General features: G+C 46.9%; 3 protein-coding genes across 8 annotated transcripts; 1 reads left to right on the top strand and 2 right to left on the bottom strand.

Moving 5' to 3' along the window:
• Window positions 1–60,128: 60,128 nt before the first annotated feature.
• LOC115401516 (transmembrane O-methyltransferase homolog) lies at window positions 60,129–63,361 on the bottom strand. The gene is made up of 4 exons (XM_030109769.1): window positions 63,156–63,361; window positions 61,645–61,991; window positions 60,836–61,032; window positions 60,129–60,768 (listed from the first exon to the last, which is right to left on the bottom strand). The coding sequence occupies exons 2-4, from the start codon at window positions 61,898–61,900 to the stop codon at window positions 60,433–60,435; spliced, it is 789 nt and encodes a 262-aa protein (XP_029965629.1). The 5' UTR covers window positions 61,901–61,991; window positions 63,156–63,361; the 3' UTR covers window positions 60,129–60,432.
• A 1,588-nt stretch (window positions 63,362–64,949) lies between these two features.
• LOC115400731 (LIM and calponin homology domains-containing protein 1) lies at window positions 64,950–129,227 on the top strand. Of its 6 annotated transcripts, XM_030108752.1 has the most exons (28): window positions 64,950–65,245; window positions 86,993–87,063; window positions 89,513–89,582; window positions 92,415–92,521; window positions 98,697–98,727; window positions 101,585–101,695; window positions 102,871–103,069; window positions 109,361–109,619; window positions 110,995–111,249; window positions 113,259–113,549; window positions 116,507–116,633; window positions 116,711–116,868; window positions 116,975–117,455; window positions 119,532–119,813; window positions 119,979–120,063; window positions 120,151–120,227; window positions 120,321–120,402; window positions 120,755–120,829; window positions 121,680–121,708; window positions 122,400–122,513; window positions 123,829–123,921; window positions 124,085–124,249; window positions 124,430–124,524; window positions 124,624–124,782; window positions 125,749–125,826; window positions 126,848–126,956; window positions 127,143–127,245; window positions 127,668–129,227. In XM_030108752.1, exons 1-28 carry the CDS (start codon window positions 65,153–65,155, stop codon window positions 127,691–127,693), a joined length of 3,825 nt encoding a protein of 1,274 aa, XP_029964612.1. In that variant the 5' UTR covers window positions 64,950–65,152; the 3' UTR covers window positions 127,694–129,227. The 6 variants fall into 6 exon arrangements, with proteins under 6 accessions (XP_029964612.1, XP_029964626.1, XP_029964634.1 ...); XM_030108766.1 differs by lacking the exon at window positions 110,995–111,249; XM_030108774.1 differs by lacking the exon at window positions 113,259–113,549.
• Window positions 129,228–131,253: 2,026 nt separating this feature from the next.
• phox2bb (paired like homeobox 2Bb) lies at window positions 131,254–133,525 on the bottom strand. Its single transcript, XM_030108967.1, has 3 exons — window positions 132,916–133,525; window positions 132,084–132,271; window positions 131,254–131,709 (listed from the first exon to the last, which is right to left on the bottom strand). Exons 1-3 carry the CDS (start codon window positions 133,154–133,156, stop codon window positions 131,278–131,280), a joined length of 861 nt encoding a protein of 286 aa, XP_029964827.1. The 5' UTR covers window positions 133,157–133,525; the 3' UTR covers window positions 131,254–131,277.
• Window positions 133,526–142,911: the final 9,386 nt, after the last annotated feature.

The raw sequence follows: 142,911 nt of genomic DNA, 5'->3' as shown, positions 1-142,911 counted from the left end.
ACACATAGGTGTGCATTACTCATAAAAAATTGTGCACAACAGGCAGCCCTGACAGAAAAGGTCCAAGCTAGAACAATTACACTCACTTGAAATCAGGACGATGTATCACATTTTTTAGCAAAGTCAAATTCACGTTGGATTTATAATAAGAAAAACAAAACTTTCGGAAGTGTCTCAGTTACAGAATAGTGGCAGTGTTGTCACAGGTTGAGTGGTGCAGTCCTAGTGTAATAACAAATTCGCCAACACAGAATTTCACTCCAAGTTCCTGAACTCTTCTGTCTGTGCTGGGAGAGTTTTAAGGTGCGTTTCTGTGTAAATAGCAGTGTGTGACGTAAAATGTTCAGCAATGCCACACACACCAGGAGAGTTTGCAGCTCACCAAAGAGTATAAAAGATAAATCTGGGGTTCTGTAGCTTTAAAGGCTGCAAGACATCTCTTTTATCAGGGCTGAACACCTATTGTCCAGCTTGTGTAATCGGCTAAAAAAGCCCCGTCCAATATATAGTTACAGTGATACATAAGAGTGCAGGAGGATATGGTCCTTCTACAATCAATCCTGAAATATTATGTGGTTGTTTCCACAGAACTCTTTTTAAGTAAGTCTGTTTCCTTGGCTATAACCAAAAGGCTTTCTTTCAGATTGAGCTTCCCAAAGCTTGTCCACTTTTCTGTTTTCTCACTGTCCACTGTCCACATCCGCTGCATGTTTGCTGACAGGTTGAACTTGATCCATCACGTCTGTAAATACAGCCAAAAAGAATGAAAATCAAGTAACATTTTTTTGTTTTCACTGTTATTATGCTTAATCTTAAAAGACAACAATTAATAAATCAGCTTTAGTTACCTAATGTGAGACTTGGGTCTGCATCTTCGCCACTAATCTCCTCAGGTCTGGCTGGTATGTAGATGCTGCTGTGCGCACACAGTCACAGAGGTGCTTGCTGCCTTGACTTGATTACTCCCATCGTTGAAAAACCACTTTCACACACATAGGTTGATCCAAAACAGGTCAAGATCTTCTTTGCACACAGGGTGACGGTGCTGTAAGTGGTGGGTACATATTGCATCCAGAAAGTGGCCATGGATTCATCCATATGCTTCTGCTTCAAAGCGTGATTGTTCCTTAATTCAATCAACTCTTTATCAAAAATTTCCTTTGAAACACCAAAACTCTCACAGTGCTGTGAAACATCCCTCATGTCAGCATTGACTGGATTTTCCACCATTTCAATCATTGGCATGACCGTCCCTAGGTCATTGAATCATGTGGAAAACTCCCTGGCAAGTTCACACAAACACAGAACACAGACAGCAGGTTCAAATGAGATGCTGCGCAGCTGACTGACCTGTGAATGTAGGTTTGGGAAGTGTGTGAAATCATTGTCACCAAGCTGGTCCTGATAAAGAGAGAGCTTCTCCATGAATGCAGAAACGTTATTCACCAAGGCAGGAAGCAATTTGTTGTTTCCCTGGAGCTTCAGATTTAGGGAGTCCAAGTGCTTGGTGGTGTCCGCCAGAAAAGCTGCTTCCAGTGCAAACTTCTCATCGCTGACATAATACAGATCGGCATGCTTTCTCTGCGCAATGAAGTCTCGAATCACCGGCAGTAAATCCACAAACTTCTCCAGTACAATGCCTCTGCTCAACCATCGCACTTCAGCGTGCAGCGTCACATCTTGATATTGTGTGTCGTATTCTTCGACCAAGGTGCGGAACTGTCTGTGCTTAAGAGCATGGTCTCTAATGTAGTTAACAACTTTCACCACCGTATCCATCGTTGTTTTCAGTTCACCATCTTTGAGTTTGCAGCAGAGCTGTTCTTGGTGAAGAATGCAGTGGTAGGCAAAAAAGTCGGGAAATGTGTCTTCTTTTGTCATTAATGCAACAAGTCCTTTTTCTTTTCCGACCATCGATGGTGCTCCATCGGTGGTAATTGACACCAATTTCCCCAACTGATCTCTCTCCCTGGTCCTATGGACCTATGGACGACCCTCACGGTCCTTAGAGGACTGGGGGGCCGCCGCCCCCTCTGCCCCGGTTGAGGCGAATGAGAAGCCAGGACTCCCGGTCGATCGCTCAGCAACCTAACCGACCTCAAAACGGGAAGCCGAGGAATGGCAAAAGGGTCAGAGGAAGGAGTGAAAACCCTCGAGCAAGGCCCCTGCGAGCCGACGCATGGAGGAGCCCGCCGGTGAAGACCAACCAGGTGCTTCAGGTTTGGGTGGCCTGTGCCGTACACTGTAGAGCCTCCAGTGCAGCAGAGCCAAAAAGCTCACCCGGGAGGACAGGTAGACCTCGCAGGGTTCTCCTTCAAGACTCCGTCAGAGGGGACTGCGCCAACCAGACCTGCCTACGAGCCTGTACCAAGGTAGATAGAAGGCGATCTAACTCCCGGGACATAAAAGCAAAGGCCTGCAGGGAAGTATCGACAGGGCCTTGTGTAGGGGAGTCCACTCCCACTGCTTCCAGAGACGAAGCCAGGCCCAGTAAGAGATGGGACATGGAGTTACCAATCCGTCCCATTGGGGCCCCCGCTTCATAAGCCCTGCAGAGCAGTTCGTCAGTAGCTCTGATTAAGGACGCGGGCACCTAGCATCCGTCCTCAAGGCCTCATCTGGGGCACAAGAAAGGAGGCCACGGCAGGTTCAACAGCTGGCATACGGTCCAACCCAAACTTAGCAGCTTCTTGCATTGAAGCAAGGGCTCTACCATCAGCGGTAGAAGATTTAGAAAAGGTTTAGAAAAGGCCTTCATATCGGTCCAGCAGGCATGAAGCTGGTCGATATAGTCTGCCGACAGCGGCACCAAAAAAGCCGTGGCAGAAGCCTGTTGCCGAAAGAAGGCACAGGTTGCAGCCGACTGCTTATGAGGTACGTCGAGATGCAGACGTACCAGCGCCGTGTGAATTGTGGAGACGGCAGCATTATCCTCACCCTTCACAGAAGAGGCGGACGCCTGGGAGCCCCCCTCAGAAGCCTCAGGGCTCAGATCTGGCGGCCCAAAAAACTAGCCTGGAGGAGAGCCTTCATCTGAGCCAGCTCAGACGTCAAATTGTCGACCTTCACTGCCAATGCAGAAGGACGATCCCCCTTGGACCGCTTCCGTGGAGCTGTAGAAGTGTCATCCGCAGCGGAGCGTTTACGTGGGGCGGAAGAAGCGTCTCCAGCAGCGGAGCCGCGTACCGCCTGTGCAGCGGGGAGCGGAGCAGAGGACGACGCCGACGTCCATGCCGCCGAACCCTCAGACGCAGCTAGGCAAGCCATACCCAGTGAGAGGGGCATAACGCTGCAGTTCAGACACGCATTTTCAGTAAGGCCCTCTTGCAGGTGGGCCACCCCCAGACAGGAAGGGCACAGATCGTGCCCATCGTCCTGTTGGAGTGGAGCCAAACAGTCCTGGCAACAGGGAGAATCAAGCATAAGCTCAAACCGGAGGTCAGACCGGGCGTAAACGCCACTATGACCGCCAAATCAGCCAACAAACACAGCCACACGAGCGAACACGCTACTCGTGGAGACCCAAAAAGAGAAGAAAGCAAAGGTGAGCAGGCAAAAAAACGCCGCCTATATACCAGAAATGAAAAAAAACAATCAAAAGAAGGAGCCGCACACTGCAATAAACCAATTATCACTAGACAATAAGCCGAAAACACCTGCATTAAAACAGAAAGTCACGCCGAAAATGGCAACAGACAAACACACTCCGCTTCCAAACCGTAAACGGCAGTAGGAAATACTCACCAACGCTGAGACAGGACGCACCACGCCGCCGCAGGCAGCCCACGCAGCCCCGGAGGGCGAGATGTGCTCACAACACCGACCGCACGCAGCTCGGTCACGGGCCAACAGCAGTGAGCCGCAACAGCAGACGTGGGTCCCAAAAAACACTCCAAGCAGCAAAGCGCTCGACCATGCGCGAGAAGAACAAAAGGGACTGAGTTTCCGGTGTGACGTGACTTTATAGACTCATGGGGCATTCACACCGGACGCGTCGCGGGCGTCGTTGACGCTCGGGATGCCTCGAAGCTGACGCTTGTGACGCTTTAAACACGACGCTTGACACCGGGTGGTCACAAAGCTCGCGACGCTCGCGACGCTCTTGATGCACGTCAGTTAATTGGCGCGCGGGAGGCTGATTTCTGTTTCCAGCTATGGCGGATCGCATCAGGAGAGCGGCTTGGCTTTATTTGTTAAATAAAGCTAGACCGCGTCGTCGTCGGAAAAGTGGCTATTGGCTGCTCTGCTCCTCTCTGCTCTGACTGCAGCGGGGAGCGCTGCTGAGACTGACCGCTTGTGAGCGCTTTGGGACGGGGGAGGGGCTCACGCAGCACCCGCTGCTCATTGACGACAGCAACGAGACGTCCTGTCACGTCTCCAGAGCACCAGAGAAGGTTGCTAGATTTGTCGCTAGTTGCTTTTGACAAAAAAACATCGCCAAGAGGCTTTGGAAAGTCACCAGATTTAGCGAGAAAGTCGTCAAGTTAGCAACACTGGCTGGTTGGCCCGCATCGGTGCTCGGATCACTCGTAGTGACGTAGCACCGGAGGGATCGTCTCTGATTGGTTGACGCTCAGCGGCAGCGCGTCGAAAGTTCAGTTTTCCCAACTCTCAAAAAGCGACGCTCACGACGCCCCTGACGCCGGGGACGAGCGTCGTGGGCGTCGACGCTCGAAACGCTGGAAAAGCGACGCTCATGACGCTCCTGATGCGCCGCCCCGCCGCCCGCCGCTCCACGACGCTCGTCCACCATAGACTTTGCATAGAAAAGCGCCGCTCACGACGCTTGCGACGCGTCCGGTGTGAATGCACCATCACGTAGGTCACCGGAGGTCACCAGGTGACGTTGTTGTTATTTTTCCTCGACACTTTTCACTGGCAAAGTGTCTGTATGTGAAGAATAACATGGAGAGAGCTGCTTGTTAAACAGTGAAATAAACCCAGACAGGGCAGATTGAATCCTTTCACTCTGCCTCCAGGTTCTTCACAGAAATTACAGCTCATTTTACATTATTCAACATGTTACTGGTGCTTACAGCTGCAGACTGGAGAAACGACTACCCTGAGACCCTCTATAGACAAAAATACATTAAATACGTCCATGAATTTCTTAGTCCTGCTGATCATGTTTTGTAACAAACCATGAACATTATTGATACAAAAGCTCACATTAAATCACCATATTACCCATTTTGATACATTTTGAGCTTTTAGATATTTTGTTTTCTCTGTTGTCTTTTCTTTTTTTTCAGGTTGGTACAGAAAACGATAAACTCAAGTTTGGGTTATTTTAACCCAATAGGTTGGGTAATTTTTTTTTCAACCCAATTTTTGGGTTGCATTATTTAACTCAAAATTTGGGTTATGCTAACTGCAATTTGGGTTATTCCTAACCCAACTGTTGGGTTGCACAATTTAGCAGTAAAAGTAATAAATAATAATCAGTTGCCCTAGCTACTTGTCATTTCCACGGTTGCAGTGGAGGGCTGGAGCCAATCTCACCTTCATAGGCGTGACGGCAGGGCTCACCTGGAACAATTAGGCAGCTTGGCTGGTGTTTGAAGCCAGGAACAGGATACTGTTGCTGTGAGGCAGGATCACGAACCACTGCACCAACTGTGGTCTCTGGAAGAGCAAGAAATACATTTCACTTCTGGTTCATCCAGTTCTTTCTCGACTTCTTGGTGGAATTATTATTATTCCAGAAAAAATACACCTAAAATCAATAAAAGCAAAAAATGAGAGTGACCATTTCGATAAGAATATGTATACTTCGCCCACTGCACTTCTCCTCCTTCATGTCGGAGTCCAGGCCTTCTCCACTGTTTCCAAGCATCGCCTCTCTCCTTTCAGGAGAACTTATTTTAAATGGTAGACAACCATTGTTATTATTTTTACCAGCAAGATGGTCGTGTACAGTCACATACAGCATGCCGTGTGCGCATCATTTTGGCAGAGACACGGCGCGGCTCCAAATCCTGGCTTATGATCCTCTGGAAGGGACCCCAGGAGACCCCTGTCAGATCAGCCACCTCTCCAACGCCCCGGCGTCGATCTGCCATCACAGGCGCTTCAATTTCCCCGACAATTTGGGCTGTGCGGGAGGTGGAGGGTCGTCCTGATGTGGGCTGATCCTCAGTGGACATATGGCCCTTCTTAAACCACCCGAACCACTCACAGACCTGCGGCCTCCCCAGAGCATCATCCTTGTAGGCTTGCTGCAACAAGGTGAGTGTTTCTGCTGTTTTTACAAGCAAAAAGCCAAGTTTAATGTTCGCACGCTGCTCTAGCTTTCCAGTCACTGTCGCCATTGTGGAGAAATCGCAGAGCGCAGCTACACTCTGTTACTATAAATAGCGCATGACAGACGTCAGTGTCACTCTGGGATCTCAGATTTTTCACAGATGTGCATGAGACTTACCTGTAGCACATCCGACGGCCAAAAGTCGAAACTCATTATTATTACCTCCGCCAAGGAGGCTATGTAATCACGTCGGTTTGTTGGTTTGTTAGCAACATTACGGAAAAGGTTATGGACGAATTGCAATGAAACTTTGTGGAAAGGTGGGTCTTGGGCTAACTTAGAATCTATTAAATTTTGGTGATGATCCGGATCACTGTCTGGATCCAGGAACTTTTTTAAAGGATTCTTTATCATTGAGAGATAGGGCAGTCTTTGACATAGTTGGGCAGGCCCGCTGACAGGGGGGGGGACAAACGTCTCTGTTGTCCTTGGCCCAGAGTTGGGGGGGGGTGGGGCCCAGAATTAAAGGTGGGGGGGCCCATCCAGCACCCCACTCACGGCTCCCGACGCAGCATGCAGGCACCGCACTGCTCTGCGCACCACTCTGCTCTGATCATATGGTGTTCTTATTGTTGTTGGTGACTGATTTGAGCTGTGGCGGAGGTCTGCGCTCTCTGAGTGCCACATTCTAGTTAGTATTTTATGACCACATTCCACAGTCAGCCACAGTGAGTCAGCCCCAGTCTGCTGATGGTTGTCTGCTTCTTCTTTAGCAGTAGTGTAGCCTCATCTGAGCCCACCGACCCCCCCCCCCCCCCCCCCCCCCCCCCCCCCCCCCCCCCCCCCCCGTCAGAGCGCCAGAGCCTCACTGAGCTGCAGGCCGTTCTGCTCTCCAGATTATTGCTGTTGAATAATGTCAAGCAGAGTTTTAATGATGCAGTGGAGCAGCAGCGTGCAGTGCAGAAAGCAACACGTCCCTCCGGACCGGAGCACTTAGAAACGTCTGATGCAGCAATAATAAGCTCTAATGCACAGAGCCGGAGTCCAGGTTTGTGTATCTGAAGCCAGGAAGACTCACGGTGAAGCCTGAATGGTGAGGAAACTACATTTACCGGCTCGAGCGTCGGTGAATTCACTCTTCTATTCTCCGGAACATTTTCACTCACTCTGAATATTTTCAATGCACTGAAGCAAATTTGATCCCAGGTGAGAAGAGAAGTCATTTTCAGATTAATTTTCAGGTTATTTTCAGGACTCCAGCCTCTCTCAGGCTGTCGTGACCACTTTGAGCCGCACAAAGCCCGACAGCCGCAGTTCCTGCGGACATTAATATTCACTAGCATCTGCTTCAAAGAAAATCCCTTTACAAATCCAGGAATGCATCTCCTGTGGATTTCAGGCTTTGACATTTCACCGGTGTGAATGTCCCCCTGGCTTAACGGCTTGAAAAGTGCATCTTCAGCGCTTCATTCTATGTATTATTCCCCCTTATTTGCCAAGTGAAGTCTGTATGGGTTATATATAATTCATTCCTGTTCCCCATCGCTGAAGCAAGGTCAGATCTATTTGGATCGTCTTTCAATAGCAACTAATATAAATATGTATTATTGAGGCGAGCTCCTCAGAATTCCGCTCTTCTCTCGTACTGTATGGATGTGTCAGTCAACGGAAAGCGAGCAATATGCTCCGACTGCATAATGAGCGCCGGCCAGCGTCTCCGGCCGAGCCGGCTCGCTGCTTCATTCATGTTAGTTTCATTATGCGTCTGTGTGTGTGTGTGTGTGTGTGTGTGTGTGTGTGTGTGTGTGTCTCACTGGCAGCTTCCAGGTTGTTTCACACACTTGCTCAATAATTTGATTCTGCCTGTGAATTGTTGGAATAACCTTTTGCCCCTGTGCAAATGAGAGAGTGTGGTCATGGATGAGGAGCTCGTCGGGGGAATTTGCTGTGTGTTTGTGTGTGTGTGAGTGAAATTAAGGGATAATGAGCTGCATGTTGACTCTCAGGTGTGTTTACATCTGATCTCTGACTCCAAAGCGCCGCTCTGATTCCCCAAAACTACCAGATATTTTGCCTAAAAAACAAGGGGAATACAAACAAAGGCAGTAAAAAGGCTTGATTTTCTCCCCCCACCTGCTTTTCTTCTTGAAAGAGCGAGCCCATGGCCCACTTTGGCTGTCCTGCAGGGCGAGCGTGAAGCCATCGATCAGCGGACACACATGTCAGCATTGCCCTAATAAAAGTGAGGTGTAAATAATGTGGGGGCAGATATGGCGTGCTGCACCATTTGCTGGGAGGAGATATAGGCTATAAAAACACAGCAGCGCCGTTCGTCTCAATCCGAGCTGCCGAGCTTCCTGTTTGCTCCAGAACACTTTCCAATGTGTTTCAACAAGATGCTTCATTTGCTTTTTGGAAAGCAGAGCGAGATGTTGTTCTTGGCTCAGCGTTTCGCATTATGTAACGCAGATTTTTGAGAGATTTTTGCACATGACTGAATGCTTTGAATGTTGCCGAGGCTGCAGAATGAAGTACTCCGTATTTCACCCGCTTCTCTGTCAGGCTGCACTGAGCTCAGCAGCGGCGCGAAGCACCAACAGCACATTCAGTTTTTTAAAGGTTCATTATATCATAAAAACAAAATGAAATCCCTGATGTTTGACACTTTGTTTTTTTAAGTTCTGCTAGTTTTTATACTTAATTCTTTTCTTTTTAACAGCCAGTTTGGATTTGCAGTACATGTTTGCACCACCAGGTGGTGTATGGAGTTGGGGCCATAAATAGAAAGATTCCATCTAGGAACAGTAAAACAGGAACTGTTTTTCTTTGTTGTGAAGCATACCTGATGAAATGTTGATATTTTCACAAAACCAAACGTTTACCACAGAAAATGCCTCCAATCTCTTACAGGTTTCAGTTGTTGAAGATTTGAACGTTTACTTATTTGTGACTAAGTTAAATTGTGTAAATTTGGTTGATGAACCCTCACGCTCATTGAAAAGTTTTTCACCATGTTGACTTCAATCAAAATGTTAAGTTATGATCTGCCTGAACCTTCAGACTCAGAACATTGATCACATTTTACTTCTCGAGCTTGAGACTAAATCATTGATTCTGTTTGGAGCAGTGAAAACACACAAACATGTTTAGTGTGTGAAGAAGGTCTGAATGTTAAATTCAACTAGATTTAACAGGCTGAAGTGTCTCTGGAGCCAACATGTTGACGATTTCTCTTGAATGCAGAATGAAACCCTGTGCTCTGGTTAACTTTCTGCTTTTTGAGGCATATTTTTGGGAATTCCTCCTTCTGATGCAGAGATTTCACTCCCTTCCCGGTAACTTCAGTAACTCCGCTGCTCTCGTCAGGAGCAGGTATTCATTACTTGAAGGTTCTCACTCTTCGTTTGGACTGGCTTCAAGCTGGAGGATGAATTTCCAGTACTGCTGTGAAACATGTGAGGCATGCGAGCCTCCGTGACCTTTGACCCACAGATACTGTCCTGGCCCCCCGCGTGAGGCTGAAGGGCCCTCATTGTTCCCGGCGGGTTAAACACTGCGCTCTGCGGAGCCGTGATATACGTCTCGCTGTCAGGCGCCGCTCCCTCCAGAACGCTGTCTGCGGCGCTCTGCATGAGCGTTTTCTCCCCGCACAATGGAGGTGTCAGGCCGGGACGGGCGGAGAGCTGCTGCCCCCGTCCCGAGGGCGCTGGAGGAAACGCTCCCCGATAACCGGTTGGAAAATAAAAAGAGCTCCACGCCTGACGTGACGTGGGAGCCGGCGGTGAGTGATGGTCCTGAGAGCAGGCCGGAAAAGTGAGCGCGGCCGATAGGCCAGCTTCAGCCGCACACGAGGAGACGGCGGCCGGGCGGAGCTGGAGAAACGCCGTCAGAAAACCTTCCTGTGCACAGAGGTTCAGGGTTAAGACTCAAAACGTGAAATAAGTAACGACCCAGAAGCAAATGTGAGCCATAGCTTTGCATTAAGTGTCTGCACTTCGGGTTTCACCGGTTTTTTTAATGTCTCGTTTAGTACTGCCACTTTTAATCACATTAATCACAGTTAAGTAATGGAAGGCTGTCGATGATTGCAATTCATCACAGAAGTAGGGTTAGGGTTTGTAATTCGCTCAAAGAAAAATGAGAGAAAACTCATTTTCCTGTCATTGAGACAGTTTTTTTTCTTTCTTGAAGCTTAAAATGCTTCAGCCATCCTCCTGTGGCGTCGATGTTCTGGAAGGTTCAACAGCTGGGGCTGGCCTTCCCTTGAGCAACTCAACTTTAAAATGTTGGAGGGTTCAAATTCCACATTTGTGAGCGTTTTCTGATGTTAAACTGCTCCACCTCAATCAAAAGATTCCGATAATGACTTTTTTGTGTGTTAAATTGGTGATTCTGTGTGTTGATTTCAAGTTAACAAATGATGTGATTAATCACAATTAATCGTGGTCAGAGTGGCGATTCATGAGTTAACAAATGAATCGATTGACAGCACTAGTCTCATTATAAAATGTGACTCTGCAACTAGGAAAAGTGAACTCGCCCACAGCTGTGGGATTCATTCATACACATACAGTTATTAATTGATGCCTGGTCTCCCGCTGAGAGCCGCAGGTTTGATTCCTGAAGCTGGAGGTCGTCTGGATCGTGTCTCTTCACTGTGTTCATAAAGCTAGATTTGATTTTCAGGATTTGTGACTTCCAGAAGAGATTCTCTGTCCTGTAAAGACTGAGGAGTGGAGCCTCGCCATGAAAAGCCTCCCAGCCTCACAGAACCTGAATACACAGGGAAACTTGTTTCTCAGCCCTCTGAGTAAACTTGGAGCTTTCTGGCTGCCTGTGTGAAATCAATGGCGCTCAATAGGATGGCATACAAAATGGATTTGTTGGGTTTTGTGTGAACAAACAGTGGATGAAGGCCGGTGGAGGCAGAGATGCTGCGCAGAGGAAACACTTCCTGGCAGGATTCTCCCAGGAGGACGGAGTGAAGAGTCGCTGCTGCCGGAGAATAACGCCGGGACATGAAGACGTCTCTCTCACGGTGTTGTTTTGTTGCACGCTGAGAAATATGTAAAGGAAGTCTGCAGGGCGCCAGGAGGAGGAGGAGGAGGAGGAGGAGGAGGAGGAGGAAGAAGAGGAGGAGGAGGAGGAGGAGGAGGAGGAGGAGGAGGAAGAAGAGGAGGAGGAGGAGGAGGAGGAGGAGGAGGAGGAGGAGGAGGAGGAGGAGGAGGAGTGTGATGTGTGTAACGGCTCGTGGAGTTCAACATGTCAGAATCAGGTTCAGCATCCAGAGTCGGAGCCCGGCGCTGAACTGTGTGACCTCTGCTCAAAGGCTCGAGGCACAACGGTGCCGTCAATCACGCTCAGCGGCTCACCGGGGGCCCCTGGTGGTCCGGGCCCCAAACGAGGCCCCTGAAGGAGGCCCCTCCCGGACACCGCAGAGGCCCGCCGGGAGCAGGCGCCAGCTGGTCCTGACCGCCGTTCACTCTGATCCCGACTCAAGGGGGTCCCCAGTCCGAGGGGGGACCCGAGCCTGATCCCAGTCCCCAGAGGACCGGACCACAGCCCAGGACGACCCGACGGGGGACGGATTTCTAAAGACGACAGAATGAAAAGAGGTTGAGAGAGATTCTGCTTGACACTGAGCCTGAGAGCAGAAACACAGAAACACAGAGGGAAGAGTCCGTCTGCAGGGCGAGTCCTGGACCAGACCAACACCAGAGAGGAAACCATTCAACTGCAGCTAGTATTCTAATCATGCTTTAATTCACTGCTTTTCTTAAACATGCTATTTGCAGGTTTGGTGCAGTTTGTTTATTGAAAACGAGTCAAGTGGACGAGATTCTGGTCTGATTCATTCAGAGGAGACTGTGTGTGTGTGTGTGTGTGTGTGTGTGTGTGTGTGTGTGTGTGTGTGTGTGTGTGTGTGTGTGTGTGTGTGTGTGTGTGTGTGTGACATCTTTCAGTATAGTTTTACAAGTGTTTTATAAGTCGATGAGATTATTGACTTCATGACATTAAAAATGTCAGGTATTGCAACATGACATTATTGTATTATTAATTACTTAGAACCTTTTTACAATTTAAAGAAATCCATACTTGAACTTTTCCCAAAATCTTTTGAGTCAGAACTTCTCCTGAAGTGAACGGTTGGTTTAGAGTTTTGGGCTCACCTTGTGTTGTTACAGTCTGCATGTTCTCCCTGTGCATGTGTAGGATTTGCTCACAGGGTCAGATGTGTTCATCGGGCTGCTGGTCGACTCAACGCGCTGGTGTTTCAGGTCCTGCTCTGCTCAGGTCCACTTGTGGAGCTCTGATAGATTTTCTGACTCATTTAATGAAGCGAAGAAAGAAAAAAAACTGAATCCCAACTTTAAAAAAGATTTCCTCTTCAAAGTTCTGCCAAAGAAAATACTTGTGTCAGAACTGAGCTTCCTGGAGAAAGTGATCTTCTTGTTGGTTTTGTGTTATTAACGGATTTGACTGGGCTGGCGGCCCAGCGACCAGCGGCACAGCTAGTACTACAAATCCCAGAATGCTCTGCTCGTATTTTGGTGCGCCAATCCGTATGCCATCAACACACCCTCTTCTGCTGGCAGTGGGCGATCTGTTGCTCCTGGCGCTGCGTCACCTGTCTCAAAAATTGCAAAACGAAAGGCAGAAAACAGGAACTTTTTGGACAGGTGGGAGGCAGAATATATGTTTACAGTAACGAACGAGTACAACATTAGAAGACACTATGAAACGAAACATCATCGGGAGGAGAACTGTGCGAGAGAACTCACCGTTTATCACTGCGTTATAAACCAAGAAGCACTGTGCGGGAAAGCTCTGAAGACGGACCATGCTAAGACCTCAGTAACACGGGTCGTCAACTTTATAAGAGCCAAAGGTCTAAATCACCGTCAGTTCAAGTCTCTTCTGGAGGAGTTTGGTTCAGAGTACGGAGACGTTCCACATCACACAGAGCCGAGGGAAAGTGCTCAACAGATGTTTCGAGGTCCATGAGGAAATATGGCAGTTTCTGGAAATTAAAGGAAAAGTGTCTGTGAGCTGGCCTTTATGTGTGACGAGACGAGCCATCTCGCTGCGCTGAACCTGCAGCTTCAGGGACGGGGGCCGTCATCACAGACATGTACGCTGGGCTTTCAGAGTCAAACTGTGCCTGTGGGAGAATCTGATGCGACAAGGAAACCTGGGCCATTTCCCCTGCTGCCAAAAAATGAAAACGCAGATCTCCACCACGTGTTCCCTGATGCGAAGTTTGCTGAAAAACTCAGCGCCGAGTTTACGCAGCGATTTGCCGACTTCGATATCCAGAAGTCGAGGTTTGAACTGCTCAGAAATCCATTCGCAGTAGATGTGGGAAACGCACCTACCGACCTCCAAATGGAGCTGAATGAACTCCAGTGTAGCGACACGCTGAAGTCAGAGTTTGATGCTGTTGGAGCCGCAGAGTTTCCACGTTTCATCCCTGACACAATGCCTCAGCTCCGCATCCAAGATGCTCAGTTGCTCTCCATGTCCGGCAGCACTTACCTGTGTGAGCAACTGTTCTCCTCCATGAAGACAACCGAAACATCTCACAGGAGTCGCCTGACAGATGCACATCTGTGCTTCATCCTGAGGATTTCCTCAGCTCCAAACATGAGCCCAGATTTTGATGAACTGGCGTCCAACAAAAGATGCCAGGTATCAGGCTTGAACACTGTGTAGCAAACTGAGCTACAATTTTACATCTTTTTATTCACTGTGTCTTGCTTGCTCAATGCATGGGCTTGAATGGTTGCACATTCTTTGAAGGCTGTTATTATTAGTCAGTCGCTTTGTTGTGATTTTTTTTCTAAATTCAATTAAGGAAATGAATGCCATTGATGGGTTTTTTTGTTTGTTTTTTTTTTGTTTGTTTATTTAATTTGAAATTCAATGTTGCAATATTAAGTTACATCAAGCTTTGTTCGTTCCATCTTGCTTGAACTTCTTTGGGTCCAGTTTTTCAATAAATATCTCTGTTGGCCGGTGACATTGTCTCAGATTAAAATTTTGGCCCACTGTGTATTTGAGTTGGACGCCCCTGTTCGAATGTATAGCAATAATCCAATGTGACCAATAAGGTGACGTTTTCATTTCCTGAACTCCAGATTAGAAGAAAGGCAGTCGTGGATGAACAGCCTACAAGGAACACAAGTAACGGTTAGCTGCATTCCTACCCAAAATACAACGAAAGTTTTGAGTTTTCACTTGGAATGTCGTCATGTACACCTAACCTGCAGTGAACCTCCAAACACCCTGAGAACATTCAAGTTCTGTCTCAAGCAGAGCTGCAGTCCTGGATCCTCGCGATTCAAAAATAGAAATTAAAAAGCTCTGGATACTCGGACAACAAAGAGAGTCATCCGAAACGTGCTAATTTACAGCTTTTGCCTTAAAAATGCATGGTGAGAGTTCATGTTCAGCGGCTTGTCTTTAGCTTTCAGAGCGGAGCCGTGCGGCTCCTGTTCTGCAGGACCAGGCTTCATGTGTTCGGTCCGCCGGTGCTGCTGGGAAAGCTCCTCTTCACTGATGGACGCTCCTCTTCTCTTGTGTCAGTGTTCACATGGAGGCAGACCGCCTCCTAACCAGCAGCTGCTGGAACTGCAGGACCAGTTTCTGAAAGCGCCGCGAGACCGTAAACCGAAGCAGATGAACGAGTGAGTTTTCATCTGTACTTCACACAGTGGGGTCAAGGTTCAAGGTAAACGTTATGGTCCCTGAGGGGCAGGCTTCTCAGCCAGCAGTGGCTTATTGTTTTAACTGCCTTCAATAAACTTACAGTGCACTTTACAGTTGATACTTTTTTTTTATTTTACTTTTTTCTTTAGATTTCCTCTTAAAATTTCCCACTATGTCAACCACAGATGGTGTACTGCTGGTCTGGTGCTGGTTTATGTTGGTCTGATGCTTTTTCATGTTAATCTAGTACTGGTTTTCTAATGAGGACAGATGCTGAGTAAACCTGCAGCCCTTTGTTTTTCTATTTGTCGAAGCCTTCATTGACAGCATTAAATCATTTCAATGAAAATTCAGGTTCTAGTAATTAACTCCAGTCATATTGAAATGTATTTTTCAGTCGATTAAATATCTAACCAAACATCTCGGTTCTCATTAAAAGAGGAAGGTGAACGGAAGAGCAAGAGCAGTCTGTGAATAACAGGCAATAATAACTTCTCCATTCCTCCTGCTCTACTTTACTTGTCGTAAAAATTACGTGTAGACGCTCCAGCTGTCAACTTCAATACCGTCTGAAAGGCAGAAAACACGGTGGGACAGAAAGCCGCCGCCGTCGGCCAGTTTCCATGGAGACCGTCAGTCAGTTTCCTCCGGAGAAAGCGTCGTGAGGAAACATGAGGCCATTCATCCAAACTGTTTCCTCATCGTGCTGCTTCTCATTTCCATGCTGGAATGGATATTGGATTACAAGCGTGCTGGAAGTGGAGCGAGGAAGGGTCACCAAAAAAAAATTTGACATTTCACTGGAGTGAAATGACACGACGCAGGAACCTGCTGCTGATTTCCCCTGAAATACTCAGAACCAGGTACTGTGAAGGTAGATGGAAAACTATCACTGCCAATAAGAATCAATATCCTGTCTAAAAAGCCCTGCATCAGTTATATGACCTTTCTTTGTTATACTCGTTCTCAGTTTGACCTTCATCGGCTCATCTTCATCATGTCTGCATGCAGAAACACACATGAGACTGGATGTTCAGATATTAGCGTTAATGAGCGGCTGAAGAGGAAGAGGTGTCCTTAATAAAGTGACTGGAGAGTGGACACCATGTTACCATGGAAACAAACTCCAACCGGACATCAGGGGTCTGTGATCTGGGGTAGCTGGTGCCTTTTCAGCCCCTCGGTGGCGGCTCCTTGCAGCTGTCACAAAATGAGACTGAAGATTCACACACACATGGAAATCTTTCAAAGAAGCTTCTATCTTTCGGCTCCATCAGATAAATGCCAAGAACTGAGGAAGGTCAGGAACCGGCTCATTACTGCAAGAGGGCGAAACGGCTCAAATGGATGAAAGCTGCTCAGGAAGAGGAAACGAGCTCACCGGTTTATAGTGAAAATATCTTAGTTTGGTAGTGTGGAGGAAGTGTGTCACGTACATCGGTGGTAGTTTGGTACTTTGTCACCTTCGGAGGCTGACTAGAAAACTGGCATTGGAGAGAATAACTGGTTCTACGGCAGCATGAACACAGACGAGGTGAGCTGATTTTTCCTGAAAAAAAGAGGAACATATCACCAAAGCTGTGATATATTGAAATTTATTGAGCTAATGAAGCCTGACACTACCTCTTTAGCATGGGCTACAAGGCATTACTCAATCTGGATGGCTTAAAAACAGCAGTCAGATTCACAGTAAGGTGAAATAAAACAAACCAAGAACCAACCTGTCCTGCCTCGTGCCTCTACCCAGCCTGAACAAAGACTCTCTCTTTGCTCACACCTGAGCTTTTATAAAGGGAACTTCTCCAGCTGCCCTCCAGAGTGCCTGTTCTCAGCCTGACCACATGATACTTTGACCGAGAAGCCAGCGCTCACGTCTAAAAATGTCTCTTTCAGTGCTACAGTTTGCCGGCAGTCGCCTGGAGAACGCAGCTGTGGCAGACAGGATGGGGTCTTTCAGGAGATGGATGTCATGGAGTCCCATGGTCAACAGGTCTGTGATGATAAAGTGTTCAGGTCTCAGGACTTTCCTGAACCGGTGATGAAGATCACCAAGCTCTCCAAGCCAAGAAGGAGAGACAAGGAGAGCGTGACTTTTGCATGGTGCATGTATGTGATGATACTGCTGGAGCTGGAGAACGACTGTCAGATGATGCACTGATGAAACCACATGGAACCAGCTCTCCACCACACGTCAGGTTCAAACCATGCAGCCTGACAGTCAAACAGCGCTCCCTGTGGTCGGACCCATACGTCCTGTCAACGAGAACACTGGGCAACCTTCAGTCGCCAAGCCACAGCACACACAGCTTCTCAGGTGTCAGATTTTAAGACATCCTGATATCCTAACACAACTGCAGACTTCCTCAGGTTCTGGGAACAGGAGTCTGCAGACTCAACCAGGGTTCATTCAAATGGAGGAACAACAGTTCCATCAGATCCTGGAGAGGAAGGACAAAACAATAGCCACACTGTTAAAAGAGAAGGCTGCATTCCTCAACTGAGGACTGGACTGGAAGACTGTCCAGGGTTAGCTGGACCCTGTGATGGATTGGAGGACTGTCCAGGGTAGACCCCACATGAAGCGGGGACTGGCCTCAGCTCCCGGCCACCCTGAAATGGATGGGTGGAAAATGCATATCAGTGTGCTGAGACAACAAATTAAAAAGATCATACATGAGGAAATGTTCTCTTTGGGATATTGAGGGGAAAATGGTTCTGATTCATGTCTTGACTTGTGTTTGTGTGTTCCTCTCCTCATGCCTGATTGCCGTTCCCTGGTGAGGTTGACCTGTGCCTCAGTGTGATTGCAGTCACCTGGTGCTCTGGGTTCTTGAGGGGTTCTCTGTCTGTGTTCTGCCTGCTGGATCATCTGGTCTCCACACCTTCTCCACGGTTCTCACACTGTCTGAATGCGTCTCTGGCCTCAGCTGCAGCTGATCTGCATTCTGCTCACTGGATTTGTCTCTTGAGTCCTGGATGGACTCCTCTTTGGTTGATGTCCTGTTAAATGTCTCAAATATCAAATTGATTTCTGCCAGGGCTTTTTGGTGTCACGTGCCAAAAGCTTACTGCATGAAACACACGAGTTTGTCCTCAACATAATGAAAGTCATGTATGTGTTTTCATGCTCAGTTTGAACAAACCTTCTCTGGTGACAAATAGCAGCGGTCATCTCACATTATGAATATAGAACGACAATTTCTTTTGTTTGTTGACGTCCATCTGCAAACAGTTTTTGTAATATGATTGAGGGAAATGCCCTTTCAGAACATTCAGCTGCACAGAAACGTTCTACAAATAGATGTTATTTGCATCCATGCATGATCTTAAACATGAACTTCTTTCTAGAAGTAAAATTTAATATTTTTTTAAAGTGCAAATAAAGGTAAAACCTTAACCTTAAGTCCTCCTCTGTCAGTACAGAGTGCATAGTGCTCGTGTTTACCACACTGTTCACTATTTTTTTTACAATTTTCACAGTTAACTCCGCAGCCCTCGCCATGGCCGCCACCGCTGCCCTGTTATGCATGCAACACGCCACCCCCTGTCCAGGACGACTGGCACTGCCTTCCTTCTCCTTCTTGTTGGTTTCTAGCAGACTCCATGTAGCAAAGGCGCACTACTGCCCCCCACAGGTCACAAATGGAAGCTCGGCTATTTCACAGTGGCCTGATCATGGGTCTGATCGGCTCCTGCCCTGGGCCGCCAGACAGCCTTTCACGAAACGAGAAATCTTGTCATGATTTAATCTCATGAGATCTCATGGTATGAGATCTTGTCACATCCTTAGCTTCCAGCATTTTTGCCATTTCAGTGAAAACACATCGCTTTTAAAACATTGCCATGTAAGCGGGGAACTTTTCAAGACCAAATGTGCAAAATTGTTTTCCGTGATATTACATTGTGGTGTTAAAGCGATACTTCAACATTTTGGCAAATTGGCCCATTTAGCACAATTCCTTAGTCATTTGGAACAGCATACTTACTTTTTTTGTGAGGGCGAGCTGTTGTTTATTCAGAGGTGAGTCGGGGAAGGTTTTCGGGACGGACACAATGGAAGTGGATGGTATTTTTGTTCCCCCTTGTCAAACTCATCAAATACACAATCCAACAACCCCAAAACACTTTGGTGGACACGTTATAATCTGCACATTCACTACGCTGTGGAACACGGACAAATAATATTGTAGCATTGCGACACTGAAGCAAATACTGGGAACTACTTTTTCTTTTGAAATCACTACGCCCAGACGCCATGTTTAGTAAGTAGTTCTGTTTTAGCAATCTTCACATAAACAACTCAGTCTGGTAATTTTGCATTAATATTTCACAGCGTAGTGAATGTGAGGATTATAACGTGTCCACCAAAGTGTTTTGGGGTTGTTGGATTGTGTATTTGATGAGTTTGACGAGGGGGAACAAAAATACCATCCACTTCCATTGTGTCCATCCCGAAAACCTTCCCCGACTCACCTCTGAATAAACAACAGCTCACCCTCACAAAAAAAGTAAGTACGCTGTTTGAAATGACTAAGGAATTGCGCTAAATGGGCCAATTTGCCAAAATGTTGAAGTATTGCTTTAAAACCGGGCCAGGCTGAAGGTGAGGTGGTGAAAAAAACAGAAGAAACCCTGCTGAAATGGTGCAGAGTCACTGCGATCAGGAGGATTTTCAATGGTGTTCTGAATAGGCAGGTTTCAGCCGGTCCACAGCAGGTTCTGGACTAATACAAATAAATTCCATGCTGTTTCCAGTTTCAAGAAGTTTCAGTGGCACAGCTGAATTGAGATCAGTTTGTTGTTTCAGGAACTGAAATGAGCTTGGAATAGTTTACTGCAGGAGAGAAACACTGATATCATTATTTATTGTGTGACGCTGGTTGACTGCATTTAATGTAGGAGCAGAAATGCCAGCTTCGTGTCGGCACTGGAGGGAAAGTCAGGGGGGCCGTTACAGTCAGCACATCCTCTGGGAGACATTATTGTGTGAACAAAATTTGCTAATAATTCATGGTGAGGCTGTTGAGTTGTTTTCCCTTCAGTCCTGCAGGGTGTATGGAGTTGAATAAATCACGCCGGAGGTTGAGATATGGATTCCTGACACTCCCTCCTCTGCCTGACCTGTTTGGACCGCAGTAATGGCCGACTCTTTTGTGCCTCTTTTGATGGCGCTTCACCCCCCCGCCGTTTCCTCTGAACTGAAACACAAGACGGGGGGGTCAGCCGCTTCACGGCTCCTGCATTTGCTGCTCCGCTGGATTTCAAAAGGCAGAGCTATCTGTGCGGCGCAGGAGCGTGATGTCCCCGGGTCAGGGCCCTATATCATGTCCTGATATGAAGAGGCTGTCAGTGGGGCCGGGCCCATCAAATAAACACGCCTTGACCACCGGCACTCTTCCAATCCATCATGCTTGTGCAACATGGAGCCCCCACCTCCCAACACACCAGGAAACACACAGCGCACCGCATCAATTAATGGAATTACAACATGCCATAAGCCGGCCCGGCCTCCTCCAGATACTGCGGCTAATTTTCAAAGTGCTGGGCTAAGCTGGTTTTCTGCTTATGCAAGTGGTGAAACGACGCCGCTTCTGGACCGGGCCGCCATTCATCATGCTCTGCACGGCGTGTTGAGGAGAGCCATCTTCTGCTGGTCCTTCATGGCGTGCGTTCACATTCCACCCAGAGCCACTGCAGCCCGCGAGCCAGGGAGGCTCTGCCACTCCCTCTGCATGCTCGCATCTCCATTCTGCTTCCTGCTGGGGATTAAGCCGCTCGCGCCGACTGTATTAATCCCCCGCATTTCTTCATCTTGATTGTGTTGAGTTTAATGTGTCCGAATTGATGAGGTGAATCCAATCTTTTGTGCTTCTGCAACCATGGATTTTACAAATCCAATTAGTTGTTTCTGCCTGGCTCTCATGGCTGATTGTAAGAGCTCACTATTGTATATTAATGGCACAAGTAATTAGTGAAGTGAAGACGATCCATTACGGTCATCATTGTTATCGTCTAATCAGAGATATTACTTATAGTGAGGAGAAAAGGCTAAGTGTTCCTCAAGGGCGTCTAAAGATCAACGATAAAGTCACAGAGGGATCCAACTTTAACAAGATCCAGTGAGTGACATGCAGAGTGAAGCCTCAATGTTTCACTTTTTATGGAACAAACTGTACGTTTTTAAATTAAGATGCGCTATAATCTGAATGTTTGAGGAGTAAGATGCTCTATAATGTGGATGCTAGAGGAGGAAGATGCTCTATAATCTGGATGTTAGAAGAGGAAAATGCTCTATAATCTGGATGCTAGAGGAGGAAGATGCTCTATAATCTGGACGCAAGAGGAGGAAGATGCTCTATAATCTGGATGCTAGAGGGAGGAAGACGCTCTATAATCTGGATGTTAGAGGAGGAAGATGCTCTATAATCTGGATGCTAGAGGAGGAAGATGCTCTATAATCTGGATGTTAGAAGAGGAAGATGCTCTATAATCTGGATGCTAGAGGAGGAAGATGTTCTATAATCTGGATGTTAGAGGAGGAAGATGCTCTATAATCTGGATGTTAGAGGAGGAAGATGCTCTGGATTCCTCTTCAGATCACCTGTTTGTCGCCTGGGACTCAAATGAAAGTGAAAGTATCGTGTCATTGGAAGGCTTTAGGGGATTTTCTTGTATTTCCTGGTGAAATGGAGTTCAGTCTGGAGGTGAAGCCCTTCACGGCGTCGTTCCGGAGGCTGCAGCGGCCGTCCAGACCTCCTCCTCTGTTTGTTTTCAGCTCGCCTGCAGCAGCTTCAGGTAATCGGTCGTATTATCCAGCAGTGGAACCAGGCAGCCCACATAATCACACCTTCTCCTCCAGTTTGTTTACAGGTTATTTTGGCGCCTCTCGGTGACGTCCCACTGCTCGTCCCATTGATTGAGAGTTATTACATTAGCGGCGGAGGGCTGTGAGGGGGGCTCTGGGATTACGCAGGCCGGTGATCAGACCGCAGCAGTAACCTGCAGTGAGTGGAGCCCTGGGGATTTCATTACACAAAGACAAATGGAGGATCCAGGCTGAATTTGGGGGGGGGGCTTGCTAGGTGGGGGCAGCCAATTAGCCTAATCAGTGGCAGTGTGTCTCAAGTGGCATGAAAGCGTGCGATCTGCAGCGAGGTGGCACACAACAAAGAAAACACAAATTTGTTCTGTTGAAAGTGCAAAATGTACCAATGGATCAAAGCAGGGAAAAGAACATTTTTACCTCTGTGGCCACAAAGCACAGAGCCGGACAAAATGACCAAACGACTCCTGCTTTTTAGGCTCACGGGTGATTTTTTATTCTTATTATTAGAAGCACAGGACGGCTGAGTGTACCAGCTTGGAGGTAATTTCCCACATGAGTTCACACAAAAACAAGATTAGTGGATGAGGAGAGATGTTTGCTCCTAAAGAGGATTCAGAAACAGGACGAGTCCTACTGAGGCGCTGAATTAAACTGAGAACTATGCAAACACACTCTTTTTATCTGGGGATGTAGAGTCTTTGAGGGTAAAGTGGATTTACGATGGCTTTAAGACTTCGAACAGTCAGAGTGATAGATAATGAAAAGCATCAGCTGACATGGACTAAAACACTCCCTCACCTGAACCCTTCCACAGGTGGAAATGAGAATTGAACCAGCAACCCTCAGGCCCCATTTACATGACAACGTTTTTAAGTGAAAATGGAAAACGTTTTGGATGTCAGTTTACACAATAACGGCGTTCACAGTCACTGAAAACACAGCTTTTCTGAAGCACTGTTACTGGGCCTGGAGTTCTGCACATGCTCAGTAGATTAACAATAAAAACAATGTTTTCCTGCGGAGTGTCATGACTCTCAGACCAGATTCTCCTGGACTTGGTAGTTTTATAGTTTACAGTCACTGTAATAACAATCCATTTTGGTGTTCTCTCTGTGTTTTCCATTGTTCATGTTTCGAGTGTATTGTTCTCTGTGGTTTCATTACTAAACCAAACAGCAGCACCAACTAGTGGACCAACATGAGAACTACATCATTTTCAAAACCGTCTCTTAAACTTTTCTGAAACTCTGTTTTTTCATTAGAAGCTCTGTTGTGTAAACAGAGCCTGATATTAGATGATAAAAAGAAAAACTTTATATGTAAGGTCTATAGAATCAACAATGTTAAAGAAAACAAGCAGAAAATCAAAGCTGTTGATGTTTCAAAATGCAGAAGGGATGAAAAGTTACAGTTTGGATCTGACTGAAAAATGTGACTGTGGAAAGATTTGGTTCACATGAGGATGAATCATCTGAGTGAAACACTGGATTCATCCTCTGAACTCCCACTTCCTCCACTCCACCTCCTCAACGTTCATACCTTTGTCCGTTCATCATTCATTCCTTCGCTCCTTTGTTGGTTTGGTGGTTCTTTCCTTCCTTCGTCCGTCCGTTTGTTGGTCTCAGCCGCTGACGTTGTAGTGTCGCTGTTCAGTAGGAGACGGGAGGAAAGGTGAAGAGCCACAGCCTGAAACACATCTGGAGAGTTTGAAGTCTTGTGTCTGCTGAAGCTTCCTGTCGGAGCGCCCGCAGCCTGAAGAGCTGCTGATAATCGCTCCCAGAGAAAGAGCTGGATGCTTGAGGGGGTCCGGACTCTGTAAAGGGGATTACAGTAATCTGAATACAGAATGTTAGCAGCTGGAAGAAACAGACTTCCCTCCCTTCAGCTGTTTTTAACTTCTGATCCTTTAGAGAAAGTAAACGGATTATGGTCCTGAGTTTCTCTTCAGCAACCTTACTTGTTGAAGTAAACGTGGGCCTGTCACCGGCCTGTCACCGGGGTGAATAATGCGACTCCACACAGACAAAAACAACCTTCAGAGGAACAGAAACAGTTAGTGAGGTTCTCCAGTTCCAGGCCAACATTCGGCCATTCAGAGCCACCACATCAGTCATACTCAAGTTTCTACTGGAATCTCAAAGCTGTGCAGTGGTCAGCACTGTTGCCTCACAGCGAGGGAGTCCTCAGTTCGATCCCAGGAACAGTTGATGATTTGAAGGTTTGAATTTGAAATAAAAGATGACTCCTCCTCTGATGAAGAACTCCTTATTCCTAGTAAATCAAGATGGATTTCTGAGCTTAAAAACTAATCAGGTTAAGTATTGTTTATGTCAAAACTTGTACATCCATCTTTCAACCTGCACATCAGTGGTGTCAGACACGTTTCTGTTGAGGGGAAACATTCAGCCTACTCTCATCTTCAGTGAGTCAAACCAGTAAAGTAGTGTAAGAATGGCCTTTAAATGTGAACTTTTGTTTTGGTGAGTATACGAGATGAAAATGACTGTTTTCACCAAATCAAACAATTACTCCAGAAAATGTCTCCAGTCTCAACATAAAGTCAGTTTTATTTAAATATTCTGCTGAAAAATCCAGTGAAATTTCCTGAAACTTCTCCTACAGCTGTTGCATTCTGGGTGTTTTTCCAAGCTCCCCATGACAGCATGACTTTGAGGCTAGTTTGATAGCATCCAGATAGCTAGCTGTCATGTATATCTCGGATGAGCTGTCAGTGCTGAGGTGTGTTGTTGCTCTGAAGAAATTTGTTTAACTCAGTTTTTTTCTGGGATGTTTTTTTTTTTTAATCATTCGCTTGGTGGTTTAGTGGACCCGATCGGAGGCTCTTGCACGTCTCTGATGTTTGACACCCCTGTTCTACACCACATCATATCAAAAGGTTCAATTGTTACACCCGGCCATTGCTTGAGGTTAATAAAGATTAAAATGTGTATTTTTCAGGTTGGCGGTACTTAAATATTGTTCATCCGTGTGCATCGATCAGATCAGCCACTCAGGTGGTATTGATCAGAGAGCCTCAGCAGCTGCAGCAGATCCTCCATTAACCGCTGGAAGCAGAAAATGAAGTGAATAAAGGCAGACACGCCGTGACCACAGGGAGTCATTAGGAACATCTGAACCAAAAAGCAGGCATGCTGAAACACAATGGACTTGAAATCCCGCTGTTCAGACGCAGCTTACTGCCATTGTGTTGACAGAGATTCAGTCCAGCATGAGACACGGAGGACAGATCAAATGTGGTCGTCTCCTAATCACTCATTATCCAGCTGGCTTAATGACCTGTGTAACCTGCCATTACCGACATGAATGGTGACGGCGGGACTTTTCTTAATCTCATTTCTCAGGCGGACACAAACACGAAAACCAGCTGGTGAAGTGCTGAACTGGCTTTACGGCTGAATCTGAAGGACATGTTAGATCCTGGAGTCGGCTCTGGCTTCATTTAGAGGAACGAGGTGACGTTTAAATGAAGAATTAACTTCACAGTACAGTCAACAGTCTGAAGGACTGCACATTATTTTAAAGTCAACAACAGATGAACAGATGGACAGAACCATGCAGGAGCAATTCCTACATACACTGGACAAGTCCACCAGTGTTCCACCTGGACAGGTGAGACGTCCCTCCAGGACGAAATGGGGCCTCAAACCAGGGTCCTCCTGTCGTGAGGCGAGCATGCTAACCACCACTACCATTTATATTATTCCCCACTGACAGTGAGTGCAGTCGGCAGTATTTACTGTGTGACGTGTCTCTATTTCTTCAAATAATCTAAAATGAGGATAAATTACCGAAGCAGCAGACTCTGTAAATTCTGTCTAAAAACATAAAATCCTCCTAAAAAATTAAAGTGCCGTTGAGTCTTCTCTCAGACTGAAACAAGGGAACAGCACAGAATCCTTCTCCTCATGTAGAACGACCGCTCCTCCTAACATGGACCAGAAGATACTTTCAAAACCCCCAACTGCTGGACTTGAAGACTTCCTGTCTGGAATTATGACAGAGGAACCAACAGGTTCATAAAAAATTGAAACTCTGGAACAATGCCAGACGCCTTCTTCTGTAATTCAGGCTTCAGATCCTGAAGGTCCTGGTCTTTCTCCGGATGCTTCAGATCCTGAAGGTCTGTTTCATAAAGCTGGGTGTTTCGAACCCTCAGTGAGGTTACAGATACTCCACGACTCGAGGGGCTGAACATCAGAATGATGATGAAGAGTGGAGGGAAGTCTGGAGACATGCTACAACTATTTCAGTCTGCATAAAGAATGCACAAAACCTCCAACTACAGAATCACTTCAGTCCTGCTCTCTCACCCATGAGCCTTAAATTCACCTTCACTCACTGTTTCTGGTCTCGTTGGAAACTGAAATGTTGCAGTCTAATGTGTGACCTGAAGTGGAAAAGATGTTGGCTTTAAACGTGGACGTGGATCCCACGTCTGTCATATCCTCCAACACACATTTATCATTTAAACATGATGAGACGCTGAACCGGATTTTTCTCCCTGCAGTGAGGTAGACTTGTAGTCAAGACCGTCAAAACCAAGACCAAGACAGTGGCAAAACCAGAGAGTAGCAAGACCAAGACGCACTGAAATCGAAGAAAGATGAAGCCCCACCTTAAAAATTTACCACCAGCCGCGAATTACAAATCCTTCTCAAGACACTCGGCCAGTCCGAGATGTTGCGAGACCGAGACGAGACCCAGACCACAAGAAAATGGTCTGGAGACCTGCAAGTCTGCAGGGAGGAAGATGGTTTTAATGCAGCGGATCAGAGAGAACCAGCTGTTCAAGGCCGACAGAAAGTGGTGTTTAGACTGCCTTACATGTATTTTACATTTAAAAATGGACCAACTCTGATGTCCCTGATATCAAGTCACTGTAACCCTGGTTACTGTTCATATGGATCTGAGCTTCTGGTCTTTTCACTGTTATTTTGTTTTTTTGTTTCATTCTTTCTTCGGTGAGTGTTGGTTATCCTCTACTTCAGTCCGTTCAGGGAGTCTCTCTGGAGGATTTATCGGTGGGAGGAGCAGAGTAAGAAGCTCTGCTGGTGATTTATTCTTCTTCAGAGGACGGGGGAACGCCCCTCATCTGATATCTGCGACCTTTGACCCTCTGAGCGGCTTTTCCAGGTTTTGTTGTCGGGAACACTGGAGGTTCTCATCCGGCCCTCTGAACTCTGACGGTACGTGTTTACGGAGCGGCCCGGCGGTCCGCTCAGCTTCCACACATTAGAGCCCATTAGAGGCTGCATTAGAGACGACCTTCCAGCCCGGCGGCGCTCTCCTACTTCATCACGGTGGACGATGCATCAGTTTGACTTTCAGCGAATCAGGACGAACCAAAGAAACTCCCAGTCATGAGTTTGAGTTCCTCCGTACAGAACCGCCAGTTATCATTACATACTGTTCAGTATTCCAGGGAAAGCCATGTAGTTCTCGTGACGGTCCACTAGTTGGTGCTGCTGTTTGAGTAATGAAACCACGGAGATCAATACACTCTAGACATTAACAATGGAGAACCTGAACAGATCGCTGAGTTGGACCGTTTTTTTCACTCTTGCAAAGTCCCGTTTTCCTCCGTTGCCATGACGACTGACGATAAGTTCCACCTTTGGAGCTGTTATCAATAAGTAGTTTTTCTCAGAACAAAGAACAGTTTCTTTCACCTGAGATCGTTGCAGTGTGACGGATCTTTAATATCTCACTTTGCTAAAATGATTCTCCACCGTTATTAAATTCCAGTCTTTTGGATCATTTTACTCTGAACCAGTTATTTTTAGGTAAAATAAATTATGCTAACCTCTGAGGAATATGAACACTAACTTGTCATTTCAGACAGGAATACACTTTGAATTTGAGTAGATTTTTATTACGTTCATCTTTTAGTAAGCATTGAATATCCAGTATCTCCAGACTGTTTCCTCTTCTTGGAGGTCAGAATGAAGCTGCCGGATGTCTCACGTTGAACTGTTTCTCCGGTCTGATCTGGAGAATCAGCCTTTCAGACACTGAAGGGTTAAATCACACCTCACCTCCGTGTATCGGGAGCTCCTCACGCTCCTCAAACTGCACAGAAACCAACAACTGAGCGGCGCTCTCGGCGCTTCTGGCTTTCAGCTGTTGAATCTCCACCTCAACATGAGAATGTGACAGTTTCTCTTCCTCTGAAAGCCTTTTTCAAAGCGTGCAGCCGGTTGAAGGTGCCGGGAGCCTGTGTGTGTTCTGAACGAAGCTTCTGAGTGAGGCGATTAAAGAGGTTCAGTCGAGCAGATTCTCTTTCCTGTTTGTCATCAGTGAAACTAGACCAAGTGAAAAAGCCCCTTTGTTGTGTTGTTTGTGACCATTTATCTGAGCGATCCTGTGAGGAATCAGTGTTTTGTGCTCGGCATGAGGCCGACGTCAGAATCATCACCAGATTAAATCTCACTTCGCCTCAGTCAGAGCTCGGACGGCGTTGTGAAAGCTCGCTGTTGGACTCGGCTCGCAGCCTGATTTGCATCTGCAGGCCCAACAGAAATGTCAAACTGCGTTCTCCGCCTCATTAATAATAAAACGGGACGTCTCCATCCCAAAGCTTGGGTGGCATTTTGGCAATTAACCGACTGACGGTTGTAATTTCCAATTCTGCCCTTCGGGGCCCAATATGCATACGATAAATATTTTAAATGAGGCTGCAGTCAACAGTCGGCCGCGTGCAGCAGCAGCTTCTTAACCAGCGTCAGGCGCTATGTGAGCGCTCGCCCTGCTGCTCAGGTGTCTGATCCCACTGCATCGTGCTCTCTGTCCAGAAAAGCACCCATAATGCAACAGCTGGAGGAGTTTCAGGACATTTCACATTAAAGTTGGCTTTACGTTGGGGTCACAGTAATCTCTGGTACTAATTGTTCAGATTTAAAACATGCAGGCTACTCTTTCAGCTTCACAACAACAAAGAAGAAGTTTAGAAGTCTTCATGTTCCCAGTGCAGCGAACTACAAATGAAGCTGGCTGCACTGATGCCTGAACTGAACCGACTCCGACAGCCTGGATTAGAGAGTTCAGAACGTGTCACTGCTGATACAAACTGCAAACAACAGGAAATGTAACCAGAAAACTGACCTTACAGGTTTCTAATGAGAATCAGCACAGCGGCTCAGAAAGTACAGAAGAAAACACTCGCTGGAGTGAATCTCTACCAAACACACACTTCATGAAGCTGCTCAGTTATGGCGACTGTAAACTACGACGTCCATTTTACGATGTATAACTTGCTGTCACCCACCAAACACCTCCAGCCCCCGAACCGAAAAGTAGGAGAGCAAAACAAACAAATGAAAATATCATAAAATACTAAAATAAAATTAATAACAAAAAGAAAATATCTATCTAAACTCATATCTGACAGGGACCTGGTATTTCCTCCAGTCTCACTGAGAACATGGACCTGGTTTAAAACTGCATTTAAATTAAACCTGAGCTGCAGAGGCTGTTGATGAATGTTTAAAAACAAAATGGCATTTAGCAACTAAAAGGTCACATTTATGAGCAATTAATGAGTACTTATTAATATTCCACACAGTTCCTCTCTCCTCTAGCATGAATTAGTATTCCAGAGCGCACATGGCCAATATTTTCTTCTCTAAAACAACGTCAGTGTTTATTACATTTATCATGAACACACATAAATTATTCATACTCTCACTGCACACAGTATTGAAATAAATTACTGCCCTCATTCCTCCACTCCTCAATTTAAAACTTGTTTTTAACACCTCTGCCAGTCAGTGGCTTATTTTTCCACTAGAGTTAAAAACATGACTGGAAAATGGGGAAAAGGCAGATCTGCTTCAGTGGGACGGATCTGAAATGAATAAATCTGCTTTTGACGAAAAATCTCAGTCTCTGATTTTATTTATTTATTTATTTATTTTCAAATTTAATTCACGTAATTTCACTTAAACTGCAGAAGGTTTGCGTTCAGGTTCACGGTGGAGAACTGGTGAGCACCTCCACCCTGTGGTTCAAGTCCAGGTTTACTTGTTCACTCTGTACTTTAACCTAGATGGTAGAAGAAGAGTCTATCGTCTGGATTCAGCATGTCTTCAGTATTTCACGCTCTCTGTGGCTTGAAGCTAAATCATTTACAGATGAATTTCACTGCTGAATCGGCTGAGTTGAAATTACAATCTGAAGAGAATAGATCAGAAAAACAAGTTTTGTTTATTGAAATATTGTCATTACTTTTGTTTTTGTGTTTTCCAATGTGATGGCAGTTGATCCAAACCCAGGAAACAGCCTCATCCTGCTGTTTCGTCTGATCCCACTGCGCTCCTGGTTTCCCACTTTAAAAATGTAATCCATTACAATTACAAGTTACCTGTCGAAAAATGGAATCAGTAACTTACTCTAATAACCGAAATTAAAAAGGAATGTACCCGATTGCTTTTAGTTACTTTTAGATTACTTCACCAGCAAACATACAAATTAAAACAAGGACATAGAGAATGTGTCATCTGCTCAGTGTCTTGACAAGTCTCATACACAGAAAACCCAAAATACTATTCACATTACTCAATACCTGTTTACTGCTGACCATGAACTCTCAGAAACAAATCTGATAACACAGATTAAATTAAATTTAATAACATAAGCTAAACAAATAAAGCTTTCATTACTTCAAATGTTCATTCTCTTAACAGTTATAGCTGGAAAGTCTACAGAAAATATTTTTGGATTGAAAATAAGTGTTGTTGTTTTTTTTTCCCAGGGAAAAGAAAACTGCCCTGTAAATACACCCAGGTGTCCTTACAGTGTTTAAAATAGAACTATAGAAACCAGAAGAGAATAGAAAACCAGAAAACACACGCAGACCTTATGCCACTGAGTCTCAATCAGTATGAAACCATTGAATCTAATCCAATGTTTCCAATGTTTTCTCCGAGAAATCAGGCATATATTGTATGTTTTTCCAAAAATACATATAACAGTAAAATAAAATAAAAAAGGTCTAAGTTCACTTACCAAGAAAGGTAGAAGTGAGAAAAGCTTCACTGTAAAAGAGCATGAGCTGCCCTCACAGTAGCTGACTGGTTTGTTGGCAGTAGTTACCCAGCTTGAGGTCTGCGATCAGTCCAAAGCCAACATTGTGCAAAGCCGTCCATTTTGGCGTCGTGGCTGCTCAGCAGGGCCCCGAAGAATCTGTCCAGCGCCTCACAGAATGCAGTGACGATGTTTGCTGTGAACTTGTCATGGGGCTCTTCATCAGAGAGTGCAGACTTGAGACTGAAGATGTTTGGAAGAAGGAAGCCCAGACAGCAGTTCTTTTCCCTGGAGGAGGTCAGTGGATTGAGCAAGGGGCTGTAAACATCTACATGCTTCCTCCTCGGCTGTTTCAAACTCTGGGAAGGCCTTGACAAAGTTTCTGCCGTTGTGTGACAGTGGGTCTGACTTTGTCTTGTATTTTGTACTCTGCATGAGCAAGAGCTGCTGACCTCCTCCTCCTCCTCAATCCGGTGGGAAGTCATGCCAGAGAAGCTGCTGTTATGTGCCGTCCACAAATCTTCTGTAGTGCACACAGCTGACACGTTCTCAAGTGTTGCAGTCAATGTTTCTTTCATCGCAGCAAATTCTTCCTCTGTGTTTGGCCCGAGTCTTCCTGCACGTCACTGACCCCTCAATCAGCTTTATGAATGATGGCTGCTTAACCGAAGAGAACGACTGGACATCGTCTATCACAAATTCAAACACCAGTTTACTGACGACACGCTGAGACACTGTATGTTGTGTCCAAAGTCCAGCTTTCTTTGTTTTGGGGTAAAATGCAGAGACTCTTCCTGTCCCCATACACTGGGACGCTCCGTCATGTCGGGGACTTCATTCAGAAGCAGGCGACTTTTGTACTTTCTCTGGAAAATAGATTGCAAAATTAAATCTCAATGAATGTTTATATGAACTATTCTGTAATAATGGATAGGATAAGTCATAACAAACAATAAAATCTAATAAAACAATATTAATAATATTAATATGAATAACTATGATGCCGATGTTTCTCTCTGGGAGCAGCCATGACTGAAGTATGTGACCTCTGTCTGAAGAGCTTTGTCTCGTCACAAACTCATGAAGCTCCTGCTGAAGGGAGGCCCAGCGCAGCGCAGGCCCCCCGGGGTTCCCGGTGTGGAGCGGCGATCCGTGTTTTCCTGGTTTTCAGCGCAGCTCTCATTGTTTACCAGGAGAGCGGAGCACAAAGCGCAGTGTGAGGCAGTGTACCACTCAAAAGACGGGCAGGGAAGTCAGTACCGACTGTGCGCTGAATGCCATTATCGCCGCTCTGCATATTGAGAGGCACCGGGGGCATCAACAGCAGCGTGCTGTGTGTCGCCGCCCGCTGTGAGCTGCCTTTCAACACATTTCCAAGGGCAGCTTTGGAAATGCGCTATCGGGGCCACAGAGAGAGCTCAGCATTCTCAGCAGGCCGTCGGCTCGCGGTCTTTTCTCGGTCGCATGAGAGAAGCGGAGAGCGAGCGAAACTGTCACGACCTTTAAAATTCAGGGAGGACAGGTGCTCCCCCCAGGCCCGCAGAGCGCCGCCGCCTCGGGCCAGCATCCCACAATTCCAGGTCGCCGTGTCAGGGGAGGCCTTGAGAGCGTAAAGCGTCGTGTTACTGCTGCTGAACCTGAAGACACGAGTTTTCTGTCACAAACAGACGCTGAGAGGAGTTTCCCCCGGAGCCTGCAGTGAGAGCAGCAGAGTGAGGGTTTCTGGGTAGACTTCACTGTGTTTACCAGGCAGAGCCTGGAGACCTCAACCAGTGCAGACGACTGGCGTCTGGCTCAAGGACACTACGGCAGAAGAACGTGCCAATCGACCAACTGGGACACAGCCGTCCCCGAACATCAACCTGCCAGTCATGTGTGACGCACTGTGAACAACCTTCATGGAAGCTGCTGATGCATTAATACAGACTGATCGACCTGTGGTGGATCAACCAACAACTGATAGCAGAGCATTAAGTTCGTCAAAATTTTAAGAGGCCCTCCAAATGTTTTCAGCAGGTCCTCAGAAAATTTTAACAGGTCCTCACAAGTTTTAACAGGTACTTAATTTTCAATTTTGTAAAATGCTGATCAAAAACAGGATCCGGCAACAATTTTTTAATTAAACTGTTGTATTTTGTTGTGCCTGTTTAGTTCTGTTTATATCTATTTGCTGCACTGTGTCTGGGATGGTACATCATCTTATGCTATATGGCCCACCCTAAGTTGCAAATTTATAAAATGATTTTTATTTATTTTGGTGCAGGTATGCATGTTGCTAATTGCTGATTGAAGCATCCCAGCTTTGACAGGTTCCTTTGGTGGTGGCACATTGACCCTAGAGTCCATACCAGCACAAATCACATTTCATATCATGTAGTTGCACCCAATTGAAACTAAATATTTTAGCGAAGGTCCTGCTGATGGCTGTGAATGTTAGGGCCAATCCCAATTCTACCCCTTACCCCTACCCCTATGATATGCGCGTTCACGAGGCTTAAGGGCTATCCCAATTCTCCTTTTTGAATAGGGGTAGGGGAAAGGGGAAGGGCTATTTCACCCCTTTCAGCGAAGTCTGCATCGATGCTCCCTATTCTCAATAGGGGTAGGCGGAGTTTCACATTGGCCAGAAAAAAACAACATGGCGCCCACCACGGAGTCGCACAAATGTAAGATTGCTTTCTGTATACTATTTAAAAAGCTATAAAAAGTGTATTTGCTTCACTGAATTTATAGATAAACTAGCGTGACAGTGTCCCAGTCATGGATTAACGTTTTAGCGCTGCGCAGCACCGTTTCCAATCGTGAATTTGTAACTTATGAAGAGCACTAATCACTGTATTAACGTCATCCTTTATCATGTTTTTAACGTAATATGTTAGACACAGGGACCCCCGATGAAACCCGACTGCTGATTCAGTTTAGAGCCGGGTTCCTCAATTAGCGGACCGCGGTCCACGACCGGACCGCGGCACACCTCGCTGCTGCCCCAGGGCAAATGTATGGAAAAAAAAAAAGAAAAAAAATCTTTCTTTAAACGCTCCATGTTCCGTGTGAGCACCGTTCTGCACCGCGCCGCTCTATGGGCCACCCATACCGCTCTGCGCGTGTCTAGCGCACTCCGTCGCACCGCACTGCTCGGCAGTCCTCGGTATCGCCCCCCCCCCCCCTTCTCCCACAGGGCGCTGAAGTCCGGACCCATGCTTGTATATAAAAAGCAAATGTGGACCTTCAAGATTTGTATTTCAGGACCCCGGGTTTAGAGGTTAAAAAGGAAGAAAAGTTTTTGAAATCAAAATACAGCGCCAAAACACATTGGGAGTAAATTATATTATTCGTCTAAGCTATAATATGTCAGTAATAAAACGTGTTTATATAAATATATCTGTATTACTTTAGGAAATTCATAAAAGAAAATGGCTTGGAAGGGGGAAGTTACAGCCCAGCAAGCTTCAAAAAAGTGGGAGAACCTCAAAAAGAAATATAAGGTAAATAATAATACCATTTTTAAAAAAATAAAAGTAATTTCTAATGTAATTTCTATCATTTCTAATATCCATAATTTTTTGTTGTTATAGGAGTGCGGCGGGGCTTAAAGGGCCAAGGGGTATCCCAATTCATAGTGCTGCAAAGATAGCCCTAGCCCTCAGCCCTATTCTAAAAGGGGTAGGAGAGTGATAGGGGTAGGGCTAAGGGCTAAGGGGTAGGGGTACGGGGTAGAATTGGGATTGGCCCTTAGTGTCGATTCTGATGCTATTCAGTTCTTAATCTGAATGCTGTTAGTGTTACCTATTAATTTGGTAGTGCTGCATGAATATTAATTACAATTTGTTGTTATGGTGACGTACACTATGTCACTATTCTTTCTAGTTATTCTATTTACTTTTCATCCAAGTCATGTATGAAATTTGTGAATAAAAACTGTTAAAGTTCAATTCAAATGTAATATAAGTAATAAACTTTATTGAACAGTAACTTGGTCTAACATTTCAGCTCTGGCTTCATTACACTAACACTAGCTGTAACACTGTACATATGATAGAGCTCAAACTTGCCCTTCTAAATTAAAAATGATATCTGTTTAAACTCAATATAAACAATAAAAACAAAATAGTGGTATATAAATCCATTCGGTGACTACATCAGATCTGGAAATACAAGATGACATTTAAAATTTTTTAAAATTATATTTATTATGATATTTAAAATGATATCAGCATTAATAGTAACATTCACAAGAAATGACTCTGATTTAGTTCACTGCAGTGCATTAAGTTAATACGCATGTCCCATGACATCCCAGCCAACATGGCAATCGCAATCAAATGAACTGTACATGTCATTCTAAAAGTCGCTCTCAGTGAGCCTGACTAGTTAGCAACTTCTTCTACAAGCCATTCGAGACTTCTAGCTGCTGTCTCACTGTCACAGTCATCGTCCTCACACGAATCGGAGTGTGCTGTTGGGGCAGGTTCTGAGCTTCCATGTCTGGCATACTGCTCTTCCCCAGGGCGTCTGCCAAGCTGTGAGGCAGAAAAGCACAGCTCAGTTGACTTCACTGGATCAAATGTCAGGGTGGGAGGGCTGTACAGCTGGACTGACATCAGATCAGTGAGGGTTTCTGTCTTCAGAGTGCTCCAGAATTCTGTTTTGATTCTCTTCATCAGAGAAAACCCCCTCTCACACTGCAGATGATGCTGGCAGAGTCAACAGCAAGTCAAACATCGCCAGGATGTTCGAGTGATCCTTCAGACAGCTCTCGTTGATCTTTTCCCACATCAACCCGGCTTTACTTTGTTCGTAGTTCCTTAATAAAGAAAATAATACAAATAACCACAAAATATGAATCTTCAATATTTACTTACTAAATACCCTCCATTATGTTAGTCACTCACCTGGAAACACAGGATTATTTCAAACTGCACCATTCTAGTGGCAACTGGTCCACATCAATGTTGGTGTTTCGAAGTGGGTAAAGAATATTCACACCTCATCATCCCCAAAAACTCAAACAAAGTTACATAATCTGCTGCAGCTTGAATTTAAATGAATGATTTATGAATTTTAAGTGAGTGGCATCACACAGCAACACAATTTATTAACACCTTCAAGATCATCCTGCTCTTGTAGAGGCCATGTGTGCAAGTCAACTATGCGCATTGCCTGCAACACGTCCTCTTTGGCGTTGAACCTTTTGTCCAGGCACTGCAGGAGGACATCTGCAGCTTCAGCTCGGAATGTGGCATACTGCTGCTGACTCAACCTGTCCCTGCTTGGCTTAATGCGGACTCCTTGAAACTCATCACCAGGTTCCAGGTTCTCGACCACGGCGAGTTTTGCACCAGAGCTGAAAATAAAATCACACTTAATTTCCTGTTGATCTCCACCCTGTTTCAAATAGTACCCTACTGGAAACTTTTTTTTACTTTCATGAAATTTGATTTTTTTTTTTTTCTCCGTGGTATGTGCATCAGGTCAAACAGAAAACATACACCATTTCACTGATTTAAATACATTTTTGTCACTGTTATTGGAATTGTAATTTGCTTAGCATCTGCTGCACTGCTGTGTAGATGTGATGCACATCAGCAAGGCTGCAGTCCTTTTCTTGGAGTTTCAAGGGCAACTTGTTCAGTACTATCAGGATGTCCCAGCAGCAGAATCCACATTTTACCATGTGAATATCCTCCAAGAGTCCCTGGAGCCCCTTTGCCTTGGATGATGCTGTAGCAGGAGTCAGCCAGCTAAAATACATCACACCACACCACACCATTTAAATTCAAGGCACTTGAATATTTTTTCCTAAATTGACTTGTTTTGAATACTGCAGATATAACTCTGTTCAATCTTCTAGTGCTGAAGAAATCAAAGTCTATGAATAATTTGTGACTTAGACAAACCTGTGAAATGTGACTGAGAAACATCCTGTAGTTCCTCAGCAGCACCTGCAGTGCTCCAAGGAGGTGGGGGATCCACCGAGTCCCGCCTACTCTGGTCGACATGGCTGGGGTGACGTCCAGGGCCTTGAAGGTGGTCATCAAGTTCACCCTGTTCAGTGGCGAATTTCTGTACAGATAGTAGATGTTGAGAAGCATCGTTTCCAATTTTTGAACTGGAAACTTCTTCATGGTGTCCTTGAAGGCAAGTTCGAGCCTGTGCGCATGGCAGTGGGCACTGATCAGCCAGGGAGCTCTCTCCTTTAGCCTGGCACTCACACCACTCTTAGCACCCATCATAACAGCAGCACCGAGGGCAACCAGCTTCTGGTCGTATTCTTCCCTCGTCAGAGTGGTGTATTCGGACACAGCTCTGTCCATGGACAACACAATATTCTCTGCATCTGCTTTCCCCATGGACTTGCAGGCAAGGAATACTGTTTCCACCTTCCCCATCACACTTGTTCTCAGGTAGAGAATCTCCTGCTCTTTGAAGCTGGAGTCGGTGGAGCCATCACTCAGCACTGCAAGGAATTTGCTGTCATCAAAGATGGTAAATTGTTGCTGTCGTGTGGCTTTAGCGATGAATGAGGCAAATTCTGCAGCAGCCTTATCATGTCTGAATGAAAGAAAATATTTTTAAAAACATTACTATAATCAAATTAAAACATTTTGTAATTCAGTTGTCATATAAATGTTGAGTGACACAAGGCATGAATTGATCATTATTGTAAAAAATCTGAGGCACATGAATGATTTGAATTACCTGTATCGATGCCCTATGTCCAAACCAAGGCTTTTCAAGAGGTCACACTGCCAGGTGATGTCCTTGAATGGCCTGTCGTGTTTTGTGATGGCGGGGACAGCTTTAAAGAAACACTTCAGCTTATCGAGTATCTCCTTGTTGAGGGCGGAAAGTATCCCATGTGCAGGGGACTCTTGCACTGGAACACTCTTTGCTTTGGGTATGTCCTTTGCTCGCATGTGGATGTCTGACAAACTGGTCTGTCATGACCGAATGCTTCCAGTTGCTGGTGCCTTGAATTAGAAGAATCAGAATGACATTTCATCTCAGTTTCAAATAGGCCTATGACCATCAAACTCATTTATTGCTAGAAAAGTATTTCGATTAACGGATTTTCAAAACAGTTATAAATTATATTCATGAATCAGAATGAGACAAGACACCTTTGATGAAAGTACACTTGGCTGCTTTGTTGGACGAGCTCATGTACTAGCTACACCCGCTGCAAAACATCATCAGGTTCTTGCTTCCGTCATGTGCTGTGGCCAGCCATTCCTATGTTTTTCCCCAAGAAGGGTCAAAGATATGGCACCTCTTTGACCTATCATAGTCCCTTTGCTGCAGTCTCCTCTTCTGACTTGTGCAGGACTCTGAAGATGAAGAAGCTGAAGTGGAAGTTATCGAAGTGGAAGCCGAAGAGGAAGTCTCAGCCTGTGTGACAGCTGAGGGAGCGCTGGATGGGGCCCTGGGGGTTCTCTTGATAAACCTATCTATAGCTCTGAAAATAAATTATGTTAGATAATAAATGATGCATAATGTAGCATTTTAGAAGAAAATTATATTACCAGATTATTAACGGATGGTAATTTTGTCATTTCCAAACAACACTCTTGATAATAATTAAATGTGCAGGAAGAACACTGAAACAAAATGTACTTAATTTACTGAATGTCAATCAAAAATGAAAGGGGGGGGCTAAAATCGCGCAACAAGAGAGTGAGCGGCAGAGACTTTCTTCTTTCTGCCATTTCGACATCTGATCATTTTTCCCGGGATTGAGCTGATTACGGGTGCCTGTGTAGTTCATAAAGGCGCAGTATCTGGACTCTGGGTCAGCAAAAGCCGGTGCGCTTTCACACATCTGCCGCGCCGCATCCCAGGTCGACCCAAGCCGCTCCAAGACCCCCCCTTTCAGCCGCAGAGCGACAGCTAGAGCGAGTAGCGCTTTCACACCAACCCAATCGCATCACGCTCGGTCCAAAATCTCTGTTAGGTGGAGGTAAAGTGGGTAGGTGTGAAAACACCCTTACCTTGTGACAGGCCAAAGTTGGACGCATGCAGCACCAACCCGCCAAACCGGAAATCACGAGGAGTGAACAGGGCATGATGGGATATTGATGACGTCAGCCAAAATGGCGCCGCCCATCAATAACGCTTGATTGCCGGTTCACCTTGAGTGATTTGACGTCTTTCTTCAAAATTTCTTCATGTCATGTTAAAAAAAGCCAACAGGCGGTAAGGACCTACTTATATGGCACCTAAACCGGCGGAGATTCGATCTCAATCGGTCCCCGCCGCCATTTTATAGGGAATTTTGGTGCGCCGTGATACTGTTGTTTCTGGTGATTTTATGGTTGCGTCGTGGTGAGGGCGTGGTTGAATTGTTGTCAGTTTGTTGTATCGTGGCAGTTTTGTGTTTACGCAGTAAGCGGCTGGCTCTTTGAATGTATGTGACTGTTTTTAATCAAAGTGTTCTGTCAGACATCGTAACCTGTGCTATGACAGAGATTAGGCCATCAACTATTTCAATAATGAATTCATCCGTTGATTATTTTTCAGATGAACTGAAAAAAAAACCCCCCACGTATTTGTAATTTTAGCCTCTTTATTTCAAAATAGAAGATTTGGACTGACAGCAAAGGAGTACACAGACAGATTGCTCCTTCAATATTCTGCTAAAATAATATTAAATAATCAATATACGTGTTTCAATAAATGTGTGTGTGTGTGTGTGCATCTAAGTGCTTTGACAAAATATGCTTTCACCCACCAAAGCTGAGGACTCACTTTAAAAGAAAGGTGACACAACAGTTTTTCTTTTGGATAAACATTTTGATGAATTTCATTCATTTTGCTTTCAGATCGTCAGCTTTAGCTTTTAGCAGCGCTGAACTGTCGCGGCTCCCTCAATCTGTCAGTCACTAATCAGGACCCGCCTACATCGGCAGCAGCCAATCAGCGCTCAGTCTGGAAATGACCGCAGTCTGAGGCCCACTTGTCAAAAAATGCTCAGTCTCATTGAAGCAGGACCTATGAGCAGGACAGATATTTCTTCTTATTATTCTTCTTTGATGTTTTACGGCAGCTTGCATCCCATTGGTTTCATTACTGCCATCTGCAGGTCATTATACCAGCATCTTATAATATTCTTATATTTTCATCATCAGTGTCGCTTCTTTTAGAAATCTAATCAGATGTTCTCCACCTCTCCCCCATTTCAATACTTCCTTCAGCACAGATATTTCAGATAATCTTAAATAATTTATAACAGCTTGCCTGCAGTCCTTTATGATGACTGCTGGTGGCGCTGTGCTCCACCTGCCCCTCATTACCATTCCCACTTCTATTCCAGCAAATATTGTAATACATTACTCCATGAAGTAGCATAAACACACTGTTTTTTAGTAACTTTATGGTTATTTGATGGCTGAGATTTTTTTTTCTCTCTCAGCTACTTTAGTTTCTATCCTTTATTCAAGATGTTTTGTCTGTCTTTCAGTTTGACCTTATTTTTGACATTATTGTAATTCTCCAATGCATTTGTAACCAATATTACAAAGTTGTAATAAGGCACAGGTGGGTATCAGTCAATCAAATCAATTGGGCTAGTATCAACGATTCTAGATTCTTAAGAGCCAGTGTTTCTATGTCAGATACGACACACACACAACGACTTGCTTGAGTGTAAACGTATTATTTGAAACTATCAACACAAGTAAACAAGAGCATAGAAATGCAGAACAATATATGAAAAATAACAAACCAAAATAAAAGCCAGCAAAAGAAAACCCTGTTCCCAAATAGTCTGTTTCGTGAGGGCCTTTTCAATATCAAAGTTCTTCAGTCTACTGTGTTAGTGTTCCAGTGTTTCAGTGTTCGGATTAATCCTACCACTATCCGAGAAGGAGAAGATCAGTGATCAAGTGCGCATTGTCTCTTTGGGTTCGTCCTGGCTCGCCACCCAGTTCACACTGGGAATCCAAGATCCCGGGCTGTGCAGCCCCACTGCTCTCAGCAGGCGAAGCTGCAGCTCCTGGCAGAATGTGGTTCTGGTCCTGGTTGGAGCTTTACCCGCACACTGAGTGATGAGCACCCATCACTCAAATCCAAACAGGAAACAATCCACACACAAAAAAAACCTGAATTAATCCATTTTCATAGAAAATATGAAGAAAACATCATATAAAACCATTAAATTGATCAAAAAACACACTAAATGCAAAGTAATTGATAACCTGAGGTAACAAAACCAAATGTATGCTTCATTGCTCCACAACTGCACAAAACATCGACCTCTTCCGCTGCAAAAAAAAAATAAATGTGCATCAACGTCTTCACTATGAAAAACACATTTTACAATCAATTTCCAATTTTCATCAATACAATCATACAATCTTTTCATCACACTCACCGCTGAGTCAGTTTCTGGCTCTAATCACACGGCCACATGTTCAGCATGAACGCTTGATCAAACGCACGGTTCTAGTGGGAATTAACGCCAAATATAGTAATTAGTAATCACTAATATTATCAGTGACCATCAGATGACAGTTTAAAAGGTTTATTTTTAATCTTGCCCTGAAGATGATCATGGATTAAATTCTCCTCTGGAGGAACCATTTCACCAGGCGTTTCTGCCGTCTGCCGAGAAGCAGGAAGTGACGGCCTACCATGTGACCCACGGAGCTCGTGATTGGCTCACGGCTGCCGGGTGAAAATCCTAAATCGAATCTTTTTTTTTTTAAAAAATGAAAAAATAAATAAATTTTATTCTTTAATAAGCAGGGTGTTTTTAAATGAAAATAACACTTTTTAACTGCTATTTATTTTAAATAAATATTTAATGAAATCAGTTCTGCTTACCCAGTCTGGGTCACACGCTGACAATATTTAGAATATCGTACACTTGTTTTTGTTTCATCTCTTCATTCATGTAATTTCGACTCACTCTATTGTTTTATCTTCTTCATTTACAGGTGGTTTTATCACATTTAATCATGTATATGCGTGCTGTAAAAATTGAAGTTTTTCTTACACTACTTTTTAAAAAGGGAAATCTGAAACATTCTGTTGCAGTTTATTTACAACACAGTGAAAAGCATCAACAATATGAACAAAGTGAAAAGGTTTGCGAACTAAAATGAATTTGCTGACACAAACACCCAATGGCCTATTTACAAAATATTTATTGATTTTTCTGTATCATACACACAATTACAAAATCATTACAGTGCTAAATCATTCCACCACCCGCCCAAATAACAACCTACAATTGTAACAAGAGTATAAACAAAACATTTTGAAAAGAATTGCAATAAAAAAACAAAGACACAAACAGGAAATAGAAAAACAAAATAAAAACCTATTGTTCCTACTTATTACTATGTTTTCTGTAAATCATTCCAGTTTTTATCCCAGTAACTGTTGAAAAGTAGCTTATAACGGGCTCCACATTTCCCTGAACTCTACCTTCCAATGACCTATGAATGAATTAATGTCAGCAGTGCCGAAACATTTCCGTACAATTAATAATCAGTCTTCAGCTGGTCGACTGAAGCAGGAGATAGAGACTTTCTGAACCCCATGAAGGAACCTGTGGATCCCTTTCCTCATTTTTTTGACTCGACCAGCAGAGGGTTTTGGAGTGCTGACTGCCTCTTGACACGCTGCAGATAATGGAGGCGCTTGTTCTGCGTCTGCAGACTCGAACGCTTCATCCTCAAAGTGGATACCGATGAAATGGCACGGTAAAGACTCACTGCAGGACGGAGAATCACTGCAGGACAGACACTCATAGGAAGACCCACGACTCGGTGGGGAATCAGTGCTTGAAGAGGACTCACTACCTGGACTCAACAGTGATAGTGAGTCCTCAGACTCGCTCCCGCTCTCAGATGACAGCTCCAGCCGAGGAATTCCATCCTGTGAGGAGTTCAGACTGGACAAGGAGTGAAAGTAAGTGAATTGATCAGTAACAACAAAGGGGGGGAACAAAACAAACAAACGACAGGCACTTACTTCTGCGTGGTGTCAGGATCCGGGCTCGGCAGGTCTGGGTGCTGCAGAGCTTGACTGGCCTTAATTCTTTGAGTCCCGTCAAGATGCAACAGCGGCTTCAGGAGGTCAATAAAATTCTTCCTCTCTGTCAGCTCAGAGGGCTTTCCGACTGGATAGATCTGGTTTTGGAAGCGAAGTTGAGTCAGTGGATCACACAACAAAATAGCAATAAATGTAATTTTAAATTCTAAAAACAGAGAGCTCTAAGCTTTACGTACACAGAAGAGAGCACTTACATGGACCAGGTCATCCAGAGAGCTGGGCATCCTCGAGCTGGCAAATAGCAGCACTTGGTAACCCATTGGCCACTGAGAATTCCTCTGGTGTCTGCAGGAACATGATTAACAATTAAGTTTTTTAGAGGTGCACAATACATATTATTAGGCAACTTCAGCCTGAAAAGAATTGTGTTCCCTTACCATTAATCTCCACTTTGGGCCATCTGCAGCCTCCTCCTTGTTGAAAAACTTCTTGGTGTACTTGCCAGCCTTGAGGAGATGATCCGGCGGCTGACCTAGAATCTCCACCCAGCACTTCATCTGCACACACAATCCAGATCGACATGTTAGTTTAAGTTCAAGCTCTACAAGGTTTCCACCTGGTTGGGCATGAGTGTTGGATGCCGCTCACTGACCAGAAAGAGGTTTTGTCCCAGGTGCAGGTAGGCCAAGACGCAGCCCAGTCCCCACACGTCGATTGATTCAGTGATGGGCAGGCCGAGAGCAACTTCTGGAGCCCTGAGGGAGGAGGACAGGAATAAAGTTAGTGAAGACTGGTGCCTACCTTTGACCAGTGGCATATCAACATGGACGCCGAGAGAGTCTCAAGTGAAGGATGCATGCAGGGTGAACCCACCTGTACCCTATGGGCTGAACATCTTGGCTATTCTTCAGGATCTTCGCAGCCACAGTCTTCTGGTTGGCCACATTCAGGCACTTAGCCACTTTCCCAAAGCAGCCTTCCCCTCTAAACTTCAACACGGAGTAGTGGAAGTGTCGCTGACAAGAAGATCTCCCACTTTCAAATCTCGTCCTATTAGTGTCAAGAGAACAGAGACAACATATGTTGGTCAAGTGTGTAAGAAGCCATAGATCTTTTCCATGTACATAAAACATGACACCATAAAATTGTTAATTTAGGAGGTATTTGAGCACTCAGGTGTGAGGAAAGCATCATAAATGTCATTATTGTATTTTATATCTCTATATCACCTGTATTCTCACTGTAGTCCGACAGCAATGGCCTTTTTGTCTCTCTATCTGGGTTTGCCATTGCCAAAGATGAATATAAACCTTCAAACGTTAGATTTGAAGCTCACACTAAAGTTTGTGGTCTCAAAATTGCGCGCCGGTGTCCAGTCAGGTTCTCCGATCAGGTTCTCCAGTCAGGTTCTCCTGTGTCCAAAATCTCTGTTCTGCAGGGTTAAAGTTGGCCTAGCGGAGCCTCATTCTCATGTCAAGTTAATTTATTTAGACACTGACGTTTTCAGCTTAAGAAACATTTAAAAATGAACCGGACCGAGACCTGTCTCACAGCGTTTTCTGATGTTCGTTATATGTTTCCTTGGTCAAACCCAAGAAACGTCTACCACCTGTTTTATTCCTGGACCACCTTTTGTTTGCCTGAAATTAATTGTGTCCATGAGGGGGATACATTAACTTCAGCTTTTTAAACCGGGACTGGTTTAATGTATTTAACACGTGGTTGTCATGGTAACACGTGTGACTTCCTGCTCGTTGTTCGGATTTCTCGGACGTGTGAACACAGCTGACTGAGGTGCTGACGGCGCCGCTAATCACTGACAGGCCGAGATTATAAACTGTGAACAGAACCGAAGCTCATCAGGCTTCATCAGCTTCTGGATTATATCATGTCTGATCTGGATTATATCAAGTCTAATCTGGATTATGTCATTTCCTTGCAGTTCATTCTGCTGCAGTATGAGTTATAGCTTCCACAGTACGACAGGATTTCTGTCAGGAAACAAAGGGCCGTACATCCATTTGCTTAAACTGACAGTTGGAGTGTTTCATGTGGGTCGCTATGGACACCATCCATAAAGTATCATGTGGGATTTTATTAGCATGCCAAACTTCGAGCTTTAACTTCAGACATTTCTCATTTTTATTGCTTTTTGCTGCTTTTTCTGTGTAAAAACTGTTTGTTTTGGGGAATAGATCACAACTGTATAGAATTCAGACTTCATGCAAAACTTGAAACAAGTTTCCAGGTCCAGGTCCTGGTCCTCGTTACCTCGCTCGATCTGAAGCTCAGTAACATGCAAATCCAAAACACCGCCGCGCTCTCTTCCCGGGATTTATACAGTAAAGTCAGCCAATAAAAGGAGGTCAGAGGTCATGCAGAAAGACTGGGGAGTGATGGGATGTAGCAGGATGATTGAATTACCTTCCAGCTCTGTTACTTACACACACCTCACATGTATGATTTACTGCGCCGCCGCGCTCGTCCCTCCTCATCGGGGCGAGCGAGGATTTCTCTCCTGACCCTCAAGAAGAAACGACTGACGGCGTTCGGGAAGCAGGCCTCATTTAACCGCGGTTCAGCGCTTCGTTTCAGAACGCAGCGATGGTCCACCTCAACGTTTAGACTGCATACACACCAGCATGTAGCCGTCAATCCCAGCATCCCCCTCCACACACACACACACACACACACACACACACACACACACACACACACTCTTCCCCCATCCGGGCCCTTGAGCAGCGATGCTTTCTTACTTTCACATTTAATCCAATTCATTACCGCGGCCCCCCTCGGTACACTCAGCTGTCAGGAGAGACAAAGGCCCTGCCAAATATGGAGGACTTTTTGTTCCCTTGGATTTGTGCTGCCCTCCACTGGGGACACACACACACACACACACACACACACACACACACACACAACATCCCCTCCATTCAGGAGAGGTGAAAATACCTGGGGCTGCTCATTGTGTCGCCTCCTTCATGGTGGAAACGGTTTTCATGGCAGATGGACGTGAGCGCAGACATGGCGTTGACTGAATGCATATGGAAAAAAACTAAACGTAGAAGAAGGTGGAGATTTACGGAGAACCACACACACTCACCACATGTTGGCTCTTCTCAGTCTTGAGCTGCATGGTAGGGTAGTGGTTAGCACTTCCACCTCCCGGCAGGAGGATCCCTGGTTTGAGTCCGAGTGAATGATCCCGGTTAGAGGAGAAATGCTCCGACTGAGGAACCGCTGCAGTGAAAACACTGAACTTCTGTTGGGTTTTGGGTGTCGGTTTCCATGACAACGGCACTCAGAGCCTCTGAAAACACAACTTTATGAAAACAGCTGCCAAGGTAGAACTTTTTGAAAACTCTGTTGGATGTGTGCAATACATGTCAGCTGTTGGAATAAAACCAGCGTTCTCCGGGGGGATTTGGATTTCAGGAAGAGTCTTATCCTCGGCTGTCTCCCACAGGGGGTCACAGACCTCAGGTTGGACACCACAGAGCTACAGCAGCCTGTTTTTCTTCCAGGTATTGTTTTGCCAATGTTATATTTCAGTGCATATAAAGGGAGCTTCGCTATTTATCAGGACCGTGAGAAGCCACGACTTTCATTTTCCCATGTTTTGAAATTCTGTTTCTAGACTCACCGATCGGCCGGTTCCCCTCCTCGGCAGGGCTGTCGGTGGTTAAAGCTCCGGTGACCACGGCTTCGCCCGGGCCTCCTTCAGCCTCTTTTCATCTCCACTTTCTGCTTCAGCCTGCAGGAATGTAAACAGGCCGGAGGAGGAGTCCCATCTGCATCCTCTCCTAATGGACCGTCCTCTGAAAGCTGCCTTTGTCCAGAAGCGTCTCGGCGGCGGCTCGCTGTCAGTCTTCACTCTCGCCGGCTGCATTGCTACCAATTACCGCCGTGAGTGATGGGCGGCGGCGCGGGGAGCGCGGGCAGACGCCGGGGTCGCCATCTCCGGGTCTCCATTAGCACACGGAGCTGCACATGGGGTCCGCCGGGCCGGCCCTTATCTGGTATTTATAGAGCAACAGAGAGAGGAACACGGGGCTGCGTCTGGAGGTCGGACCCCCGGGGTCAGCCGGTGCTACGGCTGGTTATTTACAGCTGCTGCACGGCGGCGACGGAGGAAGAGAAAACTCCAGCTCAACTTCAGATCTGAAGGAGGTCTGAAGACCAACAGGTTCTGAAATCAAGTGAAAACCACTTCAAGATCTCAGAGCGGGGACAAACATCTGAGGCTTCCTTCCTGCTTCCTCCCCTTCAGCTCAGACCTCAGTGGGAAGAAAACATGAGTGAAGCTAGAGCCTCGTTTACCCGTTTCCTGGTGGAAACAGAACAACAGACGTGTACACATGAAACTTTTCTCAAACAGAAACATAGAGTTTTGTCTTGAAATGTGGAGTAAAGTGTCCTCAAACACTGTGGAATATGTACGTATACGTTCTGCATGTGGGTGAAAGGTTCTGCAAGAAGCTGACGGCTGGTTAAAATCTTAATTTCTCTCGGAAGGTTTGAGGAACAGTCAGTGCCTTTACATTGGACTTTTTATGACCATGTAAACACCTGAAACCTTCACTCAGAATTAAGTTTAATTCCAAATACAGCGGCCAGTTGTAAATTATATATGTGTAATATGTATATGTAAATTACTTCATTCCGCTCGTTCCGCACATGCTCATCCGTCGCCATGACGCAATATTCCAAGATGGCGGCCCGCGGTTCGACTGATTGAACTGAGAACTCGAAGAAGCTTCTCCCTTGGTTGATGCACGGATTGATTGATTGATTGATTGATTGCTTGTCCTGTCAGAAGCTTCTAGCGGGTTCTGTCAGTTCAGTGAAACACTGACTACGGCCTTGTAAGAATCATGGATTGTTATGAGAACTACTAGTCCAGGAGCAGAATTCTTGCCTGAAATCGAGGTTTGATTCTCAGCCTTTCTATACTTTTGTTTATTTTGTTGGCTCATCCAGCTCCGGTCCACTCCTGGATTTCTGTCACCGACTTTATTGTCAAACCATCGTTTTTGTTCTGCTGCTGATCTCTCCTCTGATTATCAGCCGCTGGTTCTCTTATCAAGCAGCATTCCTGCTTTTGTTGGTTTTCCCAAAATTCAATGTACCAAGGAACGTTTCAGTTTGAGAACAGTTCCTCTTTGCCGTGATGATGAATGAATATTTATGCTGTGTTGGTTCTATATCTGGTTAATTTGAGGCATTTCTGAATGCCAGTGAGCCTTACCATGAAGGATGGTTGAGAAGAGGTGGGATTCCTCAACACTGCCTGCTCACTACGTACGTACACACATTCTGATTTTCATTCATGCGACAGAATTCAGAACCTGTTCTCAGCACAGATTGATAAACGAGGAACCTGGACTCCTGGAATCTCGGCAGAACGGTTGTGCTGTAACGCAGAACCCTGACCAGCTGTAAATAAAGAACGTTCCAGGTTCCTGTGTCTCTGTGTTTGCGGTAAACAACAGATGGTGGATCCACGATGAGGAGGAAATATGTGTTTCTGCTGCGAAGCGTCTCCCTGTCTGAGCATCAGCCTCCACACATAATGAGGCTCCACACATTAAAAGTGTAATCCACGCGCTAATGGCCACCGCACTTTGGTTTCGGTTAATTATGGAGATTTAATGCGGACAGAGAAGCTTCCAAATCACTTTTTATGACAAGTGAAATGCAATCAAAGCTTGCATTAAGGGCTTCGTTAGGTGACTCCTAAGGCTTTGTGGGATTCAATTTGCATCTTAAACCCAAGAACCGGCGGCACAAAACACACAGTGTGCATGCAGATGGGCCTAATTACGGTGGGCTCTGTCTTCATGAATGTCCACACACTTTAATGGCGTCTGCACTTGACGGGAAACGCTCCGTAACATATGATAATGCTGGCAGAGCCGGAGCTGCGGAGAAACAAGGTCAAGCCCCGTTTTTCTCCTCCCGACGGCGAGAAACCGCACCGAGGCGCTCGGCGCAGCGCCGGCGACAAAACGGCCGCTGCTCAACCGCCGTTTGACGTGATTCACGCAGCCGCTGCGCTAACACACACACAACCGCTACGCTAACACACACGCAACCACTCTGCTAACACACACTCACAACCATTAACACACTTTCAGCCTCTTTGATTTTAAAATACCCTCAAATTATTATTATTATTATTATTTTTGGTTTTTTTGGAGGAAAGGGGAGAAGAACCACAGAGCGAAGATGCAAACTCTACAGAACTGTAACAAAGTAAATTTTTTTCCTTCAGAACTCTTCTGACGAGATTAAAAGTGAACGTATGAGACGTTTTCCACACTCAGTCTCCCGCTCATCAGGGACAGCTCAGGACATTTCCACAGTGTCATTTAATCTGTTACAGCTTCCAGCTCAAACCGGGAAAACAGGACAGGAGTTATTCAGGTTCCAAGTGGCCTTGACAGGTCTGACGTCTCACACGGAGGAAATAAACGAGAGAAAAGGAACAAAGCGTTTCACTTCAGCTTTAAATGTGTATTTTATGGAAACACATGGCTCAGCAGCAGAAGGGAAATCTTTTTTCCTCTAAAAGCATCCTCCAGAAAGCAGAAAGCATGTGCTACGTGTCAGCATCTCCCACTTTCCTGCTCATCCTGACAAGAAGATGCCCTGCATTTAGAGTTTAACTATTCCCACAAGTGGTATAAGTGCTGCGGAGGGAAACTGCGCTGAAGTGTGAGACACACTGAAAAGCTTTAATGGCACAAAACGTCTCAGAGTGCAGCAGCGGTAGCAGTGGAAGCAGCAGAAACAGTGATCTACAGATCTGTCAGGAAAATCAACCAAATCAGTTCAGTTCAGACAGATTGAATCAGTCTGGTTTAAAACCTGCAGCCTGACTGTGGAACCTTCAACCTTCACATCATGCAGCATCAAAACCACTGCAGTGAGCCTGAGGAGGACGGAGGAGTGTTCATCTCTGAGGTTCTCCAAACAGGAACACACACACACACACTGCACAGAACAACACACTCTAAACATTAACAGCAGAACACACATTGATCTGGGCAGAGCACCAGCTGGGATTGTTGTTACAGTGACCGTCAACTCGAAAACCACCAGGTCCAGGAGAATCTGGACCAGAACCTCTCTTCAGACTGGGAGGTTTTCAGTGTCGGAGCTCACAGATGTATTTTCATGTGGGTGTGTGTGGTCACATGACCACCGGTCCAACCAATCGCCTTTCAGTGTTTCACCACTTTAACTCTTCTGCTGTTAGTTGAAATCAGATGTTTAGCTTGTGGAATAATCCTGTTAAAAATGTGTGTCGTCACTGTTTAATATCAGCTGGTCATTAGTCCATCGCAGGGCCAGCACACTGACACACACGGCAGAGAACGTTGAGTTTAATGTCAGGGTTTGACATTGAAAGTGTGATTTTGTTTCCTTTAAGGAAGTTTATCTAACTTATTCCCCTCACTCCCTTTTTAATCTGCAGGTTTGATTTGACTTCCTGAGCAGAGTCAGTTTCTCTCAGACCCACAGACGTTCAGATATTCTCACATTTGCTGAAACAGACAATAAAAGTGACGAATCGCGAAGTAAATGATTTACAATCACAATATCTTATCATTTTCCTGATACCAGACTTCCCATCAACACTTTCGTGTGTGGATTATGGAAATGTTTACGCTAAGCTAAACCTCATAACGGCTTTATTTATATTTGTTTCACTGAATGTAATCTAAAGATAATTATCTTCCCTGATGAGGTTTTTAACATCGCAGTAAAGCACAGTAATCCTTGCTGTTTAATACATCACACACACACACACACACACACACACCTGGAGCGGCGGCAGTAAACAAAGCCCTGGAGCCGAGCCAGCAGCTCCATTGTTTGAGGTTTTGAGCATCTGTGTTGCTTCTGTGACCTGAACCCTTCTGTGTTCTAATGAAAAGTCCATTTGGACGACAAGCAATCTCTCCTGCCGCTCTCATGTGGGCTTATAAAACCGGGGTCTGCACGGGGGGATCGAGGAACACTTGTCCTCTGCTCTCAGATAAAATGAAAGAGACCGTGGCAGTGCATCAGATTAGACACTCACAGCACCATTAGCTGCTCCGTTCGGGGGAATCTCAGCTGAAATTACCACCGCAGCACATAAAGCTTGGATAAAAAAATAGAAAAAAAGCACTGCCAAGCCTCTGGAAGTCAATTCAAGCCGTTAGGGATTTATATAGATACTGCAGCTTCAGTTCCAGTGTGATGATGGAGAAATGAAAAAAATAACACAATTTAAATGTTATATGATGCCGCGGCTCCACCAGACGTCGTGCAAACTGCCTGGAATCACACGGCGCGCTTTCTGCTCCCAGGCACAATATATCTACGGCTACTTCCACCCTAATGGACTCCTGGGAAATAAACTCGGCAGCTCCATAACCATTTCTGCTCCGCCAACGGCCGCCGGTTGGGATTACTCTCCGCTGTGGAATCAGGCAGGGTGTGTGTGTTTTGTGCAGGCGTCTTGTTTCCCATTGGCTGGTTATCATTGATCCAGTTTAGCGAAGTGACGACTGTGTGTGTGTGAGTGTGTTTTCACGTGACAGCAGCACCACGGCTCCAGCAGTTAGCATCATATGATCTGCATCCGGACCTCTGAGGCCGTATCCCTCAGACTGAACCAGAGCCTCGCTAATGCAGGCTCCGGAAACATCGATATATGTGTGTGTCGATACACCTTTAGATAATCATACCGTAAAGCTGAGGAGTCATTCTGCCTCAGCTGAAGAAATGAGCAGTAAAATATTCAGAGTTGATCATCGGGAAGGTTGGAGCTGAAATGACTTCAAGCCGGGATATTTTGGCTTTGGGGAGATGAGCGAGGATAACACAGCTAATTGGCTCATTATGCATTTATTTAGCCAATTATCCAATTACTTATGCAATTTTCTTTGTTATTAGGTGGCTGTGAACGAGATTTATTCAAACAATGAAGCGCTCCAGCTTGATTAATCCTGGCGGCTATCGTTTCACTGCGGGGTGAAAACAGAGAGAAAAACATTCATTTAAAGTCTGAATGTTTCTCTGCTGTGAATCAAATACTATCTCCACTGAGAAGAATGATAAATCCAGACTGTCACCAACTGAAACAGCTGTAAATGTATGAACATGTTTTCATCCAGCAGCATCGCGCAGACTGCTGATGTTTCCACTGAAGACTTGTTGTCTTTGTTTTCTGAGGACTGCAGCGATTCATCGCAGATTTTCATTCATGTCTGAATTATGGACTGGATGTTTGTCTTCGCCCCTGAAAATAAATCCCCGAGCGCAGGAGGCCTCTTCACTCCGCAGCACAAAGTCCGTCCTGAGAGGCTCCAGCCTCCTTAAGACGCCACATGGTGGGAGGTCTATTTTCTCCCAATCGCCCCTCTCTCCACAGGGAGGGTGTGTGTGTGTGTGTGTGTGTGTGTGTGTGTGTGTGTAGGCTGAAGTCCAGGTCAGAGGCGGGTGGTAGAGTCAGTTCACATTGTCAGATTCCTCCACAGATTAAAAGAGAAAGCTGGAGTGATTTGATCCTTGAGCAGCGACACTCAACATAATGATAGAAGCAGAAAGTGCAGTTCACACACACCTGGAGACAAAGACAGACACTGAAGACAGTCACACACCTGGAGACAGTCACAATCCCTCATAGCTCTGGACATTCTTTAGACTTCACGCTTCAGGCTGATGCTCATCCCACTCATGCATGTTCTGAACTCCAGAAGACCTGAAGAGACCCGCGCTCTGCTCTGTGCTGGAGGCTGGGGCGCCGAAAGGGGAAGGATTCTAGGGGCCCATGATTAATAGGGGCCCAGAAAGGTGCCTGATAAAGTTATAATACTGAAAACATTAATATGGCACTATCTTGTTAATTTATAATCACAAATAAATATTATTTACAATGAACTGGTAACACTAAGACACAAGGTGGGTTTGGTTCATGTGGTGGAAAGTCCTGTTGTTTCTACTCTGGGAGGATGCCATATAATATTCAGTCATCTGTGATGCTACACAGCACATTTCTCATACTGAGCAAAATGTTGTGCTGCTGCGATATGTGAAATACGACAAAGAAACAGACGAGTGGGAACTTAGTGAAAGGTTGATTGAATTCAAAGATTTTCATAAAAACACAGGGAGGGAGACAGCAGAGATGATTGAAAATGTTCTTCATGACCATGAGATCGACATCAGTGATTGCAGAGGACGGGGATACGACCACGGGTCCAACATGTCAGGGAAAATCAAGGGAGTCCAAGCTCAAATACTGAAGAAAAGTAATCTGGCTACTTGTTCTCTTTGTGCCTCCCACACATTACATCTTGTTGGCGTGTATGCTGCAGAGTCAAACCCAGAGGTATCGTCAATTTTTGGCCGCATTAATCGCTTGTACACATTTGCAAGTGCCAGCCCAGAGTGATGGGTCATCTTCAAAGAGCAAACAGGCTGCTCATTGCATTACCTATCTGATACTCGTTGGAGGCTGTTAAACCTGCTGCAAGACACCTGCCGTCTGTCACCGAAGCCCTTGATAGCGGACTTATGACATGCAGTCTCACAAGTGAAGCAAGATCAGAGGCTAATGGTCTGAGAAAATACTTTGTCATTTGATGCTGTTGTTCTTCTCACTGTCTGGCTGAAAGTACTCCGAAGTATTGACAGCAGGAATGGTAGGCTGTCCATCGAAAGTCGGTTGGCTAGAAAGCTAGACTTCAAAGACCTGATCGATGATGTTACTACAGAGAAGGCTTGGCGTTGGGCTCTTGGTTAGAAAGGTTGGGCAAAGGCCAGTTGTACATGTGTATTGTAAATACATAGCCGATGGCGGGGGGGGGACAAACGGGTCTGTTGTCCCGGGCCATCAATAAATTAAGGAATACATTTTCAAAAACTTGCTATATTCGTTAAATGCGTTAGAAAGATTTGAAAATCTTAAGTCTATTCAATTTGTCATTTTAAGTTGATTTGCTGCTTAAAAACATGTGTTAACCTTGCTCAGGGGGCCACAGTGCATATTTTTGGACTGTAGGAGGACCTACAGAACCTGGAGAAAATCCATATAATTATTATTGCAAAATGGGATGTTGTTTACAAAAAAGAGATGAAAAGGTATTACATTATTTTTACATTATTTTGTGGTGCTTTATTTTATTTTATTGTTCCATGACGATCTGAGGGGCGGTATTGCTCAGTGCTTTTTTTTTTTTCTTTTTTTTTTTAGGAAATCACTCGGTGTGAAACCTCACACTCACACACAAACACAAAAACACACACCTACCAGTGTGAGACTGGCAGTGTTAATTGTGTGGTTGCTGAAGGATCCATACTAGTGATGCTGCTTTTTTTTTTTTTTTGTCTTAAATTGTTCTGCTGTATGTGGAAACATGTCTTGTCTCTGGCAGTAGCATCACTGGCTTTAGCCTCTGTGCTGATAGAAGTTATTAATGGTCCCCAAAGGTGCTCCACTCTGAGGGCTCCTGGAGCGCTGGAAGCCCTGTGGGATGCTGTTCCACTGTGGGCCTTGTTGAGGCGGATTATAACGTGTCCACCAAAGTGTTTTGGGGTTGTTGGATTGTGTATTTGATGAGTTTGACGAGGGGGAACAAAAATACCATCCACTTCCATTGTGTCCTTCCCGAAAACCTTCCCCGACTCACCTCTGAATAAACAACAGCTCGCCCTCACAAAAAAGTAAGTATGCTGTTCGAAATGACTAAGGAATTGTATTAAATGGGCCAATTTGCCAAAATGTTGAAGTATCGCTTTAAAGGGACCATTACGCAGGAGCATGGTGACTGTATTGAGCAATGGAAATCCCGGCTGCAGCGCTGTATTCAAGCCGGAGGAGAGGACTTTGAAGGTGACAGTTTTGATTAAATGTGAAAATAAAAAAATAAAAAGTTATCATCACAGTCTGGTTTCTTTCCGGTTCCCCTCGTATACTGTTAGCGTGAAGGGATTTAATTTACCGTATTGGCCCGAATATAAGACGACGTTTTTTTCCAGAAACTGCATTCTCAAAAGTGGGGTCGTGTTATAATCGCGGACTTACGGTAGATGGTCAATACCCATCCGCGCCGCTAGATGGAGCCAAAGTATCACTGACCAGAGAGCGAGTGGAGCGATGAAATGAGATCAAATGATCTGATGAAAAATGGCGGATCATCTGGAACAAAGGGGCTGAACGCTGGACAACTGAGCAAACAACAGGCGAAGTTATGATACCAACTTTAAACTGATGGTGATCAACACAGCAGAGTCATCAAACAACTGCCAAGCCGCCAGGAGATCTGGTGGAGCAGAGCCTCGTTCTTATTGGAGAGCACAGAAAAAACGCCTACAGATGCTAACGCTATGAGAAAAGCTTTCCGTGGTCCCAGGAGCGACGCTTCAGAGAGACTGATAGAAGGGTGAGAGAATACGTCTCTGGAAAACGGAAAGACGGAATGTCCACCACCAGAGCCTGATTCAGCTGAAGGCACTGGAAAGTTATTTACATCATTTATGCAGTTTTAACCCGTTGAGGCTTCTTATTTGTTGCTTATTGTTTCTTATTTTCAGAAAGAGAATATATTTTTTCATTTTATATCACGTGAAATGTTATCTCAGTTGTGAGTTTTTGAGTTTATAATAATTGTATAATAAAAAGTTGTTTTATGAGTGACCATATTGTCTTCAGCATTTTTTTTTTTTTTTCACAAAATGATCTTTGAAAAATAGGGGTCGTGTTATAATCGGAGTCGTCTTATATTCGGGCCAATACGGTATACTGTGAATTTTTGGTCATACCGCCCAGCCCTAATTTCCTGCTAGTGTCAGTACAGATGAAGAGTGTATTTGGCAGCAACAGCTTATGTGCAGTTTGTTAAAGGGGCTGTATCATGCAAAATTCACTTTTTGTATGTTTTAACCTTGTTGAATAGTTATGTACTCATCAAAAACACCCCAAAGCGTTTTTTTCCTTCATGCCTGTGTGTTTGAGCTTTTCTCTTGTTTCTGCTGCTCAGAGAGGCAGCCCCTCCCGTTCCCGTGAAAACGGTCTGTCCTCCCATATTGACGTCAGTAGGAGAAGATGGCCCCCCTGAGCCCCTGGATTACGGAGATAAACTTTAACCATCATCTGAAAGCAACAGTCAAGCAAGAGCAAGAGTCTGAAGGGTCTGAAGGGTCTGAAGGGTCTGCGCTTGGTGAGTTTCTAACAGGAAAAGACGTTTTCGTGTGTCTTTGCGTGTAGAGAAGCTAGAGCTAAAGAGTTAAAGCTAACCCTTAGAGAGCGAACGCATGACATATTTGTTTTGAAGCTCCGATTGGTTGAAGTAGCTGTCAGTCAAAGTCCACAGGGGGAGAGGCGGGATTTTCAGTGAAACAGAGCGTTTTCTCTTCCGGGTTTCAGAATTAGCCCCAGAAAGTCTTTTATTTCACACAAAATGACTTTTCCTTAGCGCCAAAAATAAACTATTACCATGTTAATGCCAAAGCTAGGGTTTGGACTAGCTAAAAAAGCATGATACAGCCCTTATAATGTTAACCATTATTGCAAACGGCTGTCACTTGTCTTTTGCAGAGAGAGATGTGAGGAGAGGAGAGGAGAGGAGGGCAACAGGAGTGGAAGAGCAGGGGCGAGGAAGAAGAGAGGAGAGGAAGAGTGAGGGAAAAGCAGAGGTCCAGGTGGAGGGATGGGGGTCCATCTAACAATGTCTTGCCCCGGGCCCAGGCAAAACTGTCAGCTGGCCTGGCTGGAGGCGTCGGGTAGGATGGCAGCTCATCACACTGCACCAAATATAGAGTCCTTCAGTCTCTGGAGAGGCCATCAGGACCCTCGTCTCTCCTCCTGCTCGGCCTCCTCCAGCTCATGAAGCCGGCGCAGCGGGCGACACTTTGCTTCTTCACCGCCTGACAAGAAACAGTGAAATCTGAAATCAATCTGCTGTGAAGAGGCGTTCAGACGAGCTGATGGAGAAAGAAAACGAGCCCCGGTGAAATAATGCAGGCCTGTGGGTTCAGTGTGAGGCTGCCACAGACCTTCAGGGGGGTTGTGGGGTCTGCCGGGTGGTGTGGTGGTCTGCAGGGGGGTCTTTACCCTGCATCCATCTGCCACTCCAATCAAAACACTGCAGCTACATGGAGTAAAATCATATCAAAATCACTACGGTAGATTGACGTCCAGTAGTTACAACACTTCTACACACCGTGTATAAGAAATATAGTCTTTGCTGATTCTGAACCACCCGACATGTTTCTGATGTCAGCAGCATCATAAATTACAGTCAGTTAATAGAGTTTTCCCCTGGTCCTCTGGCTGTCGTCGTTTGGACCTGACGAGCTGACAAGCTTCACACTACGTTAAGGGAAGACGCAGAACTTTCATTACATGTTGGGTGTTTGTTTCCATGACAACAATGCTCAAAGTCGCTGAAAACAGAAGTCTCTGACAACGCTTGGGCACAGTGGAAACACTGGACCTGGTCCCAGTCTCATTCTCCTGGGTGTTCTCCGTGTTCTCCACTGCTAATGTTTAGAGTGTTTTGTTCTCTGTGATCCTGGAGGATTTCAGTCCAGGTCGATGTTTTGTTCGTTTCTAAAGTGTTAATGTGAATTTTATCTCTCTTACTGTAGCCTAAAGCTGAAATGCAACATGTTCAGAAACCTTCAGATTCATCAGTTCAAGGAAGCATTTTAAATGAAAAACATGAACTTTTCCACGTCTCATTTCCAAACCACCACTGTTCCTGAAGCAGAAGTGAAATTTTACAGAACATAAAATAGCTGTGTGATTTGTTTTGAGGTGCAATGTCAAACAACAGAGTACATTTCTTTCTGAGGACCTAATTGAAAGCAGAGGCTGTGTGCGTCAACAGGGTTTCGATTACAACAAAGAGCCGGAGCAGGCCGGCGTTCTCACGCAGTTTCCTCTGACTCCCGACCAACGTAAACTGATATTAGTGATTTGCGGCGGCAGATCGTTTGGCCTCCAGTTTCGTGCATTTGCCCGTAAATCCATCAGAAGTTGCCACACTTCCCCGGGAGGGCCGGGAGGCGGGCGGAGCGCCCTGTGCAGCGTCCGACCCGGCGGGGAGCTTCGGCGATGAGGATCCCAGCGGAGCCGTGAAGGCCCGGTCTGTGTGCAGAGCCCCAGGGCAGCGGAGCGCCGCTCTTCTAGGGCCTGATTTATAATTGGAGGCTGTGTTTACATCCGCTCTCCAGCACAGAGTGCACTTCATGGTTTGGTGAGGGAGGAACCCAGAAAATTAAAGCCATTAAAAGTGGAATTTTTTTTTCGGGGGTGGGGGGGGGGGGTCAGTTGGTGGAAGGCGGCAAAGTGCTGGCAGAGCGGGGTGTTTACATGGAGCTGTACATCACTGTGTGCAGCGCCGCCGCTTCCAGAGGGGAGCGAGGAAACCTTAAATCATGTCTGACAGACTCCAAATGGACTATTTCTTGGCCGTGACGTTTGTGCGTCTTGTGGGAAGTCGGGAGACTCTCTGGACGGAGATGCTGCTGGACGCTAATGAGCGATCATTACACTCCGTCTGCTTTCTGTAGTCTCTCTCACACACACACACACACACACACACACACACACCATTTGGGGACACGCTGGCGTGACCATCATGTCAAAAATGCAATTATTGTCTGGTGCTTTACAGACTGCTGAGAAAATAAAGATGTGAATCTCAACATGAAACATTCAAAATCCATAAGAATCTGTGAGGAGAAAAGTAAAGTTCAGCATCATGAGGAAACACGACTTCATGTAAATATTGACAAAAGGAACAAACAAGGAATTTTTGTTGCTGCAAACAAAGAATCTGTCTCTTTCTGGAGACATAATTTGCTGCACTGAGCAGAGACGGTCACACCCTCCCTGCATGCTGCTGTTTCCTGACTGAATCGCTCCAGATTGCTAATTAGTGATAATATTATTCACATCTCTCACTTCTTTCAGGCAATCACTTCCTCGTGTGGGTGTCACGTTTCTCCCAATGATTCATGTCTTAATTTGGAGTTAAAGTTGTGTTTTGATGGTGATTGTGGGGCTGAGTTAGTAAACTAATCACCGCCTCGTGGTAAAGCGGTGCCGATCAAATCAGAGCCCAGATGCTGGCGCTGGTCGTCCGTACTGGATCTGAGACGGATGGAACCTCGTCACGCAGATGGCGGAGTTTCTTCAGCAGATTAATGAACAAAAACATGAGCTGGGAAGTGTTGGAAATGTTTTTTTTTTTTTTAATCTCTCAAAGTTTCATCAGCACTTCTGTCACTGGTTAGAAACTATTAATGAGGCTCACCTGAAACAGTTCAGCTACATTAACATCTGAGTTCCTCGTCTCTCTTCGCTTATTATCTGCTTCTTTCTCCAACTGCAGAAAGTTCTCCAAGCTTCTTTAATCTCAGTTATTAGAGCATTTCTCCCGCTGTGGTGCAACATGACCAGAGAGCCGAGCGACCCGAGGCGCCGGGAAATATCACTTTTAGAGACGTCCTTATTGCACGATCACTATGTAGTAAAATTATGCTTTTAATTGTCTCTAAACCGTGAAATGGCTCTCCTGCTGCGGTGAAATCCACAGAGCTCCAGCAGGATTTCCCCTCCTGGTTCAGGATCATTACGACTCTGAATCCTTCACACAGCAGCTGAACACCAGACCTGGCCAGTGTGTGAATAGTCCCTGTGTGTGTGTGGCATCGGGACAGACTGCAGCGCTTGAAGGTAAACAAGAGGTTAATGAAATAGTAACCCGAGAAAGTCTGAACTGACAGAGAGCAGAGAAACACAGCAGCTCTGCTGATCTTTTCCAGTTATGTCAAAGTATTGACTGAACTGGTGATGGTGTTTTTAAAAAGAGATATTTTAATATGAGTAACCAGGTTGTAGTTCGCAGCCGGGCGCAGCAGGGTTGTAGTAATCTATTACTTCCTAATCTGAAATATTGAAGAACAGAAAGATGAGGCCGGCCGGGAGCAGATTCTCCAGGAACGCTTCATGTTCTGCTGTAAACACTGGGGAGGCGTGAGAGAGGAATCGCAGCGTGAGCAGGACACAGTGTGTGAAAAGACGATGAATACATCAGGAAATAGGAGGCAGAGAATCTTCCAGCTCTCAGGCAGAAACAACATGTTTACCATAGAGCTGCAGGCTGTCCTGGAGTGCAGCAATAACCTGCAGCTCCCCTCAAAAACACCTCAAACCTCCCACAAAGGCGGCAGGTCTGCATTGACAGAGCAGAGCCTGCCCTCTAGCGGCCGCTGGCAGCACTGCGCCGCTGAGGGCTCCTCTTTGTCTCTTTGTTGTGAGGTGAGGTGAGTGTGTGAGCAGTTCTCAGGTTTCAGCAGGAGTAAACAGGACTGGAGCTCTGCTCTGCAGTGTGGAGCTGGATTTATTTCAATCAAGTGTATCTTCTTTTAATCAATATTAACCATCTTTCACACTGTTTTATTGAATGTAGGAGCTCAGCTGATTATGTGAAGGAAGGTCCCACCTGGAACAAAACAACGTGCAAACTCCACACAGAAAGAGGCCTGACCGGACTCCAACAGCGGGATTTTCACAGACTAACCACTGCACCACCACACCATCTCATGTGGACCTTGCTGTCAGTCCGTCCGTTCTGTAAAAGACCTCCGTGAGGACCTGCAGGTCTCTGGTGACGCTGTAGCGGTCTGCCTGTCCTCTGATGTGGTCCAGGACCCGTCCCAGTCCTGCAGACCTCTGGTCCCTCTTGACGAGCAGCAGCGAGCAGCCGGACGGGCAGAGGAGCTGCTGTCTCTCCAGGCTCAGCAGGTCCGGTAGGTACTGCTCCGGGTCGTGATCCATCAGCACCAGACTGAAGCCGGCGCCGGTCTTCTCGTGGGGCTCCAGGTGTGAAGGCATGTTGGAGATGGCCTCCGCCGAGCTGCACGCCAACACCTGGAACTGCAGGGACAGGAGGGGCGCTTAGCGTCTGGTGGACATGAGGACGAGGCCTTCGTCCTGAACGTACCTGGGAGTGTTTAAAACCAGAGACCAGGATGATTTCCTCCCCCAGGTCTGCAGTGACAGGGTCCAGCTCCACTGTGATGAGCCTGCCAGCAGGGGGCATCAGTCTGAGGAGGCGCACTGAGCTGTAGGCGCAGTGCATGCCCAGCTCCAGCACCAGCAGGGGGCGCAGTCGGCCCACCACCTCATCCAGCAGCTCACCTGAGGGCAGTTCATACAGGTTCATTCAGCAGACATAACTACTCTATATGAAGAACCAGAGAACAGATCCTGGTCAGGTTCTGCTTGGTTCATGTTAAAACTCTTCAGGTCAGACGACAGCTAAACATGGAGTTCCACAGGGTTCTGTCTTAGGCCCTAGGCTCATTTTACATGATCCCTGTAGGGCGCACCATCAGGAACCTCTCTGTTGACTTTCAATGTTCTGCAGATGAAACAAATCTGTTGATCTGTGGAACCAGACGACACTGATCAACTGGTCAAATAGAGGCTTGTCTTCAAGACGTAAAAGTCTGGATGAGTCCGATCTAAACATCTAGAACCACTGGAAGGAACCTGGAGTTACTTTAGACCAGGACCAGAACCACTGAGAGGAAACAGGAGTTAGTCTGGACCAGAATCTCTCCTTCAGTTCCACATTAAACCAGTCTTTAGAGCCTCCTTTCTTCACCTGTAAAGTCTCTAAAACCAGGAACGTGTTGACTCAGAGATCCTTCATTTGTTCCTCCAGAGTAGAGCATTGTGGGTTTCTGTTCTCTCAACAGATTTCGGAGGTTCTTGTGTTTTTTTTACCAAACTGACCCTCGTCCTCACCGATCTGAGGGCCGACGGACGCAGACGGGTGTGTCTTGGTGTAAAGGTCAAAGGTCTCCAGGACGCTGTGGACTTTTCCGTGTGTGCAGTTGGTGAAGACGAAGGCATGGGTGCTCCTCACACACACTCTGCCTCTCAGCAGGCCCAGCAGCCAGGCCGCCGCCCGGCGCCACAGCGCCGCCGCCTCCCCCCGGTACCGACTGGACAGGAGGAGGACGGCGGGGAGCAGCGAGGCGGACGCCGCCAGCAGCCACATGGCCACACCTGACAGAGGAACGCTCCAACTGGTTGAGAAAAACTCACATCAGTCGGCTCTGTTCAGATGATTCTCTTTCTGGTTTCAGGTCCTGTTGAGACACAATGATGTTTCTGACTGCGGGCATATTTTATTATTTATGTTTTTCTTTTTTGTTTGTTTTCTTTTTTTTGTTTTTTTTGTTTTTTTTTAGAGAATAAACTATTTGGTTGATTTGATATTTCTTTTTAAAGAAACAGCCTGATGATGCTGATCATAACTGCTGCATGTATATAAATTTCGCATAAATGTGTGTTTGGTGGATTATTTAACAGATGTTTGGCTTTGTCATCAATTTTATTTATTTATTTTTCATTATTTTTTGGCCTGTCATCCCTCAAATGCATTTCTTCACAAATGTGGAACATTCCAAGAGAAAAATGCACAAATTTAAACTATTTCCAATGATTCATTTATTTATTGTCCAAAATCTGTTTTTTTTTATAAATAAATTTAAAGAAAGAAAACAATAATCAAACACAAATGTTCCTCATTTTTGTTTATCTTGATATACACAAAGTTATAACAATGTAATGAGTGGTAGCTATAAATCCACATGTATTTATTTATTTATATAAATTCTCTTATCAAAATAACAAGATATGAAAATGTTATTATTCATATTCTTCTTCTTCTTCTACTTCTTCTTCTTCTTCTTCTTCTTCTTCTTATTATTATTATTATTATTATTATTATTGATTTTTATTTTTTTAATAAAATGTTTATTTCTGTTTTATTCATGTTATCCAATTCATTAACTTTGCTCATTGATTTTTTTTTTTTAATTCTCAATATTAAATTGATTTGAAATAGGTTGACGTATGTGTTTTCCAGAAGGCTCGCCTCTGGCGCCCCCTGCAGGAGCAGTGTGGTCTCGCCCTCCCTCGGTGAAGCGGTTTGTCTCAGTTTGCAGTTGTAGCTGTCAGTAGAATTACAGAAGGCAGCCAGCCGGTGTTCTAAGAAGGAAAACCTGCAGACTGTCGCTAAAACGCCTCGGTCTCTCACTGTCAAGCAGATTAATCAGTTTGCGTCATGGAACCAGTGATATCTGGAATCTGATTGTTTTGCTCTGTAAATATCTGCAGTACGGTGATATTTTAAACTCTACTTGAAAATCTGGTTTCATAATAAAAGGCTTTTCAGAAGGTTGTTTTTTTTTCTGAAAAACAACATTGTGATCTGATTCGTCAGAGTGAAGGTAAAGAAGAGCGCTCACCTGCTCTGCAGCCCTCAGTCCTGTCACACACAGCTGGAGTGTGTCACAGTCAGCAGCACCGCCTCTGACAGGCTGACAGGCACATCTCAGCACACACACATGTGTGTGTGTGTGTGTGTGGACGACTTTTGAATTAAACACACACACTCAACACACACACACAAAAAACACACAGATGAACCTGGTGTCCAGGAAGTAGAAGAGAGGAGTGGTGAGAGGGTGGCACACCTCCATTATGACATAATCCTACACACACACACACACACACACACACACACACACACACACACACACACACACACTTGGGATTACAGGGAAAAGCTCCTCCCTCCTCTTCGTTTGCCGTGCTGCTGGTGTTTGTCCACTAGAGGGCGCCAGAGAGACAGAAGTGTCCTCCAGGACAGACGGAGCAGACGCACCTCCAGCCTCACGTGACTCTGGAAACTGAAAATCCGGAGCTCTGTGCGAATAATAACCTTGATGTTGTTTTCTGTGTCAGGTCCTCTCATGAACCTCACACGCACACAGTGCACAGCCTGGACTCGAACACAGCAACCTCTGGAGGTGAGGTGAGAGTGCTCACCACTGCATGACATGAGGCCCATTTCCAGGAGATGATTTAAAGAAAAGTACTAAAATGTTTTCCTGTTATTTCATTGAACACACCGTCAGATAAACTTATGGTGTAGTGGTTTACACTGACACCTCACAGTGAGTGAGTCCCTGGTTTGAACCCTGTCCCGAGGCTCCTGTTGTGTTTAGTTTGCATGTTTGTCTGCTTTAACAAAGCTTTAAACAAATACCAGGGAATTTGATTGTACGGGTATTCTTATATACAAACTCAACCACTTCTTCAGCTCGTGACTTCTTCACAAACTTCATTTGAAACTGAAACATGAGATTTGTGCTGTGAAGGACTGATGATCCTGCAGTCAGTAATGTGACTGTAAATATGATGAATCATTAGAAAACAGACTGATGGATCCTTATCAAGCCTTCTGAGACTCATGATCAGACCTGAGCTGCATTTCTTTGGTTTATGCTGGTTGGAATGAGGCTTGTTTTGAGCTGCAGGTGATGAGCTGACCGTGTTCTCCTTCTCTCGTCCCACTTAGAGAAAGTGGCTGTGAGCTCCCCAGAGCTGCTGCTGCCCTCATTGGCTGCAGACTCTCAGTGTTTCAGGATCTGATCACACTGCAGCAGCAGCAGGAGCTGCCAGTCTGTCAAGTCAGGGACACAGAGCTGAGAGCTAAACCAGCTGCAGTCACAGTAAGAGCCTGCTTCACAATAAGAGCCTGTGTCACAATAAGAGCAGACAGACTCCTGCTGTCTGGCACCAGACAGGCCGCCGATACCGCTTCTCTGCTTTATTGATCTGTTATATTTTAAATTGACATATAATGTCCAGCTGTCTTGCGTGTATTTTCCAGATCGACTCATTCAAAGAGAATATCAGTGAATATTTAGGATTTATTTTCCACTTGGTGACCCAGCAGCTCCAGTGCAGCCCGGGTCTGCAGACCAGCAGCAGGAAGTCACCTGGTATCATAATAAAGTCTTTTCTGGAAGCTGAAAACAGATGAAGAGATCTTAAATACATTTGCGTACTGAGGGCAGTGACTGTTTGTTTGTTTTACCGCGGGAACATTGAATAAACTGCAGGATTGAGCATTAAAGGCGGGGTGTCTGTTGTGGTTGCGCAGCTCTTATTGTGCGCGCTCCTGCCGGATGTGCGCGCGCTGCGCTCGGTGCGCTTTGCGCCCGGTCTGCGTCCTCAGTCTCCGGCAGGACCGACTCTGCTGAGCAGCAACTGGTCCGCCGTCCTCCCCGGTGCTGCTGCTGCTGCTGCTGCTGCTGCTGCAACACGGACCACCGAGCCAGGCAGACCCGCAGCGCCCCGCAGCGCCCCGCAGCGCACAGCCCCGCTGGAATTACGCGGCTTTTTACGCGTTTCTGCAGGTTTTTGGATCCGCGGAGAGAGAAGCGCTTCTTCTCCAATGGCCAGTCCGGCTGCAGACATAGGACAGTGCCATCAGCAGCATCACCCCGAGACAGACTCCGCGGTGCAGGAGGCGCAGACATGGATCGAGGTGAGCCGGTCCGTCCCGGTCCGTCCCGGTCCGTCCCGGTCCGTCTGGTCCTGGTTCCGGTCTCTGACGGCTCTGCGCCACACTCCCTCTTCACACTTCACCCTAGTGCTGTCACCTGTTGAAAGCCGATTGAAACTTGATTATTGTATTGAGGTGTGTGTGTGTGTGTGTGTGTGTGTGTGTGTGTGTGTGTGTGTGTGTGTGTGTGTGTGTGTGTGTGTGTGTGTGTGGAGAAACATGCTGACTCTGTCATTTTGGACCCCTGCGGTGCTTCCATCACAGACAGATGGACTGAGAGAGTCGTGTGTTCTGATGGGGTTTGAGGGGGCGATGGAGGGGTGATGGAGGGGTGATGGAGGGCTGATGGAGGGGTGATGGAGGGGTGATAGAGGGGTGATAGAGGGCTGATGGAGGGGTGATGGTGCGGGTCTGGACCGCACCACCCTCCACCCTCCACCACGCCTGGTGCGTGTTTCCATGAAAACAATGGAAGCATCATGTGGAATGGATTTCAGCCTCACTCGCAGGAATCACACAAACAGGGTTTTGTTTGGGGAGGGTTTCGCTCACGACACCGCCGAGCTGCTGCCGGGTTCTCTGTCATCCTGCAGCCATCAGACCCGGACCCGGCTCGGCCTGGGCCTGTGGACCGTCTGTGGCCTGACGGAGGAATGCAGCCTGGAGCTTTGTGGCTTTGCAGAAAGACCTAGAATCTGAGATTAAAGCTGGCTGTGGGACGGAGCTCGTCTGGGAGTAACAGAGATTATGGGGCCTCCAAACCACTGACCCACTGGAGGGACATTCATCCACAAGTGGTTTGGATGACAAGTCTGAGAAACATGAGAGTTTGGTTCAGACGAGACGTTCATCCAGGGCCGACTCTGGACGATTGATCCTCTGAGTGAAAACTGATCATGAAACCTGTCCTGATGACGAACCACATCATGGATGAGTTCCTGTATCTGAAGGTTCCAGCTTTGGAGATACTGAGTGAACAGGCTTCTTGGTGTTGCTATTTTTAGACATGGGAAATGATTGAAATCTTAATGACGATCAATGGCTGGGTTTCTGCTGGAGATGACGTCCGCTCTGACCTGGCTGTGTTTCACCACCAGCCGTTCGGACGCAGGATGAGCAGGAAGCAGCTCACTGATGAAACGAAGCTTTGGTCCCAGTCCATACTCTCCTGGTCCTGGTCTCCTGGAGTCTGGCTCTGAAGGATCTAACAGTCCAAACACAGTAAACCTTTACTGCCTGGTTTTCTGGATACTGATTCTTTTAACAGTCTGTTCAGTTCTGCAGTTTAATTCAGAAGCTTCTGACTGCCACTGGTTTGGGTTTTACTGTACTGACTGGCAGTCCTGACTGTTTCATTGACTTTGTTAAAATGACAAATCCTCTTTAAGGGTGTCAGCCACCTTCGGAGGCCTACTTAGCAGCTCTAACTCCTCGGAGGCTCATATCACAGCTTTAAAAAGCCACTACTGACCTAGAATCTGTGCTGCAGAGTGCTGCGAGCTGAGAAGGCAGCGAGAACTGACACCGCTCCGCTGTTGTTCCCGTCTCACCCTCCGCCCCCAGGGACCGTCTTCATTATCCACACACACCTGGTGACGGTGCCGGAGTCCCCCCGGGGGCCCGGGGACGGGTCACCGGCTCCTGAACCGGCACAAAGCCTCCGTCAGCCTCAGTCAGCAGCCCAGCAAGGACCAGGACCAGGAAAAGGACCAGGTCCAGAACCAGAGCCAGAACCAGAGCCTGAGCTTTTTCAGAAAGTGACATATTCCTCATTTCCACGGCGATGTAGTCTGACTGTCTGAAAAGTTCCACTGTGGGAGTTGTTCTCTTGATGTTGTGTTCTCACTGACTCCGAGCACCGCTGTCGTGTAAACAGACTCCCAAAACTCAACGAAAGTTTGACCTTCTTCTCCTCTCTTGAACTCGTTGCCGTGTAAACAATCCGTCGGCAACAGGTTGACTCCAGTGGCCGTTAGTCGTACCTGCTCATCCTGCACCTATACTGATGGAGGGAAGCGTCTCAGTCTCCATGGCAACCAGCCTCCTCCTCCTTCAGAGGTTATGCCGATGGAGGAAAGCGTCTCGGTTTCCGTGGCGACCAGCCAGCATGTTTGTGTGAGAGAACGATGCTGCAGCTGTGTGCGTTCCACCCAGAGTGAGAACAGGAAGAGCTGTGCAGCTTGAAGACAGCGTCACACACACACTGCTGTTCACTGGGTGAACATGGAGAAGTGTTTCACCACGTTACAGGCTGCAGGTCAACATGCAGAGTCGACACACAGCAGAGAATTAACTCCAAGATAACGAGATAACAACAAGCAGACCATGTTTGATGAGCGGCTTCTGACATTTTCAGTCATGTATAATTTAATTCTGCTCTAAAGAATCTACTCCGCTCTACTTTCCTTCACACGTTGAGTTTCTATTTAATTGTGTTCTGTTTTGTCAGATGAAGTTAATTTAAAATGTGCTGTAACCACAGAAAAAGCCTGTAACGTGGCAGAAAGTCAGATTTATGAGTGTGTGTCGGGCCGCCCTGGTGGTCCCGCCGTAGTAGAACCTGATTTACAGTTTGACGCCGGGCCAACGGCCTGTCAGGCGTTTATTACTCACATGTTGAAAACTTCACGCGTGTTGTGATGCGGAGCGAGCCGGGAGGAAAGAACAGCACAACGGTGTGTTTTAGCACTTCGTAAAACAGATCATTATCTGCCTCACAGTTCTGCATTCTTTGTTTTATAGTCTCATTCAGGGGTTCAAACCGTGAGTTGGCACGGTGGAGCAGTGGAGGAGTATCTCCAGGTGGAGTCTGTGCAGAGTTTGAATGTTCTCCCTGTGCACGGGCTGCTGCTCTGCACTGGCCAGCCAGTTGAACTGGAGACATATTTAATCCCATTTAAGATCGGGATTGTTTTCTTTCTTTTTTTTTGATTCACTGTTTTCTATTAGCGCCATGTGGTTGATAATTTAGCCTAAATATTTCCACATTAGAATTACTGTTGTGCTGACTGGTGAAATGAAGGTTTCCTGCAGTATACTTCTCCTCAGGAGCCATCATCATCGTCTGGATTCGACACACCGCCACCGGAACGCTTCTGCCAGATTTATAGTGAAACCAGAACTCACATGTGTTATATCCACCTGCAGAAGCCTCTGCAGTCACGGGTCTCCTCCTCAGCTCCTTCAGGTTTTCCTCCAAACCGTGACGTGTTTGAGGGTCTACAATACAAAATTCAAATATCCGCTGTGGCTTCCTGGGAAGCAGGAGATATCAACACTTCCCTGGTTAATGTAAATCCAGAGACGCCACTTTGCTCCTGGTACTTGGTGTTATGTTAGAGTATATTTTAATCCTCAGTCCTATGAGATTTCTCTCTCGCTTTGTTCTGAAAGTGTAAACTGCCACTGCCAAACAAATCCACTCAAACCTGCAGAGTGCAGTGGCAGCAATATTTCTGCAGTGTTTTTGGCAATCAGAGAGGAAATCCTGTCCAACGTGGACGACATCCAGCGAACATTACAATCTGCATGTTGACAAAGAGGAGGACTCCAACTGGAATGAGACGGAGTGGAAGTCTGATCCAGTTAGAGAAACAGGAAGGAAATCACCGTTAAAGCCAAAGAAAATCAGGGAGAAAATCAAAACAGTTCAAGAAGAGTATTTCACCTTTCCACAGATGGGTTTTGTCTTCCGGATGAGGCAGTAAAGAGAACAACCACAGCATCTCAGCTCAGTCCCGGTTGGACCGGCTCTGTTCCTCCACTTTATGCTTCAGACTCTTCTGAAGACCTCAAGCTGAGCAGCACCAGGGTCACGTATTGATTTAACTCAGTGGTGATCAGTCAGACCGTGGCTGGATCTGCCCTGAAAGCTGATAGCTGTGAATCCAGGTGAGATGAATCACCACAGGAGCAGAACCAGGACCAGAACCAGAACCAGGTTTATCTTTCCCAGGTCTCCTGAGGTCCAGACCCTGTCATCTTTCCACTGATCTTTATTCAGGACCATTAAGTTAGAGTGGATGTTACCAACTCCTGAAAACAGATAACAAATCTGTTTTCTGCCTGTTTTATATGAATGATTTAAGAAAAATAGATGGATTAGAAGCTTTTTAAAACTTTAAACTTTAGCATTGTTTAGAGGCAAAACGAATAAAGTTGTGCTTCAGTGAACTCAAATCCTAGTTCAAGCCAATGTTCCAAACCAGGTTTGAATGAGACAGAAGACGGTGAAACCCTCCACAACCGAGCGCAGACTGTGATCTTGGAGGAGGCTGGTCTGTTGACGTGAAGCACATGGCTCCAGGTGAATCCGATCTGATCTCTGGCCCTCGTTCTGCTCGGCTGCTCTCCTGTTGACGTTTTGATCCACTTTGCCGTCTTCCTCCTGCTCGACGCATGAATCGGCGCCACGCAGCGACAGTCACTCACACGAATGAGAAATCCCTGAAAGTAAGATGCTAATCACTAATCCTGTGGTTATGATCGTCGTAATCCCGGCAGAGGCCTCCTGTGCTCTCTGGCCAGCAGAGTGGATTACTCCTCCAGCGGGAGCCGACTGACGATCCGACGACTGTTTATACCAAAACATTTCTTCTCAAATGATGTGCTGAGGATGCACTTTAATCCGCCCGGCGTTGATCAAACCTGCATTTCCTGTTCCTTTCAGCAGGGCTGCTGTCGGCATGGACGCCGGTCTGCAGATGGTCTTTATAGCGGCCACATTTGGGGTGAGAGGTGATCATGTGGTGGATTAACAAACGACGGGGGAGATTAGCAGCCCCCCTCCACCGTGTCTGAACGCTTCTCTTCATGCTGCTCCTGCAGCACAGCGCGTCTCGGCTGCTCGTAGTTTCAGTTTGAAGCGGTTTTATCAGTTCTGGGAGTCGTGGCTGTTGCTGGTCGGGATTATTTGTGGAGTTTTCAGATAAATTGGATGAATTGTTCACTTCCAGTAGAAGCAGAGTGGAGACACAAATACACTGAAATAAAGTCGATGATCAGACTCGCTGGTTCAGCACGGAAACAGTTCGTCACAGAGGATCAAGGTTTTCCTCTGGACTGGATTTTATGATGATCGGTGTCTTGATTGTTCAGGAAATGTCACGCTGCATCTTGAATCTTCACGTGTGATCAGTGCTTCAGTTTGATTATTTAAGACAATCAAGAGTTTAAGAAATCACTGGGGTGCTGACAGGGGTCAAAGGTCATGCTCAGGGAGCTAGAGGAGTGACCTGTCCACTGTGGGAGTTAAACCTGTGAACTCCTGATCCTCAGTCCTCTCCTCTAGCCCCTCCCTGCCTCCTCCCATATCCAAATCCAGTGAAATGTCCATGAAACTTCTCCAGCTGTTGCATTATGGGTGTTTCTCCAAACTCCCCCTGACAGCATGGCCCTGAGGCTAGCTTGATAGCATCCAGCCATTATGGCAGCTTCACCGAGATCTCAGCTCAGATCTCGGTGTTAGAACGGTCAAGAACGATGAAGAAGTTTGTTAAAGTCGGTGTTTTCTCCGAAATGTTCACAGTTTGCTTGGAGACCTTGATTGGAGCCTCCTGTGCTCCGGTTTTGGCCCATGACCCTTATGTTTGACATCCCTACTCGTAGAGGTCATCTTGATTTAACCAGACTGCCAACAAGTCCTGCATAAGTTTGATCTGAAAAGGTTTCTATGGTCCGATGACCTGGTACGAAGGTCGTGACCTTTGTGGAGTTATTGAGGAAACAGTTCAGAACCTGAAACACGACCAGCTCCACCGACACCCAGCACACTGCAGCCTCCGCTGCGTCTTCTCATCAACACATCCAGAGAGAAGAACCCCTGGAAGGAACTGTTCCCAACGTTCTAGAAGCTTCTGGCTGCAGACGGCCTTCTGGCCTCGGTGCGTTTCACTTCACACTGTGGCGTCTCGTCTTGTTCGTCTGTCGGCTCTGTGTGTGGATGCACTGAGAGAAGAAGAACTTTACACACTCACACACACACACAGGCTGTCAGGACTTGTTGTTTCTTGCCTCTCTCGTGTGTTTTTCCTGCTCACAGTGAACAGAAACGTCTCTGACGGGTGACGACAGCTCGTCTCTGACAGGATCAGATTCTCCACTGTAACAATCCGAGCCATTCAGATCCATCTGAGCTCCAGGCTGTTATGACTGCCGAGCTTTTTCTGTGAGCAGTACTGAAATCCACGCTCGCTTGTTTCTCAGCATGAAGACGGTTTTTGCTCTGAACTCTTTGAACATTTCCAAAAGGAGTAAAAAGGTTCTTAAGGGCTGCGATGAGAAAAGTTTCCTCTGTTGGTGTCTTTCTATCCCCCAGCTGCCTCCAGTAAACCCCTGGCACTGATATTTGTGAAAGAGAGGCCAGATCAACACACTGCTAAAGTAAATGTTATTGCTCAGCCTCCTTGTAATTTGTAAAGCTACTTCCTTATAAAACCATGTCCGAGAAGCCCAGCACTTATTTAAAAGCCATGATGTTCCTTTGAAGAAACCATAAAATGGAAGCTTTCTAAATTTTATTAGAATTTTCTGCATTTTTGCAGACGCGTTGCCAACACTTGGAGTCTTATTCCCTGATCCGTGTGAAGTTCCAGGCCTCCCTCCTCCGCCCGTCTCCTCTGGCGTCACTCTGTTCACGCCTCTCATCTTCAGGATCCGTGTCTCGGCCTGCATCTCGTCCTCCATCGGCCTCACCTCCACCGACCGCTGTGTGGGGTTCGACCCTTAAAGCAGCTTTAGGACTTTTCTAAGCTGGGTATGTTTCAGAAACATGCTGGAGTCTGGTGAACATCTGGAGTCTGAACAGCTGGTCTCTGATCAACATCTGGATCCTGGTGAACATCTGGAGCTGCAGCGTGCTGCCCTCTAGCGTTGGTCTGTCGTCACACGGTGTGACAGATGAGACTCAGACCGACGTTCCTCCTCCTTCCAGCGGATCGGAGGGCTGTAACTGGGTCACTGGGGCTGCGCTGGTTTCCTGGTTTTGGGAGTGGGGCCGTGGGGAGCTGGACTCTTTCTGACTGTCCAGGGACCGAGTGAAGCTGACTGACTGCAGCTTTTAGCCCGCTCTGCTCGGCATGACCTCGATGGAACACGAGAACATTTCACTGCTGCTTTTTTAGCCTTTTCTCTCATATCTTGGATCAACTTTTAATGTCTGGTCTCCTGGTTTCTGTTGGTTCTGAGTTCTGCAACACATCGTGTGTGTGTGGTTTGATTACAGAAACAAGCAGCAGCTACTAGTGGTCAGGCAGGATACCTAAATTTTATTTAGATTAACATGAGTAGAGATAAATCCATCATCAAACCATCATTCATCCATCCATTCACACATCCTTCCATAATGTTCATCCATCCACTCATCCATCCATCCACTGGGTCCAGTCCAGGGTTCTTGAAGATCTCAGTTGACTTTCCCCTGCAGGTTTCACTCCGTCAGAGGACGGTTTCCTTTTCTGTCTTAGTCTGGAATTCATGTTTTAGATTGAACTCATTCATTTCAGGGGTCAGATTATCTTCTCTTGAGTGATCTGTGTCGGTGTCCAGATCGAATGCTGCTTCATATTTTCACGAAAAAGGAAAATAGTTGGAGTGTTGTCAGAGCGCAGAACCAGATGAGTCAGGTTTTTTATCAATGGAGGCTTTTAGAACGGAGCGAGGGAGGCGGCCGTTATTGTCTCAAACACACTGTGTCATACACTGAACACACACATACACACACACACACACACACACACACACACACACACACACACACACACACACACACGCTCTGGAAAGTGACAAAAAGCCTCAGCTGACTGACTGACGTTTGTCTGAACTGGTCTGATCTTGATTTTTACACATTCACCACATTTCTGACTTGTTTTTCTAGTAGTTCTAATTATGCTTCAAACACTGACTTGTGTCTGTGATTATATTTTTGGGAGAACAAAATACACACTTTCAGTAACACTCCTGTTCCTTCTCTTCCTTCAGACTTCATGTTGTGCTTCGAGTGTTTTCGGACTTTAAGATTGATTTTTGGGCAGAAGCTCATTGAGGACACAGACACGCTCCGTCCCTTAAAGCCAATCCTGACTCTTTATTTAGCACTCAGCTGAAAGCCCTGGTTGGTATTTGCATGAGAATAAGTGTCTGAGTTGATTAAAACGTGACTGTAGCTCCGTCCGTCTGCTACCGAGGCTTTCAAACAGCTTCTGGTTGTAAAAGTAGAAACATTTATGGGCCGACGGGAGTAAATGTGTCTGGGAAACCTCCAGCTGTCAGGACCTACATGAGATTCTCACCTGTGTTTGATGATAATGAGTCCTCTATGTGAAGGTTCGGTTCTACAGATCATCAGTGATTCTCTCATTAACCTGCATCTTGTCCAAAGCCCAGGTCATTAAGTTTGATTCCCAAATCGGTCCGTTATTTCTGTCACTTCTGCAGGATGGTTAACTTTGGTTCATAGCATTTAATGAGGTTTTACTAAACAGTCTTTCTGTTCACTCTCAGATGGAGAAAAGATAGGAATCTATATTAAAGGTTATTATGGTATGTGGTCTCTGAACTGAAGTGTGTTTCACAGTGTTGCTGGAGAACCTTTCATTACGAACCAGACTCGGTTTATCCACCTGTATGGAGAGATAATCCCATCAGAACGGTGCTGATGTTTCCAGATGTTCTCCACTCTTTAACACACTTTAGATCTTCAGATTAATGACGTGGAGAACAGAAACCAACTTCCTGGTTTCAATTTTACCATTAAATTCACAATGTGACTTCTCTGAAGACCTTTATGAGCATCAAAGCCTCAGTAAGCAGAAGAACCAGTGAAATCCCTCAGACGGAGTGCGGGCCTGAATGAACCCTGTTTACCACAGTTACAGGACGAGCAGCTGGAATCCCGTCTCAAACAGTCAGCAGTGGGTCGTCTGGCCCGGCCACCGGGGGGTCAAAGGGTCAGCTTCTGGGCTCAGACATGCAGAACATACAGGCGCTCACTGTGGGGAGAGGGGTGGCACTGGTACAGTCACAGTCTTGTTCTGCAGGTCAGTGTGTGTGTGTGTGTGTGTCTGTGTGTGTATCTGTGTGTGTGTGTGTTAGTGACACGAGGACATGGAGCATTTCTCCCCATTCATGTGTTCACCTCCATTGAAATGAATCTGCTCAGAGCGGTTTCACCAGGCGTGGTGGATTTAGTGATCTGTGGTAAAATAACTCCTTCTTTATGGATCTGTTCATATATTCTGTGAAGCACTGAAAGAGCCGTTGACACCAAAAATAGACCTCTGGAGATATTTTCCAGATATTAAATCCAGTTGTCTTTTGCCAATAATTCTGCCCTGTATGTGAGAGAATCTACCAAAAAATAGAGATTTCTGTGAAAACGTTCTCTGTCCTCTGTGGACCACTGACCCAGACCGGATGGAACCGGTTTCTACGGATGTCTCGCCTGTTCACTTTCTTGTGAGCTACAGAGTTACGACTGGACATTTAGCTTTCTGAGTTTTAGGTTTGCAGCTGCACTTTATTCCCAATAGAGATATTTTATTAGCTCTTTTTAAATTAAGAGGAAAATGCTTGAAATAATTCATTCTAGTGTCTCTTTTTTTTTCAGTTTAAAAAAAAATATATCTAAATCATAATCAAAAGTTGAGTTTTCAGTGAATGAAATCTGGATTTTGTTTTGAGCCAGAATCGTGCAGCTCTGGACGCTAATGTTAGCAGGAGCGCTAGCTCAACTATTACTGCAACAATGGTCACAAATGGTTTGCTTCCCAGAATTTATTTGAACAAACCTTTTAGAGCGGATAAAGAATATTTCTGTTTTTCATGATTATGCCTGCTTTAGTACCATCAGCACTTTAAAGTCAGTATTATACACAGTCACGCCTGTCTGTGCTCTTCTTGTTTAATCTGCTTTTATTTATGTTTTTAACTGATGTAGGTGATTCAAATCTTAGGAATATTTTTATACACTCTTTAAAATATTCCCCCAGGTTTAGATCTTCAGAGCTCTCAGTAAGTCTGTTCTCGCCAGTCCCTCTAGTTCCTGGGGTCTTTGGTAATCTCGACCTGTCGAGTGTTGCCGCTGGTCTGGCGCTGATGGTGGAGCGTCAGGTTCTGGTTCTGCTGGTCAGAACAGCAGCAGCAGTCCTCTGGCGCTCTGCTTAAGAGCGTCAAACACCTCCAGCCACACAGCTCAGCTCACTGTTCTGGTCTTGAGTGCCGTTATCCCCATCAGCTTGCTGGTAGCAGCGGATCAGCTCTAATCCGGACTAATCTGGCCAGCTGCACCTCCCTCTGTCAGGAGGAAGAATGACAGCTCCGACGCTAGCAGTCGACCACGATGGGGATTAGCAGGGAATAAATAATCCAGGTGTACTGAGAGCTGCAGTCCTGTAGTGAGGGGGGGGCCCAGTACACGGCCCTGTGGTGTCCCTGCCTGGTATTTCACTCATTTGTGGTCAAAAGCTTGTGTGGTTGTCTTCCTCTTCCTCCTCCTCTGCAGTTTGAAGTTCATGAGCTGCCTTCAGGCGACGGTCTTCTGTGAATCCACTGATGTTGAATCAAGTGCAGAAGACAGGCCGGGGGGCCAGAGAGGAAACACACCGGGCTTCCAGTCACAGCTGGTTAATACCTGCGACGTCTCGGCTGAGTGGAACATTCCGCCCGATAAAATCACTTTGTCTGCTTCAATACCGACTCAAAGCTGATCATGTTAGAATGTCTTTCTGGTCTGTTCGAGTGGAGCCAAACACATTTTCAGAACCTTCAGGACCTCGGTGAGTGAGCGGCTCTTCATGTTCTCAGTAATATAATCTGACCAAACCGCTTTTAAACAACTTATGTAACGAGAGCCGACCCCCCCGGACAGCTTTGACACGCGGTGGTTTAAGTTATTCAGACTCTGCAAACAAACCCAGAGAAGTTTTCTTTTCCCTAAAATCCTCCTTCCAGTCAGATTTGCTGCAGTGAATTTCAGATTTCCTGCAGTGTTTCTGTGTGGACGTGAGTCGAATGGTTCTCCGGAACACTGCGCAGCTTTCACGGTTCTCCAAAGGAAATCTGAGCTGGGACTTACAGTATCACTGCATTCCTTCTGAAATCTGCTTAAACCTGAAGTTTCTGAATACTTTCAGCACACAGCGCTTTGTTCTTTGTCGTCATTAATTTTCTGACTTCCTATGTCTCCGTTCTCTGGGTGAAACCATGAAATGTTGTCAGGATCAACCCGCTGATGGACGGTGGACTTTAGTCTGTTTGTTGTCGACTCTTTTCTCACTCAGTGACGTTAGAGAAGCTGCTCAAAACTCTGGACTGAGTTTGAGCATCGTATCAACTATTAATAGCAGTATTAATCAACAGGTACCGACATTGTGTCTTCAGCGGCTGACAGTCCTTTCCAAGAGGAAATATTTGTCTCTAACTGTGATTTTACTGGTGTACTGACAGCATACCAGGTTCTCCATCGAGTGGACGACTCAGATCTTAGAGGACTAGATGGAATACCAGTCGGTATCTCTTCTGGTAATCTGTGGAAGTTACCAGTTATTATGTCATTTTAATGGAAATAATGTTGAATTAATAGCATTAAGATAATGTCCACTCTCAGTTTGGAGCAGTTTGGTGTTGATGGGATGAGAGGAGTTCAGACCGGAGGTCTACGGAGCCATCCAGAGTCTGTAGACTGAGCAGAACCAACACAACCACAGCCTGTGCAGATACAGCTGAAACACACTCAGACGAACCTGTTTACACAACAGTGTTTCAAGAGAAAACACATGCTTCTTCAGCAACATTTTATAAACAATGTCCATTTCCATGGAAACAGCAGAAACACTGAAAACAATGTAGTTTCCAAGTCGGTCCACCTGTTGGTTCAGCTTTTTTTCCACAGTAGCCCGAGTGTTTTACAGAAATGACCTTTTCAGTACTGCAGCGTTTTGGTGTAAACAGACACTAAGAATGTTTTGTGTTTTCGCTCGAAGGCGTTGTGCTGTAAACAGGTCCTGAGATTGAAGCCTGAAGTGTTGGACAGAACGCCGCCTGGCTTTCCTTCACTTCCTCGCTGCGTCGTGTGAAGAGGTTCGGCCCTCCAGTCTGTTATTTTGTTCTCTTTTAAAGCCCCAGCGTCTTTCTTAAAACCCTCCAACCCCTGCTGAGAGGCACAATGGTGGGATTTGGGTGCATTTGGGGAAAGGAAAGCCTTCCTCTTCCTAATATGAGTTCAGCGCTAACTGGGGCTGACAGTCGTCCATATTCCCTGTGGTGACCGAGGTCCTGGGGAAGGACGACTGCTCGGAGTCGTTACAGTGTCGTCTGAAATGTCTGTGACCTCAGATATCAGCATCCTCCTCTGCCTGCTTGTATTGTGTGTTTTCTCTCATGTTGGGGGTGTGATGGAGAAGTGATCAGTGTGGAGCTGCCGTGGAGGGGATGCCTCTCCTGAAACCGCCGCCGAGCCGGTCGACCCCCGCCGGGCCGCGGTGTCGGCACAGACCGGAGCTCCTGATGAGTTCAGTCCTGTTGAGGACGACAGCGTGCCGGAGCGTGCTCAGAACCAGGAGCAGGATCTGGAGTTTGGAGGGTTTGGGTGGTTTTGGCAGCCATTCACAGCCTCCCTCGCTTAAAGTGACAGCAGGGCGATGAATCGAGCTGTGATCATCCTGCTTGTATTTACCAGGACTGGAGCTGTTGCCTGGATACTGTGCTGCTGAGCCTGCTGCTCTCCACATGCACACTCTGCAAAACGCTGTTTCGCTCACTCTCCAAGAAAATACCGAAATAGAAAAAACTTACCAGGAGTTCACTTGAGGCTTCCTGCATGACATTAGCATCCGTTTAGACATGAAGTGAGCTGAAATAGTTGCTCGTCTAACAACTTTGTTTAGACTTGTTTTGGGATTTTATGATTCATTTACAGACTGATGGATTCCATCAATAAAATTACACGAATTAACAGTTTAACACAGCGATGGCTGCTGGTTTCTGTATCAGTGTCGCTACAAACCGAGTCACATTCAGGAACAGAAGGGCTGTTTTCAGTTGTTCTTGTGTTTCCAGTATGTGTTGTGTATGCTGTGAATCCTGGTCGGGGCTCTCTGCTCCCTCACAGCAGCTCTAGACCTGAGTGATCAGGAGTCCCTGAACCCGGGTGGGACCGGGCGCCGGCCTGTCTCTCAGACGGCGACTCCCGGGGTGGCCGCTGGCCAGACGTGGCCCTGGGCCCCGTCGGGAGTGCGGCGGGCAGGATATTGGAGACTAGGGAGGCCCCTGGAAAAGCCCCGCTGCTTTAGGAAGCTTAGCCCAGAGCGCCGCCGTCACACGGAGGCTCTTTGTTTGGGATCCTGCGGGGCGGCGGGGGGTTGTCACTGAAATCTCAGCCGGTATGAGGATGTATGCTGGAGCATTACTGCGCCCTGCTCCGGAGAGGGCAACGTGCAGACTCACCGCCACTGCTGGTGCTTTCTATCTCAACCGAACGCTCTCTTAGTTCTTTAATCACGACCTTAAATGACCCCAAGGTCAAACCAGAGTTAGACATGAAGAACACTTAAACGTTCTTCATGTCCAACCTGTCCTGTTCCAACCAGGAAACACACACACACACACACGTGGGATGACTTGGCACGCCGGACACGCTGTCAGCATCACCTTGCAGCAGAAACAGGACAATGTAATCAGCTTCAACCTGCGCGTCCCCTCGCCGTTTCCTCGCCGCTCGCCCTCCTCTCGGTTTTATTGGTCCGTTTTGGAAGCGGTCCTCCGTCCTGCAGGCCGTCAGCCAGCCAGGCCCTCCTTCCTCTGCCTCTTCCTCTGGGCTCCAGGCCTTGAAGAGTCTCTGGAGAAAAATGTTGGGGTGGAGGTGAGTAGCACCAGTGGGGGCCAGGAGTGGAGTTAATCCACAAGACAAACACTGTTCCATCAAGTAATCAGGGTGGAAATGGGCTGGAGCGGCTGGAATACTAACATCCAGCTCGGGCTATAGGACGTTTCAGTGGCAGGAAATTTGGGCTGTTTAATCAGAGGGTTTATCGGGAGCGGGGGGACGGGAGGCGTGGAGGAGGAATTCAGACTGTTTAAGCTCTTAGGAAAACACGGCTGGAAGAGAGCAGGCCGCTGCCTTTGAAAGCTTCTCAGTGTCTGATAAACAGCTTCAATTAGAGTCTGCTCTCCCTGAATGGAGGCTCCCAACGCATGGGCTTAATGTTCCTGTCCAGCAGAGGAGGCCTGAGTGGAGCTGACGCTGTCTGTGGTGTGTGTGCTGCTTTAGGCCCGTCTGCACGGAAAAGAATTGAAGTGACAACACAAAACCTTACATGTGTCTCAGTCTTCTGTTTACACGACAGCACAGCTTAGACACCATGTTCTCCATGTGTGAATTCATTACTAGAACAACCAGCAGCACCAACTAGTGGCCTGGCAGAGTAATTGTTTTTCAGTGTTTCTCCTGTTTCTGTGTAAACATGAAACATGAAACGTTGTTTTCACTGGAAACGTGGAGTAAACAGGTTTTCAGTCTTGTTGAGAGATATATTGATACATCTTGAGCAGAGTTCTGTTCTCCCCGTGCGTAACAACGCTGCTGCAGACGAACAAACATTCGGAAAATCCTGCAGATGTGTGTTGAGTTTCCTGGAAGTTGTTTGTCAGCGCGCCTGTTGTTCAGGTGGTTGTAATAAATAAAGTTTTTCCTTGTCATTACCATTCCTCCGCTCTCCTTTTCTGGGAATTTCTTCTTAAAATTTAGCACTCTTGGGCCTTTGCTTGGTTCTTTACTGTTTTTCAAACCAAGCCTGCAGCCTGCTGACTGTGGAGGGACGCTTCTATATTTTGCTGTGAAAATTACATGATGGATTTAACAACAACAAGTATTTCTATGAAATATTGTAATTGCAGCCTTTAATTTGACTTGAAATGACATTTTGATTGTCAGTTTCCGTTGGTTTATGGTTGTTTTTCAGCCTGGTGTCATTTATTCTAAAGTGGTTCGCTGTTTACAGTCTGAACTCCTGTTGTTGTTTCACAGAGTTCTTTCTCGCTGCTCTTTTCTTTCACCTGTGTTTCACCTCTCAGGTGAAACTCTACTTCCTGTCCCAGTGTGGAAGTCAGCTGGTTGAAACACTGACGTTTGACATTGTTCTCGGCTGAAGTCATGCCGGGGCGTCAGTTCCTCCATGTGACGACTGACTGGCGTCCGGAGGAGTGACTCTGTGAAGAAAGAACCAGCAGAACGACGTCGATCCTCTCTGTAGAATGCGGACCGAGGAGAATTAGAGGGCACGCTGTAGTCATTTGACCTTTGACCTTGAAGTGATCTGTGTTGGATTTATAGCGACCTGGAAGTGAGGAACCAAAGTTGAGCCAAATCTGAAAAACTTCTCCACTCAGAGTTCCTCCGTGTGAATTTCTGTCCACGTGGCACGAAGGGAGGAATCATATTTTGAATTTTACAGTTTAAAGACAGACACTCATCCCAGCCTCTCAGTACACTCTGGATGTAAGATTTTACATTTAAACCTCCAGAACAACACAAAAAATAAACAAGAAGAAAAACCAAACCTATAAATCAGCCGCATCTCTTCTAACCACTCTGATTCTTTTGCTCGAATGTCCCAGAAATCTTTCAGCTGTGACCTTGAATCTGCTGCAGATTCGCTTCATCTTGTTTCATCAGAAGGCATCAGAACAGTGAAAACCTCCGTCCCAGGATTTATGAGCAGTACACTCAAACTGCACATTTCCTGCATGATGACAAACACATGAATCTAATTCTGATTAAATATGTCTGAGAACCAGAACCAGCCAAGAGTCTTTGTGTGGGCTGATCTCGGGTCAGTTTGAAAGCTGTTTCATAAGACTTTCTGTTTTAATCACAGACACAGGAGTTCCCAGTGGCTTTTTTTACTGTGTGTTTTGTTGTTAAATGTCAGATTCTGGTGAAGTTAAGTCTGTGTTTTATATATATACCTTTATATATTTCAGTCCTAGTTGTCTTTACATGTGAAAGGGTTGCTTCCTGTTACACTCTGGCCTTCCTCTCACACATTAATGCAACATCAATGATATAAAGGAGGATAAAAGTTTAAAAACAAAGCAGTCAGCAGTGGAGTTCACCTTCACTCATCTGTAACTATTCACACATATTAGTCTGAAATCATTCTTAAAAGGCAATCCGTGACTTTATTGACATTTATTTTCGTGCTTGCTTTGAACTTAACTGTAGTGTTTTGACGGACAGTGGGCGGCTCTGTGGAGACGGAGGTGTGACGGTGGAAACAGCTCCAGCATGAGGAAAAGTGTGTGTGAGGTGTGTGTGCCGCCCGCCGCCCAGCGCCGCTGTGATTTCTCTGGACCCGGGTTCCTCTGCAGGCGTCAGCTGACAGCTCCAGTCTAGCTTAGCGTCCGCTGAAATCTGTGTCAGGAGGTCGACTAATCGGGGGTCGTGCGAGGTCCGACACACCAGATGACTCTCCTCAGATCAGCTGGAGGCCTTTTCTTCATTCTGAGTCAGAAATGTTCCTGCATCCTGGATGACGATGTCTCTTCTGAGCATCGCTCAAACTCACTGCTGTGCAGGAGGAGGATCGTAAAGCTCCGCGGCTTCTTGTGGTTTCCCGTTACTGCACCTCAGCGCCTGGTCTCCGCTGCTGCCTCCTGTTCGGCTCACATGAAGAAGGAACGCCTGCTGATGGAGTATAAAGGCCCTCCATCGCGTCCTGCTCCACCCGTTTCTTCCTCAAAGCAAAGTTTTTCTCAACCGGAGCCAAAAGAAAAGAAAAATGGAGTGTTTGTGTCCTGTAAACATCAGATGGCTGCTGGAGAGTCTGTCGGCACGCCAGTCCTGTTTTTAGTGTGTGTGGTCTAAATGTGGCTGTTTCTCTCCATCAGCTTCAGTGTGTGACCGTCCCTGTTTGATCGGCTCTCTGACGTCTCCGTTACTCTGAATGAACTCTTCCCTGCACGGATTGGGTGAAAGTCGGGCTGATTGTGGTGACTTAGTGAGGAGTTACCATCAAGGCTTCAGACGGACCATCTAAAACAATCCAGGAGCGTTTGAAGCCTCTGCCAAGTCAAGAAAACCTCAAGATGCTGAAAGTAGGCGAGCAGGAAATATAAACACGACGTTCAGCTTTCCCTTCAGAGGCCTCAGATATCTCACAGCAGATTTTTAAAAATCTTTTTGAGAATATTTACAAAAAAAAAAGAGAGATTTTGATGTTTTTTCAATTGAGAAAAAGTGTTTTTTTAATTTGATCGTTACATGAAATATTGATCTCAAACAGTGAAGATGAAGCTGTGCGTTGAATGTGTCCTTCAGGACTTCCTGACTTTGACTGCGGTCTGATTAGATCTGAATAACTGAGATTACAGAGGCGTAGCTGTGAACCGTCTTGTGTGAAATGTTCCCGTTTCCAGCCCAGTCTGAATAAATGCCAGCAGACCGACTCCTCAGTCACAATAAAGGATCCCCATGGTGGCGGCAGCTGGTGAAAAGGTCCGGATGATTGATCGGAGGCGGATACACGGCGACCTTTGGCTGAACTTGTTGAAGCTCCATGAGTGGAGGAGACCCCCGGCCGATATGAACGCTCACATTTACCGTCTTTGTCTGTCATCGTTTACCATTTATTTTCCACCCTGGAGCCAGATTTGATCTGTTTTTTGATGCTAAAGTTCGTTGGACTGTTTTAATTCGCAGAAGGAGGTTCTCAGGTATAAAAACTCCAGAAGCCAGACAGCGTGGTGCCATCGTATTCCTGCTGCTTGTGTTCGAGGACGACCAGGTTCTGTTAATCACAATCAGGAGTGTTTCCAGATTAAACTCTCTCAGCAAGCCGAATTAACAAGATTATTGGCGGCCGGCCCCAAGACGTGTTTACTTCTCTTCTTGTACTGGGAAACGCTGGATTGAGCCGAGGTTACGCAACACGTCGAAGACGGAGTCCTCAGAATGCTCTGGACTGCAGGACAGGAGTGTTAGAGAGCAGGAGTGTCCTGAAACTCGACGCCCCGATGGCGTTTTCCTCCAGCTGCTCTTCTTCTTCTCCAGGTTATTATGGCAGTAATTTATTATGTGATCAGATAAAAATCAGCTGTACAGAAGATCCTCCACATGTCCTGGATGCTTTACCTCCCTGAACATGAAGTCATGTCTGCAGGGCTTTCAATTCTGTAATTCATCAAAGTCACACACACACTCGATTGTTGCGGTCTGATTGTGCAGAGCTCATTGATGCCTTTCTGAGCCGCCTCCCTCCTGTGTGGACGCCAACGTGCTGGACATGAATCCATGAGACCGACCGAGGTCGGAACACGAGGAGCTTTCAAAGGGAAGGAAGTGAAAATGGAAATAAAGCCAATCAGCAACTTTTGATTGTTGGTGAAACAATGCGCGCGGCATTCCTCAGAACAAAGGCCTCGCATTCCTCCTGTTAATTGAGCTCTGCAAGGCTGCAGCGCGCTGAAAGCACGTCCACATCCAGACATTTCCAGCCCCGCCACGATTCATCCGTCCGCTCACGTTCTGAAAAACGCTCCGCAGCATCACATTCATCACAGACCCAACCTGCCCTTCCACATTGTTTTGGTAATAAGAGTTTGAAACTCTTCTGTGGGGATTTCATCTTTTTCCTTCCCTTCATGTTGTGTTTCTGATAAAGTGGTAAATGTGTTCTTGCTTCGCCTGTACCTTCTCTGGTGTGCTTGCTGTGGTGCAGTCTGCTCCTCTTCTGGTTCATCACAGTGTGTTCTGTAGATTGCTTGGATGTTTTGGATGAAATGTCTTGTAAGCCAGTTAAACTGCTGTAATCCATGCCTTTAAAGCCCCGTGTGCACATGCATGTTGGCACATGAGGGATTTATTGGGCAGTTAAAACAAAGTCAGCCTGCAGGAAATGTTCACTTGTGTGTAATTACACGCGTTTCTCAGTCGTGACGTTAGCGCGGGACTTTTGCTGTCTGTGGACTGAACAGTGGAGATTTTAAGTAAGTTTCATCCACTAGATAATGTTCATTCTCCAGATTTAGAGTGAGAGTTCAGAAAACGCAGCGATGCTGCTCGACTCTGAGCCTGGAGCTGAGATCTCAGTGATGCTAACATGACAGCGAGCTACCTGGATGCTATCAAGCTAGCCTCAGAGCCATGCTGTCAGGGGGGATTTGGAAAAACACCCACAATGCAACAGCTGCAGGAGAAGTTTCAGGACATTTCTCTGGTGTGTCTGAGGAGCAGCGCCGCAGCTCCGACTGGTGGCCGGTGCGAGCGGACGTCTCCAACTCATCTCCAGCAGCTTTTCCTTGTGTTCTCTGTGTCTGATCGGCTCCAGAGCCTTTCGCCCTCTGGATGAGTTTCTCCTGGATGAGTTGTGATGGAAACAGTGAGACCTGACTGTGTTTATCTTCGCTCCGGCCGTCCAGGGGTTTCATGTCGTCCTCGGCTCAGGACGGCTCACCCGGGAGCCTCAGCGGAATCGGTGTCCTCGGCCGCTCTCGGCCGGCGCCAAACCCAACGGAACGATAATGAGAAAAGCGAACCCCTGCTCTTCTCTCAGCTTCAGACCATGAAGAGAAGCCAGAAAGAGAAGACGGATGTCATTTATGTTCATGTGCGTGAACCTCACAGGACCCCATTCTAATTGATTCAGTCTCAGTCTTTTCGCCCAGGAGGTTAAACTCCTCAGAGGAAGCTGAAGCCAGAGCTGGAAACATGGCTTGAAATGCATATGCAGATTTAGGAGATGCTTTATTGTTTCTTTTTCTCATAAAAAGTACAAGTATGAGCAGTTCCTGTCCTTCCAGGAGTCTTGAAAAACCATCTGCGGTGAAATTTACAAGGCTCTTTTACCTGCATGCGGACATGCTTCCAGCTCTCGTTTGGACTAATTAAATCAGTTTGACTGTCGGCGTCAGCGGTGTGAGAATACACTGAAACACACCGCTGGCCTCCTCACACTGTACCTGGAATCACGCCAGGCCGTTTCTCTCTGCGCGACCAAACGGGGACGTGGTGAAGGGTCGTCTTCCAGGAGAGGACAGCGCCGGCTGACACGTGTCTCTGGATCCAGGCCGTCGTCTCTGCTGCAGAGTTTTAGCGTTTTGAGCTGAGTTCAGACTGCGAACTGCAGCAGGAATGCTCCTCTTTAACGCTCTGAACCTGGAAGCCGCCGTTATTTATCACAAACACCTGGGATGCATATTCTCTGCTGGAAAGGTTGAGTGTGTGACGGGAGGACGTGCGGTCCTCCGTGTCCTGTTCGTGAAGACGCTCTGAGAGCTCCAGCCTCACGTCTGAGAGACAGAATCCATTTCACCGGTGGAGTTAAGCCTCAGCAGGCCGAGTCAAGCCAATGTTTCTGGTCAGGTCACGTCAGCGTGAAGCCCAGCAGGAAAACACAAGCCTGTAAAACACAAGTGATAATTACAGCGAACCCACCGGTCTGCTCTGTCAGCTGAAGAGACGCCGTCTGGTAAACCCTCCTCGGCGTCTGGAGCTGGTCTGGATGTTGCTCTCTATGGTTTTAAAGGCTTTGCTGGAGTGGAGTCCTGACAGTCTCTGGGTGGAGAACCTGGATGTTGATCCTGTAGATGCGGAGGTGACCGTCCAGCCCAGGCTGATTCAGGCCCGTTCATACGTCTGAAGGGAAACTGCATCGTTTTTGTGTTTTCATCTCTGAAAAGTTTATTGTCTACATTTGTAAAATGATGTCCGCTTGAGGCCAGCTCTGCAGATTCCCGGCCGGGCCAGACGACACACACCTCCACACTTCTCTCCCTTCACAGCTGTGCAAACACACCAGAGAGAAACTCGGGGAATTTAATCTGCTCGTTGTTTTGGCTGGAAGAGGAGTCTCCTGGTTTGAAAAGGGAAGTCCCTGCCAGTGTTTGGAGGAGTCAGTGGACTTCAGGAAGAATTGGTGCTGAGAGGATCAAACGGCAGCGTGTTCCTGAAGGTCATAGCTGCTCCTGAAGGTCATAGCTGTTCCTGGAAGGTCGGGTCATCAGGAGAGAAAACAAACTCTTGGATTCAGTTTGCTTCACAAACTTCACAGCAGCAGGAATCTGTGCCTGAGTGAAATGTGGGGGTTTTGTTTGGTTTTCTGTTTTTGGGTTCACACATTTAAAAAAAAAAAAAAAAACCCTTTATTCAGGACGTCTCACAGAAACATGAGAAAAAAATGAATGACAGAAGTGGAAATCACCTGTAAGTCAGATTAAGACAGTAATAAGACCAGAAATGAACCGCTGATGGGTGGCGTGGTGGTATAGTGGTTAGTTCTTCCCTCCTGGTTTGAATTCAATGCAGGACTTCCTGTGTGGAGTTTGCACGTTTCCCCTTAGCATGACTCCTCTCTCTCAAAGTCCTGCACGGATTTAGTAGTCATTCTTTCCTTACTTATTTCTCCACTCATAACGTATAGACTGGAGCTGGGGTGATAATGAGATGAGGCTCGTGTAAACCTGCGGCTCGTGGTCCTCGGAGGGTCTGCAGGACCAGCGGATAAATCCCCTGTCACGTCACATTAACCCGCCCGGCCGCTCGCTCGGGATGATTGCAGCTTATGTCAAGCTGGTTAGTGTTTAGCGCTGAAACCAGAGCGACTGGGTTCTCCGCTCGCAGCCTGCTGTGTTCTCCGTGAGCGGTTCTGATCCAGACCGTGGCCGGGCCGGGCCGGGGAGTTCAGGAGAAGACGATGGCCGCATGCTGATCCTGTCCGTCTGTTGTCGTCCCTCCTGCAGGCGGTGACCGGACGGTGCTTCGGTGACAGGGACTTCCGGGCAGGACTGGAGAACGGGATTCTGCTGTGCGAGTGAGTTCTGACTTTCCCCCTGCCTTTATCGCTTCGGGAGGTTTTAAAATGTCCACAAGCCAGGTTTGTTGATCTTCTCCTGCATGCTGTTAGAATCAACCAGAACCCGGATTTAACAGGAGAGCAGGATGTAACAGTGATTGTTCCCTATAAGACATACAGCACAGTGTTCGTCTGCACATCTGCATGGAAATGTCTTAGAAGAACACATCAAGTTAATAAAAAGTCTGCCATGAAGCACGTTTCTGCCACATGTACTCTCCATCAACGAGAGCTCGGCTCTCCAGCCGCACTGGAAGCAGGTGGACGGATTCTCTGAATGATGGATCAGTCACAGGAGAAAACACCACAACTTCAACACTTCCTGTGCTGGGGATTTTCTTCTTCCTGAACTAAATCTTTAGCAAAAATCAATAAGTCAGAATGTGTCTGGCCTCTTTCAGAGGGTTATAAAAGTGATGCATGATGCAACAGAGAAAATATTTGATTTAAGAATAAAACAGTTAATTCTAGGATGATACAGTTGATTTTATCAGAAAAAATAGTTAATTTTAGTAGAAAAAAGGTGTTTTTTTTGTAGAAAAACATTTGATTTCAGGATAAAACAGTTGATTTTAGTAGGGAAAAGTTGATTACAGGAGGAACCAGTCAGTCTGTAAAGTGCAGTTGACTCCTCCAGATGTTGTAAACGCTTAGTTTGGAAACAGGTGTGAAGCAGGTGTGTGTTCCTTGTCTGTGCTGGTCGGTGAACATGGTCAGAGCCTGACGGCGGCGGCGTTCCTCCTCCTGAGTCACTGTTGAACTGGTGTGTGGTAATGAGCGCGGCTCCTGAAGCGGACTGAAAACACACGGACACTTGATCTCTGTCACATTCCTGTGTTCAGCGGGAGGAACGCTCGGACTTCACACTGTTTCTGTTGTGAATACACACATTAGCACTCATTTAGCAGCAGCCCCGCCGTGCCAGGAATCCCTGCATTAATGTGATCAATCGAGGCAAGTGGCGACGACGCCCCAGGCCTCGAATCACAACAGTTCTGCCTAAACGTGAGATTTACATGAGAGATCCTGTTAACCATGTTAAATGTTAATTTTATAGTAGTTGTTTTAACCACCTGTCTGCATTCATTTATCTGAAAAATGAGTCTTATTTGCCGTCAGTTTTCGTAGTACAGCAGGAGTCAATCTTAAAGCCCATCCAGACTATTTGAAACTAGAAATGGTGAAATAAATGCAATTTAGATGCGATTTCTGGCACTTTGTGGAGGTTTATCGCATCTAATGATGCTTATTTAGAAGTCTAGAATTTCAAAAATATCCCTCGACGACATCCTGGAGTTCAAATTAGCAGATGAAATTTACACATTTGATAATTCGTGTTTTCTAAATGGTTAACTGCTCCTGCAGGAGGTGGTATGACAAATTAATGCTTATAAAAACACATCTGTTCAAGATGGCTTTTGATGTTTCATTCTCTTACTTGAATTTTTTACCCGTTTGTTTCTTTCTTTATAGCTTCCCTGTAAAACCGCCTTGAGTATCTTTTAAAAACGCTTTGCAAGATAATCATATTGTTATTTCTTATTATCTCACATTAGGGAGGAAGTAATACCTTTAATTGAAACTAGAGACGCCTTGAAATGTTGAAGAACTATAGATCATAATCCCACGGTGGTCATAATGTTATGGCTCGTCTGTGCGTCTGTGAAAAACCATTGTGAATGAATTGAAGAACCTTCAGCAGTGTGAGGAGGCAGCTCCGTGTGTTTATGACGGTCCTCACTTCTCTCATTTGATGTTTTCATTTTTCCGGAGGAATGAGTCAAAAGACATTTAAACTTCAGCAGAGTTCATCAAAATATCTCCGTTATCGTGATCAAACCTTTTGACTGTGACGCACCCGTCCTCGTGAGTCAGCCGCTGTTGTTTTCACTGAAGTTCGACTGGAGCGTCACTGAAGAGAGAAAACTTCACTTCCTGCGACTCCGCTCGTTTTGAGTTTCACTCATTCAGTCAAACCTTCCTCCGTCCGTCAGCTCTCCTCAGATATGATCAGATGTGCTGCTTCCAGGCTGTTTCTCAGAGTGCAGTCATTGTCTGCGCACACACACACACACACACACACACACACACACACGCACACAGAGTTCCTCCTCTGTCGTCATTCATGTAAACATTGCAGCAGAAAGTCCGTCTGTAGTGAAGTAGATTCATCTAAAATAGATTCAATTGAAAGGCAGATTCAGCTGAAAGGAGACTGCAGTGAAGGCAGCTTCCTGGTCTCGGGGTTTCTTCAGGAATGCGGTGAACGTCTCAGCGCTGCTGTCCAGCAGTCACTACTCTGCTTCCTCTGATGAGAACACACTCAGAGGGTGAGAGTGGAGACGGAGGGAGAGACGAGGACGGGCGCCGTAACTCCTCTCTGTCTGTCCTCTTTGTCTCTGAACAGGCTGCTGAGCTCCATCAGACCCGGGCTGGTGAAGAAGATCAACCGGCTGCCCACACCGGTCGCTGCTGTGGTGAGTCCTGGTGCACCTGTAGGGTTCATACAGCTGGAGTCCCTGCAGGGTCGAAGGTCGGCTGCTCCTCGTTACAGTTAGACTCACTGACAGCCGGGATGACGGCCCTGAAGTGGTTTTCTGTGGTTTCAGAGAGGTTTGTGTCTTCAGGCTGGACTTGACGTGGGTCCAGACTCTGATGCTGCTCAGTGGACTCTGGCACACTGGAGCTCTTTGATAGCGATGGAAGCCCTTCACCGGGATGAAACGGCCTTTCAGGGCCGCTAACCCCCGTAAAAACAGGCTGAGTGACACCCGATCGCTTCCTTCACTGCTCCATTTTAACCCCTCGACGGCTGGAAAACACTGGAGAATGATTCAACCAGACCATGTTCTTTTCATTGAGTCCCGGTCGTCGGTGAAGAGATTTGACTCAGAGGACGTTTTCCTCCTGTGTTAAAGGTTAAATCAGTGACTGTTGTCGTCTCGCTGACGGGAGCAGGCAGAGCTGTGGATCTGCCGCCTCTGCTGTTTAAAAGTGTCGGATAATTACACTCTGTCTCCAAAGCCTCTGGAGAATCACTGCAGACAAACAATAGTTTTTCCTGCCGGCGGTTTCAAACCCGGTAACCTCAGCGGGTGCTGGGTTCAGGCGTTATTTCAGCTATGTGAGCACACATTCTCAGTGTTCCTGTTTGTCCTCATGACGTTTTCTGCACCTCCAAACAGGAGGTGGCCGCAGCTAATTGACCCTGAGAGACGAGGAATCTGAACTGAAGTCAACATGTTTACAGCAGCGCTCTGCTTTGGAAAACTCCGCAGTCCCACCTTCTGGGTGTCTGTGTTTGAGAACAGCGCCACCTTTCATCCATCCCAAACCTCATAACTCCATTTATTTTCCTTCCTCTGTTCCGTGATTATGGAGGTGAGAAACTCATAAACAGGAGTTGTGCCGTTATCTGCTCCATCGAGATGACTCCCCCTTCCTCTTCCTGTTTGGGGACTAATGGGAAAATCAGTCTCTGTGGGGTTTGGGCTGCCGGCAGCTGGCTGGGCCGGGCTGGGCGGGGCCATGGCGTTCCTGGCAGGGCCATGGCGGTCCGGGCCGTTCTGGGTTGACTGGTTTGACTCTTATTATCTGACCTGGAAGTTTGATAATCTGATCCTCATTAAAGTTTTATCTGCTGTTCTCTTCAATACATCTGATTTAATCATCAATCATCAGGATGCGTCCTGCTTCTGTTGCCATGGTAACATCCTTTATGCCTTGTTCCTGTGGTTTTCAGCAAATTGAAATGGTTTCATTAATGATTTGTAGTCATACAGGAGTTAGTTTCTGCTTTCCTTGCTCATTATCGTCTTGATTTTTTTCCTTCATTTTATCCTTCAAACCCCTCCTCTTCTGTCTTCTCTGGACGTTCACGCTACAGCCAGTCCTCTATCTGCCAATCCCTCTCCAAACACACGGAGCCGTCAGTCAGATCTGCGCTGTAAACGCCCAGTTTCCTGTTTTAATGAGCTGCAAACCGCCGCTGAGCTCCGCACGCTGCGGGGTTACTCCCCCGTTATCCACCGCAGACTTTTATCAGGAGCTGGAAGAGGAAGAGGAATGTGTGAAGAGTGTTCCAGGCTGCTGGAGTTCAGCTGGTTTTCTGATTGCAGAGTTCGGCTGAAGCGTCCGGCCTCTCAGCTCCTGTCTCTGGACTTCCAGGGTAAACCGCCTGACGCATGGCAGCAGATGAATGTGGTGTATTTACATGTTAGAGAGCGAGCACATGTTGCCTTTTTCCACATGCTTCAAGGAGTTTTTGTTTTTGTTTTTCAGATCTTTTCCTCAGTTAGCGAAATCGGCTTGTGATTTCAGTTTTCAGCGCGTCGGTCCGGTTCTTGTCATCAGGATCTGTTTCCAGTGCAGAGTTTTATTTCTTTGTTGGGAATAAGTCAGTTAGTTTAACGTCCTGATTGTTGTTGCCGGATCTGCTCACTTGGAGGAAAAGTTTCAGGATTTCTCCACCTCTGCTTTGTCTGATATTAATTCCAGCTCTTCGTCTTGAAATTAAATCTGACCACTGGGAGGGAATCCCAGCCCACGGCTCAGAAGTATCATTCTGTGGCTTTGTTTGGTGGTTTGGCAGCCGCTGCAGGGTGTTTCCATACACTCTTGTTTTCAGTGTGTCCAGATCTGGTGACACAGACTGAATGCAGCTGCTCGCTCTGTAGCTACAGGCGGTCGTCCGGGTGTGCGACCGGGCTGCTCCCGCTGTCGCCCGCTCATCCCGAGCGGCACTCTGGCTCGGGACGGATTCGACGCTGAGAGCAGCGAGAGAGCGAGCGTTCCTATCTGAGGGCGGGACTGCGGGAACTCAGGAAGCTGCAGGGCGGGAGAGAAATGGAAAACGATCCTGAGAACAAGTGTTTCAAAGTGTGTGTGTCCATGGGAGGGAGGGAGGGAGCAGTCAGGACAATCGGGGTGGAGAGGAAACGGTGACACCCTGAGAGAGAAAGAGGAGGAAGGATTTAGAGAGAGAGAGAGAGAGAGGGAGAGAGGGAGAACCTGGGAACAGGAGAGGAGGGCTGCTCTCAGGTTGCCTCCAACAAAGAGTTTATCAGAAAGTGCAGAGGAGAGAGTGAGAGAGGGAGGACGAGCGAGGCGATGGAGAGAGGCTGATATGTGGAGGGAAGAGAGAGGGAGCAGCGGAGCAGGTGAGAGAGGAGAAAAGGGGGGAACCTTCTGGAATTTAGGAAAGAGGAGATGTGAGAAAGTTTCCTGATTTTTATGCTCTGTGTGTGTGTGTGTGTGTGTGTGTGTGTGTGTGTGTGTGTGTGTGTGTGTGTGTGTGTGTGTGTGTGCAGGATAACCTGGCTGTGTTCCTGCGGGGCTGTGAGGACCTGGGACTGAAGGGCTCTCAGCTGTTTGACCCTGGAGACCTGCAGGACTCGTCCAGCCGCCCGGCCTCCAGGTGAGACTCGGCTCCACTCGGACGTCAGACCCTCCTCTGAGTGTGTGTGCGACCTCTACTGAAGCCTTCGGTGTGTATGAGGAGGCTGATATCAACACACTCCCTCGTCTGTGAGGACAGACTGAACGGCAGCAGTCAGACTGTGTGTCAGCAGGAGGCTGCCGGGTGTTTCTCTGTCGGCTGCTGCTCAGAACAGTCCATGAGCCTCAGTGAGGGAACAATGGCCGATCTGTGAGATGCCGCTGGGCTCTGTCCAAACAGAACCGAGGAGACGGAGCAGCGAGCATCACCCCTGAACCCCGCCGGCCGCTCCCCCGCTGCCGGGCAACAAGCAGCCGGCACATTTTTAAAAGTGTGTTTAGAGTCATGTTGTAGCTTCATACAGGAAGGTTCAGAGACGAGGTGTAGCTGCTTCACACTGTCTGTGTGTGTGTGTGTGTGTGTGTGTCAGATTGTTTGTTTAAAGCATATTCTGGCATTAACAATCATCCCAACTTGGCTGAATTTGATGATTTTGAGCTTTCTTGTCATTAAAATAAGGTTCATTTGTAAAAATTATTCTGAAAGTGAAACTTAGTGAAATTCATGGAAACTTTTTGAATCAAAAAGTTGTTTTTAGAATTTTTTTCTGGCTCTTGTTCAGTAAAAATATGAGAAATCACCTTTACAGTACCTTTCCCGTATGTGTTTTCAAATGTAATGCAGTGACCGAATGTTACTGAACAACTTTTAAAAGTCTTTTCACAAAGACCCTTTACACTGAAGGAAATGTGAGTGCAGTAGTGGTTAGCACGGCCACCTCACAGCAGCGGGACGTGGGTTTGATTCTGTGGAGTTTGCATGTTCTCACTGTGCTGAGGAGATGGATCGTGTGCAGATGATTTGACAAGAACCTGCAGTACAGTGTCCTAACATGCACTAAGCAGCAGGACAAATATGGGTAAATCCATGTTTTTGTCCCGTTTATCTTAATTGAGTTTCACAGACGTACTGCACCAATTCTTAAAATACTCCTGGATAGAATCTTTTCGAGTTCATAAGCAGCTAAAATAACCAAAACAGCAAAAATGAATAAAAACTGCAGGAACGGCTAAAAACCAGTAACTTACCAAACTGTGTGATCCTGTCAAAAAAGACTGAAAACTCTTTAAATAACCACATGGATAGAAAGACAGCTGCTGCACATGGAAACAGCAGCTCTGCACATGCTCAGCAGAGGGACAGTCAGAACAAGGCTTTAATCCAGAGTGGCATGACTCCCAGTCCAGATTCCCCTGGTGCTGGTCCTGGTCCTGGTTCCAGTCCAGATGCTCCTGGTCCTGGTAGTTTTAGAGTTGACGTCACCATAATAACAATCCAACTTGGTGTTCTGTGTGTGGTTTCATTAGCACCCACTAGTGGCCCATCATGAAAACAGCTGCATGTTTTTTTCGGTTGTGATTTGGGATGAACACACTTCGTCTTCAGAGGGTGAAAGTGTTCTGAAAGGACTGAGGTTGAAACGGTTCCTGGTAAACACCTAACCGTCAGGTGAGCTGCACAGAGCGTCCGATCGTCGCGTGAAAGGTGAGAAGCGAGCGGAGACCTCCGAGTGTGAGGGAGAGGGAGGGCCGGGCGGCGTCTGGAGGGAGCGCCGCGGCGTTGAGTCGAGTGGCCCTGAGCTATTTTCCTCTGCTTATGTAAGCTCTGGGTGCAGGATGCAGGCTTTGTGCCGCTGCAGTCGGGAAGCGGCCGGCCGCCCCGCCCCTCGGCATGAGGACAGGTGTTTACTGCTCCGGCAGGCGGACGGACAGGCAGGCTCTTGTACGCCGTGAGCTCAGCCTCCAAACATCTCCTCACCGGCGTGTTGATGGAAACAGATTGATTTCACAGATAAGAGGCGCTTCACCGGCCAGAGCCTCACTTTCCACTCGGCTGTCTGGAAGTTCAAACGCCTGGAAAGAGAAGATTGGGATTCTTTCTTTTGGCAGATGTCGTTCTGTCAAAGGTTAGAAACACAAACACTGTGTTGTTTGATTGCTGCAGCAATTTAACTGTCAACAAGCACTCGAAGCCTCTGTGACACGTTAGCATTAACATGAATTTATCTCAGTAATCAGTGACAGAAAGCTGGAAACAGATCCAGCTTCAGAACAGTGGAGCTGAAGTGTTCAGATTGTACTGACGACTGCATCAACTTTGAATTATTTCTTTATTTATTATTTCCGGAAGCAGATTCAGATTTTCATCAAAGCGTCACAAAGATGTCAAAGAAATAAGAAAACCTTTATTTACCATTTTCGAGACCTGTCCAGGGTTCGGTGGAGGACGGTGTGCATGACTCCAGACACACCACATTTCAACCAGCTGCTTCCCATTGATCCAGGCGTATTGATTAGGAGGCAGATCAAAACCTTAAAGTAAAACAATCCTGCTGAACTGCTTCCATTTACATGCCCGTTAACATGAACAGTTAATGAAGTGACTGGATTGAACTTGATCACATGATCACACCTCCGGCTTTAGCAGACAGAATTGAAGATGGTTTGTTAGCTGGTTGATTCTCTAGAAAGTGAGCCGTTCTCCTCGTGAAAGGTTCGAGCTCCTCTTCCTCTAGATCCGCCCACTTTTCCCCCCCGAGGTTCGTCGACGCCACGATGTCCTCGAGTGAAACTTTCCTAAACTTTCAGAGGTTCTGGGTGTGTGTTCCCACTAGGGATTGTGGTTGCACCCAATTTTAAGAAGCGGTTGCGGATGGAAAAATGAGCCATCCGCACATCTCTAGTTCCCACCACAGCGGTGATCCAAGCAATGGAAAACACAACTTTTTAAAAACTTCTCCCATCGTGGAACTTATTGAAAACGCTCCATCTCCATGGAAACGGGAATCGATGACACTTTCTGAAATCACTCCGTCTTCCTGCAGACACCAAAAACACTGCTACTGCGGATTCACACCACGGCCGTCATCAGTGGTTCATGTGAATGTGTGTGTTCTCCCGTTGTTAAAGGTGCATTGAGGAGTTTGCACGTTTTATGCGAAACAGCGCCCCCTGCAGGCCTTGGGCGTAATGCAGCTTAGGGAAAAACTCGTCCCTGCGGCTCGCGTGCACGGAAGAGGGGAACTCTGTCTTCGCTCATTTAGAAGCGCTCAAGTAAGATTTAAGTTTCTTCTACCTGGTGGAGTCTGTGTGGAGCTGTGGCAGTGCTAGAAGCCAGTCGTTTCTTACTTTCTGGAAGATCCTGCTCAGTTGTTGCTCACTAAGCATCTGGCGGAGTAATGGCGGACAAAATGAAACCTAACCAGCCGGAGCGCGCATTACGTCATTCCTTTCAGATTCTCCCCCAAAAAATTCTGGTACTGGACCGGCACTGCAACTTTCAAGTGACAATTTAGCGCTGTTAGAGGTACTGGTAATGAATATGTCAGGGCACATTGTACACATCATTAAAAATGTGTAACATTTATGGTGGAAAATAATAAGGATCGACCAATTATTGGCCTGGCCGATAATATCGGCCGATATTGGGCATTTTTCTAATAATCAGCATCGGCCTTTTTTTCCACCAATATCCGATAAAATTTTTTTTTTACCGTATTTCCCGCACTATAAGGCGCACCTAAAAGCCTCTAATTGTCTCAAAGCCCAACTGTCTGCCTTATATTTCGGTGCGCCTTTTTTTCAGAAAATACGGTAATAAAGACCACCCGGTTGTCAGTCAGTTGTCTTGACTACGGCTCCCATAATGCATTGTGATGTGATCACATGAGCAAACAACTTCTGCTTGCTTGTAGCTAAGCTAGCCAGTTCCAAATAACGGCAAATATGAAGCTTGAGGCAGATTCTCCGCCTCTAACCCGTCAGTCACCAGAACCACACAGTTTGTCCTCAAGTCTCCCAACCGGAGAGCACGGCACGCGGCTGCACAGCCGCGAGGAGCGGCCCGACGCCGGCGGACAGCCCGCTCGCTGGGACGCCGGGAGCGGTCGGCCGGCAGCGGTCAACCGGCAGCGGATTACAGTCAAGTCGGCCCCACGCATCTTCCGTCACGCACTCACGCCACACATTGAAAACTGAAAAAAAAATTACCGGTAAATTTGTCTGGTGCGCTGCTGTGGAACCGGGAGGAATCAAACACAAGCCTGTCACAGACCTACCGCTGATTTTTTTTTCCAGTTTTCAATGTGTGGCATGAGTGCGTGGCAGAAGACGCGTGGGGCCGAGTCGGTCGGGGCGACCGGGGGTTGAATGATTACCGTGCCGAGAACAGACTGCCTGCCGAAAAATGACTCCCCCCACGGGGGCGCGCGTCGATTAGTGATAACATTGATTTTAACATATTTTTTAGCGTTACAGTAGCCTACAACTTTAGTTCAACCAGGATTCTCCATTGTTTATTTTATTATTATTTTTTATTCCTACAGTACACGGACATACAGGGGACAAAATACAAGAAAATGAAGGAAAGAGTTGTGTTATCAGCAGCGACAGATAGCTGAATATTGGAGTTTTGGGGAAGTTATGGATGAGATGACTGCATTATTGTGTGTGTGTGTGTGTGTGGGATAAATATAATTACATGTATCAGTAATAATAATAATAACAATAATAATAAAGTAATCACACAATTATAAACTGAACGAAAACAAAAGGCCTGAGTATAATGAATGTAGAAGTGTTTTCCACTGAGCACATCACATCTGTCTTCACTAGTCACTTCACTACTAAGTCACTACTCTGGGCTGTGGAACAATGTCCCACCCACAGCTACATTTTGATGCCAAAATGTTCATTTTTCCTGCAAATGAATATCGGTTCAACATATCGGTTATCGGTTTCCATAAGTACCAATAATTGGCATCGGCATCGGCCCTAAAAAAGCCATATCGGTCGATCCTTAGAAAATAAGTATTTTTAAGGTTGTAAAACTCCTTAATGCACCTTTAATGTTTAGAGCTTACTGTTCTCTGGGTGTGTGTGTGTGTGTGTGTGTGTGTGTGTGTGTGTGTGTGTGTGTGTGTGTGTGTGTGTGTGTGTGTGTGTGTGTGTGTGTGTGTGTGTGCGCGCGCATGTGCGTGTGCATGTGCGTGTGTGGTTTCTGCTGTAAACGGACATCATAGAATTGGACTGTAAACACTCAGCACCCTCAGACTGAGTGAAGATTAATGTGTCAATAGGTGGAACTCCTTATAGCCTTTGTCCATGACGTCCTTGAATAGACACAGAGTCTTATTTAAAGCTCTCTCAGGAGGACCTTTGACTTCAGTCTGCTGGATATTGACCACAGTCCTCCTCCTACACTGGGAATTCACTTCATTAGGTACAAAATTAATTCTGTTTTTCCATTAAAAAGCGTATATTTTCCCCGGGACAGAAACCTGAGCAGGGTTTATTTGTGTCTTGGTAAAGTACCGTCACCCTTCCTGACCCTGATAATGAGAGCCGTCTGTCCGTCCTGGTTTCCTTCCTCAGACTCCTGCATCGCAGTGTGGATTCAACATATTACTGACATCTTGTTGACCTTTTCGCCTGTGCTGAAGACGTCTGCTCACTCTTCTGTCCTCACGCTATCTGGAATGAAAAGCTCTTTACTCGGGTTATTTGGTTCTGTGGATCAGAGTTTTGTTTTCTGGAAGTGTGTCTTCCTGGACGTGTTCTCAGTTCAGTAACAAGAAGTGTGTGAATGTGTGTTTGGTTGTTGAGTCATCCCGTTCATTTGTGGGATGTGCTCCTGGAAAATCTGTCTTTGCAGCAGCGTTTCAGAGATCAGTTGATGGGTAAATCATTTGGCTGACAGCGTGACGTCTCCCCCTCCGGTGCCCGCTGACAGGATGTGATTCATGCTGGTTTAAAATAGCAAAAAAAAACAAACTTTCTCCTCATAATCATAAATAATCGACTGATGATGTTTCAGACAGTCAGATACAGGATGAGGAGAGCGAGCCAGCGGTGGATTGTGTACGTTGCGGCTGCGTGGGCTGCAGTCCAAGTCCTCCTCGTTTCACTTTTCTAGCTCTTTGCAGCGAGACGTGGGAGAAAGAGAACGGCGAAGTTGTGTGCAGTTAACCTTATGTAAGAGTCTTCATTAAACTGCTCCAGAAGTCATTGTCTCACTCTGTTCCTCCCTCTCTCTCTCTCTCTCTCTCTCTCTCTCTCTCTCTCTCTCTCTCTCTCTCTCTCTCTCTCTCCTCCAGGGGAAGCGACTGCAGTCGGAAGCTGAGGAATGTAAGTGATGCCTGCTGAAGGACGGTGTGATAATGTTTGGAGACTGCTGTTTCTGTCGTATCTATCGCCGTCGTCTGATTCTCACCAGCTTTCACCCTGAACAGTCATTGATCGTCCACCTGCCGTCTGTTGGTCCAGTGACTGCTCTCAGACTGGAGGATCAGCTGGTGATTCCTGGACTCTGTCCCGTTCTGTCAGCCTTTAAATGATTTACGTGCTCATCCCTGCTGCTGCTGCTGCTGCCTCCGTCTCCTCCGGCGCTGCGATGCTGGCTGGTGAAGTGGAGCGCACGGCGTTAGCCCGGCCCACTCTGCGGTCTGTCCCCGCTGCTGCTGTGCGGTCGGGGCTGCCGGTGGGCTGGACGCCGCCTGAGCCGCGGATCTGCCGGGCGCGCTGCGGACCGACGGAGGCGGTTTGAGCGGCGCTCTCTGCAGCGCAGAGAGAGGCGACGAGGCAGAGCCCGGAGGAAGGTGCTGAGGCGGTGGAAATGTGCTGCTTCACCAGCAGACCGCTGCTTTTGCTGCTGTGGAGTCAGAGGACGATCACACAGCAGGGGGCGGAGGCTTCATGGTCTGTATCTGCTTGTTTAGACTGACATGTACTTCACCGGCGTGCGTCAACGGGCTCAACGTGGCAACGTCAACGTGTGTGTTTGCACATGAAACAGAGGCGCGACTGTAGAAGCTCCTGGACAGGTCTGTCCACATGTGCCACAGCTGCTGAGCGTGATGATGCAAAGCGAGCGTCTCGCCGTTCAGACTCCCCTCGGCAGGGTTGTGTGTGTGTGTGTGTGTGTGTGTGTGGTGTCGGCGCTGTGGCTGTGGAGCTGGGATCGATACGGCCGCGTTTGAAGCTCGGGCGACAGACTTTGGGAGCTGACCCACTTCCAGCGTGAGCCGGCCGTGAGCCAATGTGTCGATTGAAGCGGTGACACAGAAGCGCCACACTCTGCGACGGGAGGACAATGGCGCCCAACGGCGGCAGAGCGGCTCCTACAGCGAGCTCGCATCATGTCTCCGGCGCTGCTGGAGTTTAAACTTTGTGGCGTTTTGTGAAAAAGTTAAAGGAGCGTTGTGTGAAGCTGCTGTCATGCCTCTGCTGGACGTTAGGTGGCAGTGCTGAGGCACTTCAGACTGTTCTTCTCCTGGTTTATAGAGGCTTGTTTTGTTGCAGTGGTCCGGATTTAGGTTTAACATTTAAAGTAAAAAGTCATCGTTCTTGTTTTAGAAAGGTTTCACGTTTACACGGCAACATTCTTAAAAAGATGTCCGTTTTCACGACAACGAGAAAAACACTGAAAACCAGCTCCATGTGGAGAACTACTGCTTCCTGCGGCCGTGGACTTCTACTGGACCTCATGACCAGGATCAGTGTTTCTGCTGTCTTCTAGGGACGGAGCATTACTGTTTCCAGAAAGTGTGTTTTGTCAGAGCGTTTTCAGAAAGTTCCACTCTGGGACCTGTTTTCCTAAAGTTGTGTTTTCAGTGGCTCGTCGCCGTCGTGTAAACAGACTCCCAAAACACAGTGGAAGTTGTCTGTAACCACCGGGCCTCAGTCCAGTGAGCCGATACTGTAAACCTGACGATCACCGCAGTGCAACACGACACCGTCTGTTACCGCTGAGGAGGCCTGCTCCAATCAGGGACTCCTCACACCAGCGTGACCTGCAGACCCTCCAGACTGTAGATCCTGACTGCAGCGGCGAAGGTGAAGGTGTTTGAGGCTGAGACAGTCTGGAAGGTGAACCGGGGTCCCAGAAGAGGCCTCGTTTGTCCCAGTGCTTCCTCTCATTCCGCTGCTCTTCCTCTGAGCGTGTTTGAATGGAGGAAGGTGTTTACTCTGACAGTCTGACTGAAATAAACACATTAAGCCGGTTGACCTGGACACAGTAAATATAGCCCGGAGCGCTTGGCCAGCAGTGCTGAAGGTGCAGCGCCGTGCGATGCGGCGCCGCCTCCTCCTCTCTGCTGCCATGCTCAGGATGCTGAGGACGTTACTCTGTACGCTGCAGCTCCGGCTCCTCGGCTCCGGGGCAGAGGGTCACCGGCGTTAAGGCAGTAGAGACTCCTTCAAGGACTCGCTCCACCTGCTAATGTGTGCACACACACACACACACTCAGATTAATGCAGCTGCTGAGGACAATGGCTCCGGCTTGTCGTGTTTGTGCAGGTCGCACACCGTCTTCAGGAGAGGCTGAACTGCAGCGACCAGGAAGCAGTGTGAAGTGTTGTCCGGGAGGAAAGTGAAGGAATACATGTTGGCTTTGTGCTCCTTACTTCCCTTCACAACAATTCAGATTATTTATAGCCATTCAGCTGCAGAATGAAAAGCTTCCCTGCTGTAATATATTCAGGATTTATTTGTAAAACATCTTGTTTAGAGTAGATTTGTTGATAAGATGATTAATTTTGCCTGTTTTAGAACAGGCAACAAAAAACTGTGGGAAAGAGTTAAATGTGGTTATTTCTGTCTTGCAGTTGGTTAAATATCTATTTGTATGAAGGTAAACAAACTGCCAAGTTATGAAAACAGATTCTTTTATCAGCCGTTAACTGAAAGTAACTATTCATACTGTTTTCATGTTCGCTTGTGATGTTTAGAGAACGTGTCTGTGTCACCTTAGGTTTGCACATTTAACACATAACGTTCGTCAATATGTTCTTGGATTCGTATGTGATGTTCACGTGGAAGATAACCATGTAGATGTAGACATGATATTTTCTCTCTATCCGCCTATCTTTAGATTTATACATATTTTAAAATCACACAAACAGTGAATTGTGATATTAAAATCAGCTGATCTTTGTCCAGCTGTTGAACTGCAGCCTTGCTGAATGCAGATTTGTCTGATTGCAGGTTTTAATCACCATCTACTGGCTGGGTCGCGCCACCAACAGCTGCACGGCGTACAGCGGGCCCACGCTGGACCTGAAGGAGTTCGACGGCCTGCTGTCACAGATGCGAAAGGTTTGCTGACTCCCGGTTCTTCAGCCGCTTCACCAGGATCCTCTGAGTCCAGTCTGACAGCTGGAATCTGTGGTCAGATCACATCTGGACGTGCAGCTGCAGCTCAGTTTGGTGGATTTGCCGAGCCTGACGTCAGCCTCGCGGTTTTCATTCCGCCGTGTGACGATGTGACGTCGCCTCCCGTGAAATTCCTGCCGGCTCAGCTGAAGCACTTCTCCAGATGTTCGCACGTTTTCCACATTTCAGAGAAACTGAGACGGCAGCAGCTCGGAGGTGGTCAGGTGCACCAACAGCAGCCTGACGGTGACTTTTCACTGAGGAGGAACAGATTCAGCTCTCTCTGTCCCAACCTCCAAACGAAACTTTAAGTAGGGAAATTGATCCTTCACTTCTGAAAGTGATCAAAACTTTATAATTCAGATGAAAGCTCAGTTTAACATTATAACCAGACCAAAGCATCAGCCAGTCTCGTCTCCATTATTCTTCATCTTGCATTTGGAATCAATTTCACAATCATCACATATTCAAACCAATAAGTGTTTAATGCCAGATTCCTTTTCATTACAGAGACTATTAACGTTCAGTCCAAAACGCAGTGTCATTTTCTGAAACTGTAAGGGGTTCAGCTGCAGTTTTACAGCAGCGTCTCAGGAATACAGTCGAATACACACATTTATATAAAGCCAAACACACCGAGGTGCAGATCCAGTGTGAAGATAATTAACACGTTCACACATGACACAGCACCAAACTACAGAGCAGAGAAGTTAAAGAGTTTTCTTTATTGAATAGAATCAGGTGGTTCTCTCTGTTTGACCAAGACTGTGAAGTTGAAGGTAAAGTTTCCAGACGGGTTTGTTGAGACTCCGACATGACGGCCTCGCTCTCTTCTTCTGCTGTAAAATAACAAGTCAGGCAACATTTCCTCTGTCAGCTGAGCTTCACAGTGGAAACCTGTAAATCTACATGTCAGCAGCAGAGGAAAGATGCTCCCATCCGGAGGCCCAGAACATCCAGACCCTCTCCTTTTGTCTGGAATTCAGTGGGTTAAGTGTCAGAACCAGCAGCTGTCTGGTGGTGAGACCTGCGTCTCTGCTTCCTTCCTGTCTTCCTCCTGGACGCTCTGCGTCTTCACCTGTCTTCACTCCGGCTCTCTTCTCGGTCGTTGTCCTCAGGAGGCGGAGGAGGCAGAGAGCCCTCAACGCAGCATCCGGGACAGCGGCTACATCGACTGCTGGGACTCCGAGCGCAGCGACTCGCTCTCCCCGCCGCGCCACGGCCGCGAGGATTCATTCGACAGCCTGGACTCCTTCGGCTCGCGCTCCCGACAGACCCCTTCGCCGGACGTCCTGGTCGCCCGCGGCAGCAGCGATGGTAGGGAAGCGTTCTGGCGTCTTCGGGCTGGCTCAGACTCTCGCTGTCGGCTTCAGTTCGCCTTTCAGAAGCGAGGCGCTCCGGCGTTCTCTGTTTGGCTTGGCTCTGGTGCAGATCAGTGAGGCGTATCGTCCTCCTCCAGCTCCGAGGCGGACGCCTGTTGTTCTGCTGTTTGTGCAGGACGACGCCCACAGCTGCTCAGTTCGACGCTGTGCTGCTTTACTGCAGTCATAATTCAGCCTTTCACCACGTCAGGACGCTGTGATGATCCCACTGACGGGTGTCCAGCAGCCTGAAGGAAACATCCTGAGCGCCGGGTGGAGGACAGGAGTTGTTGTTTCAGTCGCTCTTCAGACTGTCGTCACAGGCGTCAGCCGGCTGACAGGTGAAGGGAAACACAGCCAGCTCCTCTGATTGGTCCCGCTGGAAACACTGACAAGGAATCATTCAAAAAAAGATGTTGGATCACAGAGCATTGATTTGACACATCAGGACATGATGCTCCATGCAGCAGAGATCTGCTTCCTGAATTTATTCAGACATGACGCAGCTCTGTTTTAACACCCCAGCCATCCACACAGGTCTGCAGTGTGAGGTCAAAGGTCAAAGGTTCTTCTCATTTCATGAGGTTTCGGCCTCACGGTTCACTGAGTGACCGCTCGGCGGAGCTCTGCTCCTCTGGCTCTGTGGCGGCGCCGCTCTGGACCGGTTGCCCTTGGTTACGGCCGTTTGATGGCGGAGAACCGACATGCGTAACGGGACTGAAGAGGGAGGAAGAGGAGAAGGAGGCGTGTTTGATCAGCGGAATGATGAGCAGGTCGTGATGAAACTGCAGCTTCGAGCTGAAAACCAAAGCTGAAAAAACAACATCAGCTTAATAAAAAGCTACAAATAATCCTGAAAACTCATCAGAAACTCTCGCTAAGTCAAGACGTTTCTGTTTGTATCAGTGAAATGATTTCTTTTACACTGGCCTGCTACTGACTATTTATTTCTTTGTCTTCAGATTTTCTCCATTTTCTGTTTTTAACATGTCCATAAAACATTCAAGAATCATAAAGAAGTTACAGCAGAAGTTTATAGATACTCGTCTCACGGACTGGCAGGAAATAATCCCAGTAAAACTGTGTGTCTGTAAAATGAACGGAACACCGTTCATCTGTAATAACAACAATAATAATCTCATTTAATATGACTCTCTTCAAAACAGTGTTACAAACACACTTTAAATTACCAGTCAGGTCTGAAAACAAAGCAGATATTAAAAATATAACACTGAGATAAATAATGCAAGAACACTTCCGTCTGTGCCTGAGTCTAAATTGGGGTTTGTTCTCCTGTGAGGGCTTCACTCCATGCTTCTGTTCACAAGCTGTTGATTGCTCAACGGCTTGCGGGTTTGCTCCCGTCTAAAATGTAATGAGAGGCTATAAAAGAGTCGAGGGGTTGTAGTTTAGGTGGGAAACGGCGGAGCGGAGGCGAAGCTTCCTGTCTGACTGTGTTTTTGTTTTGAGGGAAGCGTGAAGGAAGCTGCTGTCTCCAAACCCCTCACGCTGTCACCAGCCGCCCGGCAGCAGCACTTTCCAGAAACTCCAGTTTCCTGCTTCATCACGCCGCCTTTCTGCTTGCTGTTCAGCAGTCGGACTATAAGAAACACCTTTTCTCTTCAGCACGTCCTGTCTCACTACGGTCTCCTCCAACACGTGTAACCTGCAGCTGATTCGTCACCCGTCGAGCTGCTCGTGTTCCCGCTCGCCCACCTCCCTGCCAGCGTCTGAGGAAACGATGAAGTGGAGTCCTGACAGGGAAGGATGAAGACAGCCGTCAAGTGGAGTTGTCTTACTGGAGCCGTGTTGTTTTAGTCTGAGATGTTCACACAAAGGGACCTGTTGAGGTCCCTGAGGTGCGGCATGCTGCGGGAACAGGACTGGCTCTGTTCCCCAGCCAGGTACAATACAGCCACTGTAGCTCTGGGCTGCTCAACGGCTTCCAGTTCAGGGGCCGCACGAGGTCAAAGTTCATCCCGAGTGGGCCGGACAGGTGGAACAGAGCCTTTATAACCTTTAGATTTACGACCGCACATTTTCAACTAGTCTATATTTTTCTAGATCTGTAGTTACTGTAGTGTCTGATTCATGACTGCAGTCTACTTGAAGCACTTTCAGAGGAAATAAACAATGGTGGCGAGTAGAGTAGAGTAGAGTAGGGTAGAGTAGACTAGAATAGAGCAGAGCTTTGCTTTATTAATCCCAAACTGGGAATTCCAGTGTTACAGCCGCATCAGTAGAAAGCAAACAGAGCTTATATTAACAGCTTCTTACACCCAACCCAGAACCTGAATCAAATGCGGACTTTATTATCTGCAGGGGGATGTTTGTTCTGCTGATATTGTGATTATCATCACCGTGAACAGAGCGAACAGGGAGCGGAGTGTTCACGTGACAACAGAAGCCATTTATCAGGATTCATACACACTTGACGCCAGGTTTTCCTGCTCTGACCTTTAGACAAAGCCGCTGCTCTGTTCTCCGTGAGCCCACTGCTCTCTGACAGTAATTAGGGGGAAAGAGCGCCGCGTTTGATTCAATCTCTGAGAGAAATCCAATATTGGCCACGCTCTTTTGGTTGGAGCGAGTTTATAGAGGGATCGGTTTCGTGTTTTTGGTGTTGGTGTGTTAAACCTGTCGTCCTGCGAGGTGAAACACTGCAGGCCAGTCAGGCTGCATGGGAGGCCACTGAGACCGGAAACACAGCGGACCGCAGCGTTCGAACACATACACACTCGGTAAAAGTCGTTTTCTTCTCAACACTCCTGACACTATCCGTCACATTCGCTCACACATTCACCTCGGTTGCTATGGAAACTGCTCACACACCAGTGATCGCTGGAGTTGGGGATCAAACCGTCCCGGTACGGATCACCGGGACAGTCGTACCTCTGTGGGAGTTAAGTCATCGATCAAGAAAAGAAAAAGGCGATCAGATGAGGTGTTCCGTTATTAAACGAGCTCTAAATCACTTCCTGTACCGAGCCAACAGGCTCATCAGGATTCATGGAGGAAAAATGAAAATTGGTGCCGCATCCAAAACTGGAGGTTTTTTCACCAGCTTCAGTGTGGATATCGATCTGCTCCTGATGCAAAAAGTCAATAAAACTGTCCCATTTAAAGCGGAGGACAGCCGCGGCGCTCTGTACTGACACACGCTCATCTACTCCCACCGGCGAGGACAGACTTACTCCTGACATTAAACCTTCAGGTCAGGAGTCAGTCTCTGTCTGGAGGCATGACACACACACACACACACACACACACACACACACACACACACACACACACACACACACGCACAGTCTTGTATTTCTATCCTTGTGGGGACCGTCCATTGACTCCCATTCATGTCTAGCCCCTAACCCTGACCCTTACCCTAACCCTAACCCACACCACAACACAGCCTAACCCTAAAGAAATGTTTTTGCACTTTTACTTTTTTCAGTAACAACAACATGGTCAAGAAAACACTGTTTCTCCTACTTAGGACCGGAAAAAGGTCCCCACAAGGCACGTCGTTTCACGTTTTGCTATCCTTGTGGGGACATTTGGCCCCAACAAGGATAGAAATACGAGAACACACACACACACACACACACACACACACACACACACACACAAAATCAAGTCTGAACCCTCAAAAAGACCCAAAAAGGTCTGAGGACCAGCAAAAATGTCCTCACTTTCTGAAAATTGTCCTCACTTGTAAGGTTAAAAACCCATGGTCCTCACAAAAGGTCCTCACAACATATAGCTGTACAAGTACACACACACACACACACACACACACACACACACACACCTTCAAACAGGAAACGATATTTGATATGGAAGGAAACTGAAAAACTCCACTCTGGAGTAGACAGCAGAACATTTTCAGGAGAAACTGGAAGCTCTTGGTGCATTTTGGGAGTCTGTTTCTACGACAACGATTATCATAAACACTGGAAACTCAACTTTTTGAAAACGGCACAGCTCTGTCATCCTGTAAATGGAGCAAAACGGGAATTTCTGACACACGAGGTCAGTGTCCGTGTAGATAGAGGAAACTCTACTCCAGGCCCTGGTCCTGGTCCTGGTCCTGGTCCTGGTCCTGGTCCTGGTCCTGTGCTCTAGGACTGTAGTAAACAGCAGTTCTGTGCATGCTCAGTAGATGGACAATCAATCAAAACAATGTTTCCCAGACATCATTTTCAAATTGATTTTGTTTAAACACAAAAACTCAAAACTGATGCAGATGCACCTGAAGCGTTGTCACATAAACGGAGCGTTATTCCACCTCCCTGTAAAACCGTTCAGAACCTTCTTGGCTTGGCTGTAGTTCTGAATCAGTTTCTCCGTCTAATCGTTTCCACTGATCTTCCCCTCGTCCGTTCCGCCGCCCCTGAAGCCTGGTACAGTCCGGCGCTGACCCCGCTGAACGCTCCCTTCAGTGTTCCCACATGTGCAGAGAGCAGATTGTCCCACTCAGACGTGAGGCTCCTCCCAGATGGATCTGAATGGAGTCCCTCATGGTTCCAATTGATGGGTTAAGGGTGGGAATTGAACCGCCCCACGCTGGAAGTGCGGATACCTCCGGGCCTTTCTCTGGACCTTGATGTGTCAGTCTCCTGGACCGCATTAGAACGTAGAGATCTATTGATAGAAAACGTTTCGGCAGTTCAGAAGAAGGACACTGGTTTCCTCTGAAAGCTTTTTCATGTACTCCCTCTGAACCGGGAGATTTCCTGGCGTGACTCTGGTTAAATTGTGGGTTCGTCCATGGATCATGTTTACAGTGAGTCATGAATCCACAGAGGGAATGCAGTGGGAGAGGGGACGGTGGGACGGTGCATGTGCTGAACATCTTGAGGCTTTTCTGAGTGTGATCCGGGGGTCTGAGCGTTCTGCCGCCCGGCTTTATTAAACGTGCCGGAGGATTTGCAGAAAGTGACGACCTGCCGGAGGAAGCGGCTGGCATGCCGGCGCCGCGGCTCTGGAATGGTGAACATTCTCCCTCGGAGAGTCCACCTTTCTGTCTCCTGCTGTCACACCAGGACACCCCGTCCGTCCAGGAATGTGAGGCTCCGAGCGGGGAAAGTCCTTGAGCGCTGCACGGCTGCAAAGCCAGGTGTTGCCTCCGACGTTAAAAAGCAAACAGCGTGTTTAAGATGAGATGCAGACAGACTCGGTAAATTCCTCCCAGTTGCTCAATATGAACTCGTGGATGATTTATGTGACGTGTTTTTGATGCTCGGCCACAGGAATGCAGGCTGGAGACAAACTGCTGATATAAATAAATAAACCCAGATTAGAAAACCTTATTTTCAGGCCTAATTTCAGCTCCCGGCTCGCTGTGTGTGTCTGCCAGTGACTCAGCACGCCGGGCGCTTCTGACTGTCTGAACTCTTAAAGGGGAATCGTCACTCCGAGGAGCATTAACACCCAGCAAGGAAAATCGCTAGACGGCCGTGTAATTACAGGACGGCTCAACAACACCGCAGACCGCGGTGTGAAGAGCGCTGGCTCGTCCCAGTCTTCTGGGATTCTAAAGAGTTCAGTGTGAAGGCGGAGGAAGAAACTCAACTACGTGGTGAAATTGATTACAATGATTATAATACTGATTATCATGTCCACCACGACTGGGATGAAGAATAATCCAGATGTGGGGCAGATTATAGCTGCATAGATTTTTTTGTGTCACTTAAATTGATGTGATTTCCTGGTAGTTTGTCCGGTTTAGAAGCGCAATCGTTCAGCTGCTGCGTAGCAGCGTAGTGGTTTGCATCTTTGCTCCCTCAGGTGAAGGTTGTGGGTTCAAGTCCTGGCAGGACCATTCTGAGTGGTGTTCACATGTGAGTGCACAAATCAGCTGCAACTATTGAGTTACTCAATATCAGTAAGCCAAAATAACAAGATGGAGGTCTTTCAAGACCTTATTTAAACCTTAATGTTCTCATTTATTACTTCTTCTTCCACTTCAGCAGCATGAAGTTATGAAGTGCACATCATGACCGACAGGTTTTAACTGGAGTTGAGGTTTCATTGAGCTGAATCGTCTTGATTGGTTAGAAGTTGTAGTGACTACACAGTGCAACTTGTGTAAAATGAGTGTGTTGTGTTTATTGTCTTCATTCCTGAAGTGTTCAGGTGGCAGATGAAGCCAGAGTTCCAGTATGAAAACGTCTCTCTAATGATGAAACCTTTTCAAAAGCTGTGTCCTCTAACCCCCCCCCCCACCGTCCGTCCGTCCCCCCTCCAGGCCGCGGCAGCGACTCGGAGTCCGATGGGCCGCCGCACCGCAAGATGCCCGACATCCGGAAGGACGACATGCTGGCGCGGCGGACGTCCGTCACCGAGCTGCGGACCGCCATGCCCTTCAACCAGTACCTGCCCAACAAGAGCAACCAGAGCGGATACGTGCCGACGCCGCTCCGCAAGAAGAGGGCCGACAAGGAGGACGGCGGCCGCAAGAGCTGGAGCACCGCCACCTCGCCTGTAGGGGGAGACAGACCGTTCAGGTGAGGCCGGAGACCACACCTGATATGGTTGGTTCGTCCAAACCAGGAACGTCTGACTGATACGAGTGAAATCTGTTCTACGCTTCAGTTTAATGACAATGTTAGCATCAAAAAATAGTTTGTTTGTTTTTTTATATCAGGAATTTTCCAACAGAAACAGCGTGAAAAGAACTGAAAAATGTGTTGCAGAGCGAGGATTGAAGCAGTCAGAGCTGCTTCTGGAAGGTTCAGACAGGAGAGAGGACAGAGATGAGCTTTACTCTCACTGAGGTGTTTTAAACCTGCAGCAGCTGAACTGAGAAGACAGTCCAGTGGTCTCAACCTGCATCGATTATTAGTGTTATTCTACTATGTTTTACTCCAGGATCAGTCGATTTATTGGTGAAACTCTCCTCCAAACATTGGCTGTCAGATTGCTATTAGCTGTTAGCATGACGTGCCAGATTTAAATGCAGGACTGAGAGCATTAGGCGAATATGAGGAGGTGGAGGCTACAGGAGCAGCTGGCCGAGGCCAGATGTGTGTGTTTATTGTTTTTCGTCTGGTTGGAGCACTGGCGGTGTTTTGAATGTCCTGCTGGCCGGACGGCCTCCCTCATGTGATCGTTGCAGCGTGTTTTCACCATCTGTTTATTGACAGCAGCAGGAGACTCAGCAGATTTCATAGTTTGTACAGTTTGATGAGCTGATGAGCGTCAGGATTTCCTGCAGCGTAGCGGACCGAGACGTGTGCAGCGTGGTGTGTGTGTGTGTGTGTGTGTGTGTGTGTGTGTTCTTGTATTTCTATCCTTGTCGGGGCCAAATGTCCCCACAAGGATAGCAAAATGTGGAACGACGTGCCTTGTGGGGACCTTTTTCCGGTCCTAAGTAGGAGAAACAGTGTTTTCTTGACCATGTTGTTGTTACTGAAAAAAGTAAAAGTGCAAAAACATTTCTTTAGGGTTAGGCTTTGTTGTGGTGTGGGTTAGGGTTAGGGTAAGGGTCAGGGTTAGGGGCTAGACATGAATGGGAGTCAATGGACGGTCCCCACAAGGATAGAAATACAAGACTGAGCGTGTGTGTGTGTGTGTGTGTGTGTGTGTGTGTGTGTGTGTGTGTGTGTGTGTGTTTCACACCCACTTCATTTCACCCATGGTGTTACGTTACATCGCAGTGCATGCATTGATCTTGCCTCCATTGTTTCCTTCCTCCTCCCTCTCCGTTTCCGTCCTTCACCTCGTTTCATCGTGTTTACCTGCTGTTTTTTAACCTGTGGTGTGTGTCCACCGTGTCCTCTGATCGCACGTCCCCGTGCTGTGTGTGTGTGTGTGTGTGTGTGTGTGTGTGTGTGTGTGTGTGTGTGTGTGTGTGTGTGCTGTGAATGGCTGATGCCTCAGTCCAAACCAGGTCTGTAGCTTAGACGTCACCCCTGCAGAGTCCCCCAGCCCGTCCCCCACCCCACCCTGTCCACCCCACATGCAGATTCAGAAGGAGGACGAAGCGGCGGGACAGCGGCCTTCATCCACGCCCAGCACTGAGCTCCATGTGGGTGTGAGGAGGAGCAGTGAGCCTCCGCCCTTTAACCCCCCCCAGCCTCACGCTGAGCCCCCCAGGGAGACTGTCGCTCCGCTGACCGCCGCCTCTGAGCACAGGTCCTCGTCCTACTTCTTCTCCCCCAGTTTTCACCCCATCGTCCCTTCAGACGTCCTCCAGAATCAGAGTTCTCACTGCAGAGAGGTTTAATTCACCCCTTTCAGAAACGTTTGTTGTGATTCTTGTTCCATGACGGTCTTCTGGAGATCTGAGGCGGAGAATTAAAGGTTATGCTGAGTCCTTCTGCTTCAGCAGAGGCTAAACATGTATGAATCTGTCACTTCGAAGCTCTTTTAGTACTCATCGACCCAAGAAGCATCTAGATCTGTGGTGGCAAACATAAGGCCCGTGGGCCAAAACGGGTACAGAAGAGGCTCCAGTGCGGCCCTCCAAAACCACCAAGCAAATTGGAAAAGCTGTTTTTTGTTGACAGAGTTTGATTAAGAGTAGTGAACACAAACATGCCATGAAAACTAGCTTCCTGGATGCTATCAAGCTAGTGTCAAAGCTGTGCTGTCAGGGGGAGTTTGGAAAAACACCCACAATGCAACAGCTGCAGCAGAAGTTTCATCCACATTTCATACGGTTTCTTTGAGATTGGACTCATTTTCCTTTGTAACTGTTTGATTTTGATAAAATTTTGACATTTTTCTTATGTGAACTCCACACCACAAGAAAGAAAAGGTTAAAGGTTACAATGGCTGTGGTTATGGATCAGGCCCATTCAGGGTGAACCTGGACTGTATGTGGCCCCTCAGCCAAAACATGTTTGACACCTCTGATCTGAAGTATTAATAATTTTAATCGCCATGAGAATGTTAATGTTAGTAACTCTTATAAAAGGTAGAGTGGGGAACCGAAAGAAGGGCATTAATCAGCGTTAATCAGATGTGTCGCCAGACGTCTAGTTTTCCTCCTGAAGCCAGGATCCACCTGGGCTCCAGGATGTGTGTGAGGTGTGTGTGGAGTGTGTGTGTGGCGGGGTGATTGTGATGCGTTGGTTTATACTGCATCAGTCTGGATGAGTCCGTGGATTTAAAGACGATCCGTCCCCTCCAAAGCCATATCCTGTCTCAGTCTCATCGGAAATTCCTTCCTGCTCCTCCATGAATTCAACGCGTGCCGCTGAGCGCAGTGGAGAGCTGCACCGGCTGATCCGGGCTGCTGCAGGTGTCCAACAACAGCCCTCCAGTTAGCGGGGGTCGCTGACAGGCTGGCTGCTGTCGGTCCAGTGGAGTGATGTCCTGTTTCTCACCGTCCAGCTCCATTTTATTCTCTGTTCAGGCAGACGGTTTGTTCATGAAACAACTTTAAAAAGCAAACTGTATTTTTTCTGGTGGCGTCGGTTGAATTCCCCTCATTTGAAACGACAGGATTTGATCCTCAGTCGACGTGTGGCCGGTGTGTTTCCACAGGAGAAGAATTTAGTTTGAGAAAAGCTTCAGAAAGCAGCTTCTATAACCCAGACACAAACGTACGTGAAGAGTGTGTGTAAGCTGCGTGTGTTTTGTCCTTTTGCAGAAGCGAGTGTGTAATATTTATTCCTTCACTGGAGCCAGAACATCTGCTGTGATGTATTTTGAATAGATCCATATCCAAGTCTAGAAATACGCTCTGCAGAGAACAAGAATAACTCTGGATTCCCTGCAGCCGTTTCGTATTTGACCTTATTTTGAAAACCTGAGGAGACTGAAACGGGAATCAGAGGGGAAATGTGCTGTGTGTGTTGGTACACAAACACACACGCCTTCAGAGAGCGTGGAGAAGTGACCCACCCTCAGGATGTGAGGAAATGAGCCGCCTTCCTTCCCCGACCCCGAACCGGCTGGGACCGAGGCCGCCAGCAGCTGGACGGGCTCTCCCTCCCCGCCGTGCATTCTGGGAATTTACAGTTAAATAATAAGCCTCCCAGAAAGCAGCAGTTCATCACCGGGTGACAAACGCAGTGCGGGCCGAGCTGAGCTGAGCTCTGACGGGACTGTTCTCAGATTAATGTCGAGGAGGAGCGTCTGCTGGTAGGGGGCGATAACCAGGCAGCATCTCGGCTCGTCTGCTCTGCTCTCCGCAGCACTCCGTCCCGCTCCTGCTCAGAGGAGCTCTTCCACCACTCGCTGAAGGTGGCCGCGGCCTCCGCCCACGCCGCCGCAGAGGACGCCGCTCTGAGGAAAGACTCCACGGACGCAGCGGAGGGAGATGACAAACGGCCACAGCACGCCACCAGCCCCAGCCCCTCGGACTTCCTTCCTCTCCCCGCCGCCGTGGAAACGAGCGACAGCGGCCGGCGGAAAGAGCGAGCTCTGAGTGAACGAGACGAGCGGCGAGACGGGACGGCGTGGGCCGACTGCAGCCTCCCGGCAAAGTGAGCCTCATACCACATTCAGACGGCAGAAGGCAGCAGCGAGCCGCTTCACTCACCTCTGGAGTCAGACGATGCTCTGTTGTCATGGCGCTTAACAGCATGCGAGCCCCGCCTGAGTCCAGCCTGAGCCTGAGCCTGAGTCTGAGCCTGAGCCTGAGCCTGAGCCCAGGCTGAGCCTGAGCCTGCACACCCATCACCTTAACCTGACGACTGCATGACCTTCTGACCCCTGTGCAAATCATTATCACAGCTTCTACTCACAGACTGTGACCAAATGTCTTCTCCTCCAATCCCTTTCTTTTTTCTGCACTCGGAACGTTCAAAAAAAGCTTTCATTGATCATGCATGACCTTTAATCTGTTTAGGAGATGTAATGAGTTTAGTCTGAAAGAGAACATAGCTTCAAATATCAACTCAAATAAGTTGAGGAATTTGTGTTGATTAGATTATTTCTTTGTAACAAAGCTCCTTGTTTTCATTTCCCCTTTGAACCGTGTCACACTGCCTGGGGCGTGCATGTGTGGGATGAGCAGCCAAAACCTGTCAGCTGATGCTGAATGCTTTATTGAACCGACCACAGTCGTGTGTGTGAGCAGCTCCCGCTCACACCCATCCTGCCGTTTGGGACGAGTTCCCCGCCGAGCTGATCCCAGGGCTGATACAGCCGCTGCATGGCGTCAGGCTAACGCTAGTTTGCTAGCATGCAGGTTTTGCTAGCTTCATGGCAGCAGCTTGTCTGAAGGAAAATGTGTTAAAAAAATAATTTTCTTCTTCGGAATTTTTACCATTTTCCTATTAGCTTGGCCAGTTTTGGCCCCCGGGCCTTATGTTTAACACTCCTGGCCGAGGAGTCAGAATCAGGATGAGCTGTTTGGGCCGTTTGGGCCGTTGGATCATGTTTTAGGGCTGCTGATCCCACAGATTCATGTTCCATGAAATATAACAAAACTGGTCGTTCATCCAGCAAGGAAATAATCGATCAAACCGTTTCTTTCTCGAATTCTTTAATGCATGTTGAGATTGATAAAAGTTCTCCAGCAGCCACAGATCGATCATCTCAGATAGTTCAACCCCTCAGGCCTTTCATCACATCCCTCCGCCCAGACCAGATGTTCCTACATGACGAGCAGGCGAGCATCTTCGGGGACGGGTGCCGGTGGAGGCAGTCCGCTCTCTCTGTTGTGGGGCGCAGACCACAGCACACGCCCTCCCTCACACCCCCTCGGTCTGAAGCAGGCCGTGCGAGGGGAGGAGGACCTCGGTGGCTGCTCCTTTCATCTGCTGCTGCCTAATTCAGCATGCATGTCTGTCTCTTTTAATAATTTAGTGCCGCTGCATCCTCAGATCATTTCCATATGCACCTCATTATATGGGAGAAGTTTGGGTTTGCAGGGCAGCAGAGGCTCTGTGTTGTGGGGGAGACTGCCCCCTTGTGGCAGGACACTTTCTCCTGCCCGTGATTTCTGCATCATCACCTCACAGATGCCCCTGTGGCTGACCTTTCACCTCTTCAGTTTGAAGTATGCATGAGTAGAAGAGTAGTTTTCCTCTGTCCTGAGTGTTGTGTTCATTTGTGACTGTGCTCTCTCTTCATGTTCTCGCTCTTCTGTCCGTTCAGAGAGTCAGACGATGCAAAGTAAGTTTCAACTCTTTTATCGCTCAGACACCCGTCTGTCTGCTCTGCACCTCAAAACCAACGCTGGCTTCACGTGGTTCCTGTAGGCAAGTGGGAAAATCTGACAGCTTGAAGCAGTTCAGAGGTTTTGTTTTTTTAAATCCTAAAGGTTAAAACGTTGATATCCGGAGGAAAAATCATAGGTTAGGGCTAGATAACTCTCTTAAATTAGAGAAAAATCTTCGTATTTGACCTGATTTGTGAATAAATTGTCTGAAAATAGATGATGTGAAACACACTGCATAACTTTTCTCATTTTGTTTGATTTTTATTGCAAAAAAGAGAAAAGTCACTGCTGATTCAGGACAGCACTTAACTTTTAACAGCAGTGAAGCTGTTTAGTTTGTGGTTTCCTGGAGGGAGCCCATCACTCTGGGATTTATGTGAAACAGTGTTTTGCTTGTCTTGAAGGTGAGTGTCTTTCCCGTCCTTCTGATTTTCCCACTTTCTCTACACATATTTAAGAGTTAAGTGACTTGTTTGAGCACCACAGTGTCTTTGGCTTCCACACTTCAAAAAAACTTGTTCCCAGTGAATCTTTCTTGCGTCAGTCGTTCTGTGTGAGCGGTATTGAGAAGCCTCTGCACGCTTCATGCAGGGCTTCCATTCCACTTGGCCCTGGCGGCGCCTCAATCAGAGTGCAGCTCACCATGAAGCTGAAAGGAATCTGGAGATGATTCATGTGTGTTTGACAGACCTTCAGCGTTACCTGGACCGCCGTCCAACACAAATAACACAATAACATGCCAGTCATCTCCCGCTCGAAGCTCTTCTCCTCGACAGGTTTTCCACTTTGCTTTTCGCGCTGAGCTCCATCATGTTGATTAGAAACACGCTTCCCGGTGTGGTTTTGATCCAGGATCATGCGTTGGCAGTGCGTCAGTTCCATGACGAGCAGATCTTTTTACACCTGCATGGCTCCAACAGTGAAATTCTGTTGTCCGTTCAACCCAAACCTGGATGTTTTGTACACTCTCTGCAGATTCCACCGCTTTCTAATGAACTCCTGCACATCTGTGTTAATGTCAGCTCTCTGCGCTCGTTAGATGATGTCTTCATACATTTCTTGTAGAAACAGATATTTCGTTGGAGGATGTAGTCAGCAGCTCAGATCAAGAGGAATTAATAAGAATAATCCCCACATTACAGTCCAGTGCAGGGAGGGGAATCTGTCTGAATGTCCCAGAAGGGGGAAGTAATCTTCCTCTAATTAATGTGAGCAGATGAGCGGTCTGTCCCGGTGTTTGACGGTGCGTGCTGCGTGTCTCTGTCCTCCCTCCAGGAGTGTGAGTATGATCGACATGCGTGGCGAGGAGGAGGGCGTCCTGCAGCCGCACAGCCAGGTCCGTCACGAGCTGATGCACAACCAGTACAACCGGCTGAAGGAGGAGGAGGACCACTGGCAGGACGTGAGTGCCGCTCGCTGCGCCCCACCCCGCCCCCCATGAAGCCACGCCCAGCCGGCTAACGCTCACCTGTCCGGCAGGATCTGGCCCGGTGGAAGAACCGGCGGAGGAGCATCTCCCAGGACCTGATCAAGAAGGAGGAGGAGAGGAAGATGATGGAGCAGCTGATGTCCGGAGGAAGCTGCGTCTCTCAGAGGAGGAGAAGCATCAAGACGTACCGGGAGATCGTGGAGGACAAGTAGGTGGCGTTCACAGGAAGTGAGCCAGTTTTCCCTCTGTGGGGATTAATGAGACTCTAACTGCTGTGCAGCTGTCTCACACGTCCGTCTTCGTTTTGTCTCCAGAGAGCGGCGTGAGGAGGAGCTGCGCCTGGCGTACCGCCGCGCCCGGACGCCGGAGGAGGCGTCGGCCATCCTGCAGCGCTACGCCCAGCGCTTCTCCATCAGCGAGGCGGTGCTGGAGCGCCTGCAGCTGCCCAAGCTGCTGGACCGCAGCGTCTCGGCCGACCCCGCCTTCCCCTGCGCCCTCCCGCTGTCCGTGTCCCTGTCGGCCTCGCCCACCACCCCGGACCCCTTCGACTGCGACCCCGACGGGCCCCTCAGGTACCTGCGCCAGCAGTCCGCCCCGGCCCCCAAGTTCACGTCCACGCTGGAGGCTCGGGTGGAGGAGTTTCCCAAAGACTCGGCGCCGCACCACCGGCCTCAGATCCGCTCCCGGTCGTCCGAGCCGCCGGCGACCAGAGCCCTCTCGCCCAAAGCCGTGCCTTTGCTGACGCCCAAGCCTTACCTGTCCCGACCCTCGGCCGCCGAGACGTGGAGCAGCAAGGTGAGACCTGCAGCGGCAGAACCAGCAGGCAGTTTGCATGTTCTCCCTGGTGTTCTCTGCATGCTCCAGTTTTCTCTCTCTGCTCAGAGACGTGGCCGATCAGGCTGAAACTCTGGGCTGCTGTTGTGCAGTGGGATGGAGGACAGTCTGAGATGATCGGCCGCTGTGTCTGTGCACTGAATGAGACAGAAAATGATCCAGCCGACAGTTTAGACTCTGACAGGGAGGTAAAACCCTTCAGTTACTGGCATAAAGCTGAAGCCGTCGCCTCCAGTTACTGTTCACCCAAAATAATCACGCTGGGACGCCACAGCGATTCAGTCAAGTCATAGATGTGATGGTTTAACCACGTTCCCAGTCCCGGCTGCCCCCCTCCCCTCAGTGAACCCCCCTCTTGGCATTTGCATTGGAATGCCTCAGAAGTGTCCCGGTGACGAGCCGGCCTTCAGGAAAACACCCAGACACCGTGTCATGTTTCAATTTGGCTCAAAGCGCCTCGACGGGATCCGCTTCCCTTCCTCTGGGAGGAAATCACCAAATGGGAATATTTCAAGTGAGATGTGGTGTTTTGGTGCAGCGGGGAGGGGGGGGGCGAGTTGTTACCAGACCAAACGGAGCACAGCGCCTTTCTGGAATGTCTTGTCTGGAGTCTGAGCGGAGCCCGGCTCTGAATGGACCCCTCTGTTCCCTATTGACTTAAGAAGCTGACAAGTAGGACCCTCTCAATGTGAAGTGGTCTCCCGGCGGACAAAGACGGCCCACACAGGCCGCGGGGAGCGGGACGAGAGGGAGGAGGCATTCAGCGGGCTGCAGCGCCGGGCTCCGGTTACCGCTCACACACAGATTACTGACGTCTTTGTTCCCGAGGCTCCGAGGGAGCAGAGCCAGGCGGCAGGGATCCTCAGATTCACTCACATTCCCAGATGACGCTCAGCTATCCTCTCTGTTTCTGTTTCTTTACAAATTAAAGGTGACATATGATGCTATTTTTCAGTCTCGTCATATAGGTCTCAGAAGCCCAAAAACATAGAATTAGGTTTATTCGCCCCAAATTCATCCTTTGTTTGGAGTTTCAGAGGTCTAAAAAGTGGCTCTGAGGAGCCCTCCTCAGAACAGCCTGTTTCTGAGCCTGCTTTCCTGTATGCACTTTAACGCATCTGGCCACGCCCACTCTCACACACACACATGGTGGGGGCACAGTGAGGGGGAGTGGTTAAATCCCCTTATTTCAGGATAAGCGGACCAAACGCAAACCCCACCATTTCAGTTTCAGTTTCATTTTCACAACATGTGGTGTAGCAAGACAGCGAGGAAGCAGACAGTTTTCATAATGAGGCTTCGGCAACGCATACTACTACAAGAAACTCTTCACAAAGTGAAAAATGCACATTATGTCCCCTTTGAAACAGTTTTAACTGTAAAAAGTTACTAATCTGCGATTATTTCAAGCTGTCAAAAGTTGCATTTGTTTTCAGAGTTGCAGAGCAGAAAAAAATACAGTCTGTTCTTGGACAGCTTCAAACTGCTTCTTCTTTTTATGTAACACCAGTTTAGAGCATTTTAAAGGAGCCGTATCATGTTTTTCCAAGAATGCCAAAGTCTGCTACAGGTAATGAATTTTATTCGTATGGATTACTCAAACATGCATGAATGAAGATAAATGATGAATAAAGCGAGGTTTTTCTGAGGTAATCACACACTAATAATGTTGAAAGCTCGTAAAAGTCCATTTTTCATGATATAGCTCCTTTAATTACTCATATGGAGTCCACACTGTTCTCTAACGGTATGAAATCGTGGAATTATTGTGAGTAATGTTTGAAATGTATAGCTGTAATATGTCTGTTGATGCTCAGGAAGAGCGACTATAACAGAGCTTTACTGGAGGTGGTTTCCTGTGAGGTTTAAATCAGCATTTTGAGTCATAGAGTCTGAAACGTTTCAGATCAGAGAGAGCTGAGGTCCTGCGCCACTTCCAGGTTTATATACGAGCCTTTCATCCTCTCGGTCGTCTCCTCTCTGAAGCGTCCCGTTGAGCCTCTCAGCAGCTCTGAGTCTTCCGTCTTTCCTCTCCAGGCCGACGGTCTGCTCAGAGTTAACGGAGACGCCGGAGGCGACGACCTTCCCGCTTCGCCCGAGAGCCGAGAAACGGAGTCGGCTCCCAGATTCCAGGCGTCCCCGTCCCCAAGCACAGGCGGCTCGGCCGAGGCCTCGGTCCCGGTCCCGGCCCCCTCCCCCTCCCCCTCCCCCGCCGGACGGGAGAGTCCGGTGTCGACGACGGCTGAGGAGAACCAGAGAGGGACGAGTGCAGCTCCAGAGGATTCAGCAGCACCAGCCAGGCCCACCTCGCTGCCCGCGGTGTGTGTGTGTGTGTGTGTGTGTGTGTGTGTTTCCTCTGTAAGGTGTGTTTGTGGGATAATCCTGTGAAATGTTTGGTTTCGATTCAGACTTTAATGTCAGAATTCAGAGTTGTTTTCATGAAAGCAGCTGAACAAACTGCTCGGTTGGGTTGGGTTCTTCCAGGAGCTGCAGACGCCGGAGCAGAGCTTCGGTCAGGCCGGAGGTCGCTCATCAGAGGAGGGCAAACCGAACGCCGAGGCGTCTGCAGGTCTGAACGCCGCCGGCCTGACGCCTCGCCGCCTCGGTTCCCGGACAGACGTCCAGCGCCGGTCATCTGCTTCTGGTGTGATTTCAGAGGCGAGGCCGGGAGAAACACGGAGCGACGCGCCGAGGGAAAACGTCCAGGCCGGAGTCGAGGCACAGCAGCTTCAGGTGAGACCAGACGGAGGAGGAAACCGGCCGGAGAGTGATCGATTAACCGATCGATCGATCGATCGATTAATTGACTGATGGATTGATGTGTAGGAGCGAGCCTCCCGTCCAGAAGACAGCTCACACACAGCGGCGATGCCTCCACTCTCTTCTCTGGGACTTCATCCAAACACAGGTGAAACCACGAACACACACACACACACACACACACACACACACACACACACACACACACACACACACACACACACTGCCTGCTTCCTTCTGTACATCTCCTGGATCTCAGATCCCTGCAGCCTGTTTTTTCTTTCTGCTTCTCGATTTTCTTCCTCTCTGATTTCTTTGAAATGATTTCTAAATCATGTCGGCAGTGAAGGAGTTATGAGAGAGACCAGACGTAGCAGATGTTACAGATTCAATAACAGCTGTATTACAAATAGAACAGCAGGAAGTGAATCTGTCAAATGAAATGTATCTAAACCGAGCTCTGGACCCTCTCCTCCTCCTTGTTGTTGATTTCTCTGTAGAGTTGGAGCAGAGCGGCAGGTCTCCGCTGGCAGCCTCCAGCCCTCAGCTACGCCTGGAGTTCTTCGCTCCGTCAGGTAAAGTTCTCGCTTCCCTCGACTCGTTGTTTTTCTGTTCTGGTGCTCAGAGAGGGAAGAGGCAGGTCTCAGTGCAAAGACGACATGTCAACAAGGCCGATATGAAAGAGGAAGAAAGACACAGACACACAGATCACTATCCAACATGTCATGAAAGTCAAGCTGTTGAAGCTTCAAGTTGCTGTAAAAACTGAGTTCACTTCACAAACTGTCCATCTTCTTCATCATCATCGTCATCGTCGTCAAACGCCCTCTGAAGCAGTTCAGTCTGGAGCCGACTCTGAGCTGCCTGTAGAGGAACTCCTGCTTCTCTTTTTGGTGTGTTTTACAGATTCAGCTGGACCGTCTGCAGTTTCTTTCGGTGTCGTTGAGGAACTTGTGTTTCAGATTTAACGTGACGCCAGCCCTCCAGGCTGAGGAGTGTGAGCGCTGGCTGAGAGTGGGAGTGTGCAGAGATCCTCAGTCTTTACATCTTAAAGAGATTCTTAACTTCAGTGCCTCACATTTCTGATGTTTCCACCGAAAATCTGCAACATTTCAGTTTGATTCTTCTTCTCGTTTAAATGTTCACATGTTGAAAATTGTCTTGAAGCAGAAAATGAAGCTCGATCTGGTCTCAGTAAAAAGGAAAATCTGCAAACTGCTGGTAAAAAGGTGATTTCATTAGTCTGGTCCATTCACTTGGAAGTTAAAGAAAGAAAGACAGACGTGTCTGCAGCTTCTGGTGGACTTCAGCTCTTCTCATTCCCTTTTTCACTCCTCAGGTTGTCGAACCAGCGTCTCTGGTTCTTTCCTTCACACGATGAAAGCTCCTTTTCTGTGTTTTAATAACTGTCTCCTCGCTCTGCAGAAAACCCTGACAAGGACCGCCGAGGAAATGTGAGTAAAGCCGCAGAGAAAGTCGTTTTCTGCTTCTCATCTGGCTCCTCAGCTCCTGCTCCAGTTCACTTTAACACCGAGAGAAAACAGATCGGAAACGCTCAGATGACTCTGAAACCTTCACGCCTCTCAGAGATTAACCCCACAGCTGTACAGATGTCATGATGAGTCAGTCACATGAGCACACGCGTTAGTGGGGGGGGGGGTTCTGTATAATTTTAGCTCAAATCGGTCAAATAGAGAATAACCATCATAAGAAACACACACACACACACACACACACACACACACACACACACACACACACAGCTGTTGTTGTAGCATGCCAGATGAAGACGCTGTGGTCGATGGCTGAGACGGCTTTTCTTTTCTTTTCCTTTCCTTCCAGCTCATCCCTCTGTCTCTCTCTCTCTCTTTCTCTGTCTCTCTGTCTCTCTCTCTCTCTCTCTCTCTCTCTCTCTCTCTCTCTCTCTCTCTCGCTCTAGTAGGAGTCCTTTGGCTAGCTTTGGAGTTGTGCTGTTGTGGTAGACCAACTATTTCTGTCTCCTCCCTTCTTTTCCTCTCTTCTGTGGTGTGTGCGTGTGTGTATATATGTGCATGTGTGTGTGTGTGTGTGTGTGTGTGTGTGTGTGTGTCCTGTGTATTTGTGCACGTGTCGGTGTGGATCTGTGTGTGTGTGGCGGTCTATCAGGTGTCAGTCCCGGTGTTGCCCCAGGCCAGGCGGGCTGACCGCTGGTCTTGGGACCCGGATGAGGAGCGAAAGCGTCAGGAAAGGTGGCAGCAGGAGCAAGAGCGCATGCTGCAGGTACACAGCACGGCTGGAAGTACACAGTGTGGCTGCAGGTCGAATTAAAATTCAATTTAAAAGTTTAAACGTAAAGGTTATTGTGTCGGTGTTTTAGCGGTTTGGCCGCTCCAGGCGGAACTGATCAGTGTGTGACCTCTGAACTAAAACCACTTTGACACATCTGCTTTATGGGTGAGGCAAAATTGGTGGAAATCAAGTCATAAATGATCAAATTGTTCTGGTAAACATTGAGAGAAATGTCTCTGGACTCAGCTCAGCTGTTCAGTGGTGTGAACAGTATTACCCAAACAATCAGAGGAGTGTTAATGTGGAGACTTTTAGCTGCAGAAGTGACTGATTCTGGAGAGTTTAACGCTTGTTAAGATGTTTTGATAGAATGTCACAGGAGGCTGTTTGAATATCCTCACGTTTCAGTGGATGCTGCACAGAGTGCTGAAAACTCAATCCTTCCTCTGAGTTTGGATTAAATGTTCTTGAAATTACAAACTGAAGCTTCACAGCAGTCGGTTCAGGAGGAAGATGCTGTTGTGAAGTGATCCGAGTTCCTTCTGATGAATAGAAACATCTCGTGAGGCTTTCTATTTTATTTCATTCCTGTAAACATGAGTCCGGACCCTGCTGCTCCGTCAGGCGTCTCAGTCAGAAGGAGGAATCACGCCATTGCTTTTTGTTTGTTTTGCACTCAGCGCCGCTCCACCTGCCTGTATGGAACCACTAGATGGCGCTGTGTGCAGTGGTTTGACTCCATCTCATGCACACACACACACACACACACACACAGAGTCCCAGACTTGTGCTGCTGCTGCTGCCTGGTCAGCCTCTCTCTCCTCAGTAACGTCCAGGATTTGCTCATCTTCAGTCATGGCCAATAAGCCCGTTTCTGAGATGAGAGGCTCCGGTGGATGAGTGTGTGTAGCATCGGTGTGTGTAGCATCGGTGTGTGTACCTCGGTGTGTGTAGCCTCGGTGTGCTCGGCATCACCTGCCGCCCCGCCGTTCCTCTCCCTCCTCTCCGTTGTGTGTCGGCTTGATGCTTCTGCCTCCTCCTCTTCATCTCGGTGCTGAACCTCGCCGCCTCCCAGCATGCTCGGTGTTTTCCCTCCGTCTGCACGGCCTGCTTCTCTTCTCCTTTGACTGCTTTCGGTCCAGAACAAGCAAATAACGCCTCCACAGTAGAGCTCAGATTCACACACTGGAGGGAATCGTAGAAGAAGCTTTCTGTTGTAAAGAAGCGCCGGAGTTTTCCCTGCAGCTGGTGAAGCGGCGAGCGTTCTCCACGTTACAGCCGTCTGCATGGCGTCTGTCTGCTGCAGGAGAAGTACGAGCGCGAGCAGGAGAAGCTGAGGGAGGAGTGGGAGAAGGCCCAGAGGGAGGTGGCAGAGGAGGAGAGGAAGTACCACGAGGAGGTGTGTGTCTGAAATGAATATAATATAATATAAACATATATATTCATGTGCTTGAAAAAGGTCAAATTCCTGACCTTGCTCTCAGTTCCCACATTACCGTCCATCACCACGTTCCTGGTGTTCTGAGCCAGTGGTGTTTGAAGGTGTGTGTGCTTGGCGGCAGGAGCGCCGGATCCTGGAGGCCACCGTGACCCCGCTGACCCCCCGCTCCTCCGCCCTGCCCTCCCCCAGCCGGACCCAGCTCTCCTCCGCCTCCGAGCCCCGGGACGCCATCGTCCGCTCGCTGGCCGACTGGGAACGCAAGCAGGAGCTGCTGGAGAGGCAGACGGTAAGCCTTCACCCCGTCATTACTTCATCCATTCATCCCTCCATCCCTTCATCCCTCCATCCCTAGTTACAGAGTTTAAACTCTGGGTAAAGTCAGGAGAGAAGGCCGAGCTGAGACCAGACACCCGAAGGTTAATGGTTCATAAAGTCATAATAATCCGGTGTGTGTTTCTCTGGACAGAAGGAGAGCGGCGAGAACGTGGAGTGCAGACGGAGGGAGAACGACAGGACCAGCGATATCAGCACGGCTGACGACAGCATGAAAACCGGCAGGAGGCGAGTGACCTCCGACCTCTGCTCTGCATCTTGTGGTTTCCTTAAACGGTTGTTTCCCGTTAGTCTGAACTGTGTGTAACCTCGGCGTGCTTCCCTCAGCCTGATGAGTATGAGCAGCAGTCAGGCGGAGACGGCCGCCCACAGCTTACAGAACGGCCAGAAGCCTCCTCCAGCCAGCGGCAAGGCCTCCACTCCCGTCAAGAAGCCGCAGGAAGCGTCGGACAGCGGCCGGTCCGGCCGGCCCGCCGGAGAGCGAAGGTGTGTAAACCTCCTCCCCGATCACAGCTGCAGGTGTGTCGCCTCCATTTACACTCCTCCTCACTCAACACGCAGGGTGGAAACACACTGGAACATAAAAACATGTGTAATGCCGGTGTTGTACACCAGGGGGCACTGTTGAGTCATTTTCTGGATTTCAGAGGGTTTTTTCTTCCTTGTCTGGTAGTTTCAGTGGTCTGGGTCAGAGCTTCAGCCTCATACATTCACCTGAGAGCGCCACCTTGCGGTGTAAACATCAACAACACATAAAACAGTCTTTAAGATGACAGATTAGGACGATTGATTTTCCTCAGTCCCCCCCTCTAATGCCAATTCTTTTTTTCAGACGCAAATCATAACGTGTTTTACTGCAGATCCTCATAAAGTCATCATTTTTCATTTATACTATTACAGAAAAACACTACATTGTCTTTATATTATTTTAAGAAACTCATTTGGAAGTTCTGTTTTTTTTTTTCTGAAAGAAAAACTTATTGAATCGTGTCTATTTCTCCCCTCTTCGCTCTTGGTTTCGTGTGTTTTGGTTTAATCTCACATTAGATTTGAACACGAGTCTCATCCTATGAGTGCGCCAGTGATCGTGTTTGACCAGCAGGGGGCGCCTGGTGCCACGTTTTCCTCTGCTTCACGTGAAATAACCTGACTGCATCCTCACAAATGAAGAAAAGAAAAACTATTTGCACTGGAGTCATCCACAGTTGAAACACTCACTGCACACAACACACACACACCACACAGAACGCACACACATACCACACACACACACACACACACACACACCCTTCAGAGCACAGATGAAGCTGCTCCTGCCTCTCAGTGATTCCACTGTTGCTCTGCCTGCTATTGGTGTGTGTCTGATGCTGCCAGCCAATGGTGCGCCTGTGAGTCACCACCATCCTCATCCTCATCTTCATCCTCATGTTGCATGTTGCTGTCCATTTCCAGGAGCGGCTCCTCTGACAGTAAGGGCCGCGGCCCCTGCCGGCCCCCCGCCGCAGCCTCAGAGCCTCCAGCGCCCAACAGGTATCAGGACCAGCTCGATGGCAGCACAGAGGCTTTGAGAGGCCGAGGAGGAGCAGCTCCTCCGCCTCATTCCCCGCTTTCATCCCCCGACAGCCATCTCATGAAGAGGAGCTCTTCATTCATACTGTCTCTCTTCCAAATCTGTTTATCTCTGGTATTACTTATCAATGCAATAACTCGCTCAAGCATATAATATAATAATAATAAATGAAAATAAGGGCTTTGACGTCCACAAAAAATGGTTAAATAAATAAATAAATAAATAAACAATGTCCAGACAGTATTGTCCAAGTAATTTTAATTCTATAGGGATGTAATTACCAGCTAGTAATGCTGTAACTCTTCAAATTGATGATAAAATGTTGTTCCAGCACCTGCTGAACAATTTGAACACATCGTTTTACTGATTTTATTACATGAAAAAAGGTCAGAATTATAACGTTGTGGGCCATTGTGCCAGTATTGGTTGTTACAGACATAAATATGGCTTCAGAAATTATGTAGAAGATATGATTTTAAATATAAAACAATTTGAATATAAATTATCCCAGAAAAGTCTGCTGCAGACGGAGGGTTTTTTTTTTTTAAGTGGACAAAATCAAACGTTAAAATAACGTAATTTAAATGAACTGCAAACACACGACTGAACGTGCTTTGAAAAATCAGGTATTTCTAAAGTTCATGTGGTTTTTATTTAGTGTGGTAGCAAAAAAAGGATAGGTTTAGTAATACCACAACAGCTACCATCAGACAGGGCTTCTCTATTGTCACACAGCAGAGTGCATGCTGGGAAATCTCCCAAACATGTCACACAACAACAACAACAACAAAAATGATTCAAATGTGCAAAAGTTTTCCAGAATCCAAGCAGCTGAAAGTTTTTCTGACAGAGTGAGCAGTGATAGCCAACAGCTGGGCTCTGAGACGAGCCGGCGGTCTCAGAAGACGCCCGAGGTCCTCTGCAGCTGGGACTCTTCACGAGTGCAGACTCCGTCCTTCAGCGTCTGTCCTCGTCCCGCAGGTCGGTCAGCGGGAAGAAGCTGTGCTCCAGCTGCGGCCAGCCTTTAGGGAAGGGGGCCGCCATGATCATCGAGACCCTCAGCCTCTACTTCCACATCCACTGCTTCAAGGTCAGAGTGGAGACGGAGACAGGCCGTCCTCCAGGACGCCTCGTCCTCAGTCAGGCTTTGTTCATGGAAGTGCTAAACGTGGAGGAGGATTTAGATCATGATTGTGTTGTGTTGAGTTGAGTTCTGAATGAGGACGTTCTGAGTAGAGTCCATATTGCTCTGAACTAGACGTGTCTGTCTCCACAGTGCGGCGTCTGTAAGGGCCAGCTCGGGGACACCACCACCGGGACGGACGTCCGGATCAGGAACGGCCTCCTCAACTGCCACCAGTGCTACATCCGCTCCCGCTGTGAGTCCCTCCAGTCCGTCCCCCCTCTGTCCCCCCCGTCCCCCCTCTGTCCCCCATCCCCCATCAGTCTAATAAGTCTTATCACCACATTTTCACAGATTAAAAAAAAAAGCTGATTTTAATATAAACTAAATGATACACAGAGAGGGGATTTGGATTTACTGTTTTCTGGGCTGTGTGGTGAAACTCTGTCTTTCAGCCACGGCTCAGGTGTGTATTTTAATGTGCAGGTTTATTGCAGCAGGTGAAGAGGAGGCCTAAAGTTTCCCTCCAGCAGCCTGAGCGTCTCTCCTCCAGCCTCCTCTTCTCAGAGCTGGAGCGTCTTTCTCAGGACTCCAGTCTTTATGGTTTTCCCTCATCCAGAGCGTCTGGTCCTCCAGTTTAAAGAGCGAGCATTCAGGGTCTGTGTCTCTCCCCCCCAGCGGCCGGACAGCCCACCACGTTGTGACGCTGGACTGAGAGAGAAAGGCTCGGCGGAAGAAGCTCCATCGCTGTTTCAACCCCGTGTTCTGTAAATCCCGTCCTCCAGCGCGCCGGGATCTTCACGTCCTGCGTCAGAGACTCCTCGGCCGGCAGACAGTCCAGCAGCTCCTCTGGAGCGTGACAGAAATGTGGATTTGATTGGTTCTCATCCTGCTGGGGGGGGGCTTCACACACTCCTGATGGATCCATGAACACTGTTATTAAAACCTGCTAGATTCTCTTTTCCTCCAGTCTGGCTTCACATGATGGAAATGTAGAAAATCACATCACTTTTTTTAATCAACAGAGGAAAGTTGTAATTATTTGAAAGGAGAAAAAGTGAACATAATGCTGAATTAGTATTTCAGGAGCTGGGATATTGGCTGGAAGTTATATGAATATGAATTTTATGCTCCTTCAACCTGGAGTAACACCAAACACGGACATGCAATGAGTTAAAAAAGTGCAATATGGGCAGGAGTTGCATCTTGAAGAGCAGTTCTTCTCCCTCGGCTCTCTTCAGCATCAAAAGGATCTTCTCATGTGGAGTTTGAGTTGGCTTTAAGGCAATAAGAGGGCTTGTGGGCAGCAGGGCGCTCCCGTCGGGTCTGTGGAGACTTTAACGTGCCTTAGGAAGGAAGACGAATGCAGGAAGCTACACGCCAGCTGTGTGCTGTTTCATTTGACCTTTGTGTTTCATACGTTTTCTTTGGGGTGCATGATGGAGGGACTGGGCCGAACTGAAACTCCGGAGCTGCGCTCTCCTTCCCATCCTGCTTTTATCTCTTTCCTCTCTGACTGGTGGTGAAAGCTGAGGCCACAGTAGAAAGCAGGGGACTGTATGATTCCTTCAGACGGGAAAACCATTGATTTTATTTTGAATGTTGTTTTATTCTAGAGAGATTTAGGCTTCTGTATGATATGAAATGAGGTAATTTTGATAATTGCTCAGTAATAGAGTTCATTTATCCATTAAAGTATATGTAAAGAATACAGGACATGTAACATGTAGACAAACAGCAGACATGAACACAAACCAGCAGCAGTGCAATATCTGGAAGAAAACTAAAGACGAACCCGTGCGGCTCCTTTCAGCGCTCCTGCTTGTTTTTTATTATTTTAAACTGAGAGGAGCTCCGTTCTCTTGTGGATGTGAAAAGAATAAGATGCACGTTTAAGCCTAAAACCAAATGATTTGCTGGATGAAGGCAAACTAGCAGCCTGATCCTCCTCTTCCTCTACCTGAACTCCTCTTCCTCCTCTTCCTCCTCTCCAGCTGAGCTTCTCCTCTTCATCTCTCTGATCTTCAGTATTTTAAAGCTTCTGTTTCTTTGTGTATTTAGTTTTTAGTTGAATAAATCTCAGCTGAGTCGCTTCTCGATCTCTGAATGGAAACTTTAACGTCTGTTCTGTATTTATTGTAATATTCACCTCAACACTATCCCAGTTATAGATGAATTCCATGTTTAAATGCAACTGCATTTATAGCATACTGTATGTTTATAAATAAAATGTTATTAATTAAATGTGTCTTCTTCTGTCATTTCTGTCAGGAAATGCTTGTTATCTATGTTTCATTTAACTGAACCAAAGCAGATTTTGAGTTTTTTTTTTTTTTTTACTAAATTGTGTCTTTTTCATGAAATGAAAATAGTGGAAGTTTAAAAACTGAATAGTAGATTTTCTTTTTTTTTTCATTCCTATTCGTACATTTAAAACTTTTTATTGACCAAGCATGAGCGGATATTGGTAGAGTAAAAACAAAAATCCAAGTATTAATAATAATATATTTTAATGTGAATAATCCACTCGTTCGGCTTGTTTTACCTTGTCTTTTTGCTCTAGAAATAATTTTGAATTGCTATTAACTGCTAATAAAATACAGTTTCTTTTAAGATGATCGCAGAACAAATAAAAAAAATAGGAATAATGTCTCAACTAGTTTATCTTAAATTTTCGTTTGTTAAACGGGAGAATATTGTGAAGGACACCGAACGGTTTGGTTCACACAATGATTCTTTATCTATTTTTTAATAATCTCAAAGTATTTTTGTGTTAATAAATGAAATCTGCGCTTTTTTAAAATGAAGTCGGAAATATGTTTTTCCACATAATTTCTCAAAATTGTTTCATTTCGATTTAAAAAAATACAATTAGCTCTAATTCATCATTAAAATGTGTCGAATTTATTCAAATAACTAAATCTAAACTCCAGTTGAGTCTTTGGATGAACTGAAGCAGTCGGGCTTCGAGCTGCTGTCCGTGGTGCTGAAATCTTTTCCCTCCGCAAACCGAACGTCTCAGTTTAGCAAGAACAGAAGAAACCCTTCAGTCAGTTTAGTTCATCCCCCCAAAGAAAAGATGACAAAAGCGATTTTTTTTTCCTTTTTTATCATCAACAATCATTTCAATGGTACACCTGGAAAACTATGTGCACATGTAGAAATATTTCCTTCTTAAATATAAGCATTCATTACCTACATATAAATAACTTTCAGATCCTGGACAAAACATGTCACATAATGCTCACAAAGTGGGAAATCATTGGGAAAAAAAACAGACATACAACATGCAAATTATAGAGAAATAAATACAATGTTTGCATCCATCCCCCAGATTTTTACCCAAAATAAATTCTTCCGAGGGAATTTTGTAAAACATCAAAAAGACTCGTATGATCGATCTACAGGGGGATATGGCCTATGGTTCAACTATAGGAGACAATAATACGTATTAACACTATACAGTCTGAGCCACAAAAACACTGCCGTAGAAAGACACACAAAACACACATTTCCTGTCAGGGAGGGTGAACATTGCAGTAGTTTGTGCCTTTTTTCTCGAGGAAATAATTGTGTTTATATCGATAATTTAAAGAAACTAAACTCTCAGCAGCCCTGGAAATGAGCGACAGCTGTAAGAGGATTCTTCCACACTGCGGGGCGAGTCTGTGGTGAAAACAGCAGAAATGCATCAGAGTCTTCTGGATCTTGTTTTTCTTTTTGTTTTTTTTTTTTTTTTTTGTTTTGTTCAGACCTGTGGAGGAGTCTGGATATCAAAGGTCTCTGCAGCAAACCGAGCATCAGTGGATCTGTGGGCTGAGCGAGGCTTTGCTCTGATGGTGCGACGCGTTTCCGGTGCGTTTGGTCAGAAACTGAACACAAATAAGTCAACAGTTTCCACTTAGAAATGGGATTTCTGTGTGAAAACAAGCTTTGGATCCGAAATGTTTTACGCACAGCAGTGTGAAAACAATTTTCACTTTTCTGTTGGTAAAGAAAAGATCGAAGTCTTCTTTTCTACCGTGTTTGCCTGGAAATTCGGGAGAAGTGAAGCGTTCATCCACTCGGTTAAGTAAAGGAAAGACATGTTATGACTTGCTGAGATGGATATTTTACAGCAAAACCGTCAACGGACCACAAGAAACGTCGCAAAGCGTAAAAAGAAAGTAACAGTAGTTGTATTTTTCTCACTGCCTTTAAGTCTGTCGGGGGCGATTGCTTTTCAGTCTCCGGGACGAGGAGGAAGCGCGCGCGTCTTCTCCTCTTCCTCCTGCTCTGCGGGGCTTCATTAGAACATGCTGGTCTTTACTAACGTGGCTTTGGCTCCGTTCTGTCTTTGCAAGGACGACAGTACGCTGGCGAAGGGCCCGCCCAAAGAGTCCGGGATGGAGGTGATGGTTCCCGGCGCGGTGGCCCAGCCTTGGCTAGGCGCCGTCACTCCCATGCCGGTGGACACGGAGGAGGTCTTCACCTGCTCCACCTGTCCGCTCCCGGTGGTGTTGACCTGGCCGCCGGTGGGGCTCGGTCCGCCGCAGTTGGAGGTGGGCACCGGGTTCGGGCCCGGCCCCCCTGTGCTGTCGGGGTCGGTGGTTTTGGTGTCTTTGCTGTCTTCGTCTCTCGAGTCGGACTTCTTCCCGGAGCTGGACTTGGCGGCAGCTGCGGCCGCCGCGGCTGCTCGCTCCTGCTTGCGGAATTTGGCGCGTCGGTTTTGGAACCACACCTGTGCAGATAAAGAATAGAGGTTATTGGAAAAACGATGAAAGGTCATCGCAGATTTGGATAACTGGCTTTAATTACTCTCTGTGAAACTGCCATAAACACGCGTTGTCGAGAAAAGTGATCCATATCGTGCACTCATCGAAAGAATCAACAAGATCTTTTTTTGTTCCTTGGTCGTGTTCAGTGCTGCACCCAATCAAAGAAGCACATCAGGTATTCAAGTACTTCACTACCTGAATGATTTAAACTGTGTGATTTGTCAAAATTGGCTGAAATGTTTCTTGTTTGCGTCGTAAATCCAGCTGTGCGTAATTGTGCGTAATGAGGCGCAGCCGTGGCAGGTTGGCGCCAGTTGCAGAGCCGGCGGTCTTGTACCTGCACTCTGGCTTCAGTCAGATCAATTTTCAGCGCCAGCTCCTCTCTGGTGTAGATGTCCGGGTAGTGTGTCTCCGCAAAAACCCGCTCCAGCTCCTTCAGCTGCGCGCTGGTGAACGTGGTCCGGATGCGCCTCTGCTTCCTCTTCTCGTTCAGTCCGCCGTGATCCGTGAACAGTTTGTACGGAACTGTAAGCAAAATGTCAGCGTTAGCCGCGCAGGGGGGCTTATCTGCGCTGTAATGGGGAGATATGAGGCTGTATAATTGAGATGTTGTCAAATGAAAGTAAATTTAAATTCGATATTTTCTATAAAATCGGGTTAAGGACACCCGGCTAAAGCTTCCAATTGCGTTATCCCTTTGATTACCTGTGAATTAGTTCTGAATTGATAACGCTGCTGACCTGTGATGCGGTTAATTGTAATGTTAAACTAATTGTTGCTCCTCAGATTGAGGCTCAAGTTTGAAAACTTGTCATAATGTTCCCATCCGCCCCGCTTGTTGCTACTGTAACTCCAATTCGGTGTCAATAATGAGCTTTAGTCTTTGGTTATCTAATTATTTTCGAAGCTTTATGTCTCATCGCAAAGTAAATAAATTATGCCTATCATTTTGGCAGCTTAAGATAATTCTGTTGGCGGTTTTGGGTGTGACTGGGATAGTATAACCCCGTAACCAAATTACCGCTTGCCTGCAATCGCTTCTAACGTGATAAATTCTTTCATTTGTGTAAGCAAATTTCGTTTGGTAAATACTAAACACATTTCCATTTTCAAATGCAATCAAGGCGTCCTATAATACAGCGGGTTGAGGCTGCGGAGCCGCTGCTTACCTGCGGCGTACGGGCTGCTCTGGTGGTCCCGCAGGGTCCCCAGGCTGCAGGACCCCGGCGTCAGCGACGGACAGCCGGAGGTGGCCCCGAAAGTGGTCCTGATGGGATTGTACTGAAAGCCACTGGCCTGACTGCACGAGCTGAAGTCCGCATAGGCCGATGCCAAGCTCGACGTGTCCATCCCGGCCATACATGACTCGTAGGCAGAGGAATTTAGGTAAGAATACTCCATTTTATACATTTGAGAAGGCTCGGCAGATTTAGAAGGCTGCACTTCCCTGGAAAAAAAACAAAAAAAAAAGTCAAACAAAATCACCCAAAAATGGGCTGGAAAGAAAAAAATAATAAAAAGGGAAAATGAGGAGGACGCGCGGTCAGAGTTTTGGGGGAGAGATGACTGGTTTGGTTTGAACTAAACGGAAGAAGGCTGGACGGTGGGTAGATGCTCACTGCTCAGCGCCTGCTCCAAAACTGGCCTCCTTTATAGGAACCTAGCCCTGTTTTATGAAAAGCCCCCTAAGAGCCGCCTAGCCCGAGGTCTCTAGAGCATATAGTCCTCATAATAAACTTGGCTCTTTCCGCTTGGACAATAGCAAAGCGTTTGGTCTTATTGCTAGCGCTTTTTTACATGACAATAACTCATCAGTCTATTGGGCTGGCACTGGGGGCCCGGGCTGTCCAACCTCCCTATCATTGATCCCCTGCATCTCTAATTAGAATTTAATACCACGCCATTACGCACCCCTCCACCGCCGCCGCGCCGCCCGCCTCCACCACCCATCCACCCCACTCCTCTCCAACCACCATCTTGCCCTTTAATTCAATCACACCACTTGGAAATAATGAAAGTTGGGTGACGATTCTCCCTGATCCAATTTTCTCCAAGCTTTTAAGCCTTTTAAGCGACCGTATACCTTGGGCAGGATTTCACATAGTATTCCCCCTCTGCCTCTTCTTTCTGCCCGTCGGCTCAGACTCTTCTCCCTGTTTTCGACTCTCATCCCTCGCACCGGATCGGCTCCACACACGTCTTTTTTTTATCGCTGCTGTGTTTCAGAGAGGATCGAAGGATCTGTGTGAAGCGCGCTCGGTTCTCTACATTGATTTGTGTCAGTTTGTGTGAGAAAACGCCCCCGACAACCAAAAAAGACGCCCAGATGAATCATTTTGAAGTCATCAGAAGATTATATTTAACCTTTTTTGTTTCTTTTTAGGTGAGAATAAAAGTATTGATAAACTGCGCCTTTAGCATTTCCACAAAAATCGCACGGAAACCTTGACTCAGTGCGCGCAAATCATAGTTTTAGATAGTTAAATCAATAACGTAATTTCTGCTTAATGTGTTGCAGCATGAAAGAAATGAAAACCAGAAACTGTCCCACTGCACCAAAACCCAGAATGACTGGCATTACGCGCGCAAATAAACGAATCAATCTCAGGTTTACAGGCGGTTCCGTCTTTTGGCCAAATAAATGTTTATTTCTCTTTTTATTTCCCCACTCTGCTGCTGTGTTATCCCTGCAAAACGTCCGTGTGTGTGTGTGTGTGTATGTGTGAGTGTGTGTGTTTTATGATTAAAATGAGTTTGTAATTGTCTTTATTACTTTCATTATTCCGTTTATTTGGCAAATAACATCTTTCTAATGAAAGTAACGAACTGGGGAGGCAGTCATCGGACCTCTTAGGCTCCCAATATTGGCTGAGTGGTTAATTTGGTTTGTGTAATAAGGTGAACCATTTTCTATGGCGCGTGCACACGAGATGTGTTCTCTCTTTTTCCCTCCTCTCCCGCCTGGACCGAGTTCAAGTCCTGTGTCGGAGCTGTGAGATTTTCCCCCAAATGATAGGAACACATAAAGGGAGAACATAAAGCTGTGATTGGATTTAGCAGAAGCAGCGTTTCATCATTTGGTTTCGATGATTGATCCGTAAAATCAGTGTAATGTTCATCCAGGAGCCCGACAGGGACTCGCGTCCAGCGCCAGGTTGGACACCGGACTCCACACACCTCTGTCTCACAGCCTATAAGATCTGATGATGGGATTTTTATAGATTTTCTTTGCTTTGACTTGTTTCTGGGACACCTCACAGTTATTAGATTTGATTTTATCACAATATCGATTCATGTTGTTATTTCAGCGAAATTAAAGGAAGTTAATAAATATATTTCATTTTTATAACCTGATATTAAAAAACTGTTATTATTATTATTATTATTATTATTATTTCACCTAATATTCTAAAATTACCTTTATAAACTTAAAATTAAATTTAGAATTTTGAGTGGAAAACCCATATTATAGATAGTTTTGTCAATCTTTTTTTTTCAATAAACAAACTATTTTGTAATATTTCTAAAGATTTTCCTGTTTTAGATTTTATTAAAAACAATGAAATGTGTGTAAATCTGCAGCTTCCCACAGAGGCTTGAGCTTGGAAGGTGTTTTTCTCTCATTTCATCAGTTTTTTTTTTCTTCAGGCCGCTTCTTCCATTTGCCATCAATTATTCCTCCCTGACGCGCTGCAGTGTGTTTCTTCTCTCTTTTCTTCTGTCTTCTCAAAGATCAACGAGCACCAAAAGAGAGAGAAAAGTTGATTGTTTCTTGACACAACCCGCTTCCCTGTTATGTAAATGTTTTCTTTTTTTATCTTCTCTTTCCACACACGAGCTGGAGACCCAAAGTTGTACCAAATGGTTAATTTGATTATTGAAACCAAAGAGCCAAATGGTTCACCGTCCTCCCTCCACGCGTCTGGCAGCGAGAAAAGAAACCATCTCTGGGAATTAATCTAATAACGCTCAAAGAAACTAGAAGTCTTTTCTGATATTTCGCCGAAGCAAATACAATTATAGCTTTTAGCCATCGGTTTCTTTCACCGTGGCCGCTCTTTATTCTTGTGCGCTATAGTCCTTCTGCCATAGTCCACCAGCTATTGAAACGCCTCCTCTTTTATGGTTTCAACATCTTTTAATTCTTTCAGCTGGTCGGGGAGACGGGGAGCCACACGTTGGATATTCTGATGTGAGAATAATAAAACCGAAAGCTGGGACTGATTTAAATGCTGTTTTCTTTTCATGGGGAGATCTGGGAGCTGCTACCTGACGCCCCCCTCACACTGCGCACCTAACAGCGGCAGTGGGCGAAAACTATGATTTACAGTAACATAATGGGCCTGTAATTCAACTAAAGCGGCAGTTAATCCGTAATTAGGTGGCGAATAAAGGGCTCCAACCGTATGCCTTCACTTAAATAAATCAGGAAAATGCGATGTGCGCAAGACCCTAAATTCCCCTGGCAAGTGCCGGACAATGGCCGCGATATGGGAGCAACTCCTCTCCATTTAGTGCGCACTATCGTTGCTCAGCAATAAAGGAATGTGGGTCGACAGGAGGGACAAAAAGAGGAACAAAATGCCATTGTCTCTGGATGGATTGGATGGATCCACTCCCCCGAAAAGGCAAAAGGATCAACGGAGGATAAAGAGAGGGAGAGATGGAGAGATGGGAGGGTCCCGCTGTCACATTTCACCGAACATGTCTCACTCCTCCGCCCGAGGAAATCCTGCGCTTATCAAAACGCTTATTAATAAGGCCTCGTTGTGCAGGGGAGGGGCCGCGGAGGGGATAAAAGATTCATTTTTGGGGATGCTCTCATGGCACTTTAGTCTGATGTCTCAATTTGACAGGGTGGTTTGACAGGAATGTCAAGCTGTGGAAGTAAATGTGCGTCTTTGGTGAGAAAGCACACAAAAAAATCCGTCATTTTAACCCAAAGCAGTGGGAACATTAATAACATCCTGATTATTTATTTTGGTTTTTCTCTGGATTGATAGAATCTTACAAAAAGGAGCATACTTCGTGTTAAATGAAGTGGCGGGTTTGGTCGGGCTGGGGAGCCTCAAACATCACATTCTAAGGTGTTCCGGGCTCGTGCGTAAAAAGCGCATCGCGTTTCCAGGCGCACAGATGGAAAGTGACATCTGGAGAAGAGGCAAAATTCAATTATGAGCTGGTGTCTTCTCTCTGTGTGTCTGCTGCGGGGGAAAAAAGCATGCAACACAAAAGATGTCAGACATTCAGGCCTCTGTCGTGTTGTTGTTAGCCGGATTTCTATCTGCCGCCTCTTTGTTGTGTCTGTGGCCGCCGTGCGCGCTCATGTGCTGGTGCTTGGCACGGATACAGGGGAGAGCCACACTCATGGGTTGTTGCTGGGGTATTTTTATGAAGGGTATAGTCCATATGTTATGCATTTGGCTGACGGAAAGAGTACCTGCACAGGTTATCAGTCCATCACACATAGAAGCATGTCAGATGAACCACGGAGAAGAACATCAAATTTCAGAACAGAAAAAAAAAAAATAGAAATATTAAATGTGTTAGATGTGGATGTTTTCAGAATGATAAAATTCTATCCTTTCCATGTCATCTTGTGAGTCTTTTTCCACTAACTCCTGCTGTTTTCTTCCAGATGCTTCAGCCCGGCGCTCCTGGACGCTCCGGCCGTTCCCGAGCCTTTATCTGCGTTTCCCAAGTGACCGAGAGACCAGCCAGCAGATTAACATAAAAATCTTATTCCGGGGGATAAGATTAGGAAACATATTACCCTCAAACGCGGCCTTGGCACGGGCGAGAGCCAGGCAAGGAATCAATTACTAAATTACTCCAACCTCTAAGTCGACATTAACGCAGAGAAATGCCATCGACCGGCTCTGAAATAAGATTTCGCAAAGATGTGATCATTAAATCTCTTGCCAGTGTTCAAGAATTTGATTCATAAAATCGTCCGAAATGAGATGGAATTAAATTCTTATCGGGGCTCTTGTCATCGTTTCATCCCGCGCTGTTTAACGCTGGTCAATGGCCTTCATGAGATTTTCCCTGTAAATAAACTTAGTAATTGAATCGGCCTCTCCACGACACATTGTTTGGTTGTTATTAATTTATTGCAGCCATGCAGAGGACGGATGGGGTTTGCAGGCCCGAGTCTGGCCGTGCGGACGCTTTAAACCCGCTTTGGACGCTGCAACAAGCGCTCTGCGGCATCATCTGTCATTTTTCTCTCTCCTTTTTTTTTTCAGCTCCTGCGTTTCACCCCCAGTGGGGTCAAGGCATATTTTATTTAGCATAGTCTACAGGCATCGGCCCCCTCCTCGCCCGCGCATTAGCAATTGACAATTATTAGCCCCAGCCTCATAAATCAGCTGCGTGACCCGTTATTATTGTTGAATTGAATAGCTGTTGGGGAAGTGAGGGTCAGTGTCATTAACTCGGCCCCCGCCCGCCCGCTCTCCACGCCCGCACCACCCCCGGGCCCCCTGAAGGCATTTGGCCCCTCTATACAAGGACCTGCTGGCTAATAATGCCGTGCGGTCGGGCCCTAAAAGCTTAATCACACATGCATTAAGCGGCGGACAGCGGCTCTTTGTGCGCGCCTAGGTTTACTGGAATTAAGCGATTAATGGTCATGTGAGCGGCAGGCGACAAGGCGGCGCGGTGAGGATGATGGAGCGCTTTTTAATGTCCGAGGAGGGCAGAGCAGAGGAGAGGAGAGGAGGGCCGGCCAGCAATTACAGTAGGGCCGTGTTTCCCAATCCATCATAAGACGTCAAGGTCACTGTGAATTACTCTGATTATTATACAACGCTTTGTAATGGTTATTACGGCCCCCTGCTTCCGCATTATAATATGCAAAAATAGCGCATGTAAACACCTGCTATCAATTTCTAAAGCTGCTAATTTACCACCTCCCTCCCAAACTTCATATTCTTTAGAGGCCTCATGACTGAACGTGGCCTCAGTCCTGCATTAGCGTCTTCATTTTGCCCTCCAGCCTCCATCTGCATAAACCACCAGGCTCCTCTTATGAATTATGATTTCCATATAGTCAAAGGAATAACAACAATGCCCACCATGAGCTCAGCAGACTATTGTTTCTCACACGTGAGGAGCCACAGACACTTTGATTTACTCACCAGGAACACAAGGGGTTAAAATCAAGGATTATGTCTCTGCTGTTTCAGTCCTTAAGACAAAGACGGACAATCAGTTCAGTTCACCAAGTTTAAGAAAACAAACAAAGCTGCACCCAGATGTAAAATGAACAGAAAAAGCAGCTGAGCAGATTTTCTCATTGTCCTGCATGAATCATGTAGAAAAACCTCTCCTTGATTCTGAATTTGTCATTGACCCCTGGTGGTTCAGGCAGAGGGTCACATGAGGCCTGCAGGCCGAATTAAACCCAGATCTGCTCTGAGATGGAGATCAACAGACCTATGAACAGGTTCCATTAATCGAAGATGAAAAAAATCCTGGATTCTTGGTCCATGTCTGTTAAAACATCCCTGTAAAGATCAGCTGTTTCAGTATTCAGTGGCAGGATGTGTATCGTCTTTGAGTTCTGATATTCAGTGTTCCCTCTTCTTCCTGGTCACTGGTCTGTCGAATGTCCATCGTGTAACCTGTGTGATGATCATCAGAGTCCTCTAATGTTGATGACTCTTCAGCTCAGACTACAGTTAAACATGGAGTTCTGCAGGGTTCTGTCTTAAGACCTATACTCTTCACATTTCCCATGCTTCCTGTAGGGAATATTATCAGAAAACACGCCATTAACTTCAATTGTTAAGCAGATGATGCACAAATCTATTGATCTATGAAACCAGATGACAGTGATCAGTTTGTCTTAAAGACATTAAGCCTCGGGGAGCTGTAATCACTGTTTTACCGTCACCTCCAGTCACACTGTCGCAGTTTGTGTCTCACACATATGCCTCCTGAAACAAGCTTCCTGCTCCTTCCGTCTGGATCCAGCTGACCTCAGAACTGCTTTCCGCCCTGCCTCAGACTGTTTTCAGGGAGTTCAGGCTCTTAGATAAGTCATTTGGCAGTTCCAGCCGGTGTTTGTGCGTCTCACAGCAGACTGTTCCCGGACTGTTTCCTGGAAGGCGTTTGAGCTCATGTCTGGTTTTGGATGTTTCATCATGTCTGAACGGTTCCTCAGTCCCGTCACTCTCCTCTCCACAGTTAAGTTGGAATGTCTTATTTTTATTGTTGTGCATTTAAAATGTGTCCCTGCATCTTGTTTTCACCCACTGTTCAGTCACAGGATGTTTGTACGGTCTAGTGACGAGTGAACACTGAATGGCTCATCAGCAAACGGTGTTTTCATGCTGGTGTTTGAACTCTGACCTTCTGACGCCGTCGTCTCACCAACAGAAGCTCCAAGCCACCGAGCCGCACCAGAGGAGGACCACTTCCTTGAAATTCTCGCTGCTCACTTTGTCACCACTGCTGCTCCTCGGAGAAGTCGTCCGTATCGACGGCTGGAGGGTGATTTATGTCGCCATGACGACCGTCCAATGGCCGCGCTTGTTGATCAATCAAAGCTAATTTGATTGGATGAAATCCTTAAAGAAGAGCCAGATGGGAGCCATGGGAGTGGCAGTGTCCACTGCAGACTCTATTTCACTTCCTGTTCCCAGAAGGCCGCTGTCTCGGCTCTGAAGGATGACGCTGCGGCGCAGAGCTGCAGGACAAACATCACCATTCTCCCTCAGATCAATATGAGGATGGGACGCCGGCCGCCAAACACCGAGGGCGCCCTGATTTATGCCGTTTTCACATGCTTTAGCCGAGGCGCTCACTCTGTGGGAGGTTTGCTTGAAGCTCATTTTGAGTCTCTGCAGCAGAATCTGACAAATTATCTCAGTATTTCTTCATAATTTCAGCAAATAAATCAATAAACAAACCTCAGCGTGATGGCAGGGAGTGTATTCTGTGTGGGAACATCTCACTTTAGGCTTCTTCTGTCCACTTTGTGCATACTTTACCTACTTATGAGTGTGAGCAGCACTTTTCATATACTTCCCTTCAATTCAAGCTAATTTCTCATTGTCGGAGAGCACAAACGATGGAGTTTCCACATTTCTTATATTCAAAATGGTAGAAATACCCGATGAGGTACCGTCACTGGCTGAAGATGTCTTCTGAACCTTGACCTTCTGTGCAGGACGAGCAGAGTCGGTCTGTGGAGGAGAAGCAGCTTTAACACCGGAAACGTCTGGAAGGTTTTGTGTTTAACAGACCATCCAGATGCAGATATTGATCACAGAAATGCTTATCAGAGCTCTCTGGTCGCTTCACAGTGACATCTAGTGGCCAAAACAGTCATGACAGCAGCAGGGTAGAGAGGCGGGATGTTACAGCAGGGAGAAGCACAGCGGCAATGTCAAACTGAGCCACGCCTGTGAGTTATGAACGAGAGCCATTAAAGCTGGAAATGTTTTCTCAGTTTCATCAAACCTCATGTTTTCCTGATGGACTTTAAGTTTTACTTTCCTGGGACAAAATTCATCTCTGCTTGTAGTGATTAAAGTTACTAATACATGTTTTTCTGGACTGCATGTGTTTTTTTCTCAATAAAATATAAAATGTTTGGTTGAATTCAAATCTCCTGTTTATAACAATCTTACATTTCTTATTATTTTATTTTTCTTTTGTTTCTTTTGTTTTTCCATTACATTTAAAATGAAGCTGTTTGTAGATTTCAGCTCAGATTAAACACCCTCCTTATCATAATGTACTGTAGTCACTGTGAGCGTTTCTCTCCACCAGTGGGAGTGACGCCGGCGTCTCCCACAACATTTCAGAGCCGCTGATCGGACGCCATCATGTCTGCTTTTCAGAGCCGGTGTCTGAGCTGCGCCACAGGTAATCCAGGCTGTGTGAACGCAGATCGCTCCGGTGCATCTCTCAGCTTCCTTTCTTCCTGCGCCGCTCTGCTCCTTCCCTCCTCTGCCTCCCCTGAGGAAGCTTGACGTGACAAATAGCTGGATCTGCACTTTTCTGCAGCAAAACCAACATGCGCCTCATCATCGCCGAGTGCAAATTTGATCAGAACACACCCAGAATCCCCCGGCTGCCTGATGATGAATTGGCATATTAGGAACGATGTTTATGCATCAGGCCGGCTCTCTCCGGCAAATGACAGTAAATTGCCTCCCAGACAAATCTCTAGTCTGGGATTCCAGTGACTGGCGATGAATTGAAACCTTCTTCCAGGATCCCTGGAGCTCCAGGAAACCTCGTCAAAGGCGGCTCGTCCACACTTTGTTTGGGAGAGTTTACTGCAAAATCCCTCATTTTCAGCTCATTCACTGAAAACGAACGTGATTTTATCATGTTTAATCCCACTGTTTGTGCCCGTTAGCGCTCCTGACACACAACCCGGACGCTCCTTTCGGTTCCACTTTATCCAGATGAGGGAATTCTCTCCGTCATGAAGGTCAAGACTAACAAACCTGCAGCTTGAGTGACGAACACAGACCAGCAGGGATGGGAAATAACATTTTCTATGTGATTGAAGGTAGTCTGATGAGAAACTTCTCATTTTAATCTTTCCTGCTATAAAAATCCAAAGTGTCGTGTTTATCTTCGTCCAGTTTTTTGATTTGATTGAAGTGTGTGAAGATGAAGGCTGAAGTCTTCGTGGATAAACGGAGGTCAGTATTGAAGTCTGATTCTGTCTTTAGAGTACGCGTGTTTTTACAGAAATCACATCAGTCCACTGCAGTTTGCACCACATGACTGGTTTTAATGCCAGATGACCTTTGAACCCGGGTCCTGCACATTTAAGCTCCAGACACTGTTCTTGTTAAAGGTAGTTTAATGCTAAATTATGCCAGAGGACGTTCATGTGCTGAAAACAAAATGTTAGTGATTGGTTCTCACTGCGTTAGTTAAAAGAATTCTATGAAAGAACCGAGTGTGTTTCAGGCTCTGACTTCATGGTTCAGTTTCAGATTAAAAAGAAATCGTCGTATCTTCCAACACGGCATCAATCAAATGTCAACGGAGCCACATGAAGCTGCTGCAGGTCTAACCACCAACACCTCTCTGTGTGTGTCGACACACTCCGTCAGTCGGCGGCGTCCGCGGCTGATCTCCACCCTTGCTTTATGAGACAGCGTCAGCGTCGCCGGGCCGGCTCGGCCTGG

Source organism: Salarias fasciatus, chromosome 2, assembly GCF_902148845.1.
Source record: "Salarias fasciatus chromosome 2, fSalaFa1.1, whole genome shotgun sequence".
NCBI classification, from domain to species: domain Eukaryota; kingdom Metazoa; phylum Chordata; class Actinopteri; order Blenniiformes; family Blenniidae; genus Salarias; species Salarias fasciatus.
Note: the sequence above shows the minus strand (reverse complement) of the source record. Positions and strands in the feature narration are given on the sequence as shown.

What these genes read in the sequence shown, in the direction of transcription:
- LOC115401516 (XM_030109769.1), bottom strand. Translation starts at nt 61,900, where the DNA reads ATGTGGCTGCTGGCGGCGTCCGCCTCGCTGCTCCCCGCCGTCCTCCTC. An exon ending in GTCCGTCGGCCCTCAGATCG is followed by an intron (nt 61,033 to 61,644) that starts GTGAGGACGAGG and finishes AACTGCCCTCAG; the next exon opens with GTGAGCTGCTGGATGAGGTG. An exon ending in CTGGTTTTAAACACTCCCAG is followed by an intron (nt 60,769 to 60,835) that starts GTACGTTCAGGA and finishes CTGTCCCTGCAG; the next exon opens with TTCCAGGTGTTGGCGTGCAG.
- LOC115400731 (XM_030108752.1), top strand. Translation starts at nt 65,153, where the DNA reads ATGGCCAGTCCGGCTGCAGACATAGGACAGTGCCATCAGCAGCATCAC. An exon ending in ACCGCCGCCTCTGAGCACAG is followed by an intron (nt 111,250 to 113,258) that starts GTCCTCGTCCTA and finishes TGCTCTCCGCAG; the next exon opens with CACTCCGTCCCGCTCCTGCT. An exon ending in GAGCCTCCAGCGCCCAACAG is followed by an intron (nt 125,827 to 126,847) that starts GTATCAGGACCA and finishes CTCGTCCCGCAG; the next exon opens with GTCGGTCAGCGGGAAGAAGC.
- phox2bb (XM_030108967.1), bottom strand. Translation starts at nt 133,156, where the DNA reads ATGTATAAAATGGAGTATTCTTACCTAAATTCCTCTGCCTACGAGTCA. An exon ending in GAGCAGCCCGTACGCCGCAG is followed by an intron (nt 132,272 to 132,915) that starts GTAAGCAGCGGC and finishes TTTTGCTTACAG; the next exon opens with TTCCGTACAAACTGTTCACG. An exon ending in TGACTGAAGCCAGAGTGCAG is followed by an intron (nt 131,710 to 132,083) that starts GTACAAGACCGC and finishes TTATCTGCACAG; the next exon opens with GTGTGGTTCCAAAACCGACG.